Below are 137,949 nucleotides of genomic sequence, written 5' to 3'. Positions count from 1 at the left end.
TTTGTTATCATTTTACAATATCATTTGGTAGTCTTGCCAAAATCTAATAATTTGGATTTTTTTTTAATGGGTGCGGATGTGCCACTCTAAATTCAATTAGAGGAAATAATAAAATATGATAATAAAATAATAAAAGTTACAAAAAATAAATCCAATAAAAAATAGGAGGTTATACTAATTTGCAGAGAACAAACAAATTAACAAATTCGTAAATACCTTATAACAAAAAGGACTTTAAATATAAATTTAGAACAAAAGAAATTTTAAATATAAATTTAGCCAATTAAATGAGATAATAAAAAATAACAATAACTTATTAAGATAATAAAAAATATTATAACAAAAATTAAAATTAAGGAGGAAACATTATTTAATAGTTGTATATTTAATCGATTGGGAGTTGAAAAACCATTTGTTCCATTACCTATTTATAGATGAAAACTTTTGAAATTTGATAAGGATACAAATATTGTTTTGAATAATGAATATATATTTTTTTTAATTCCTAAAATCAAGCCATTATTCCAAATTAAAGCTTATTCCTTTATTATTTAAATTAATTTGAAAAATGATTATGTATGATCACTACCCTTCTCAATTTGAATATATGAACTTAGTTTTATTTATTTTCTCATCTATTCAAGGAAAAAAATTATTTATTTCTAAAAAGAATAATTAGCTTTAGTCAAGCTTTATTTGCTTCAAAAATTAATTATTATTTTAAAAAAGTATTATTTTCCTTATTTAGATTCATTTATTACCTCCTAAAAAATAAAAATAGTTTTATTCGGGCTCCTTTTATTCCATAATCAATTTCCAAATTTACTATTACTATTTAAAAATCATAATTTGGGTGTTTTATTTTTTGATTCCTTGCAATAATTAATTTCACTATAGTAAATCCTCATAATATAATTTAATTATATTTATTATTATTTACCCTATGAATACATTTTTATTTTATAAGATAATTTATTTATAGTTACATATATTTTAAAAAGATCAAATAAGAAAATTAATTTTATTATTGAAATCTATATATTATGATATTGAAATTTCATTTATTACATATCCATATATATATATATATATATATATATATATGTATTAGTACCTAGAATCTAATTATCAATTACCATATATAATATCTTTTTATTTTAAAATAAAACAAATATAAAAAATCAACAAAGATATTAATATATAAATTATAAATTTTTTAAATATTTTTTATTCTTTACAAGTAATTAATTTCTTTATATTAAATTCTTATAATATAATTTAAGTACCTTTATCATTATTGATATTATTAACTATTTACCTTATAAGATAATTTATTTATGATCACATATATTTTACCTTTATTTATTTAATTTTTTTTATTTATGGAATTGAAATATAAGAATCTAATAAATTGAATTTTTATACTAGTTGTGAATTATATATACACGACTTTTGTCGTAATCATATACTTCACTCCTTGGATAAACTCTAGTAAAGCTTTATTTCTATTTAATGTTCTAGATTCACCTGCATCGTATGCATATATATATATATATATATATATATATATGTACACACACATATACACGCTTATAAATAACAAAATTTCAATTGTTTATAAGACAGAGAATCTGAATTTGAATATCTTATTTTAAATTTCAATATATATCAATATAGATTTATGTAAAGGCTTATGAGGTTGATTGATTAGTTATGTACCAAATGCTTGGTAACAAAAAAGAAAAGCAGACATATATAAATGACCCAAAAACCATAAAGAAAGCTGTAAAATCATACAACCTGCAGTCAATTATTTATGAGATACATATGATGAACACGATTCTTCGAATCTCAATATTACTATACCAAACATTAACTTTTTACTGAACCAATCGGCAGAATTCTAATACGTGCTGTTGTTGGTAATCTTATCACTTAGGAATTATGATATCACAAAATTCTTTCATGGGTAATGAACATAGTACATATTTATATTAGATATTTTTAGATTGAGCAGCTGGTGGAAATAGTAAATTTCTTATGCATAAGGTCCTCCCAAATAAAAAAAGCAAAAATTAAAGTGATGCATGGCTGGCCAAATTTAAATCCATGATTGGAAAAAACACAAAAAAAAAAAAAAAAGAAAATCGAACTTTTCAAGTCGAAAAACCTATATAAAGCATCACATATGTTTCCATCATTGGACCTTGTAATAAAATAAACCAAAGAAATTTGGACAAACAAAGCTAGCCTTAATTGTAAGGGACTCGAATGAAAGCCCTTGTGTTTGTGTTTTTGGTCTGTATGCCAATTGTGTCAAAGAGTTGTTGGTAGAGATTGCAATCAATGACCAAAAAAAAAAAAAAAAAAAAAAAAAAAAAAAAAAAATTCTAGTGATTTTTTTAAATAATATGAAATTTCCATACATGGAATTTCATGTTGATTAATTTATCTTATAATCTTAGAAATTCATTTAATGACTTTTAATATTATTTTAGGTGTCAGATTTGCTTTGGAACACTAAAAAAGTGCAAGAAACAATAATGTTATCCATAGCTGTAGTTTCATTACAATAAATCGAAAATAAAAAAAAGAAAATAGTAATTAAAATAAAACAATTATTTTTATTTCAATCCAAATAAAAATTAATATATTATTTTTCAAATACAATATATTGAAAACAAAAAAACATAATAAGAAAAAAAAAAAAAAAAACAACAACTATATTGTCTATGACAAATGCTTAATCTTCATAAGCTACTTCTTGTTTAATGTAGTTGTTACAAAATTTAGGAATTCTGGTACTGCTTGACTGCCAAAATGATCGTCTTGTTCTTTCTTACATGCTCTTAACACCCGCGGTTTGAATAATCTCTTACATCTTCTCTTTTTTATATTTTTGTCTTCCATCACCTTAAAAAATTTGATACATAAAGATGAATTAATAATCAGTTATAATCAGTTAGGAACTTGCTCAAAAATCTTTTGTTCTTTTCGATAAGTTTTTATAGCATATTTTGATTCTATATCATCAACTTCAACAAAAAATTTACAGTATGGGTCACGTCCAAGCTGATGATTCAGATGATCATGATTAGGATCCATTGAAAAAAAAAAAAAATTGAAATTTAAACAATAAAAAACCAAAAACTCTAATAGCCAAAGCAGAAAAATGAAAGAATAAAAACCGTTAAAATATTGAATATCGAAATTTTAAATAACCTGAAGTTGTCACTTATTAATTTATAATCAAATGTAATTAAAAAATTTGTTTTAAATATAAATCCTATTTTACCATGTTTAACAATTATATTTTAAAAAAGATATCTCAAATTTTTTTCACTAATAAAATAAAATTATATGATTTATATAAATTTTTTGGTCAAAATAACGATATATCTTTATTATTTCCATATTAAAAATATTTAATACGCTTTAACATTATATAGAGACTTTAATACACATTATCTATGAAGACATGGAAATTTTAATACACGTTATATATTTAATATATGTTATATATGGAAACATATTTTAATTTATTATTTTAAAAATATAATATTATACTTTTATCATAATTATACATTATTATAATAATAAAAATATATATTTTTGTGTACAATCAATAAAAAAAAAAAATCTCATACCCTTTCAATCAATTATTTCAATCTGGAATCATATATATATATATGCATATACACTTTATGTCATATTTAATATTATAATAATAAAAATATATATTTGTGAATACAACCAATTAAAAGTAAAAAATTTTATGCTTTTAAATAACTGTTTCATTTGATACTAATTGGCATTTTGATAAGGCTATCTATAATGAAGAGAAGGGAAGATTTTTTTTTTTTTAAATTTTGAAAGGAATTTAAATAAATATTGTGACGACATGTGATTTTTTTTTTTTTTACATTGACTATTCATTTTTTTATATATTATATAGATATACAGATAGTAGTAAAATAACAATTTTATTTTATGTATTCATCTTATACCTATCATCACTATTATCGTTCTAATGTATTTAGCAACTATGAAAACAAAAAATGATAAAATAACAATCACCGAAAGAGAAAAAAAAAGGGTTTTGTTTCTTTTAAAAGGCAATAACAATCAATTTCTACCTTTCATTAGAATGAAAGGTTTTATTTTTTTAAGTTATACTACTTTACAGATCAAACATGTTATTCAATAATTAATTTTAATAAAATATTTAATCATATTTCTTTAAAAAAAAAAAAAAAGGAAAAAAAAGAAAAAAAGAAAAAAAAAAAAGAGGCAAAAAGCATGTGGACAATTGCAAATCAGGGAAAGAAAAGAAGACAAAAAGTAAATGAAAAGCAAAGGAGAATTAGACATCAAGGAAAGCGAAAGAAAAAGAGCATATTACTTTCTTTGTTACCGGGCCAGAGCTTAATAATGCTACCAGATCAGCAACCGAATTTTAATTAACAACAAACAACTACAGTAATAAATTAATATGATAAAAATAACTCAAAAACCATATTAATTTTTATGATTGTAAATTTTTATTTATCATTATTATTTTCTCTTACCCGTCCGTACGATTTCCCACCATAATTCAGCTGCTTCTCTCAACAAACTTATCTTGTGATGAGAAAGACCTCCTGAATCCCCAGAAAACCCCATCATCAAAATTCTCTACGTAAACATTTCAAATCCCATAAACAACTTTTGGGTTCCTCTGTCTTTTTCCACCAAACAAACCAAAAAAACATGTCATTTCTCTCTGGTATGATCATTGGCTTCGCCATTGGTGTCGCCTTGATCATCGTCTTCGCTCGTGCCACCAGTTCCCGATCCATTCGTCGCTCCGATTTGGTAATAATATTGCACATATATCTTTGTATACATATATTTATGCTACAGTTTGGTTCTCTGGATTGCTTCTGATTTGTTTGATGAATAATGGTTTGAAAGGCAAAAACGGTGGCAGCATTTGCAAGATTAACAGTCCAAGATTCAAGAAAACTTCTTCCTAATGAGTTTTGTCCACCTTGGGTCGTCTTTGTCCAGCGCCAGAAGTTGAGTTTTATTATATTATATCATATTATATCTATATATATATTGCTATTCTCCTCTGTTATCTATCTCTGTTTCCGACTCCATATATCCCATATCTTCATATGCATATTTATTATATCTACATGTTTACTTTGTAGACATCCTATGTCGGATGCCTAATGTCCGGTTACATGTAATTCCGGTAATATAATTTACGAAGTACATGTAATGAATCATTTTATTGATGATTACAGTTAACTTGGCTGAATTCCCACCTTCACAAGATTTGGCCATATGTTAATGAGGTAATTACTTATGCTTTTCCTCTAGCTGTGCCTCTCTTTCTTTATTATTTATTTTTTAATTTAATTACGTCTTAATGATTGATTTGGGTTTAATTATTTTAAATTTTTTATGCTGCTTAATTTAATTGAAAGTGCACATATTATAATGGCTTAGGCAGCATCTGAGCTGATAAAAAACAATGTGGAGCCTGTACTTGAACAATATAGACCAGCTATACTATCTTCTCTTAAGTTCTCCAAGTTGACACTTGGTACTGTGGCTCCACAATTTACAGGTCAGTCAATTAATCTTTCATTTGCAATACAGCATTTTGTTTGTGAATGTTTATTCTTGAAAAGCTAGTGCCAAAAATGTGAAAGGAAATTTCCTAAGTAATAATTTATAATGACATTTTATGGATGTTTAATTATTTGCCAAAGTCTTTTTTTAATTTTCTTCCAAGGAGATATAAGAGCTTAACCAATCAATTTGAGTCAGGTTTTGACACCATGTATAAATTATGAAAAAAATGTATTACCAACCTTGTTTATTAGTAAAATAAATTAGTTGCAGAACTTTGTTGGTTTATTCTTTGGTCATACAGTAAAAATGAAGATTAGGTTCATTTGAACCTTCAAAGTTGAGACAATATTCCTTTCCATATTGTGCATTCCTAATATGCTCACTTTTCCAAAATTTTCACATTTGTTCTGTCAGCATACTTGGTCAAATTCGATTAATAGATCTGAAGGACTTTAAGAAAATGCAGGTTTAAAACGTCTCAGTTAAATTATGTGAACATCAACACAAACCATTGCATTATTTTATCCTAGATTTCCAAGTTGTAATAGAAAGCATGTAAGATGGAGAGATTGGAATACTACAGATGGAAAACCCAAGAATGAGTCCAAGACATAATGCCAACAGATTCTTTCTAATTGGAAATTGAGAGTTTTAATGAATACTCTACAACTTAATTAGCATTACTTTAGAGACAGTTGAAATAAACAAAACAGAAAATTTCCTGTTAAAGTTTCTATGCCCTAATGAAAAGCAGAGTAACTAGAGTTCTATTGACGTATTTTCTGATTCAAATTTGGTAAATCTATTCATAATCATAAATAGTTGATATTCTTTAGGAGTTTCCATTGTTGAAGAGGAAAGTAATGAAAAAGGAGTAACTATGGAGCTGGAGATGCAGTGGGATGGTAACCCAAATCTTGTACTTGATGTTAAAACCAGAGTAGGTGTTGTACTACCTATACAGGTAACTAACATATCTATATAAATATGATTTTTCTCCTCTGTGGGCCTAGATGAATTTTGTCTTAGACAATATTGGTGTTAATATAAATACAATCTTTTTAAGGATACGCATTCTCCTAGAGAAACTTTTGTCTTAAATTCATAGATAAGAGAATTACTATATATAAAAATATATACATACATGTATATATTTATATATGTATATTTTCTGTTTATATTTAATAATAGTTTCATTAATTTTTTTTCTGTAATCCCAAATACTTTGTATTTATAGTCTTTAAAATCAATTGCAGTTAGAATTTGTCTGTGTCTAATCACTGAAAATCTGTTATCCTGGCAACAGCTGTATTTATGCAACATTCCTTAAGTATTATATTCTAGCTTACAGCTAAAATTGTTCTTGCGTATCCTACTTTTACTCAATGTTCAATGACATTGATAGGGAATTTTATACCTAGATTCTGAACCCTTAGGGTCATTGGTCATATGATTAATTTCTATGGAAAAAAAATTTGTACTATCAAATAAAATAGAAGTGCTAATTAAAAGAAAAGTTAAGGTACATATACTATTTGGAGAATTATAGGGAAAAAAAAAAAAAAACACCTAGTTCTCTAATCTCTATTGAGTAGTTTAATCTTAAAAAGTTAAACCATTTTCTGATTGGTGATAAATTAACATAGGGATGAATGTTGATATACAATTCACTCTGTTTCTTAACTAAATTTTAGACAGAGTTTAACTAATTTAATCATTTTTTGTTAGATGCACTATATCTAACTCTTTGACTAATGCTACTTATTAGAATTATTCTTTGGGGAAATGAATATGGGTGTACATGCTAAAGAATAATTATTTCACTTGTACTCTGGTGTATTGTTTGAAGAAGTATAGGATTTACCAAAGCCTTCTTAGTGGTATAACTTAATAGGAGTTTCATTTTCAATATTTTCTTATATTTTGTTTTTATTTTTTTTCCTCGGTTTTAATTTGTTTATCTAGGTGAAAAATATTGGATTCACTGGGGTTTTCAGGTTGATCTTCAAGCCACTTGTTGATGAGTTTCCTTGTTTTGGAGCAGTTTGTTATTCCTTGCGTGAAAAGGTAATATGTTATGTTATAGAGGCTACTTTTTAAAAATAGTAGCAACAAAATATGTGATGTAAACATTATAAATACGAAAACTCGTTTACATATATAAAATTTATTGTAGATTTTCATAGATATATATATATATATATATATGAGGCTTGCTATTAGAAGCAATGCACTTGACATCTATATTTCTTTCTGCAGAAAAAACTGGATTTTAAACTTAAAGTCGTTGGCGGTGATATATCATCAATCCCAGGAATTTCTGATGCTATTGAGGTTTGAGTAAATTTAGCCTTCTGGTGCTTCTCTAGTTCTTTGAACTACTTATTTGCATGTATATGATTAAGGTACACTATGCAAGAACAGGGGTTTTGGTCTCTAGTCTAACTGTTCCTGGCATATAATTATAATTTTTCAAGAAGTGCTTACTACATAGGCAACTGATGTTTAGGATTTTCCAGTCTTCTATATCTTCTATTTGGAGAATGTTTTATTCGTCGTTGATGCTTGAGATCAGCAAGAGATTTCGTTAGTTGGATCCTGTGAATTGTGTATTCAGAAGGGCTGTTGTGGATGTGATTATCTGCATTCATGCATTCAAATTCAACCAACCAATAACCTTATCAGTTGATTTGCTAAGCCAAATAAATGTTTTAGAAATGGTTAGATTTCCAGACATCCTACCGATGGACTGAAACTTGGGTTTAAGAGTGCATTTTTAGGCTGCCTGTGTTATTAAGTGTTTTGAATGGTTGGAAATTTCTTTCTACTTTATTTCCTTGAGGAAAAGTAAAAATGTAACTTGTCATTGATCATTGCATATCAGTTGATTAAGAATGATTTAGGCAATTTTTTTTTTTTTTGGGGTAAATACAAATTATTGTTTTATGATTAACAAAGTAGTAGTAAATGTATTGTATTCTTTTTGTCAAACTGTGGATGGTTATTCTTTCCATCTTTTCTATATCACTATCAATTTGCTGCATTTAGTAGAAGGGGTACTAAAAAAATATAACATTTGTCTATTTATCAACTTTTCAGTGACTCATTTGTATGGTGGAACTTTGTTGGGAAAAAAAAAAAAAAAAAAAGTCACGTGTAATATAACTAGTATCAGAAAAACTAGTTGTGTACTGCACTTTTTTCCCTTTAGTTCTTTGTGGATTTAAGTCATGCATGAAATATAGGCCTAATGATAATGTCCTTCTATTCTGTTCAGGAAACAATACGAGATGCTGTCGAGGATTCCATTTCATGGCCAGTGCGTAAAATTGTACCCATTTTACCTGGGGATTACAGGTATTTTAATTCAATAAGCATAGTATACAATTTTTATTTGTTTAAAATTTTTAGTTACATATCCTCCATCATTTAAGGACAAAATGTCAGGAAAGTTTTTCTTGATGGAACCTTAACCTTTCTTGTAATGGATAGAGAAACAGTATTGGTGCATGTATTGCTCCATACAAAATCTGTACAAGATCAAGTACTTTTGAATGTGCATTTACTCCATAAAATTTTAAGCATGCTGAACCATCTCTGCTTCAATATGGGGCTTTTCACTTTCAGATTTTATTTTATTTTTTTTTTTTGGCAACAGTTTTCTTCCAGTGTTGTTGTAGACAGTCCAAACTCAATAATTTTCCTGGAATTAGCTGAGCGTGAGCCTCAATACCATGAAACTTGCATAGCCCTGATAATTAAGCATGTAGATATCTTACACTATCAAATTTTTAAATTTATGCTTGTAAGTATATTTATTTACATATATTCCAAAAGAAAGAACTCAATCATAGACTTCGTTCAGTGTTTAAAGAATGTCTCTTTTTTCTGTATGTACGATTAATCCTAACTAATGCCATGTTCACTTAAAACATAGCTGGTTGACCGGAGAATGTAATCAGATAAATCTTTTTTCTGACATCAACAACGTTTTTTCTTCCTTATGTTGCTCAAAACTGTCCCCGTACTGTAAGTAATATTGCATGAACACACTAAGCGACTAACTGGCTGCATTTTCTTGTATTGATTTTTCCATGTCTTAGTGATCTGGAGTTGAAGCCTGTTGGGACGCTAGAGGTGAAGCTTGTGCAAGCAAAGAACCTGACAAACAAAGACTTAGTTGGGAAATCAGATCCTTATGCTGTGTTATTCATACGCCCACTTCGTGAAAAAACGAAAACCAGTAAAACAATTGTAAGCAATTTACTTCTTCCCATTTCTAATTTTTTCCTTGTACTGAATCGAATCTTTATCCTTTTGTCAGAACAACCAATTGAATCCAATCTGGAATGAGCATTATGAGTTTATAGTTGACGATGTATCGACTCAACACTTGACCGTAAGAATATTTGACGATGAAGGGATTCAGGCTTCTGAATTCATTGGCTGTGCTCAAGTAGCTCTGAGGGACCTCGAGCCGGGTAAAGTGAAGGTTGTGTGGTTAAAACTAGTCAAGGACTTGGAGATCCAGAGAGATACTAAAGACAGGGGTCAGGTGAGAATTTGATTAAAGAATCCTCAATCTTTTCTTTCAATTTTGGATTCCTTATTTTGAATGTGAAGAAATCAGAGAAACATAAAAGAAATGATATAAACTGCTTGGAACATAAATGGCTTAATTAGAGGATAAACATGTGCATTTGAGTCCTGAAGCCAAAAGAATTATTCAGACTTTACTTTTTGGCTAAGGCACTACATTTGTTAAAAAGCTTCAAACAGAAAATGAATAACAAAAGAAATGACAATGTAACATTTTTTTTAATCTTCAACTAATTCATACATGTTATTTGAATTAACAAATTATCTTCCATGTCAATGATGTCTTATAGGTGCATTTGGAACTTTTGTACTGTCCTTTTGGTGCTGCGAATACCTTTAAAAACCCTTTCAACCCTGATTTTGCATTAACCTCTTTGGAGAAGGCGCTTAAGAGCGAAGCTAATGGAACAGAACCTGGTCATAAGAAGAAGAAAGATGTAATTGTTAGAGGTGTACTATCTGTGACGGTCATATCCGCCGAAGGCTTGCCACAAGTTGATTTAATTGGAAAAGCTGACCCCTATGTTGTCCTTATAATGAAGAAATCTGAAACAAAATTCAAGACAAGGGTGAGATTGTATCCTTGTTTACTTCCTTTTATTTCATCGTCTATTAGAAAGCTATTCATTCTAACTTTATATTTTTCTAGCTAAGAGAAGATTTTTACTGTCAGCTAAGTGATATGTGTTATACATGTACAATTGTTAGATTCCAATCTGTTTTTATTTTTCAGGTTCTAACCGAGACCTTGAATCCGGTTTGGAATCAAACATTTGACTTTGTTGTGGAGGATGCATTACATGATATGCTAATCATCGAGGTCTGGGACCATGATACTTTTGGGAAGGTAATTTTCTTATACTGTAAGTTCAAATTTTAATCATACCTTTAATTTATTTGGAAAACATGTATAGAAAATTCATGAAGTTTCACGGCCATTATGTAAATCATGTATTCAACTTATGCAGCATGAACTTTTTTCTGTGACAACACATTTAGATCATCTTTTCAGTTCGACGAAGTCCTGATAACATATCGTGATCAATCAAATGAAAAAGATATTAGAATAAATATTCATTTAAGGATTGGCAAAAGAAGAAGAAAAAAACAACCGTGGAAACCATAGATATCTCTCATTCTTTTTCTATTGGGAATTTTTTAATCAAAATGGAGTCTTTATGATTTGCATTTTAAGTTTCACTGTTTGAAGATATTAATTTCGTTATACTTCAAAAATCTCTTAGGATAAACTGGGAAGAGTAATCATGACACTTACTAGGGCCATACTGGAAGGAGAATTTCAGGACAGTTTCCCACTTGAAGATGCAAAATCAGGAAGGCTTAATTTGCATCTAAAGTGGACGCTTCAGCCTATCTATCGCGATTCTTAGTTCGAAGGAAGGCAATGATGGATATGTTATCTTTGCTAGAGTTGGCAAGTTCAAATCATATTGCATTTTATTCATTTCTAAGATTGGACACTACATGTAGATGAATGCTGACCTATAAAGAAGCTTCAAAGGCTAAAATTCATTGGACCATTTCTCACTGAACTTGAACAGATTTCAGAATTTAGTTTCTCTGTAAAAGCCACTCCGAAAATTGAAGGAAGTCCAAAGGGCATAGTTTAGAGATTGAGGGGACCAAGCAACAGTTCTGCCATGGTAAGAATTAGAAGGTTAGTAAAGAAGGGGTATTTTTATAGCTAATGTAATCTTTAACTAGTCATTTTTTTTATAATGATAATTAATCAAGATGTGGATAAACAGACTGTAAATGATGTATTGAAAACATGCAGCTTAGAATGTGATGTTAAAAATTTAATAGATTTGTCAGATATAAATTTTCTACTGTCATATTTTTCAGGACAAAATATGCTTTAACATCTTCAAACGATTTAAATAACAAATAAATCTTTCAAACTATAAATGAATATGATATATTAAACCTTACTGTTAATGAACTTGTTTATAGTAAAACAACAAAATAAATGTTTGGCATAAATATAAGTGTGTATATATACATATATATCTATACTAGTATATCTGCCATTGAAAGAAATCTGAAACTGGGTTCTTGAAGTTGTTGGTGTACTTTCTTTTTCTTGGTTTATGATGAGAGAGAGAGAGAGAGAGAGAGAGAGAGAGAGTGATAGAGAGATTAATCTTAAAAGCAAATAGATTTTTGTCTCAAAATTCTATATTATTAAACCTCTTTTATCTTTTTCCTACTTACTATTTCTTTTTTATAACGTGGTACCAGAGCCACAATCTTAATTTCTCATATGCAACCGTTCTTTTCTCCGAAATTAATTTTATTATAAAATGGTGTTTTGAGACAAAGACAGATTCTCATCTACGTATTGAATACACTCAGAAATTTTTAATTTTAAATATGCTTTCAATTATAAACGTAGAATTTCACAGCTAATTTGTGTAAGTTAACCCAATGTTCATATAATGAGAGCACTGTATGGCCAAGAATACGACTTTGTTATCATTAACCGAATCAAACTTATCAAAGTACTCCAGTTAAACAACAAAATCACATTAAGATTTGCCAAACACCACATCCACTGATACTCCAAACAATTATAAATATCATATTTAACTTGTCTTAGCAAGCATTCATATGCATATTTCTCTCCAATAGCTTCAAGAAAGAATAAAGAAATCTTGGAGCTCACTCTTTGATCTTTGTTTTCCCGGTTGATTATGTTTACAAGTTGGTTATTTTCCTTTATGTATATGGCTAATAAACTGAATCAAGGAACATTCTCAATTGGCTCTCTCAGCTTCAACCAGTCACAGCTCTTCAGTTTGAACAAACCAACTGAGCTCCAAACCAACCCTGAGCCTCTAATACTAACACCGATTCTTAGACCCGTAAGCCAGTTTTAAAGAAATCGCTTGAGAAGAATTCAAATCCTTGAATACTTCTATTACATCAAAATCCTTTGGTTTGGCCCCTTCAGCTCTTCTGTTTACTGGATGAGCTGGCTGTGATAACTAGTTTAATTTTACATCCCGTCGACTATATATCCAGGTTACTGGTTTCCATCGAGACGTGGTCCAGATTGTGAAGTCCAGCCTCTAAGCCCAGCCCAACAAAGCTTTTAAGTGTTGTTTATGTTTATTTGTTGTCCTAGTTTTTTTGATGTTCAAGTTAGTAGGAAAAAAGACAACTTTCTAAGAGCACCTTTAATGACATTGTATTTTGCTATTGTAATTCTAAAATATAGCATAAATATACTTTTTGTGCTTTCTAAATTTCACATCAAAAATGCAATTAACATTTTTTGATATTGGCCTACTATAATAAAATACGTGGGATTCAGACAATTAAATAATATAATTTTTAATTTTCAATTTGTTTTAGTTGTTAAAATTTTAAAAGAAGTGGAGGTGCTCATCGGGTTTCAGTGGGAGTTTTTTCTTTGTTTTCCGACTCCATTCGAAACTGGTAGAAACCAACTGAAATAGTGCTGTTCTTTCGGTAACCAAAGCAGAGGCAGTGTGTGTTGCTTGTAATCTCTTCTTTTGATCAATAATATTTTCTCTCCTTTTGCTCGAACTTGCTCATAACCGAACCACTTAAATCCTTGTATCCCTACTTGTTCATCGGATTCTCTATATTCCTGGTATCTTCCTTACTTATTTTTTGGTATATTGTCTGATGCTTGCTTGGTGGTTTATTTTGATCTTTGGCTGTTCATTGCATTGAATCTTAGTAAGTGTCATGCTCAGTTGCTAGATTTAATATGTGACTGGTCTTTGTCATCTTGGAATATATATTTACTTGTTTCTTGTATCTTGAAGCACGCGTGGGTTATGTGTGCTGGTGGTATATATATATACGGAAATTCTATGATGAGGACGGTCCGCATGAGGACCGCAGTATTAGTGACGTTTTTCATAGTATTAACGACGGTTTTTTAGAAAATCGTCACCAATACTATGAAAAACCATCACCAATATTGTGATCCGCATAAGAACCGTCCGCATCATAGACAGACTATGTATATATATGTATATATGTATATATATGTATATATGTATATATACCACCTGGTAAAAATCAACTTTGATACTTGTCAATAGTATCCGAACTAATCAGATAGTGTCTCAAAAAAAAAAAAAAAAAATGGCGGTATGCAGATAATATATATATATATATATATATATATGTTGGTAGATAAAATAAATGGTTGTGTTGGAGTGAGAAAGTTATGACCAAAAGCAAGCTAGCTTGAAGTGTTAGCAACAAGCAAGCTTTTGGTGATGCTCTTGGGAATGGTTGTGTTTTTAGGTTTTGGTTATGGTGTTTTCTGGTTTTTAGGGTTCCTAAAGTGTTCTAAGGTGTTGAAGAAGAGATGAGAAGAAGGGGACCACGTTGGCTTTTGAAAATAAGGCTTAGGTGTATAGCCATTTCATTCATTTTACAATATAAGCTTGAAATTACAACTAGTTCACACATGCCAAGCATGTGAGCTTACAAAATGAGTAAAGTATTTAAAATTTAAAAAGTAAAATGGTCAACACCTAACTTTTCATACACAAAAGAGGTAAAAACCAGCTGCAACATGTCTATTTCAAATATAGTAAAAAGTGGCACATGGTTTGAACTAAGTTCCTATTATTTAACTAGTTTGGGTAAACAACCAAACTAGCTTCACCTACTTAGTTCCCCTTTGTATCTGTTTATGAAACTTGGTTTGAAGTATCCTTGGTCATCAATAAATATTGTTCCAAGCGCTAGGAAAGTTCTGGAACCGGATCATGGGCCAAACAGCTCCAAAACTGATCCATACTCTGCATACTGGGCCCATCAGATACAGCAATCTGTTTGGAATAAAAAATGGACTTTCCCAGTCATTTTGACTTGAAATTTGAACCATAATCTTCTATATATGTCTGTAGACATTCTTCAAAATTTCAGCCCAAAACTCTATTTGCAACCTGAGATATAAGATAAATAGTAGAACTATGTTGTTTGAAATTATGAATCCAGCACCATAGGCATTTCAAGCATAACATTCCTACTCTTTTGTGTATAATTTTGCCTATACTTTTGCATACATAACTTAGGCACAAAATATTATCAAAATATACCTTGAATCAATTAAAAACATACAAAAATATAAACTCATAAAAGGAAAGGATTTAATATCAAGGTGTGCATGCTAGCCGGTGACATGCACCATCAAGTGGCAAAATTGCCACACTTCAATAGATTGTAGATTAAAAGTATGGTAGATATACAGATATGGTGGTAAAAAAAAATTGTGGTAGTTGAAAAAAAATGTTGGTAGATAAAATAAAATATATATTTTAAATATAAATAAAGATAGTAAATTTTAATAGATGAAAAAAAAAAAGATGTATAATTGATTAAAGTTTAGTGCAATAATATGATTAAATAAAATATATATTTGTCAATGCTAATTTTTGTTATATGCCGTTGGAGAGGTAACACTAAATTTTGGCATTGCCATTAGCATTTACTATTGAAGAGCTCATGCCAATGCTAAAATTTGAAAATGTCAATGACAAAATAGGATTTGCCATTATGGATGCTTTAAGCTTAAAATAGGTGCTAGGTTCTCATATATATATATATATATATATATATATTTTTATCTAAAATCTCATAAAGGAGTGAAATTCTATAGAGAATTTGAGAGAGGAGAGACTCTAGAAGAAAGAGTCTATTGAGAGAAGTTGTTTTCTTTGTATTTAAATTCCAAGAGAGAAATAAATACATTATTTTTCTTCTCAATTTTATTCTTTTCATGGTCAAAAAATTATAACCAATGGTATCAGAGGTCCAAGCTACGATATATATATTTTTTTCTCAACCGAGCTTAAAATAGAGATTTGAGCATAATAGGTGCAAGCTCTTCTCGAGACGAAGAGAACAACACCAATCGGACTGTCATACATTGCTACACTGCCTTCATATGCTGCTCAAATTTTTCTACAGGTTTCACGTGCCACTAGAGGTTGAAGATGAGTCACCAAGCCATCGCCAATTGAGTTGTGTTGCATTGTCTAATGTCATCAGCTATGTCAGCTGCATGACAAAGCCACATTGACACATTCGTCTTACATCAATGTATCTACCATATCATCGGTCACGTAAACAATGGTACACAATTTTTAGAAATTGGAAATTAACCTTTTTAATATTCGATATTTATATTTTGTTCCCAAAACTTTTGAAAATTACCTTAAATTTTCTAAGAATTAGATTTTAACAATGGAATAGTCAAAATCCACCATTCTTAGCTGTTATAGACACATTGGTGGACTTTGTTTTACTTAATTCAACTTCAAATTTTTGATCAAGCCATCGTGAAGCAAGAATGTCAATGGAGGAATCATTATTGGAAGCTCTGATCAAGTTCATTGCCACCAATTATACACTTTGGAGACCTTGGATGAAAGATCTTCTTTGTTGCAAGGATTTGTATGACCTTGTAGAAGCCAAAGGAAAGAACCCTGATTTTTACAAAGAATTAGAGTGAAAGAAATTGAATAGGAAAACAAGTGGTCATGTACGACAATGAATCGATCATATTGTCTTCCATCATATTGCATAGCAGACAAATGCATATGCCGTTTGGAAAAAATTGGAGGATATGTATCAGGCCAAGTCTACTTGGAATAAATCCCTATTAATGAAGTGATTGGTGAATTTGAAGTTAAAGAATGAAACTTTTGTAGTCAAGCACACTTATAAATACCAAACCTTAGAAAATGAGCAATATATAGTGGAATTATAGCTAGAGGATGAAGAATAGGCTATTATATTTTAATTCTTTTTAAACAATTGGGAAATGCTAGTAGTACCTCTTAGCAATTTGGCCACAAACAAAAACTTACTATGCTTATGTTGAAGGATGCTCTATTCAATGAGGAGGCCAGAAGAAAGGATATAGGGAATGCCCACTCACATGCCCTTGTTACAAAGAATTGAGGAAGACAACAAGGAGGTAGTTAAGGCAAGGAGAGAGATAGGAGCAAAAGTAAGGGCAAAATCAATGGATAGGAGAAAACCAACATATAAGTGCTATTATTGTGGCTTAGTGTGTCACTTGAAGAAGAACTATAGGAAGCTGTTGTGAGAGCAAGGACATAATAACAATCAACCAAAGATAGATGGAAACGCACTAGTCATTGTTACAAGAGAAGTGGCAATCTATTACACCCACAAAGAGGCATGCATTCACATATCAAATCAAGGTGTCGAATGGGCAGTTGATACTATAGAATCTTACCACATCACTCAGTCAGATATTTTTTTTAGAATGTACAAAGCAGGAGAGTTTGGTAAGGTGAAGATGGGAAATACCAATTTAATGAAGATTGTTGGAATTGGTGATGCTCAGATAAAAACAAACACTGGATTCACAATTACCTTGAAGGATGTCTATCATGTTCCATACCTTCGACTGAATCTACTCTCATGAATAATCTTTGACAAGGAAGGCTATGACAAACACTTCAGCAACAATACATGGAAAATGGAAAAACGTGCCGTAGTGATCATTTAAGGATATATATATATATATATATATGGATTATTATATAAGACTCATGTAAAGATATATTCAAACAGCTTTAATATTATAAAAGGTGAGGTGTCTCAAAATCTATGACATCAGAGACTTAGTCATGCCTCAAAACACACTAATGTTGTTGCATCTAAATAGATATATTGTATAAAATGCTAAGAAGATGGCACCACTAACTATCTAAAAGCTCAATTTTTTGCTCGATGATTCACACAAACAAAATGGCAGGACTTTGATGAAATATTCGATTTGATGTTGTAACATACCTTAGTTCGACTTATTATCTTTGTTCTTGTCATATATAAATGGGCTATTCACCAATTAGATGTCAAAATTGCATTTCTCCATGAAAGTCTAAAGGAAACTATTTACATAGAACAACCACCAAGGTTCACTTCTCCAACAAAGTCTTATCATGTTTGCCTTTTGTAGAAATCACTCTATGGGCTTAAGTAACCCACTAGAGCATGGTTTAATCGTTTATCACAATTTCTTCTCTCTTTAGGATTCAAATGCAACAAAGTTGATCCCTTCTTAGTTATTCTTAACAATCAAAATTCAATCGTTCTATTTTTTATTCATGTTTATGCTCTTTTACTTATAAGCAATGACTTATCACTTATTAATAGCCGTATATCACAAATGGGAGCTAAGTTTGCTATCAAAGATTTAGGAAAAGTTTCATTACTTTCTAGGAGTTAAAGTATATTATGAAACTAATTTACTCACTCTTACCTAGATGCTTAAAGCCTTTCTAATGAAGACACCAATGCTTATTAAAACAAATTCTCATTCTAATGATCATTAGCTTGTTGACACTACTGAATATGGTCAATTAGTAGAAAGATTGTAGTATCTCACATTTACATGACTTGACATAACATAGGCTGTCAGCATTTTGGGAAGTCAGGAGAATTCTATGATATCTAAAAGGTACAATACACTATGAACTATAGTTTATTCATCAAAGTGCCATTAATATCTATGGTTTTAGCGATGTGGATTAAGCTGGATGTCCAATTACTTGATGCATCACTAATGGTTAACACATCCTTTTTAACGCATACTATATATCTTAATTATCCAAGAAGCAGCCAAATGTTTCTTGTTCTATCACTGAAGCTGCATAATGCTTCATGGTGTCAGCTATTGTAGAGATCACCTGTCTCACCTTTTATCTAAAAGATATCAAAGTGTCCTAATCAAACCATTACATTTGTTGTGTAATAATATGATTGCCCTCCTTATAACCATAAGTCCAATGCTTCATGGATACACTATACACATCCAACTTGTGAAAAGATGGTGGTTGAACATCTTATTACTCGACATATTCCATCTCATCTACAAATTTCAGATATTTAAACTAAGCTTCTGTTAGGTGATCTTTTCCATCAATTTAGATCCAAGCTTGGGGTTCATTCATTATCACCTACAAGCTTGAGGGGGTATGATGAAAATGATATTTTAGTCCCTAGGTCAGCATTAAAAGAGAACCAAATCAACAATACTAATATGGCAAACACAACTGCTAAGGATGTGATTGACATAAGATAATATTATGAGATTCCTACCATGCATAGAAGTCTATCAAAGGAAAGAATCGATCGAACTCATCTTATGTCAATATTGATTAGACAGACCCTTGATTTATGTTTAATATATAATAGTTGGCCTTTGATTAATTATCCTTATTGGTCATATATCAATTAGCTAAAATTGAGGATCATGTCTATTGTTTGTATCTATAAACACCCCACAGCTTTATTAGTATTGCTTGTAAACATTCAACAAAATACTAAATACTAACCTGTGAATCAACGCCAGAAGAAATAAGTTTACCCATATTTTTAAAAAGGACAAGGCCAGTCACTCTTTTAGTGTGACCCTTAAGATTAGCTTTAGCTTTAACCTGCCAAATCATCATGTCAATACCAAGCTACCCTAGATTCCTTGACCACTTTATAATTCTGTTTTCATATTATTAAAAAATAAAAAATAAAAAATAAAAAATAAAAACAACAATACCTTTTTCTTCGATAATTATATATAATTATTGTTGAGTCCTCTATGTTAACCATAACTATTCTATGATCTTTTGGATAGAATGTAATACATGTTGCTGCAGGTGGTGGAGACATGAATTTTGCTCTTTGCTTTGATCCAAAAACCAAAAATTATTCAGCATATATCATGTTAACAATTTGTTTTCTACCTCAAACAAACGTAAATGATAATTTATATTTGATAAAAAATAGTCATGAATAATCTAAGAAATAACCGATTTGCAGCATGATAAAGTGTTACTTTGAATGTTCTCATGTCATAAAGGGAAAAAATCCCTCCGGATGCTGATACAAGAAATGAGTCATTGTTGGTCAATGCAAAACATGAAAAACTGTTGACACCACCATGTTCATTTTTCATAAGTGTGGCATCATTTGGTATCCATAACCTTGGTTTGGTGTTTGTTATTGCCTATAATGAGTTAACAGTATAATTAGTTGGATATATAAGATCTCACATTTAAGAATAAATTTAAATAAATGTTAATATTTACTCCTCTACCTTATTCCAGTCCAACCATTTCCATGGGAAATGGAAAGAATTAGAAGATAATACTAATACAGCATCACCTTGCCAATATGCTAGGGATGTGCATGTTTCATATGATAATATTAATTATTTTTTTTTCTTTTTAGTCTCACCCTACACATAGAAGTTTTGTACTAACACTTTTGTGACTAAAAATATTTGAAAATTACAATTGGAAATAGAATTGCATTAGGGACACACTCAATAGTGGAGGAGGACATAGATGTAAGAACATTTGAGATAGAAGACGATATAGTTGATGGTTTAGATGACTTGACATGTGATCCATTTATTAAGACATTCATACAAAGTGACATACATGGCATCTTACCTCAATCTCCATCTCTAAGACTTCATGTCCTCACAACCCATAAATTCAGAGGTTCTTCCAATAACTATAAAAAAGAAATAGAACTGAATTTGGAGGAAATTCTAGCTCATTTGAGCTAATGACTATCACTCAGATATTCAAAACTAGCTCACCCAAACTAGTGACAAGTTGAAACAAACTGTTGATTCAATTGGTGCTAGAGAATATCTAGTTGTTGTGATGTTATTAAGGAAATTCCGAATATAGATAAGCACGCTCATTTTAAGGTACTTAAGTTACTTCATATTAGAGCAAAAAAATGGAGTTTCTGAAAATGACGTGATAAGAGTGTTCTTGCTAAATTAATTTTGAATTGAAAGAATGAGTATGTTTTTTCAATAAATTAGTAATTTTTTAGATTGTTTTTGGATTATTATTGTTAGAAAATTTCATTATAATTTTGAACTTTTAATGGATTATTTTCTTTTAGTTTTTTAATGAACTTTTTGGATTATGATTTGAAATGCTAATGAGTTCATCTAGTTTTTAATTGTCAATTGGTTGTGTTTGTTAATAGTTTATAAATATGGAATAAACATGTCATATATAGCAGATTTCTTATTATTTATTGCATAATTTTAATTACATCCATATATATATATATATATATATGTATACTTGAGGATTTGATCATTACATATAGGACATAGCAATTTATAAGTACAGAAAATGTATAAAACATGCACATAAGTAAATTTGTTTTATTTTTCCAACGTTATAATGGTTAATTCCAACATGCATGAAGATGTTGATTCAATTTTCGAGACTTAAAGAGTTATAAAAAGAGCATGTGAATGAATAGAGAACTGGTATAGCTACTAGTATATAGAATGACATTGAGATTGTTAATAATAGTGGACATTAAAGATTTTTTTTTCAAGTAAATATTTTTTGGTATTTTGTGAAGATTGTATATTTTTCTTTTGAATTGAAATCTTTTTTTTTTTTTTTGGTATTAGGTAATTTTTTGTATTAATATATTAATCACTATTATATTAAAGTTATTTATTTTTTTTTTTCATTCAATTTTTAAAATCTAGTTCTAGGATTTGATACATATTCTGAAGAATGGTACCTCACACTTTCATCAGGTAAGCATGTATATGCTTTGAGTTGATTTTGATATTCCATCATACAATAAGACATAAACCAATCCCTCCAAACCAAATTGTTATAGTTTGCCAATTTTTGCATGCCTAAAACATCTAGGATTAAATTATTGCAATGGGAAGAAGGGAGAGAGATATGAAATATTGACTACTGACAAGGATTATAAATATGAATAGTAATGATAAAAAGTTCATTATTCATGGCAAAAAAAAATTTCTCTTGTGATGGGCTTCAAATGAGGAAATCAACACAAAAAAAATGAGAGAAATTTGCTGTTTGTTTGGTTTTACGCTTGGTTTTTAATGTAGCTCCATGCTATAGCCATGCTGATCTCTGAACTTTTCTATTAATGATATGGGTGGACAACAAATGCTGACCCATTGGATAGGCCAATAGCAAATTGCAATGTTTCTTATGGATGAGCAACGATTATAAATGGATACACAATAGGCCTGCAGAACAACCAAACATTAATAAATAGATGTAAAAGAAGCCATATAAAAAAATAATTAAAGACATTTATACATATACCACTTTGGAGAAAACAAATCAGTAATACAAACTCAAGAATAAGGTATGAGCTCTAAAGTGTTGAAGGTAACTACCATCCCATTCTAAAAGGTGGCATATACCATAAGGCTACTAGTTGAGAATGTTGCACTGGTAATTGGAGCACAAATTGCTTGAACATATTGGAAGCCATAAACAATATATTGTTAACTGTACTTTCAAAATTCTCATGATCAAGTTTGTACATGCTTATCATGTGAGGAGACTTAGACAGAGAGACAAGAATGATACCTTAACACATGTAAGATCAAGGGAGTAAAAAATTACAAGATAGTTTTTGTGAACAAAAAGGAAATGTAGCTTGTTGTGGTAAAACTAGACTTAGGTGTCTGATAGTGAAAATTCCAACTTCTTCCCACTTGGAAACTGCAAGAACATGCTTTTCATCTTTGTCCACTTTTTAGTATTCCATATAGAAATCTGGAGATGAAATAATAATCAAATTAGGTCCAAATTACCACAAGATTTTTTAGAGAAGGTAAGGGCAATGACCTTTTTAGTGTGAATCTCAAGCTTAGCTTCAACCTACTAAATCATCATGTCAATACCAAACTACCTTGGATTCCTTAGCCACTTTATAATTCTATTTTAATATTAATAAAAAAAATAAAAAGTAAAAATAAAAATAAAAAATAAAACAACAATGCCCTTTTTGTTCGATACTTATATATAATTATTGTTGAATCCTCCCTGCAACCATAACTATTCTGTGATCATCTGGATAGAGAGTGATACGTGTTACTGCAGGTGGTGGAGGCATGAAGTTTGCTATTTCCTTTGATCCAAAAACCAACAATTATTTAGCATATATCATGTTAACAATTTGTTTTTTTTTTTTTTTTTACCTCAAACAGATTTAAATGTTAGTTTCAATTTGATAAAAAATAGTTGTGAATAATCTAAGAAATGACATATTTGCGCATGATGAGGTGTTACCTTGAATGTTCTCATGTCATTAAGCGAAAAAATCTCTCCGGATGCTGATACAAGAAATGGGTCATTCTTGGTCAATGTAAAACATGAAAAACTATTGACACCACCATGTTTATTTTTCATAAGTGTGGCATCGTTTATTATCTACAACCTTAGTTTAGTGTTTGTTGTTGCCTAGAAGGAGGTAACTATATAATTAGTTGGATATGTAAGATATCAAATTTAAGAATAAATTTCAATAAACATTAAAATTTAGTCCTCTACTCTATTCCAATCCAACCACTTCCATGGGAAATGGAAGGAATTAGAAGATAATGCCAATAAAATATCACCTTGCCAATATGCTACTAATACTTTTGTAGACTACAAAGATTTGGAAATTGCAATTGGAAATAGAATTGCATTAGGGAGACACTCTATAGTGTTAAAGGACGACATAAATGTGAGAACATTTAAGGTAAAAGACAATAGAGTTGGTGGTTTAGATGACTTGACATGTGATCTATCGATTAAGACATTCATCCAAAGTCATACACATGACACCTTACCTCTATCTCCATCTATAAGACTTCATGACCTCACAACCCATAAATTTAGAGGTTTTTCCAAATAGCTAGGAAAAGAAATAGAATGGAACTTAAAGGAAAGTCAAGCGCATTTGAGCTAATGATTATCACTCAGATATTTTAAACTAGCTCACCCAAACTAGCAACAAGTTACAAAAGTGGTGGAATCCTTGAGGCTTAGCCTGAAGGTTCTACACTCTCCTTGAAAATTCAAGAGAAGTTCGGAAGATTATGGAGAATTCAAGAAAAACCTAGACTAATATATATAAGAATCTTTCTAGAAAGTAGTTGTAAATATCTTGTAGAATAGTTTAGAACCTCAACTAAATAAATGCCATATGTACATATCTAAAACCTTGTAGATATGAGCCAAGCCCTCTATATAAAAGGGTTGAACTTCATTTGTAATCATAAAGTATTCTAATAATACAACTATTGATTCAATTGCTGCTAGAGGACATATATAGAGGTTGTGTTATTATTAAGGGATATTCCAAATTTTGATAAGCATGCTCGCTTCAAGGTAGTTAAATTATTTCATACTAGAGTGAAAAAATATAGTTTTTGAAAATGACATGCGAAGAGTGCTCTAATTGAATTAATTTTAAAATTGAAAGAATGATTTTTTTTTTTAATACATTAGTATTGTTTTAGATTGTTTTTGGATTATTGCTGTTAGAAAATTTCATTATAATTTTGAACTTTAAATGAATTATTTTCTTTCAGTTTTTAAATGAACTTTTCGGATTATTATTTGAAATACTAATGATTTCATCTATTTTTTAATTGTTAATTGGTTGTGTGTGTTAATGTTTTACAAATATGGAATGAACATATCATAAATAGTAGATTTTTTATTAATTTTTGTATAATGTTAATTACAACCATGTATATGTGTATGCTTGAGGTTTTTTATGTTACATATAGGACGTAGAAATTTATGAGTACACAAAATGTATAAAACATGCACATAAGTGAATTTATTTTGTTTTATTTTTATCATGTTATAATGCTTAATTCCAACATGCATGAAGATGTTGAATCAATAGAGGACTGGTATAGGTACTATTATATAGAATGACATTGAGATTATTAATAATAGTGGCCATCAAAGATTTTTGTTTTCAATTAAATACATTTTGGTATTTTATGAACATTGTATATTTTTCTTTTGAATTAGATGTTTTGTTTGTTTGGTATTATGTAATTTTTTGTATTAATCTATTAATCACTGTTATACTAAAGTTATTTCTTATTTTTCTTATTCATTCAATTTTTAAAATCTAGTTTTAGGATTTGGTGCATATTCTAAATAATGGTACCTCACACTTTCATTAGGTAAGCATGTATATGCTTTGCTTGGTTAGATAAGCCTACAGATCTAAATTTTTTTAAAAAAGTTAAATAAGTTAATTAAACCTCTGTGAGAGACAAACCATTGTAATGGATAACATGATACCGATGATATAAAATGGTATTAAAATGTCAAACCTCTTATACACTCATTTGAGATGGGAGTGTTATAGAATGGCATTTGGCCTTCTCAACAAGGGAGACCTCCCAAACCTTATCTCCTTCAATTATAAGTCTTCTAGCAAACTCTAAAACAAATCCCATATTTTGCAGAAATGATATAGAGTTTATATGGTGTGGTTAGAAAAATTAAGAAATTATTTAGTTCAATTGATGAAGGGTAGGTGAAACATTAAAGTAGATAATGGATTTAATATGCTACATTCCTTTCTTACATGACATGAGATTTCACCATAAGCAGAATTTTTCTTAGTTGTTTGTAACAAATTAAATCCAAATTCAGATGCTAATATCTTGATCCTATTTTCAGTTGTTACAACAGCAAAAAATGTGCCCCATTTGTTGAAGCAAAAACAAGGGGTATCCTGATTATTAGAAAAAGAGAGATTTATTAACTAGACTGCTCTTGCTAAATCATATATGACAAGCAATTATATTTATTTTGTGTAATGCCATAAGAGAACTTACTGTTAGTCCTCCTCCTGCATCAATGCTTGTTAGGAGCTCAACATGGTCCATATCCTAAACTTTAATTTTATGCCCATTGCTAGCAACTACAAACTGGTTCATTATTGTCTCAATGTGCACAACAGACGAGTGGGATGGCCCAAGTCCTTCATAAATTCGTCTCATTGAACATTTATCTTTGCTCCACTTTGTTAGTAATGACTCCCATCTTCATAACAGCCATACGAAAAAAGCTTAAATCAAAATTTTTTTGTATTCAATTCACCATCCACATTGAGAAGTTAAGGAAGAAAAAAAAGTAATTAACCACTTTTCTGCAGTTTTTTGAATGATTGTACAGCCTTTGATCATCAGCACCGTGCACCAATTTTGTGCAACCATGACAAAAAGCATCTAAATTGTGCTTGGCTCCAAAATGGACATTCGACCATGCTTTTTATCTTGCCATTTGATGATGTTGAGTAGACAAGCCGAGGCATGAAGCACATCAAAGGCAAAAATCATATATATATATATAGAACATATATAGTTTGAAAGTAGCCTCTTACATTAGAATTTTTGTTGATGGGAGGACTGATGGAAACCACTGCAACACTAGGACCTTCAAAACTAAACAACTTTTTATCGGTAAGCATATCCCACACCTACACAAACATTAATAAAATATTAGGTTAAACATTCATAAAATTATTAGTTTCATAACGAAAAAAATTCACTATATGACAGAACAAGGTTACCTTAATTGTCTTGTTGTTTCCACATGTTATAAGAGAAAGGTTCATCTTAGAATAATAAAATACTATGTCGTGTACTCCACCCATGTGAGCAAACTACAAGTATGAAAAAGTTGGTAGATTTAAAATGCAAAATAGGAGTATGAAAAAAAATGGTGAATTGCACTACTAAAAAAATATTTGAGCATCTATTTTCAATTATTTACTTGCAGTTCTCGAAGAATGGAAATGGTGTCTTCATTATAGCTATACAACTACACATTGCCATTAGAATATGTAACCCTTATTTAATAACATGCAGGTTGAGATTAGCAACTAGAATAATTAATACAGAAAGTATATTTTTAAGCATCTAGATAACTTACCAAAAAATAGTCCATTTGGATCCCATTTTACACAATTAATGCAAATATATGATTTCATGGTCACCATAAACTAGTATTGGATGCTCCCAAATCATTTAGGCCAAAATTATCATGATTAAATTCATAATAGTTCTACCTTGACAAGATTAAATTCATAACAATCATAAGTTGCAATAAAATTTCTATTATACAATAGAAAATGAAGTTGATCATCATGATTTTGAATATGCATGTCTGATAATGGTGCTAGAAGCTGCAAAAATGCCTTCTTTTTTAGCCATGTGTTGATCTCCCATGTCAGAATTTGCAAAAAACTCAAGTCAAATCTTCATACAATTCACATATGCAAAGGTCCCACAGAATATAAATTCTTACCTTTCCATCTGCACTTATGGAAATAAGTAGAGGTGGCAATTCATGTTAATATGTTGTGTTCGTGTCAACCCGTTTATTAATCGTGTCAAAATTCCTCAACCTTAACTCAACCCGTTTATCAATCATGTCAAAAATCTTCAACCTTTACACTACGTGAAAATTGATATCTAGTGACACTCACTTAGCGACGCTACGAAACAAACGCGTCTGAAAAAATAAAACAGTGACTTTGAGGTTAACGCGTCAGTAAAAATTTAATAATATATGACGCATTCAAAAACTGTCGACCTTAAAAGGTCGCTAAAAACAAAAATAAGCTACACATCCTTTAAGGGTCGCTGAATATGAGGCTGACCAGAGTCGCCATTAGTACTGCATGTATATTTTATCTGAATTGTATTGTACGTTTAAATGCTACTCATGAAAAATGAATACTAACCATTGATCTATATTTACATAATAATAAAATTTAATTATATGAGGTTGTTGTTCAATTATATAATTTTTCTTATACAGTTTATTCTTACAAATCTCTTAAATAGTATTATTTTATTTCAACTACAAATAACAAGTAAAAATATTATAGCAACATAACTGAGCTGGTTTTTTATTTTTATTTTTTTTAATAGAGGTAACAAGCGACACACTATTTAGATTGTGCGTCACCTGTTGCCTTCCCTTTAATTTTTAATTTTTTTTAGTTCTTTTAAACAATCTAATTTTATTTCAACAATAAATAACCAGTAAAAATATTGGAGCGACAAAACTGAGATGATTTTTTTTTTTTTTTAAATGTATAGTTAACAGGCGATGCATTATTTATATTTGTGCGTCACCTTTTCTGTCCTACCCTTTATTTTTTTTATATCTTTTAATCAATTTAATTTTATTTCAACAACAAATAAGCAGTAAAAATATTAAAGTAACATAATCGAGCTGGTTTTTTCTTTTTTTATTATATATGTTACAGGCGATGCATTAATTAGATTGTGTGTCGCCTGTTCTCTTCTCTTTACTTTCTAATTTTTTTAGTTTTTTTAAACAATATAATTTTAATTCAACAACAAATAACCCGTAAAAATATCAGAGCAATATAATTGAGATGGTTTTTTTTTTTTGTTATAGGCGATGCACCAATAAGATTGTGGGTCGCTTGTTCTATCTTCACTTTTTTTTTTTAGTTCTTTTAATCAATCTAATTTTATTTCAACAACAAATAACCAGTAAAAATATTAGAGTGCCAAAACTGAATAGGTTTGTTTTTTATTTTTTATTTTTATATATATAGTTAACAAGTGATGCACTATTTAGATTGTGTGTCGCCTGTTCTCTCCTCACCCTTTTTTTTTTTTTAGTTCTTTTAATCAATATAATTTTATTTCAATAGCAAATAACCAGTAAAAATATTAGAGGGCCAAAACTGAGTTGATATATATATATATATATATTTTATATATAGTTAATAGGCGATGCACTATTTAGATTGTGCGTCGGCTGTTCTCTCCTTACCTTTTTTTTTTTTTTTTTTAGTTCTTGCCAAAACTGAGCTTATATATATATATATATATAGTTAACAGGTGATGCACTATTCAGATTGTGTGTCACCTGTTCTCTCCTTACCTTTTTTTTTTCTTAGTTCTTTTAAACAAGTACAAAACCATAAAATAAAAAAAAATCAAATAGGACCATGCAAAAAATTGAACCTAGGACCTTTTACACTCTCAAGAAATCACTACACCACCAAGCCAAATGACTTGGATGTAATAATACAATAAGAACTAGCTAATATGGTTTTAGGCAACGCATTCTTTTATCAAAGAGTTGCCAAATAGATTAAAAGGCAACGCATCTTTCAACAATTGCATCGCCTTTTCTTTTTTTTTTTCAATTTTTTTATTTAAACATTTAGAAACCCATAAAAAATAAAATAAAATCAAATAGGGTCTCACCAAGAATTGAACCTAGGAACTCCTACACTCTCAAGGAATCACCACACCACCAGGCCCAATAACTTGGATGTAATAATACAACAAGAACTAGCTAATATAGTTTTAGGCAACGTATTCTTTTTAGAAAGAGTCACCAAATAGATTCTTCAACAAATGTGTCGACTTTTCTTACGTTTTTTTTTTTCAATTTTTGTATTTAAACATTTACAAACCCATAAAGAAAAAAATCAGATAGGGCCATGCCAATATTTGAACCCAAAACCTCCTAAACTCTCAAGGAATCACCACACCACCAGGCCAAATGACTTGAATGTAATAATACAATAAGAACTAGCTAATATAGTTTTAGGAGACGCATTCTTTTAACAAAGAGTTGCCAAATAGATGAAAAGGCGACGCATTTGTCAACAACTGCGTCGCTGTTTCACCCAACTAATTTTTAACTTTTTTGAATTTGAAAGTTGTTTTTAGTAATTTTTTAATTTTGCAAATATGCTTTTTTTTAAAAAAAATTTGTAGATGAGCAATCAACAAAACTAATTAAAGATTAAAAAAAAAATGGAATAAGTGACGTGTTTTAATTGAATTGCATCGCCTGTTCCTTCATTTTTTTTTTTTTAAGAAAAAGCCATTTAATAGACTTTCAATTTTAAAAACAAGTAAGCTATATCATTGACCACAAACACATGAAAGTTAAGCTCATTTAACATATTTATATAGATACATTGGTCAATAAATGCTTGTTGAATTAGAATTCTATATTCAGTAACCTATCTCAAATTAGGTCTTGAGATATTTTGTGTCTCGTCTATACACATATATGTGAATAATTGAGAAGAGCATTGACAAAACTATTTTCTGTTTTTAGATCAATGGAATTTATGTTCATTGGATTGCTACATGAATATATGTGTACATGAACAATTAAAAAACTATTTGAATATTATAAAGAAAATATAAAAAATGGAACAGGCGACGCTTTTCGACCATAATGCGTCGCTTGATCTACAATTCAAGAACAAGCGACCTTTCTTGAAGAGAATGCATTGTCTGTTCTCTTAATTAAAAAAAAAATAAAAATCTTAAAAGACATGCAAATTTTATAAAGAATAAAGGTGTACTTGAAAAACAGAAAAATAAACAACAATTTTCGATATTTTCCTTCCAATTTTTAAGAAATATTTTCAGTTTTTATTTGTAGATGAAAAATAACAAATTAATCAAAGAAAAAAAATGAAATTGAGAGAAATGAAGCATTTTTGCCATTTTTTGAAAAATTTTGGCATGTTTTAAAATTTTTACGCGCACCTTTGAATCCCTTTTTTTTTTTTTTAAAACTACATCAAGTACACTACCTAATAGATATTAGATTTGGAAGCAATCTAAGAGAGACTTAAAGAGTGGGATATTTCAGGTTTAATTTTTTATTTGCCTACGTTGTCGTCGGCCGGGAAGCTGGATTTCTCTGTGTCGCCCTTGTGATTTTGTGGGTTTCTTCCTTCTTTGTCTCCATCGTTTATGTGAGTTTCTTTTTTCTTTGTGGTTGGCGGAGACATGAGGTAGTTTTTTTTTTTTTTTTGTTCATTTTAACTGCAGGTTAGGTTCGTTGGGTTTTATTAATCTTGCTTTTGTAGAAATTTTGCTTGTGATATTGCTTGACGTTGTTTTGCTAAGTTCAACAAGTATTTTGTGTTGAAGATCAACTTGATTCAAGATGGTCTATTGTTTTAACTTCACCACAACATCATACTTTTGTTGAAGAAGATGTTCTTGGAGATACTATGATGGCTCACAATGCATTTGTCATATAGTTGCCAGGTATCGATAAAAATAATAAGGAGGATGAATGTGAGAGTGGCTATGTTTATAATAACTGTGAGGGAGAAATGTGCCTCGCTAAATCTTAAGAACAATGGTAATATTTTTTAAATTTTCATTTACTAAATTACAAATTTAATAATGATTAATATTTTATTTATTTTGCATAAGTGTTAATAACTTTTTTTAATTTTTCCATATGCAGTATGAGTGTGTAATATCATCAACAAGAGGTCGTCAACTTGCATCTCAATAAATATGCATTCATGGACATTTAATAGTTTAATTAATATTAAATTTGTTATGAAAAAATACAATAGTTTACAAATTATGTAAAAATATGTCAATGAGATAATATTTAATTTATTTGATAATTAATTTGTTATGAACAATATTTATTTTAAATTTTTGTATTCTAATTATTTTGCCTAGTTTTAGTTTTTTGTATTTTAATTATTATTATATTTTTACTATTTTAATCACTTTTCATAAATTTGAAAAAAATTATAAAAAAAAAGAAGAAGAAAGGGCGACTATAAACAAACAACCACGTCGCCTAACATATTTGGCGACCTTTAATTGCCTAATTTTAGCGACTCACATATTTAGCGATTCTATAAAGAAAGTCGCTAATATCCTTTTTAGCAACTTTATTTAAAGCGTCGCTAAACAATGCGTCGCTAAAAGCGTAATGAGTCGTTAAATAGGAGACGATAATAATGAGTTGCTAAATATTCGGCTATTAGCGACTAACATATTTAGTGAATCAACACGAAAATGTCACTAATAAGTTTTTAGCGACATTGTGCAAAAGTGTCGTAAAATAATGCTCGCTATAAGTTAATCGATATAATGGATCGCTAAAAGACTATATGCGTCGCTAAAAACTCAAGTATATGCTACTCTCATAGTGCGTCGTTAAATCTCCATTTGCATTGCTAAAAAGTTTAAAATAGGCGACTTTTAACTGAGTCGCTAAAAGTAAATATGCATCGTTAAAAACTTAATATAAGTGACTTTTAAAATGAGATGCTAAAAGACTTTTGAGTCGCTACAAAAAAAAATACAAGAGACTCTTATAATGCGTCACTAAAATGTAATATGAGTCGCTAAAAATGTGAATATAGGCGACTATTAAACTGAGTCGCTAAAAGACGTTTTGAGTTGCTAAAAACTTTAATACTGGCAAAATGCATAATGTGTCGCTAAAAGTAAGTATGTGTTGCTAAAAACTTTAATAAAGGCGACTCTTAAAATGAATTGCTAGTTGTTTTATGGATTTAGCGACAGAACGTTAGGCAACTCTCTGTGATACGTCGTTAAATATTTTGTGCGATGCATTTATTGCGTCATTTATCAATGCGATTCTAGTTGTGTTATCTAACCCATTTAATAAATAGGTCAGCTGACACGATCCGTATAACCCACTTATTAAGTGGGTCACTTTGGATCAATACAACCTATTTACATGAAATTGATCCATTTATATGAAATTAACCTGTCTATCCAAAATTTATCCAATTAAATAAGTTATCTTGTTTAAATTAATTATTTCATATAACATAAAAAAATAATTTAGCCATTAATTAATCCAAAGTTAAAATATATATGTAGAACCATGTAATTAAAATTAAAGTTACAAATTTACAATAATATAACTTATGATATAATCATATAACAATCTTATATAATAGTTAAATATAAATAGATATATACATGCATAATAAATCTAATACTACTTCTCTAAAACTAATATAAAAATACTTTATTAATAATTATGTTTTTAATTTTCTATATGTCCAATACTCTTAGGCATATTAATTTTTATTTTTAAGTAAATAAATATTATTTTAATAATTTTTACTTTTTATTTAATAAAAAAATTAATAATACAACCTTAAATAAGTTTGATATTTAGTAATAAAAAAGTATTATTTAAAGTTTTATTAATGGTAAATTTAATATATTAAAGTTATAATTTAAACGGGTTATAATAATGTTGGGTTGAACTGACATGTTAATTGACACATTTAGTTAAACGGATCGATTTCAAGTTAAACGGATCAACCCGAAACTAACACGTTTATTAATTGTGTTAAACGAGTTGATTCAAATTTGAACCAAACCAATTTATAATAAACCCAAATCTGCTAACTTCATGTCATTTTCAAGTCGTGTCATTGTTTCATGACCTAAATTGCCACCTCTAGAAACAAGGGTGCTGAAGTACTTAGAGAATGCAAGTTCAGTCACTCGCTCAGTGGCAATGCTTCAATCTATACATGATAGGAATGATCATTCAATAATTACATATGAAGAATAAAAAAGAAGACAGAAAAAGAAAATGAAGAAAATATTTTTTGTCCTCACACTATATATTGCAATTTTTACCGTTTAAGTGTCAATAACAAATTTTTTTGCATCTAATGTGTGAGATCCCACATCGGTTGGAAATTAAAAAGAAGCATGCCTTAAAAGAAGGTATGGATACCTTTCCCTTGTGACGCATTTTGACAAAACTGTGCGGGCTGGGCTCAAAGCGGACAATATCGCATGCCGGTGGACTGGGCTGTTACAGATGGTATCAAAGCCAATACCCAGATTGGTGTGCTAGTGAGGATGCTGGGCCCCAAAGGGGGAGGATTGTGAGATCTCACATCGGTTGGAAAGGGGAACGAAGCATGCCTTAAAAGAGGGTGTGGATACCTTTCCCTTGCGACGCATTTTGACAAAACCGTGCGAGTTGGGCCCAAAGCGGAAAATATCGCATGCGGGTGGACTGGGCTGTTACATAATGGGTGCATGGCTACGCATGTTACTGCAGGTGGTATAGATATGGAATAAAATGGCTCCTTTGTTTTTGCAAAATGTTGAAAAAGTGTACATGTTATATCCTAGATCCTTAACTAACCACGATAACTAAATGGATGGAATAATATTACAATACCTTGAAAGTTCTGAAATTAAAGAGTGAAATCTTTTCTCAGGATGCAGAAAGCATATGAGTATTGGAGCCCACCGACCGAGGCCATTTTTTGCATTTTGAGGCCTCCATTGGCTGCCATTCATAGTCAAAGCCAAAATACCACGTGGCAAACTGCTGACGTGTCAAGATGATGTGTCATGCCACATGTCGAGATGACGTGTCTACTGACGTCATCATAACCACGATGTGGCCCTACCATAGCTTGATACATGTCACCCATTGTTGGTCGACACATGGCAATACCCCAGCCTGACACGTGACACCTGCCATTGGTCGACACGTGGCCCCTATTGCTGCGTGACATGTGTCCCTTACATCGACCGACACATGGCCTTACCAGTGTGAGACACGAGGCCTCACCATTGTGCGACATGTGGCTTTGCCACTTTGTGACACGTGGAGTATATCTCTGCCTAACACGTGGTGCTCCCAAATCATTTAGGCCAAAATTCTCATGATTTAATTCATAATAGTTCTGCCTTGCAAGATTAAATTCATAACGATCATAAATTGCAATAAAATTTCTGTTATACAATAGAAAATGAAGTTGATAATCATGAATTTGAATATGCATGTTCGATAATGGTGCTAGAAGCTGCAAAAATGCCTTCTTTTTTAGCCATTTATTGATCTTCCATGTCAGAATCTACGTAAAACTCAAGCAAGATCTTCATACAATTCACATATGCAAAGGTCCCACAGAATATATATTCTCACCTTTCCATATACACTTATGGAAACAGGGGTGCTGAAGTAGTTAGATAATGCAAAGTCAATCACTCTCTCAGTGGCAATGCTTCAATCTATACATGATAGGATTGATCATTCCATAATTACATATAAAGAATAAAAAAAAAGACAGAAAAAGAAAATGAAGAAAACATTTTTTGTTCTCGCATTATATATTGCAATTTTTACCGTTTAAGCATCAACAGCAAATTTTTTTGCATCTAATGGGTGCATGGATGCACATGTTGATGCAAGTGATAGAGATATGGAATAAAATGACTCCTTTGTTTTTGTAAAATGTTAAAAAAATGTACATGTTAGATCCTAGATCCTTAACTAAGCACGGTAACTAAATGGATGGAATAATATTACAATACCTTAAAAGTTTTGAAATTAAAGAGTGAAATCTTTTCTCAGGATGCAGAAAGCATATGCGTATTGGAGTCCACAGAACTGAGGCCATTTTCTGAATTTTGAGGCCTCCATTGGATTGGAAAGACCTCAGTTGTTGAGACTTTAGGCCATTTCCACAGGAAATGGCTGCCATTCGTACTCAAAGCCAAAGTCCCATCACCTTTCTTTGAATGTTATAGCTTTTTTATCTCATCGTTTGTTCCAATGTTGAACATCAAACTCCTGAACTCAACGTCCTTAATTTGACTTTCCTTCCATTTTTTATATCATCACTAAACCATACATTTTCCTCAATCTCTGGAAAAGCACTGTTTATGATAGGTTCAGAGACGAGTGGTAGAGCTGTTGATTTGCTTCAACCCAAATTGCCACAAAAATTTGAAAGAAGAAAATAGTTTGGGAATATGGGTGTGTGGTGGGAATCTAGTAATTTAGAGTTTGAAAGATTTTTAAAAAATATTTAAAAATTTAGAAGTATTCGATTTAGAGTTTAAATGAGTCTATACGAATTCAATGATATTCAATTCAAATTTTAAAATCTAGGTGTAATCAATTAGAACTTTATAAAAATTTTTTAAAATCTAAAGGTATTTAAAAAGTTAGTAATTTTAAAGGATTTTAAAAAAATGATGGAATTTAATGGATTTAAAAGGATTGTAAAAATGAAATTGTGAAGAAAATTATTTACATGAAATTCAGCCTTATCCCAAAGATTTCATTGGATTCTTATAAATTCTTTGTAGAACTTATGGAATTCCATAACAACCCATCAAATATTTTGAAATTTATAACTCATTTTAAATCCAATAAACTCTAGATTGAATACACTCTTTTATTTGCCTCAATATTTTGAAAGAAGAAAAACAAAAAAAGAAAAAGAAAAAAAAGAGATGCAATGGATATGGAGAGAAAAAAGAAAGAGATCTATGTGAGAAAAACAAAGTATGTAGGACTTTTTCCTACAAAACTTAGATTCATCGGCCAGTGTGAGATATTTTGTTCCTAATTGTATTTTTGTTTGTTTTATTTATTTTACCACCTAGGTCTGCTGGGAGATGTGGTGCTCCAAAAAAATTCATTATTGTCGACCAATTTCTAAAAGTTTTCATAAAAAATTCAACCATCATGCTGTCAAAATTTGACCAATTCGTCGGCAATAGTTACTTTGCCAAGGAAACAAAAATTTCATCGGCAAAAGTTGATTAGTTTTTCTCAAAAAATAAATACATTTTTAGTAATAAAAAAGCCATATCTTTAATTAAAAAATTTGAAAATTTCATTCGCAAAATATTCCTTTGCCGAGAAAAATATAAATTTTGTTAGCAATTCTATACCTTAGTTTCTTTAATTGGGACCCATTTATTGGATGCTTAATTTCTTGGTCAAAGACTCAAAGTGGTGAGCCGCCAGAAATATCCACTTTACTTTTTTCCTTTTAGATTCTGACTTTAATTTTGGTTCTTAATTAACAGCTTAAACTTGGGTTATGCCCACTTTATTGGCTTCCACTTTAAGAAATCCAACAAAGTTAATGATAGTAACAATTTCACGTGAGACGAGAATGCACATCAGGACTTATAACAGCATTTGTGCCAACAATTAATGTTCAAGAAAGAGCAACGGACTTCAACCTTTTTAGTTAGTTTACTTCATTCTTGCAGTTTTCAAGTTTTAGTGACAGCATGCTTTATCTGCATTTACTACTTAATATATATACATATACATATATATATATATATATCTATATATATGTATGTATATTATATTGATTTACTACTTAAATTTTTGAAGAATTAATTTGGTGCTCTTTACATTTCAATTTTTTATCAATTTTTTGGATACACTACTAGTTAGTATATAAAACCATTGAATTAGTATTTTTGGTTATATTTACTTTTATCCACGCACCGCATCTATTTTTAGCCAATAAAATACTATCGCACGGTTGATAAATGTTATTAGCTACAATATGATATGGAAGAGGAACATCCAAAATCCTTAGGCAAAAAAAAGACAAAAAGGAAAAAAGGAAAATGTCTTTTTTTTTTGTGAGTAAAAGGAAAATGTCCTTATTATACACTATTGACTTCAACTTAACAAAATACAAACATATTTTATATAATATATATAACTTAGAAATGTGTATATATATATATATATACACATTACAAATATATACAATTATGTGATCCTAACTAATTTGTGAAGCAGAAGTGTAATAGAAGGGAATGGCTTTGACAAGTGCAGCTCCTGAGTTAGAAATTTCTTTCACTGTTTGGACGACATTGTGCATTGCTGTTTAAGCATACCAATGCTATCTTCGCAAGGAAGACTACCTCACCTGCGAGTTCATTTTGTCTAGGAGGCATAAAACTACCTCATATTATGTTGAGGATGATGAAGATGATGTTCATGATATTGATGAGATGAGATCCCTAGGGTGATTCCCCATAAGTATTTGCAAATTAAGTTACTTACTCCGAAGCTATGAACATCGCATTTTTCTTTCAATTCCATTGTATAAGCAAGTTCTGCTTGGAAGAAATTCATTGCAGCAACATTTTTCGATAACTTAATTTAATGTTGTAAACATTCCTAAGAGAAATATTTCATAAGAAAAATACAAATACAAAATCCAAAGATAACTAGCGTGCATGGATATAACTAATATAATTTGGCTGCCCAAATTAATAAATCATTCTAACAAAATATATACATATATATATATATATATTAATTAAAAAAGGACATGGTTTAGGTTATTTACTTTTTGGTAACTATCTGATAGATTATATACTAATTAGTAGACAATCAGTCCATTTCTATTTCAAGGTCAAAAGACTAACTTATATACTTACTATGAGAATAAACAATCCATTTCATTTCCAAACAAACATTTAACAAATCATTAAACAAGAAATTTATAAAGATAAAAGCTGACCTTGAGCAGCGTATCCAAAAGTTTCTTGCGAATGAGGTCCAATTGTACGACTTAGTTTTAAGAATCCTGGCGTGCCGAAATCTGAAACATGAGCTTCATTGTGTTGCTCATTCAACATAATATTCTGGCTTGATATATCTCGATGTAGGCGGTGAGCAGTCATGGTGCATGTAAGACAATGCATTTGCCATATCTTTCGCAACATTTACCCTTTTACTCCAATCAAATGCTCTTGCTTTTTCCTCATTGCACACTACATTTTGAAGGCTTCCTCCTTCCAAGATCATATACCAAAAGTGAGTGTCTTCAGTGTGAACAAACCCATATAGCTTTACAGTGTTACGATGTTATGTTTCTGTCAATGCACATATCTCACTTGTAAAAGCTTTAACATGAGACACCCCATCATCAACATTTGCATGAAGCTCCTTCACTGCAACAACCTGATCTGAGCTTAACTCAGTCTTGTAAACACTCCCATATCCTCCCTCCCCGTAGAAGAGTTTGAAATCAAATTCCTCTATTTATTGGATGATGTTCTCATAAACCATTTTTCCATTATAGCTCCATATCTCATATTGTGTTTCAGGATCAGGTATATTTTTTGTTTTCCACACTCTTCTGTGAAGAACGTATAAGATTGAAAAAAAGATGGACAAAAGAAATAGGCTATAGAAAATAGGGATCAATACAATCAATATGTTGACTTTGTTGCCCTTTCTTCTATGGGGTCTTTTAGTCATCTTTGCACAACGCTTTAAATCAGTAACACTACTACACAAGCCTCTGTCATTTTTGAATGCATCGAATGGAGCCTCACAAAAAGCTTCGGAATTGGGAATTGGACCCTCCAGCTGGTTGTAGGACATGTCAACTAACATCGAGCTTGACATTTCATCAAAAGAGGATGGAATGGAAGCGGAAAGATAATTGTGAGAGAGATTCAAAGTTTCTAAACGTTTCATTTGTCCAAGCTGTGAGGGTGTCTCTCCGTTTAGGAAGTTTGAACTTGAATCAAGGATTTAAAGAAAGTTAATAGTACCTATCTCAAAAGGAACACTTCCTTCAAGTTTATTATCTTGCAAATTCAATTGTCATAACTTGAAGCACTTTACAACTTCTTTTGGAATTGGGCCCCCTAGATTGTTGGCTGCAAGGTGCAATTGCTCTAGTTCAGCTAGCATTACAATACCAGACAAAATCTTGCCATATAGTTGATTGCCACTTAGGATACGTTTGAGCAATGGCTTTAAGTTTGCCAGTTCCTCTAGAATCTTTCCTCAGAGATGATTTGAGGAGAGATCAAGCGCCTGCAGAGGAGTTGCCTCCCCAAATGCAGGGGATATGGAGCCTAAAACTCTATCTTTGGAGATGTTGAGACATGTCAAATTTTGGCATGGCCCCTACTATGAAGTCCAGCCGCACCACACTACACCGATAGCGTGAAACCAGTAGCTCACCATTTTTGACAATGGCCATTGCTGCATTTAACACCGAACTCCAACTTGCTCAATTGTGGGCAATGTCAGAAGGCTGGTGCTGAACGTTAGAAGAGGTTGAAAATGGAGGACATGCACCGAATTTGTGAGCTTATAAATAGGCTCCATCCCATTGCATGCAAGCCAAGCCAAGCGGTGCAACCTCAATATCACCCAAGTGAGGAGTGTTGAGAGTAGTGTTTAAGTTCCAGAGAGAGCTTGAGAGAAGAGTGAGCAATTCTAGAGAGAATTTAACAGTGTAGAGAGAGGTTCCACGTGAGAATCCTCCACGAGAGAAGTTTTTATTTTTGTATTCTATTTCCAAGAGAGTAATAGAATTCTTTTTATTTTTCTTCTCATATTTCTTCTCTAAAGTGGTCAGAGAACCACAACAAGTGGTATCGGAGCTCCAGGTCGAGAGCTTGGGTTCAAAATTTCAAGAAACAGAGCCTCTGTTCTTCAAGTTGGTGTTTCCAAAAGTTGCTCAAATCAATAATTTGTCAATACCAAGTGAAATAACTCAACGAGACGAGAACAACCAAGTTCATCGAAGAGCAACGACTGTTTTAACGCCCCTGCACGCGCCGCCTGAACTTTTCTACAGCAGATCATGCGCTCATGACCTGCACGCACCGTCTAGAGGTTGAAGACGACCACGTCAGCAGACACATCATCGTACGCACCCACGTCATCTACCACGTGACCCGACACGTCATCAGCCACGCAATCGCCACGTCATCTGCCACATGTTGACACGTCAACACAATCTGCCACATCATCAAAAGTTTCTAAAATTACCGAACAACCCCTAAATTGTTGAAAATTACAGATTAACCCTTGTAGTTTCTGTATTTATAGGTTGACCTAGAATTTTTGGGCAATTACATTTTTGCCCCAAAAATTCTGGTAATTATATTTTGACCCTGGAAGAGTCAAGTCCACCATTTTCGACCGTTCCGGACGCAACAGTTAACTCCGTTTTGCCAAATTCCGCTCCATTTTTTGGTCAAGCCATAATGTCAATGGAAGAATCATCTTCGGGAGTTATGGTTAAGCTCACTGCCACAAATTATACACTTTGGAGGCCTCGGATGGAAGACCTCCTCAATTGTAAGGATCTGTTTGATACTATAGAAACTAAAGGAGAAAACCCTAATCCCAACAAAGAAGCAGAATGGAAGAAATTAAACAAGAAAACAATCGGTTAGATCAGGCAATGGATCGACCACAGTGTCTTCCATCATGTAGCGAAGGAAACGGATGCATATGCCCTCTGGACAAAATTGAAGGACATGTACCAGGCCAAGACTGCTCAGAACAAAGCCCTATTGTTTAAGCGATTGGTAAATCTAAAAATACAGAGTGGAACTTCTGTAGCTGAGCATACCAATGAGTTCCAGAGCTTGGTAAATCAACTATCTGCTGTGGATTACCAACTAGGGGATGAGGTTCAGGCTTTCCTACTTCTAAGCTCTCTTCCAGACAGTTCGAAGACATTTGTAGTCTCTCTCAACAATTCGGCCCCGAATGGAAAACTTACTATATCTATGGTTAAGGATGCCTTATTTAATGAAGAGGCCAGGAGAAAGGACATTGGCATGGATCAGTCACATGCCCTCGTCACAGAGAGAGGAAGACAGCAAATAGGTGGTCGAGATAGGGGGAGAGGCAGAAGCAAGAGCAGAGGTAGATCTACAGACGGCAGAAAATCATCATATAAGTGCTATCATTGTGGCCTAGAGGGTCACATGAAGAAGAACTGCAGAAAGTTGTTAAGAGAGCAGAGACTCCAAGGTAATCAGTCGAAGAAGGATGGAGAGACACTAGTCACTGTTACAGGAGAAGTGGTGCTCTGCTCCACCGAAGAAGAGACATGCCTTCCTATATCAACCCAAGATGTTGAGTGGGTAGTCGATACTGCAGCATCCTACCATGTCACTACACATAGAGATTTTTTCAAAACGTACAAAGCAGGAGACTTTGGTATGGTAAAGATGGGAAATTTCAATTTCGCAAAGATTATGGGAACTGGTGATATTCAAGTAAAAACGAATGTTGGTTGTACAATCACTTTGAAGGATGTCCATCATGTTCCAGATCTTCGGCTTAATCTACTTTCGGGAGCAGCCTTAGACAAGCAAGGCTATGACAACTACTTTAGCAAAGGCACATGGAAAATGACAAAAGGTGCCATAGTTGTCGCCCGAGGATATATTTGTGGAACGTTGTATAAAACTCATGTGAAGATATGTGTAGATAGCCTCAATATTGCAGAAGGAGAGACATCTCAAAATTTGTGGCACCAGAGACTTGGTCACATGAGTGCAAAAGGATTGTTTACTTTGATCAAGAAGAAGCTTATCATTGTTTGTAAGGATGCTACGCTAGATTGAGTCTCCTTCAATTCCTCTGCATCGAGAAGATCAGAGTTGCTTAGTCTGGTGCACTCTGATGTTTGTGGTCCCATGGAGGTGGAATCATTAAGTGGCAACAGGTATTTCCTGACCTTCACTGATGATGCTTCTCGAAAGGTGTGGGTATATTTTTTAAAAATAAAGGACCAGGTATTAGATTGCTTCAAACTGTTTCATACCATGGTAGAGTGTGAAATAGGAAAGAAGCTGAAATGTCTCCGCTCAGATAATGGAGGAGAGTATACTTCCAAGGAGTTCGATGCCCACTGTAGAAGACACGGCATTCGACATGAGAAGACGGTCCCTCGCACCCCACAACATAATGGAATAGCCAAAAGAATGAACCGAACCATTATGGAAAATGTCAGAAGTATGATCAGTATGGCTAATGTCACGGACTTGTTTGTTTACCCTTCAAGCCGTGCGGCCTTAGTTGCTATTCCGACCCTTTGTTGCAACTAAGTAAGCCTTTTGCCCACTAAAAGAGAAAGCTAAGCAAAGAAAGCTAGAGCACAAAGAGAGTTTGGGAGAATGAAAGTATATTGCTTAAGAGAGAGCTTTACAATTGAAGCTTGGATTCTTGGATCTTTGGATGTTCTTGGATTCTAGGATGCTTGGATTGTTGGATGGTTTGGCCAAATGAGGCCTCCACCTATTTATAGGCATACAAAGCTTAATCCTACGGCTATAATTGCTTTAATCCTACGGTGGAGAATGGGTGTCTAGATCCTTCCCACCTCCTTTACATAAAATATCTAAAGAAACATCTAGAATTGATATGTACATGGCTTGACCTAGAGTTCTCCATAATGTTCTAGAGAATTCTACACTACTCTAGGTGCTTGGCCCATTGTAAGGCCCAAAATAGGCCCAAAGTGGATTATAAGGCCCAAAATGGATTGTAAGGCCCAAAATGGAGAGAATGCTCACCAAGTGTTTGATGAAATGCCCCAACCGTGACACTAAGCTGCCAAAGCCATTCTGGGGAGAAGCTGTTCGTGCCACCTGCTATTTAATAAACAGATCACCATCAGTACCGTTGAATTTTGAAATTCCGGAGAAAGTGTGGTTGGGTAAGATTCCCTCCTACTCTCATTTAAGAGTGTTCGGTTGTTTAGCCTATGTACATGTGTCCAAGGAGCTTAGACAGAAGCTCGATACAAGATCTACTCCATGCATCTTTATAGGATATGGAGATGAAGAATTCGGATACAGGTTATGGGATCCGAAAACAAAGAAGGTTATTAGAAGTAGAGATGTAGTATTCCATGAAAACCAGACAATGGAAGACATTGAAAAGCCTAGAATGTCTCCTAATTATAGTTCTAGTGCCGAGAATTTTGGTCCTAATCCAGCACCAGCACAAATAGCCACAGAGGATAATGAGGTGCATGAAGATATATCAGAAGCAGACCAGGAGGAAGAAGGGGATATTGAGCAAGGGGAGACTTAATCCTCTCAAGCAGCTGCAGGGCCATTACAGTGGTCAGATGATGGTATACCTCCTGAAACCAGTGGTTTACAAGTTCGAAGATCTAAGCGAGGCTGAATTCCATCAAAGAGATTTCCAGAATTTGAGTATATTCTGCTTACTGAAGAAGGGGAGCCAAAGAGTTTCCAAGAAGTTGTTTCTCATCAAGAGAAGGAAAAGTGGCTGTAAGCAATGCAAGATGAGATGGAATCCTTGCAGAAAAAATCATATTTATGAGTTGGTTGAGCTTCAAACAGAAAAGAAGGCACTAAAGAATAAATGGGTGTTCAAGCTCAAGAAAGATGGCAGCAGAAAGGTGGTGAAACACAAAGCCCGATTGGTGGTCAAAGGATTTCTTCAGAAGAAAGGAATTGACTTTGATGAGATTTTTTCACCAGTGGTAAAAATGACTTCAATTCAAGTCATTTTTGAATTAGTAGCAAGTCTAAACCTAGAGCTTGAACAGATGGATGTGAAGACAGCATTTCTTCACGGTGATTTACATGAGGAAATCTACATGGAGCAGCCAGAAGGATTTGAGGTTTTAGGGAAAGAAAATCTCGTATGCAAGCTGAAGAAGAGCTTGTATGGCCTCAAGCAAGCACCAAGACAATGGTATAAGAAGTTTTACTCGTTCATGGTGAGTCAAGGCTATAAAAGGACTGCAGCAGACCAGTGTGTTTATATTCAAAAATGTTTAGGTGGAAACTTCATTGCACTTTTGCTACATGTGGATGACATGTTGATCGTTGGACAAGATGCAATGAAGATTAGTCAGCTGAAGAAAGAATTGTCCAAGTTTTTTTATATGAAAGACTTAGGACCAGCTCAACAAATTTTGGGAATGCAAATAATCCAAGACAGGAAGAATAGAAGGTTATGGCTATCTCAAGAGAAGTATGTTGAATGGGTGATAAAGAGATTCAACATGGATAAAGCCAAACCGGTCAGCATTCCACTTGCAAATCATTTCAAATTGAGCAAGAGATTGTGCCCCTCATCCAAAGAAGACATAGAGGAGATGGCTTCAGTACCATATTCTTCAGCGATAAGAAGTCTGATGTATGCAATGGTGTGTACCAGACCAGACATTGCTCACGCAGTAGGTGTTGTGAGCAAATTTCTTTCAAATCCTGGAAAGAAACACTGGGAAGCAGTCAAATGGATTCTCAGGTATCTTAAAGGTACATTAAAGCTATGCTTGTGCTACGGGGGAGGTGATCCAATTTTAGAAGGCTACACAGATGTATATATGGCCAGAGACCCTGATAATAGAAAGTCTACATCAGGTTATCTCTACACTTTTGCGGGGGGAGCTATGTCATGGCAGTCAAGATTGTAGAAGTGCGTTGCTTTATCTACTACTGAAGCACAGTACATTGCCGTAGCAGAAGCGGATAAGGAAATGTTGTGGTTAAAGCATTTTCTCGTAGAATTGGGCATCAAGCAAGAAGACTACAAGATACATTATGATAACCAAAGTGCCATGGATTTGAGCAAAAACTCAATGTATCATTCCCGTACAAAGCACATTGACATTCGCTATCATTGGATATGCGAAGTAATAGATCAACAGTTGCTGAAACTGATGAAGATCCACACAAAGGAGAATCCAGCAGACATGTTAACAAAAGTTGTTGCTCAAGAGAAGCTGAAGCTATGCAGAGACATAGCTGGAATGGATGGCAGATGACCATCAGTTTAAATGCTGTTGGAGGGAGAGAATTGTGAAGTCCAGCTGCACCACATTGCACTGACAATGTGAAACCAGCAGCTCACCATTTTTGACAATGGCCATTGCTGCATTTAACACCGAACTCCAACTTGCTCAACAATTGTGGGTAATGTCAGAAGGCCGGTGCTAAACGTCAGAAGAGGTTGAAAATGGAGGACATGCACCGAATTTGTGAGCCTATAAATAGGCTCCATCCCGTTGCATGTAAGCCAAGCCAAGCAGTGCAACCTCAATATCACCCAAGTGAGGAGTGTTAAGAGTAGTGTTTAAGTTCCAGAGAGAGCTTGAGAGAAGAGTTAACAATTTCAGAGAGAATTTGACAGTGTAGAGAGAGGTTTCACGTGAGAATCCTCCACGAGAGAAGTTTTTATTTTTGTATTCTATTTCCAAAAGAGTAATATAATTCTTTTTATTTTTCTTCTCATATTTCTTCTCTAAAGTGTCAGAGAACCACAACACCCACTTCGCTGAAACCTCACCATCAAATTTATTACCACTCCAATCAATGTAAATCAATTGAAGCCTTCTTAAGCTGGTCAAGTTTCCTATAGAAGCACAGATGGGACCTTCGAGGTTGTTAACGTGTAAACTAAGCTCTGTCAATCTTTCCTATTCTGGAGGAATAAAGCTAGAGAGCTCATTCCTAGACAACTTGAAAAAGGTGAGATCGGAAAGATTTGCTAGTGTTGGTGAAACAAATCCAGAAAAACCATTTGTCGAGAAATCTAAGATGAAACAAGTTCGGAAAGGTTATGGAAGCTAAGTGGAATGTGACCTTTGAGGCTGTTAATTTGCAAAGTAAGCATCGTCAGAGACTTCATCTTTTCCTATTTCATGAGAATGAAGCCAGATAGCTGATTCTTGGACAAGTCGAAAAGTGAGAGACCCGAAAGACTTGCAACACTTGGAGAAAGAAATCCAGAGAGATGGTTGTTTGCTGAGTCGAGATGAGTGAGCTTTGAAAGGTTATAAAGGCCAAGTGGAATATCTCCATAAAGGTTGTTTTATGCAAAATCCATGCTAGTGAGGTTGGTGAATGATGAGAAGCTGAGATTTTGAAGAGTACCATTCAAACCAGAGCTCGAAATGTTGAGCTAGATCACACTACTTCTTGACTCCTTGCAGGTAACGCCAACCCAATTGCAATGGCTGCTGTTTCCAACACCAATCACTCATGAAGACAAGAGAGACTGGCTTTGGCTGTCAAGGCTTTGTTTCCGTTTTATAAGAGCCTCTGCTTCCTTCCCCTGTTGTTCTACTACTGTTTGGTTATTGTTAGTAGCATTAGCAAACGGAAGATGGAACAGACGCATAAAAAACGTTAACGTTAACATTAACACTAACAACATTGGTGGTGGTCTATTAGACAATGGATTGTTATCTAACAAGGAAGCCATGGCTTCGATCAACGTTAATGGCTGTCTGCAGTAATTGTTTGTTCTCTCCCTTGCAAGCTATTAACAAAACTGTTTATTAATACTGCCCCTACGATTTTCTTTCCACCGTCAACGCTTCCATTACTTTCCTCTCATTGGTCTTCTTAGTCGCGTACAACGACCTTTTGTGTTTTTTGGTATTTGGCCTCCAAGATTGGCTTTTGATATTAAAAAAAAAAAAAATGTCGAAAAGTAAAATAGAAACAAATTTTAGTGTCCTGTTTATTCTTTTTTATTTTTTAAATTTAAAAAGAAAAAGAAGAAGTAAATAAGCGTCCTAGATTTATTGCCGCAACTAAATGCCAAAAATGCTGGAGTGTCACACCACTTTAAAATTTTTAATTATGCTTGGTCTTTGATCCAAAAGAAAAAAAGAGAAAAGTGGCCTGCTTGGAAATAGACTCTGTTCGATTCCTGCATCCATTTGGTCCGGTAATAGGAAGGCTTATATTGTTCAATATTGGGATCGGATTGTAAAGGGTTTTTATTTTTTTAATTTTTATTATTATTAGTTTCGGGTAAAAAGATGATTTTCAAAGCCCAAAATACAACAACCAGCAAGGGGCCGATAAAGGTCTGTTTTCAAAAATTAATTTGATGCACTAACCATTTTAACTTTTCTTTCAAGGAAATAGCAAATTCTTTATCCAGTTATCTTAGCTGTATAGCAATGCATTGCTGAAAAAAAAAAAAAAAAAAAAAAAAAAAAAGCTGTACAGCAATGTACAAAGCACAATAGTTTTACAACTCATAATGTAACTTTATTTATCAATATATATATATATATATATATATTTTATATCGCTTACTTTAAGAAAATAAAATATATTGTATTAGTTGATAACTGCTGTTTTTTTGGTAAGCAGTTGATAACTATTGTTAGCTATAAAACAAGTTTAAAAATGACATACAAACCCAAATCCAAAAGCTTCCATTCCTTCTAGTCAATCCAAAAACAACTAATGTACTTAATCGCAATATTATTCAACAATACTAAGGACAAATTACAAATATGTGAGTTTATCTTACCACAAAAACAATATTGTAACCACAAACTAGTTTCTAGAAACATATAAAATGCGCATGAAATACATGATAAAACAGAAGACGCAGGCACTCAGGAAGTGGAAGCACTAGGACGATAATCACATAGTAGGTCTAATGTAATTTGAGGGAATGACTCTGAATAATACAGCCTTTGAGTTTGAGTCGACATCTCACGAGAAATTTCTTTCATTGTTGGACGGCATCTTGGATTGCCGTTTAAGCATGCGAGTCCAATCTTGGCAAGGCAAACCACTTCCCCAGCAATTTCTTTATCATCTGTTGGAGCTGAGATCCGTTGGTCCAAAATCTCCTTGAGTTTGAGTGCCACTTCATCATCATGGCCTAGTGTACATGATGAGAATGATGATATTGATGATATTAGATTTCCAGGATGCTTCCCCATAAGTATTTCCATGGTCACCACTCCAAAACTATAAACATCGCATTTCTCATTCACTTCCATAGTATATGGAAGTTCTGTTTAAAAGAAGCTCATATCAACAGCATTAATTAATTAATAACATAATGATTTAAATACATTAAAACTATATTTAATATTGAAAACCATGAAATTAAATTAATGCCTAAGATAAACTGACCTGGAGCAGCATATCCAAAAGTTCCTGCAAATGATGTCCAGTTCGATGAGTCTGGTTTTAGAAATCTTGCTGTTCCGAAATCGGAAACATGAGCCTCATTGTGTTCTTCATTTAGAAGAATATTCTGGCTTGATATATCTCGATGGATAATAGGTGGTGAGTAGTCAAAGTGCATATACAATAAGGCATTTGCAACACCTTTAACAACATTTACTCTTTTACTCCAATCAAAAGCTCTTGCCTTTTCCTCATTGTTTAGTACACTTTGCAGACTTCCTCCTTCCATGAACTCATAAACCAAAAGTGAGTGTCGTGGATGCGAACAGAATCCATATAGCTTCACGATGTTACGATGTCGTATCTGTGCTAGAGTATCAATCTCCCTTGTAAAAGCTTTTTGATGAGACATCTCACTGTTGGTATTTGCATGAAGCTTCTTCACAGCAACAACCTGACTGGTTCTTAACTCTACCTTGTAAACACTTCCACTGCCTCCCTCTCCAATGCAATATTTTGAGTGAAATTCCTCTGTTGCTTCGATGATATTCTCGTAGACCATTTTCCCATCGTAGCTCCATATTTCAAAAAGATTATTGTTTCGTGTTTCAAGAGTGGGCAAGTTTTCTTTCTTCCTCCCTGTTCTGTGAAGAATATACAGGATTCCAAAAATGAAGGATAGAAGAAACAAGGTACAGAAAAGAGGGACAAGTATAATCAATATGTTGACTTTGTTGCCTTGATTAGATTGTGGATTTTGGGAGGTAATTGGGCAATGCTTCATACCCGTAGCATTACCACATAAGCCTTTGTTATTTTTGAATGCTTCAATTGGGGCCTCTCGGAAGGCTTTGGAATTAGGAATACGACCCTCCAACTGGTTGTAGGACATATCCACCCATATCAAGCTCGATGTATCATCAAAAGCGGATGGAATGGAACAAGAAAGAGAATTGTGAGAGAGATTTAGAGTTTCTAACCTTTTCATTTGTCCAAGCAGCGGTGGTATCTCTGCGGTCAGCGAATTTGAACTAAGATCAAGGTTTTGAAGATAGTATATACTTGCTATCTCAATTGGAACAGTTCCCTCAAACTTATTGTTTGCCAAATTCAAAAATAACAACTTGAAGCATCCTTTGAGTTCTTTCGGAATTGTGCCATTGAGATTGTTTCCTACCAGGTCTAAATTCTCTAGATCAGCTAACTTTCCAAGTCTGTAAGGAATCTCTCCATACAATTGATTACCACCTAGCATTAGTTCGAGCAGCGACTTCAAGCTTCCCAGTTGCTCTGGAATCTTTCCTGAGAGATTATTTTTGGAAAGGTCTAGCACTTGCAGCTGAATTGCTTGTCCAAGTGCAGGTGGTATGGAGCCTGAAAGTTCGTTGTCCGAGATGTTCAGGCTCGTCAAATTGTGGCACTGCCCCCAATTTGGTGAAAGCTCACCGTGGAATTTATTAACGCTTAAATCAATGTAGCTTACGTTTGGGTAAATTCCAAAAGCTTCTGCTATATTTCCTGTGAGTTGGTTTCCATCAATCCTTAATCTAATAAGGCTGCTGCAATTTCTCAAGCTTTTTGGGATAGTGCCTGTGAAATGGTTTCCATAGCAGATAAAACGCTCAAGTGATCTACCACCACATATTTGTTGAGGCAAATGGCCAATGAAGTTATTAAGAGCCAATTGCAAATCTTTTAGGTTAGTGAGGTTATTCATTTCCAGAGGAAGAGAACCACTAAGTTCGTTTGAGGTCAAAAATAGGCTATTGAGTTTTGTTAAATTTCCTAGGGAACTAGGAAGTGCACCGGAGAAATTGTTCGTTCCAAAGCTAAGAACGTCTAAGTTGCTCAGTTTTCCAATTTCTCTAGGAATATTTCCCGAGAGTTGGTTCTCAGAAAGATGGAGATCGCTTAACCTTCCCAAGTTTCCAATTTCTCTAGGAATATTTCCTGTAAGTTGGTTCCCCGAGAGCTGAAGAATGCTTAACCTTCCCAAGTTTCCAATTTCTGTCGGAATATGTCCATGAAGGATATTGCCATAAAGGTAGATAGCATCAATATAGGTCAAGTTTCCTAGAGAAGAAGGAATTGAACCGGATAGATTATTGGCACCAAGATCAAGTTCTTCTAAGTTACTCAAATTTCCCACAGCTCTAGGAATATTACCAGAAAGTTGGTTTCTAGAAAGTTGAAGATTGGTTAACTTTCCCAAATTTCCAATTTCTTGTGGAATACGTCCAGAAAGTTGGTTGCCATAAAGGAGAAGAATTCTCAAGTTGACCATGTTTCCAATCTCTGGAGGAATATGTCCAGAAAGATTATTACCAAAAAGGTAAATCTCTGCTAAATTGGTCAAGTTACCTATAGAAGCAGAAATCAGACCTGTGAGGTCGTTAGTATCTAAACCAAGGTTTCTAAGAGACTTCATCATTCCAATTTCTTGAGGTATGGAACCATTGAAATGATTGATAGCAATCTTAAAATCATGAAGACCTGTCAATAATCCAATCTCTTTTGGAATTGTTCCAGAGAGCTGATTAGCAGATAACCGAAGAAAAGACAGATTGGAAAGATTTGCAATGGTTGGAGAAAGAAATCCAGAGAAACGATTACCGCCCAAATCAAGATATGTGAGTTTGAAGAGCTTGTAAAGGTCCAGTGGAATATCTCCGTAAAGGTTGACATTGTTTGACAAATCAATACTAATGAGGTTAAGAAAGGACAAGAAACTAAGATTTCGAAGCGTACCATTCAAAGCAGAACGCGAAAGGTTAAGATGGGTGACTCTTCTGGATTCATCACAAGCAACTCCAAACCAATTGCAAGGACTTGTTTCTCCCGCAACCCATGAAGCCATTGCATTGCTTTGGTTGTCAAAGCTGAGTTTCCATTTTATAAGAGCCTCTGCTGCTTCTGTCTCTTCTGATGTTTTCTCAATATTGTTTGTTGCAGCAACAGAAGACACAGTGTTTGAGAGATACAAAGTTAGACATATATAGAATGTTAACAGGATCAACAATGGTTGTTTGTTGGGGAATGGATTAGCGAACAAGGAAGCCATGACTTTGAATTGCTATTATGGAAAAAGCTGGTTGGAATTTATACAAACTGTCACTGCATGTATCATTCAACTAAAAATGAATTTTATATGTATGAAAGGAGAATCTCTGAATCCGATTCACATTTATTAATCTAGTCTTATAAGGCGTGCTTCTTAATTAATTTGTTTTCAAAAAATCTTAACGACTTTTTTATATGGCCTAAGAAACCCACCAACCTGGAAATTCTCTCATCTCAATTGTGTGGTTCATCCTTTTCAAACACTAATAAGTTTGAAATTAATGAAATTAAAGTTGCCGGGCAAATTAAATTAGCTAGGTAGAGAGTTCTGGTGCTACCCTTGTGTGTACTCGTGGAGTTTTATTTTATTTTCTATTCAGTCTTTTTGTGGTGAGTCCTAATCCATAGAATGTTCTTCAACTGCAATTTCGGGCGTTATACAGACCCAAAAATAAAAAATCAAAAAAAAAAAAATCAAAATGAAATGAAATATATAAATAAAGAAGGTGGAGATCACTTGTAGAGAGCTTTGTATAGACGGTTGGAGTTATTATTACCACGTCCTTTCGCTAAGCCAGGGTTGTTTTGTGCAAAACTTCTCTTTTGCCCTTTAATTTGAAAGACGGACGTAGGAGCACTTACTCACATCCATTTGTGGACCCACGTATGGGGCATATATATGTGAATAAGTGTTTCAATTGGAATTTTATTTTATTTTTTTCAATAATTTTAGCTTTTAGTTCAAACATGAGGTTAGAAGTTAAAAACTCTAAATAAGTACCTAAAACTAGAGAATGTTAGTATATTTTTCCCTAAGAAAATATGAACCAAACTCCGTCACAAAATCATATATGGTTTGTTTTATTTTTTTAGCTAGTTTTTCAACTTGTCTGATTATACATTTGGTACGCTAATATAGAATTCTTAAGAATAGATTTTTCAACTTGTTGAATTCTTTCCCATTTTATAGAATAGACTTTCATGAGTTGTTGCGCATGAGGACCGGTGTATATGGACTTGAGTCAGTCAATAAGTCGTTCTTCCCAGGAAGCAGTCATCAATATTCAGCAACTTAATTGGTTTATATTGTTAACATGGAAAATTCTTTTATTTTACATGGCCTTATGGTAACATTCTTCCATGATGGGATAAAAGTTTACTTTTCCATAAAAAAAGAAAAATATAGTATTAAATAAATCATATGTGCGATACAGAATAGAATCTAACACCACCTTATAATGTACGTTTTTTTTTTTTTAATTCAAGTTATTTGAGAAACTCTAACTATCATCATTAATTAATAATAAAAAAATATTTGAAGTAGATAAATTACAGACAATTCAAATAAAAAATAAAAAATAAAAAACTAAATGGCGATGTCTATTATGAAAATTTGTTTGCCACATTAAATTAATAGATAGTTATTAAAAAAAATTTCTAATAAATCTGTTTTAAATTTTATCGCGCTAATACTGTAATAAATAAATAAATAAAAGTTACCAAGATGAATGTCTACACAGAGCAAATATTTAATAAAACATACAAATCAACTAAAACAATCTTTATCGAAAACAATAAAATTATTTTAAAAAAAATGAAAATAACTAGCACATTATTAATTTGGGATTTAAAAAATTAAATGGAAATCAATTTTTGGGCTCAATGCTTATCTTGTAAACAATTATGCTAAAATAAATGGAAAGTCTTGTCAACTTTCGTATTGCAAGCCCACTGTGTTAGTCCTATACTCTGGCTTTTGGTAGAAGCCCGCCATACTCTATCATGTAAACCAAAATTCATCTCGTTGGGATCTTTCTTTCCTAAAATAAAGCTGCTAAAGCCTTTAAAGCCTGGAGTTGGACTTCTATGCCTGACTTGCTTCACAATTTAATCACATTGAGCCCAAGCATCACAATATATAGTTAAATATTTAAACTGCCGAGTTGATTATCCATTCAAATAGCACTTTTCACATTTCCCATATAATAAATTTGGCAACAAGAAAACGAAAAACAAAAAAACTAGCTGTGCTTATTTGTTAAAAACCTTGCTACTAGAAACCTTACAAAACTTTATTTTTCCACCGTTGGATTACATCATTTAAATGGTAATGATTATTTATCATAAACATTAGTCAAAAACCTTCGCACAAGAAATTGACCAATTCCTTTTAATGTACCATCATATAATAAATCAAAATAATTATTTTACAGCATAAAATACAGCATATAACTTAACTAGTTTCAAAAATAATAATAATAATAATAATAATAATAATAATAAGATAGTATATATAATATATATAATCAAGCAAAATCATTTCAAAAAAATAAAGTTCACCAACAGATCACAAATTAAACTAGTTCCTTCACCAAATTGCCCCCAATATAAGTCTAGGTGCCTAAAATAATAATAAAATATTTCTTAGGTTTCAAAAATTAAACTAAAAATGTTGGATGCAATTCAATATCCTAAAATAACTTTAATAATTTAAAATTTCTAAATTAAACACGGAACATTCCAATTATACTGTGAGCCCTAAATACCCGATACCCAAAATTAGGATTTTTCACCTAGAGGCCAATTTATTGAAATTAAACCTTTTATTCCCACTAACACCTAATTTTACTAATCCAACTTTAATTTTGTCCAATGTGTTCAATTATGTCCAAACACAGTCTAAATTTATTTGATATTAAATTAATTGGTCCAAAATTAGAAAATTATCAAAGAATGTAAAAAATTTACAAAATTTATATATAATGGAAAGTTTGTGGAATGGGTAATAAGAATTTAAACTCACCTTAGTCCAAAAATGTCACCGCTGACCAGAAAACACATCAAAAAACTCGGCTAAATATGATGTTGATGGATTTCTCAAATTGTAAAGAATTTCAACAAATGAAGGGTGCTTAAGGATTCAGAGGGTCTAAAACAAAGGAGAGGGCATATGGATCAAGCTAAAATGGCCAAAAAATCTGGCCAACTCGTCGACAATCCGTGATGGCACCGCCTCTACTTCGTAGGCTTGATCCGAGTGCATCCGGTAGAGTTAGGCCATGAAATTTGGTGGTCTTGGCTCCTGTCCAATTCTCTATCATGATGGCCTACTCATGTAAATAGTGGTAGTCAAAATATGGCAAAAATCCAGCTGACTTTTTTTGGTGATAAAAGGGATCGGGTTGACCTAGTTGGAGTTCCATTGGTCTAGGGAAGGTTTTGGATTTTTTTCCGCATATTTTCAATTTTTTTAATGAGATTATGGTTCTCAAAGTATATATAATCCCTAGGTCCACTAAAAAATAAAAATTTGAACTGGTTTGGATATAGATAAATACTGATATTTAAAAACTTCACTGAACCAAAACTTTCTAATTTGTAACTTAGAATTAGGCATATTGTCCGTCTATATAAACTCATATTAGCGAGCTCTACACATGACGTACATGTCAAATCAAAATTATTAACCAATAAAGAGTTAAACTTAAGGCCCACTAACAGTCTAACTAATGAGTCCTAATCAATCCAAATAAATTTTAAATTCTAATTTTTAATTTTGGGACTGATCATCACACAACTTGCTTATTGATGAGTGGAGTTCCATTGTCATTTGTGATCTTTGATGGGATTCCATATCTAGTCAAAATTTATTCTCAGATCAAGTTGAATATAGTAGCTTGCTGGCTTCATGCATCAGCCTCTAAGTGTGAAAGGGCATATATCATCATGTATTAAAAAGCTATTCCAAGCTCATGACTAAGAGTTGCATGCATCTGGCAAGCTTAATACCACTTCATAAAAGTTATTGTATCCTTCTTTCTCTCCGAGACATTTGGTAAACACCTCTCTAGGAAGTTGTCAAACACCTCTCTAGGAAGTTGTCAATGTAGCTTGCAAAATATTAAGACGTACTATTTGTGGATCTTGAAATTCAATGGTTGATCTCGTGACTGCAAGGCCTACAAGATGGGAATCATCCATTCCTCTTTCAACATTTCACTCATTTTTATTTGGGTTGCCATGTCTCTTTTAATTGGACTTTTCTATTGATTAAGATGTGATGTTATCCTCCCATTGAATGATAATTTTTGAGTCAAATGTTGCAAATGCATCCCTAGAAGATAGTTTTATCTAGTATATGCTTCATCTTCACAACTTCAAAAGTGGCCATAAGGATATATACAAGAGTTCTATATAATGTGGGAGATGGTTCTTTGATGGAAAAATAATATTTCGCATGTTTGATGACCAAGCTTAATCTCCCATGACCTTGAGTTTTCTAACTCATATTACTTGGGTTGTAATGAGTTTAAATTATAAAGCTTCACATTCAAAAATATTTTTTGTGTAAGGGAAGCTTAGGTCAAGTGAGAGATTGTTATGTGGCCTTCTAGGTTGGTTAGCACAATCTCAACTCCTCTAGTAGTTTAGGTTGAAAATCCATCAAATTAGAGAATCCATTAAGCCAAGGTAGAGGTACATGTTAATATATATATATATATATATATATATGTACATGTTACTTTATTACTGTTGAAGTTAATAGTGTGTCTAAAATGAGAATAAGGATATTTTGTATTGTCGTGTTTGCCTTGACCTAAAGATTTTGGATGATCATCTTTTATATCATACAATAAATAGCTAACGGCATTTATCAACTGATACAATAGTATTTTATTGGCTAAAAATACATGAGGTGGGTAACTAATACTAAATATGTTCAAAAATTACTAATTGATTGATTCTCTATATTTTGTTCTTCCAAAAAAAAAAACAAGGTTTTGGTTCAAATACTAATTTGTGGTGTATCCAAAGAGTTTATTGCTTTTGTCTTGATCAAGAGAGGAGTCATATAACATGTATGTAGATGTGATAAAACCACCTTGAGGTCCTTCTCGAGCACTCGAAGTGGTCCCATCTAGGAAAGCCTTGTCTGGAACTCAGCAAAGTGGAGTCAAAGTATTCGAGAGTAAAAATTCCATGCTTAGTATTAGTGTATACTTCTGAACAAATTAGACATTACTTTTTGCCACATCTATTGCATTTGATGGTATAAGAAAATTCCATTTGGTATCTCCTTTCAGAGCCAATTATATTAGGGAAGCTGACTAAACAAGCACTACAATTATTTGAGTTTGATTGCAATGCATAACACCAATAAAAGGCAAGCCAACATAGATTGAGTTATGTTCTTTACTGAAGAAAATTTACTAGAGAATCCATTATATATATATATATTATCATAATAGCAATCCTAACTAAATATTGAAGCAAAAAGTGTAATGAGTAGGAATGGCTTTGACAAATGCAGCTTGTGAGTCAACGTCTCTTTAGAAATTTCTTTCATAATTGGATGACATTGTGCATTGCTGTTTAAGCATGCCAATGCTATCTTGGCAAGGGAGACCACTTCTCCTGCGTGTTTATCCTGTCTAGGAGGCAATATGCATTGGTCTACTATATCCATCAGAGCCACATCATTATGCGGTGAGGATGAAGATGATGACGATGTTGATGATATTGATGAGATTAGATTCCCTAGATGCGTACCCATAAGTATTTCCAATGTTAATACTCCAAAGCTATAAACATTGCACTTTTCAGTCACTTCCATTGTATAAGCCAATTCCACTTGGAAGAAATTCATTGCAGCAGCATTATCAATAACATAATTTAATATTGTAAACAATTCCTAAGGCAGCTAGTATGTTATGGAAATCTAATATAATATAGCTGCCAAAATAAATAAATCATTCTAACAATTAAAAAAAAAATTAAAGGAACATGGTTTAGATCATCTGATAGATTATATATACTAATTAGTAGACGATTTGTCAATTTCTGTTTCAAGGAGGAAAGACCACACTTATGTACTTGTTATGTGAATAAAAAGCACATTATTTTCATTTTTAGAAGAAGAAGAAAAAGGAAAATGATAATCTTTAATAGTTGACAAATCCTTAAATAAAAGATTTATAACTAAACATATGAAACTGACCTAGAGCAGTATATCCAAAAGTTCCTGCAAATGAAGACCAGTTGGATGACTCAGTTTTAACAATCCTAGCCATCCCAAAATCTGAAATATGAGATTTATCATGTTGTACATTCAGTAGAATATTCAGGCTTTATGTATCTCGATGTAGTATGGGTGGTGAGCAGTCATGTTACATGTAAGATAATGCATTTGCCACACCTTTCACAACATTTACCCTTTTGCTCCATTCAAATGCTCTTGCATTTTCCTCATTTCTCAGTACATCTCCAAGGCTTTCTCCTTCCAAGAACTCATATACCAAAAGTGAGTGTCGTGGATGTGAACAAAACCCATATAGCTTTATATGGTTCAATGTCTTATTTTTGTTAATATACGAATCTCACTTGTTAAAGCTTTGACATGAGACATCCCACCATCGACACTTGTGTGAAGCTTTTTCACAGCAACAACTTGACCTGAGCTTAACTTAACTTGTAAACACTCCCATATTCTCTGTGAAGTCCCACATCGATAGGAAATGAGAATGAAGCATGGCTTATAAGCGTATGGATACATTTCCCTTGCGAGGCCTTTTAAAACCTTGAGGGTTGGGTTATAAGAGGACTCCCCAAGCCCAAAGAGGACAATATCGCATGCGAATGATCTGGGCTGTCACATCCTCCCTCTCTGATGCGGTATTTGGAATTGAATTCCTTTGTTGCTTGGATGATGTTCTCATATTATAGCTCCATATTGCAAATATATTCTTGTTTTGTGTTTCAAGATCATGTAGATTTTCTGTCTTTTTTACTCTTTGGCAAAGAATGTTTAAGATTCCAAAAATTATCGACATGAGGAAAAGGCTGCATAAAAGAGGACTCAATATAATCAATATGTTAACTTTGTTGCCCTTTCTTCCATGGGGATTTTTAGTCATTGTTACACAAGACTTTAAACCTGAAGCATTACCACACAAGGCTCTATTATTTTTGAATGCATCAAATGAAGCCTCACGAAAAGCTTTAGAATCAGGAATAAGACCCTCCAACTGGTTGTAACACATATCAACTAACATCAAACTTGACATTTCATTAAAAGAGGATGGAATGGAACCAAAAAGATAATTGTGAGAGAGATTCAAAGTTTCTAAATGTTTCATTTGTCCAAGCTGCGAGGGTATCTCTCCGGTCAGCAAATTTGAACTCAAATCAAGGATTTGAAGATAGTTCATGTTAGCTATCTTAAAAGGAACATTTCCTTCAAGTTTGTTATTTTCCAAATTCAATTGCCATAACTTTAAGCACTCTCCAACTTCTTTGGGAACTGGGCCACTTAGATTGTTTACTACAAGGTGTAATTGCTCTAGATCAGCTAGCATTCCAATACCAGAAGGAATCTCACCATATAATTGATTGCCACTTAGTATAAGTTTGAGTAATAACTTCAAGTTTTGCAATTCCTCTGGAATCTTTCCTAAGAGATGATTTGAGGAGAGATCAAGCTCTTGTAGATGAGCTGCCCCCCTAGTGCAGGCAGAATGGAGCCTGAAACTTTGTTGTTGGAAATGTTGAGATATGTCAAATTATGGCACTGCCCCCACTTTGATGAAAGCTCACCATTGAATTTATTATTACTCAAATCGATGTAGTTCAAGTATGGGTATATACCAAAAGCTTCTATTAAATTCCCTGTCAGTTGGTTTCGCTCAAGCTTAACTCTACTAAGGCTGCTGTAATTTTTCAAACTTATTGGGATTAGGCCACTAAAATGGTTACCGATGATGGCAAAATTCTTAAGTAATCCATTACCATATATTTGTTGGGGCAATTGGCCAGTAAAATCAATATTATTAAAAATGGACTATTCACGATATGAATCATTTGATTCGTAATGGAATGGGTGTTAAATGATACAAATCATGTGTTTGAATCGATTTGCAGGTGAATCGTACGTTTCATCCAATTGAGTCGCACGATTTAATTGAATCACTGATTCATCGATTTCAAACTTTATGATATTGTTCCTCGTTATTCAATTGATTTTAGGGAGAAAATGGAGAAAAAAAGATAATAATCAGAGAAGATGGAGAAGAGAAGAAGATGAAGATGGTTTATTAAAAAATTAGAGAATAAGAAGTGCAGAAACAGAGAAGACAATGCAGAGTAGAAGAGGAAGACCAATAGTAGAGAAATTTTATTACTATTTTATTATTATTTTTTTAAATGTTCTGACAATATGGGAGATCCAGGTGATGTTGTTGTAATATATTAATTTTTTATTTTTTATTAGGACGTGATCCTTTAAAGCCAAGCCATGTACAAAACCAACTTTTTAATATTTTAAATAAATAATAAAATAAAAAGTAAATATATATATATAATAATAATAATAATATAATGTAATTTGAATCTAATTTATTAATAATTTACTGTTTATAATTAATTAGATTTTTTTATTTTTAAAAAATAATTCTCATTAAAATTTTATTTTATGAAAATAGTTGTAATTTTAAATTTTAAATATTGAATTTAAAATTAATAATTATATTTGAATTGATAAATAATAGATTGATATTATTATAATCTATTTATTTATTTTTTTTAATGGGTAGATTGATTTGATACATTTCATTTTATAATACATTGTTCGATTCAAAATTCATAAGTGTATCTTACGATATACGTTTCGTTTCGATACATATTTCAAAATTTTAACTAAACGATTCACGTTTCGATTCACAATTTGAGAATATTGAGTAAAATTATTATAAGACAATTGCAAATCTATTAAGTTAATAAGTTTATTCATTTCCAAAGGCAGGGAACCACTTAGCTTGTTTCTGTGTAAAGACAGTAGTGAGAGCTTTGTCAAGTTTCCAATTTCTATATGAATACTTCCAGAAAGTTAGTTCTCATTAAGCTGTAGAGAGCTTAACTTTCTTAATTTTCCAATTTCTAGTGGAATATGTCCGGCAAATTTATTTTTAGAAAGGTAAATACCAACTAAATTGGTTAGGTGTCCTACGGAGGTAGGAAATGCACCAGAAAGATTGTTGGCATTAAGAGAAAGATCATTTATGTTTCTCATTTTTTCAATTTCTCTAGGAATCTTTCCAGAAAGTTGGTTGATAGAAAGCCAAAGAACAAGTAACTTTTCCAAGTTTCCTATTTCTGGCAGAATATGTCCGGAGAGATAATTATAAAAAAGCATAAGGCGAATTAAATTCGTTAAGTTTCCTAAGGAAGTAGGAATTGTTCCAGAGAGACTGTTGGCATAAAGGAGAAGATGTTCTAGGTTTCTCAATTGCCCAATTTCTCTAGGAATATTTCCAAAAAGTTTGTTGGATGAAAGCTCAAGATTGATCAAATTTCTCAAGTTTCTGATTTCTGTTGGAATTGGTCCAGAAAGACGATTATCATAAAGGAAAAGTTGAATTAAATTGGTCAAGTTTCCTATAGAAGTAGGAATGAGACCTGTGAACTTGTTAGTGTGTAAAGCAAGCACTGTCAAAGATTTCAACTTTCCTATTTTGTGAGGAATGAAGACAGAGAGGTCATTAAAAATTAAGCTGAGAAAGAGAGTCTAGAAAGATTTGCCAGTGCTGGCGAGACAACTCCAGAAAAATGATTGAATGCCAAGTCAAGGTGAACCAATTTGGAAAGGTTATAAAGGCTAAAGGGAATCTCTCCGTACAGGTCATTTTCTACTAAATCGATGGTAATGAGGTTGGTAAAGGATGAGAAACTGAGATTTTGAAGTGTACCGTTCAAACCAGATCTGGGAAGACTGAGTCGTGTCATGTTGGTTGAGTTGTCACAAGCAATTCCAACCCATTTGCAATGGTTGCTCCTTTCAACCCATGAAGACAGGAAAGACTGGCTTTTGCTATCAAGGCTGTGTTTCCATTTAATAAGAGCCCCTGCTTCCTTCCCCTGTTCTGGCTTTTGGTGATTGTTAGCAGCTGTAGGAGGAAGATAGAATACACAAATATAAAACATTAACAACATTAACAATAATGGTTGTCTATTGGACAGATGATTGTCTAACAATAAAACCATGTGTGCAATAACTGATTGTTTCTTTTTTCCAGGCAATTTCAAACTATTAATGGTGCATGTATAGTTCAACTAAAGTGGAATTCATATATGAGAAAATTTAAGCAATCTCTGTCACTAATGGTAGATTCTCTACGAGGAAAATTGATTTATTAATGGATAAGAAGAATCCAAACATAATAATATGTTCTTCTCTTCTGCCATCCTGCGTGTGTTTTGTCTAGAAGCAAATGGGTACTCAGCAGTAGTATAGTTTTTCCACATGATGACGTAATTGGCTTTTGACATTTCAACCTAATTGGCTGCCTCTTATAAATTGTTGCTTGACAACTAAAAAATTGACCTATATAATACTGGGTCAAACTGATATTCGTGGTTTTTATTTTTATTTATTTATTTTTGTGTGTGTGAATGATGTTCATGTTTTTGTTTATACAAGGATATTTCCTCTATCATCATTGGATTTAAATGTATGGGCTGATGCAAGTGACTTTAGTCAACAACAATAATGCTATGGACCAAGTTGTTTATAACTTTTACTGAGTGATATGATAACATGAAAGATAAAGTACCATTTTTTTTTTTTTTTATGGCCGGCTTTGAATTTTATTTTTTCAACTTGAAAGTTTATTTATCTATATTTAATTTCATATTATTTAAATACAGTTAATTTTGATATTCATGTCCTGCATTTGATCAAGCTTGGATAAAATCCCTTTCATCTTAAGTTTAGACATGTACTTGCTCCCAAAAAAAAAAAAAAAAAAAAAAAAAAAGAAAAAAAAGGAAGAAAGCATATCTAGCTTTGGCATATTTAAAAAATGCCCATCTTTTCTTTTTTCTTTCTCTTTTGTTTTTGTTTTGTTTTTTTTTGCTTTGTTTGTTTGTTTTTTTTTTTTTTTTTTTTTAAACATGCAATGTATTTAGTGTAACATGATATTGTAATTTAGTTATTTAGTTGTTGCAGTAAATAAACTGCATGTCTCAAAATTACTAAAAATTATGTCAAATAAATAAGAACCAAAGTGCATAAAATGTGCAGTTTATGGCCAAAATGTTATTTAGAAAAATTAAAAAGTTAAAAGCATCAAAGTGATTATGGACGAAATTTAGGAATTAACAAAGCCAATAAATTCTAATTTCTTTGCTTTCACATTTGGGTTGTCGCAATCTCAAAAACATACATTAAGCAGCTATTGAGTTTTATAAGGAGAAATTCACACTTGATACATTAATTAAAGCATTAAATAACTAATAGCCGGACAAATACCTAATATTCTTAACCTATATATAAGACATCTAGTCTACTTCTTCTATCAAAGAGGATAGCTTAACATAAGGGTTACTTAACACAATTTTACTTGAAACAAGAAAAAAAATATTGGTCAAAAGTTTCTTAAATATTTTTATTTTATGATCTGGATGTGAGAGACATATACCATTAGATCAAATCTTATTCGTCAAAACTTTGTTAAATATTTTAAATATATATATATATATTTAAAAATGATTAAAAGAGTAAATTCTTAATGCAAAACAAAATGCCAACTTAAAGTTCTTAAAATATATATTTCAAAAGAAGTTGTATAAGAAAATTTATTATTTTTTTTAGGATAATTCTTAATCTCTCAGGGAGATGTATTCAATTTAGAATGTGAAAGATTTTAAAAGTATTCAAAAATTTAAAAGTATTCGGTTTAAATTTTAAAGGAGTCCATACAAATCCAATGATATTCAATTTAGATTTTAATCGATTTTATAAAAGTCCATTAAAATCCAGATGAATTCAATTAGGATTTTATAATTTTTTTTTAAAATCTAGTCGTATTCAAAAAGTTATTGATTTTGAAAGATTTTAAAAAATGATGGATTTTAATAGTGAAATTGTGAAAAAAATTGTTAATATGAAATCCAATCTTGATCCCAAAGATTTTATTGGATTCTTATAAATTGTTTATGAGATCTGTGGAATCCCATAACAATTCCTCAAATTTTTTAAAATTCATAACTTTTTTAAATTTATTAAACTCTAAACTGAATACACTCCCTAAGTCTCTATATGAGAAAAATTGTCGTAAATAACAAATTGTAAATAATAATATCAATTAATTTTATTTAGTGGCTAGTACCATTGAAATGGCCTCCCACACTCTATTCAATATATGTAAACTGAAGTTAGCATAGAGCTCAATATTTCCTCTGTAACTGCCAAGTCAATTATCCATTCAATTTGTTGTTTGTGACTCTAAATTCATGGATACAAGCTTGATGGATGCTATGATGTCAGGACCCGTCCGAAATTTCTCATCGGAATCCTACACAAGTCCTGATCCAGAGAAATTCTACCAGATCCTCCAATGGAAAATCCAACAGCATCTCCCCTAAGAGTTGGACTTACCACAAAATTTCCTTGCATATAGAAAATACACTTCTAACAATATCCCCTTATTCCTCCCACTTTACTACAATTTATTCCCACAAAATCACAGCACTTTAAAATAAATGGAGAATGAGCATAATATTATATAAATAAATGTCCAAAGTAGTATACAGAGCATTTATAAAATTTCTAAGTATGATAGTTATTATAACATGAAATAGAAAGAAATATTACAAGATAGGAAATAAAGAAAGAAATACTTCTTAGACTTCCAGCAACGAATAAAGAAGTCGAGCTCGTGACGGTCGATTAACATCTACTAACCTGGATCTAGGGGAACGAATTTAAAAACGTGAGATGCTATCCATCTCAGTTAGTGATCCTATCTACGGTACAACAATAATACTAATAATGTAATAACATAGTAAACTTGAATACTTTATATTAAGTAAATAATAAGTATTGAAAATAACATTTAGTCTCAAAACCCTCACAATTCACTCCTTTGGAAAGGTTCCCTTTTTTAAAATACTTTTCGCAAAACCCATCATTTATATACCTTGAAAATTAAGGAAGTAAATAATAAACAATATTACAAATGATTTAAATCTTACAATATAACCTTGAGGATAAATTTAATAACAAATAATTGAATCTATTATAAAATATCATGAAATAAAATAAGGTCACAAATAAATGGTAGAATTCATACTAGAAGAAATTAGCACAAATCAAACTAACCAAACAACTTAAACTCAATATTTAATTATAAAATTTATTATTCCATCCATGAAATAATCAAAGAATTATTAATAAATAAAATGCAATTTAATATGCAATAAATCAATTTAATAATAATAAAATAGACTGCTCTTGCTAAATCATATATGACAGGCAATTATATTTAAACTACCTAGAAGTCTCCTAAATCAATTTTTTCTCTCATTGTAAATATTTTATTTTGTGTAATGCCATAAGAGAACTTACTGTTAGTCTTCCTCCTATATCAATGCTTATTAGGAGCTCAACATGGTCCATATCCCAAACTTTAATTTTATGCCCATTGCCAGCAACTACAAACTGATTCATTATTGTCTCAATGTGCACAGCAAATGAGTGAGATGGCCCAAGTCCTTCATAAATTCATCTCATTGAACATTTATCTTTGCTCCACTCAGTTAGGAATGACTCCCATCTTCATTGCAGCCATATGAAAAAAGCCTAAATCAAATTTTTTTAGTATTAAATTCACTATCCACACTAAGAAGTTAAGGAGGAAAAAAAAAAGTAGTAAACCACTTTTCTACAGTTTTCTGAATGCTTGTACAGCCTTTGGTCATCAATACTGTGTACCAATTTTGTGCAACCATGACAAGGAGCATCTAAATTGTGCTTGGCTCCAAAATGGAAATTCGACCATGCTTTTAATCTTGCCATTTGATGATGTTGAGTAGACAAGCTGAGGCATGAAGCACATCAAAGAAAAAAATCATATATATATATATATATATAGAACATATATAGTTTGAAAGTAGCCTTCTTACATTAGAATTTTTGTTGTTGGGAGGACTGACGGAAACCACTGTAGCACCAGGACCTTCAAGACTAAACAACTTTTTACTAGTAAGCATATCCCACACCTACACAAACATTAATAAAATATCAGGTTAAACATTCATAAAATTATCAATTTCATAATGAAAAAAATTCACTATATGACAGAACAAGCTTACATTAATTGTCTTGTCATTTCCACGTGTTATAACAGACAGGTTCATCTTAGCATAATAAAAAGCTACGTCGTATTACGTCGTATGCTCCACCATGTGAGCAAACTAAAGTATGAAAGAAATGGTAGATTTAAAATGCAAAATAGGAGTATGAAAAAAATGGTGAATTGCACTACCAAAAAAATATTTGTGCATCTGTTTTCAATTATTTACTTGTAGTTCTCAAAGAATGGAAATGGTGCCTTCATTATAGCTATACAACGTCACATTGCCATTAGAAAATGCAATCCTTGTTTGATAAAATGCAGGTTGAGATTAGCAACTAAAATAATTAATATAGAAAATATATTTTTAAGCATCTAGATAACTTACCAAAAAATAGTCCATCTGGACCCCATTTTACACAATTAATGCAAATATATGATTTCATGGCCACCATAAACCAGTATTGGATGCTTCCAAATCATTTAGGCCAAAATTCTCATGATTAAATTCATAATAGTTCTACCTTGACAAGATTAAATTCATAACAATCATAAGTTGCAATAAATATCTGTTATACAATAGAAAATGAAGTTGATCATCATGAATTTGAATATGCATGTCCGATAATGGTGCTAGAACTGCAAAAATGCCTTCTTTTTAAGCCATGTGTTGATTTCCCATGTCAGAATACGCAAAAAACTCAAGTCAGATCTTCATACAATTCACGTATGCAAAAGTCCCACAGAATATAAATTCTCACTTTTCCATCTGCACTTATGGAAACAAGTAGGGATGGCAATTCGTGTTAATCTGTCGTGTTCGTGTTAATCCGTTTATTAATTGTGTCGAAATTGCTCAACCCTAACTCAACCCGTTTACTAATCGTGTCAGAAATCTTCAACCCTAACACAAACTTGTTTAATAAACAGGTAACCTGACACTACCTATATAACCCATTTATTAAATGGGTCAATTTGGATCAACACAACCTATTTATATGAAATTGATCCATTTATATAAAATTAACCTGTCTACACAAAATTTATCCAATTAAATAAATTATCTTGTTTAAATTAATTATTTCATACAACATAAAAATAATTTAGTGATTAATTAATCCAAAATTAAAATATATATGTAAAACCATATAATTAAAGTTACAAATTTACAATAATATAACTTATGATATGATAATATAGCAATCTCATATAATAGTTAAATATAGATAAATATATATATATACATAATAAACCTAATACTACTTTTCTAAAAATAATATAAAAGTACTTTATTAATAATTATGTTTTTAATTTTCTATATGTCCAATACTCTTAGACATACTAATTTTCATTTTTAAGTAAATAAATATTATTTTAATAATTTTTACTTTTTATTTAATAAAAAATTAATAATACAACCTTAAATAAGTTTGATATTTAGTAATAAAAAAGTATTAGTTAAAGTTTTATTAATGGTAATTTTAATATCTTAAAGCTATAATTTAAATGGGTTATAATAATGTTGGGTTGAATTGACATGTTAATTGACGAATTTAGTTAAATGGGTCAATTTTTATGTTAAACGGGTTGATCCGAACTCATTTATAATAAACTCAAACCCACTAACTTCGTGTTGTTTTCAAACTGTGTCATCGTCTCATGACTTAAATTACTACCTCTAGAAAAAAAGGTGCTAAATTACTTAAAGAATGCAAGTTTAGTCACTCTCTCAGTGGCAACGCTTCAATCTATACATCATAGGAATGATCATTCCATAATTACATATGAAGAATAAAAAAGAAGACAGAAAAAGAAAATGAAGAAAATGTTTTCTATCCTCGCACTATATATTGCAAATTTGTTTGCATCTAATGGGTGCATGACTGCACATGTTGCTACAGGTTGTAGAGATATGGAATAAAATGGCTCCTTTGTTTTTGCAAAATGTTAAAGAAGTGTACATGTTAGATCCTAGATCCTTAACTAGCCACGGTAACTAAACAGATGGAATAAAAGTTCTGAAATAAAAGAATGAAATCTTTTCTCAAGATGCAGAATGCAGATGCATATTGGAGCCCACAGAACTGAGGCCATTTTCTGCATTTTAAGGCCTCCATTGTATTGGAAATACCTTAGTTCTTGAAACTTTGGGCCATTTTTTGTGGAAATGGTTGTCATTCGTAGTTAAAGCCAAAATACCACGTGGCAAACCACTGACATGTCAAGATGATGTGTCATGCCACGTGTCGAGATGACATGTTTACTAACGTCATCATAATCACTACGTGGCCCTACAATAGCTCGACACATGTCACCCATCATTGGTTGACATATGGCAACACCCCCAACCCGACATGTGACACCTGCCATTAGCCGACACATGGCATACATCTGTGCACGACACATGGCCCCTATCACTACTTGACATGTGTCTCTTAAATGATCGACACATGGCCTTACCAGTGTGAGACACAAAGCCTCACCACTGTGCAACATGTGGCCTTGCGACTTTGCGAGCATGTGGAGTATATCTCTGCCTGACACTTGGTGCTCCCAAATAATTTAGGCCAAAATTCTCATTATTTAATTCATAATAGTTCTACCTTGACAAGATTAAATTTGTAACATTCATAAATTGCAATAAAATTTCTGTTATACGATAGAAATTGAAGTTGATCATCATGAATTTGCATAAATGCCTTCTTTTTTAGCCATGTGTTGATCTCCCATGTCAAAATATACATAAAACTCAAGTAAGATCTTCATACAATTCAATATGTAAAAATCCCACAGAATATAAATTCTCACCTTTCCATATGCACTTATGGAAACAAGGGTGATGAGGTACTTAGAGAATGTAAGGTCAGTCACTCTCTGAGTGGCAATGCTTCAATCTATATAGGATAGGATTAATCATTCCATAATTACATATGAAGAATAAAAAAGAAGACAAAAAAAGAAAATGAAGAAAATGTTTTCTGTCCTCGCATTATATATTGCAATTTTTACCATTTAAGCATCAACAGCAAAATTTTTTGCATCTAAGGGATGCATGGATGCACGTGTAGGTGGTAGAGATATGGAATAAGACAACTCCTTTGTTTTTGCAAAATGTTAAAAAAATGTACGTATTAGATTCTAGATCCTTAACTAACCATGGTAACTAAATAGATGGAATAATATTACTGTACCTTAAAAGTCCTGAAATTAAAGAGTGAAATCTTTTTTCAGGATGCAGAAAGCAAATGTGTATTGGAGTCCATAGAACTGAGGCCATTTTTGCATTTTGAAGCCTCCACTGGATTGGAAAGACCTCAGTTGTTGAGATTTTAGGCCATTTTTACAGGAAATGGTTGCCATTTGTACTCAAAGCCAAAATCCCATAACCTTTCCTTGGATGTTATAGCATTTTTATTTTATCGTTTGTTCCAATGTCCAACATCAAACTCCTGAACTCAACGTCCTTAATCTGACTTTCCTTCCATTTTTTATATCATCACTGAACCATACATTGTCCTCCATCTTGGGAAAGGCACTGTTTATCAAGAATTTATTATCTTTATGGTTAATTATTTGTAACAAAATGAATGCCATGATCAATTTGAATATTTTGTTTTGATTTTATTTGCAACAATAGCCAATGATGTATTACCTTTGCTTAAAGAGCCAATGATACCTCTAGCATCTTGAGATGGTACCAGACTTGAGTTGCCACAGAAAATTTTCTCAAATGTCTCACTGAGTTTCTTCACTGCTCTACTCCTTCCAGATTCAAAATCCTCATGACACACCGACAGTGGTTTATGCTTCCTGTAAGAATGTAAAACAACTCAACATAATATATTGCATTGACCATATTATAAGAAATAACAAAGTTGCTAAAGAAGTGATACCATATATTAAATAAATTCAAAAGATGAACCATTGATTAGAAGAAATCTCTATTACTATGCCCAAATATTTTTAGATCATTGTTAAGGATTTCTCTAGCCTTATCATGGTCCTTTCTGTTGATATAAAACAATTCCATATCAAGGCTAGGGACGTTAATGGTATGAAATTGAGTACTGGAAACAAAATCAGATATTGCACAATTACCTATCTAGTACCTCGATGAACTTACACTTCCTGATTAGCAAAAAGATCATGGTTGATTTTTTATTGTCAATGCTTTTTATGGATATCTTGGTTAAGTTTTTATCCTCAATGCCTTCTATGGACGTCTTGGTTGAGTTTTTATTGTCAATGCCTTCTGTGGATGTATTTATTGAGTTTCTACTATCAATGCCTTTTGTGAATCTAGAAACATACTTCTCTACCTCATCCCAGTTCCCACTTTGCAGCAACTCCTCAAAATATTCTATGTCAAAAGGTAGCAATAACCACTTTCATCCTCAAGCCTAAACACAAATGCACAAATTAATTCATCGTATCATTTACAACAAAGTTGTTTGTTAGCGAAAGCATAAACAATATACTTTTGAGTAGTTTTTTTTGCAATCATTCTCAGTAAAGTTCCTTTGCATTAAGAATATGGGATCCTCATTCGATTTGGACATCTCTAGAACAACACTATTTTACTTCCGAAACCTCAACAGTAAAAGAGATCCACTTTTGTTAGGCCTATTTGATTCAGACAATAAAACTTACTAGAACATAAGTATAATAAGTTTAGTGGCAAATTTCTTTACTAATGTAAATAGAACAAACAATTTCTATAACCAAACTTCTATTAACTTGTTTAATGCCTAACTAATATTCCAGATGACTAAGTTGTGCATTTTCTATCAAGGGACAAAACAAATTTTGAGTATAAGAAAAGAAAATATGAGGGTAGATTATATAAGACATTAGGAATCCTCCATTAGGTGCAACAAAACAAATCTTTTAAAATGGAGAAGAACCCAAAATTAAATCTAATCAACTTTATATTCAGAACCCGTTGAATTCAAAAATATAAAATTAAAGATGATAAGTTAAACTCCTATTGATTTATTTAATGCCTAATGTCACTATTCACGTTCTTATTTAATGCCTAATGGCGCAAAACAAGAAATGGTCTCTCCAATGCATAAATGGTTGGGAATTCACGTTCTCATCGAGCTTTGGTTTTTCATAAAACTCCAATGGCAGTATTCGTATTTATAGAGATATTGTTGCCATTTGTAATAAAAAAGTAACGCACCATAAAATATAATTGTAATATAATTAATTTTTATATTGAAATTATATTAAATACTAATGAAGTATAGTAATTTCTAGTAATTATAGTTATAAAGTTGAATATTTGTTGTTATGTTTATTATATTGTTATAAATATTATAATGATAAGTTTATAATGAATAATGCTAAGTTGTCTACTTGAATCTCCAAATATTCCTATTACTTTGTTATATTATTCCAATCAAATCAATTAGAAATCAACAAAAGAAAAAGTAAGTGGACCTAACCCATTAAATCATAACTATATTCACTATTCTGATATTAAAATTCCCTATTCTGATATTAAAATTCTGGTGTTAGTATCAATATTGATCCAGGCCTCAATGTCGACTTTCTTTCTAAGACAAAAATTGAGAATTATCCAATCAAAATATTTTCTATCTAGATTTTCTCCATATCTATAATATCATCTTTGATGACATAATTATTGATAGGGATATCTCCTAGCGCATTAAAATATTTTCGTTTATGTATACTATAATTATAAAAAATTTCTTGGTTATTATTTTCTTGTAATGGTAAGAATGAAGGCCAAACATCTCTTTTTTGGACTAAACTATTTGAGGAAGGCGGAGTTTGCATCTATGAGCCGATCCGAATGCCCTATACTTGATCATATTAAGGAAGGACTCCCACAAAATCCTATAGCAAAGAACATCATGGCTCTAGTCAATAAGGGAAAGACTAGGCGATTTTGGGTGAGAGACGGCCTACTCTATAGTATGGGGGATTGCATATATGTGCCAAAGAAAGACAACTTAAGGAAGGAGATGATCAAGGAGTGCGATGATTCTAAGTGGGCTGGTCATCTAGGTACACGATGCACATTAGTCTTAGTGGGAGCTACATACTATGAGCCTCACATGAGGAATGATGTGGAGGCCTTGTGAGGTGAGGTTGGAGTAAAAAGAGCAAAGGAGCTTCTTAGGTTCATTGCCCATTTCGAATGGACCATGGGAGAGCATCTCAATGGATTTCATCACTTGTTGACTAAGTCAGAGGAGTATGGTAGCATCATTGTTGTGGTGGATCGGTTTAGCAAGTATGCTACTTTCATCCCTGCACCTATGGATTGCACGGCAAAGGAGACAGCTCATTCATTCCTAAGGAATGTTGTAAAGCTATAGGGAGTGCCAAGTAATATAATGAGTGATTGAGACCCTTAGTCACTGGAAGGTTTTACACAGATCTCTTCAAACTCTTTGGGTCGAATTTGAACTTCTCTACCAGTTTCCATATGCAAAGTGATGGACAAACGGAATGCACAAATGTCTTGCTAGAACTATACTTGAGGCAATATATGAATTCAACCAAAGGGATTGGGTCAAGTTTCTTTATGTGGCCCAATTCTCCTACATTCTATAAAGAAGCAAGTCTATTAATAAGAGTCCTTTTGAGATTATGTTAAGGAGACAATCCATGACTCCTACTACATTAGTCTCAAGCTACAGAGGTAAGAGCCCTGCTGACCATAAGTTTGCCAAGTCTTAGGAAAAATAAATTGATTTGGCTAAAGCATACGTAGACAAGGCATTCAAGTAAATGAAGAAGTGGGCAAACACCAAAAGGAGGCATGTGCAAATTGAAGAAGAGGACTTGATCATGGTAAAGCTACTAACCAACAATTCAAGATACTATGCAAGGTATATATGGGTTTGGTGTAACACTATGAAGGATCATTTCCTACTATGAGGAAGGTGGGTAAGGTTTCTTATCAACCACAACTTCCTCCTGAGTTAAAGATTCATTCTGTTTTCCATGTGAGTCTCTTTAAGCCCTATGATGAAGACATAGAAGACCATAGTAGAGGTGAAATAAAGAGAGCACCTATGGTAGTTATGACTTTATTTGACAAGGACGCAGAGGCCATACTTGCGAATCGAGTCATATAACGTAGAAAGATGCCTAACCATACTGATTACCTAGTGAAGTGGAAGAGCCTACTGAATAGTGAAGCTAGTTGGGAGCATGAAAAGGCTCTATGGCAATTAAAAGACCACATTTGGAGGTTCAAGGAGGGCATCACGTGCGTAGGTGGGGGAGAATATCACATTCCGTGCAAAAGGGTTGGAATCCATAAGGTTAAAGCGAAGGTTCTACACTCTCTTTGAGAATTCAAGAGAAGTTTAGAAGATTTTAAAGAATTCAAGAATAACCTAGACTAATGTAGATAAGAGTCTCTCTAGAATAATCCTTGTAAATATCAAGTAGAATAGTGTAGAATTTCAACTAGATTTATGCCATGTGTACATATCTAGAACTTTGTAGATCTTTATGATATTAGCCAAGTCCTCTATATAAAGGGTTTGGACTTTATTTGTAATTATCAAGTATTCTAGTAATACAAGTATTCTCTACATTCTCTCAAACTTTTAAGCTCTCCTACTTCCTATTCTACTACTATTAGCTTCCGCATTTTGCAAGTTTATGGGTAAGGCTCACTTAGCAAATGGGATGCTAAATATTGCATGGGAATGTTGAGAGAGTTAGGCCCGTGACACTAAGTCGTATTCTAGATGACTTAATTATACAAAGTCTCAAATATTATATTCAATGCCAAAAAAATAGAAATACAATTATCAAAAATGCAAGATTTAACAATAAGATGGGTTGTTACATTAATATGGGTAAATATATGTGACCTCATACAAAGTAATATTGCATCTAAAATTAGGCATTAAATTTGTCTTCACGAAATTTGGTACATTTTGTCATAAACTAAGTTGCTCACAAGTTAATTGTCCATAGGTACAGGGTCACTTTCTTTATGTGGTTTAGAGAATAAAAATGAGATTATGAACAAAAGAGGGCTTTTTGCTAAGCAATTGTTTACGTATGGACAAAAAGAGAGCTTTTCATTTTTTTGGCGTATCGGAAATGAGGGTTTTCTTGCTTTTTGGCTAGCCTACTCACTTCTTATATTGGAACTCTTAGAGAAATTCCTGGAAGAAAGACACGGTGTTTTAGATAGGTAGCACAATATATAAATATAAAAATCATAGCAATTATAGTTCCTAAAATGGGTACAAATAAAAGGTGGCCTTTGCCTTCAAACAATTTCCAATTTGTGAGTGTGTATTTTTTTTTTTTATTGGATTTTATCAAACGATTTAAAGAGGAGATAATACGTTAAATTATAAATAACTGCAGAATAATTTGAAATCAGTTAATTAAATATAAATATCTCTTCTTCTTCTATGCTTTTCATTCTCTTTTATTTATTTATCAACGTATGACTTGAACAATTTCATCAATAACTATTAACCAAAATTGGTTACAGGAAAAGCTAAAGCTAGTGCTTGTTTCAATTGAAGTTTAAATGCCATTCAAATCTGAAAAATGACTTTAAACTTGTTAGAATTAACTGAAGGCAGAGTTACGATTCGAAATCCCCCAAATCTTGCTTATTTTTATAGACTTACAATTATATTTGTCTTTATTTCTTTTTTTTAGTCAAATTTATTGCAATGTAAACTTTTCAAAATTATTTTCTAACTCAATTTTTTTTTTTTTTTTTGGGGCTAGCTAGTAACAATATTATTCTAATTCACATAAGCTGATGATTACATTCACATTGTATTTTTATATTAATGATCTTTTCTTCTTCTTTTTTTTTGGGACTTCTTACAGTAAAATAATAATGTAATTTATAATTAAAACTAGAATTTATTTTTTGGTGAATATAATTAGAAATGAGATCAATATTGAAGGATAAGGTTTATTAATATTTAGTTACTTTCATTTAAAGTGTAACATTTTCATATATCTCTAGGCAAAATTCATTATGTATATACCTGTTTTTTTATAAAAAGAAAATAAAAATTATGGATTAAAGGTGGAGTAATTTAAGTTATTAACTATATTTAAAATCAATATTTCAAATGGTAAGATTGAAAGTTATACTAATTAACGATCATAAAATGGTTTTTCTTAAAATTAGGGTGCTTCTGCTCGTTAAATAAAATAATAAAAGTAGAAAGAAATAAGTAGAGTCAAAATATCACCTTCTGTTATTTACCCAAAATATCACCTTCTATTTATATACTTATATATAAATAAAAGTTACTTTTTGCACTAATCTTTTCTTTTCATTGGGTTACTCTTTTTGCACCGACTCTAATGTCAAATTGTAAATAATTTTATCTTTTTTTAATAATCTCCCAAATTGTGATGGTAAGCATTATTAGTAATGTTTGTACGAACTTTAATTAGTAGCATTAGTGGCATCTTTTAACACTTGCCATAAATTAATTTTACACATACCTTCAGCTATGGAAATTAATTTTTTTGTAGCTGTAAATCAATAGCTAGAAAAAAAATATGTATATATTTTTCACTGTCTATTTTTAACTACAAAATACAATATTGCCAATATTTGTCAGTTATAAATTTGTAGAAATTTATCAGTATTTGCCCATAGCTACAAATTACTTTTTCAAACTATTAGATAATGACTGCAAATTCACCCAAAAAAAAATTAATAATAAAAAACTTTTTTTTTTTGGAAAAAAAAAAAAAACTAATTTTCTGTTTTAGCTGCAAAAAGATCTTATAGCTAAACTATGCATGGAGATTTTCCATTTATATATATATATATATATACATGCTCATATAAATAAAAATTGTGGATATCCATATCATGTTATTTTTAGTACATATATAATAAAGTAACATTCCATAAGCTAAGTTTAAATTAATTCTCATATTATTGCATTAATATTAAAACCGTTGTTTTTACAATAGTAAATAAAATACAAATATTTTACATTGGCAGTTCTCAAATACCTATCCTGACATAAATAACACCGATGCATAATCAAACTAAATTGTCTACAATGGAGCCTCCAATGTTAGAGTTAGGTGTAATTTTTGATCCACTTAGCCAAGAGTGCTGTACACAAGCTGTTAATCTTATACACAACCTTTAGTCCAATTTTTGGTTTGGTGTTTAGATGATTCTTGTGTTTGTTTTTTATATGATGATATTGAGGTTTGTTAGGGTTTTTTGTTTTGAAGGAAGAAGAAGATGAAGAAGAAGAGAAGATGCTAGTGTCGGCCACACACACTAGACAGCTCAATGATCTGTTTTTTCATTTCATTGTTGTATTATATTGGTATAAAACTTTGTTTACACATGTGAAGTATGTGTGAGAACAAATAAAGTCTTTTAAATTTAAAAAATACAAATTTCCCACCCAACAATCTGATAACAAAACGTTCAACTATCAGCTGCACATGTAAGTGTACAAAGATTGTAAAGGTTTGTGATATTTTGAATTCCAAAAACTATTTCCTTACAAATCAGGCAAAGCTCATTTGACCTAATGGAAGGCTGGGATATCTTCATCCAAATTGTTCGAATTTTAACATGTGGTATGTTGAAATATTGAGAATGAAATATGGAGAAGATCATGTCCAAAAGAATTGGGTAGAGCCTCCAGTTCATTTAAACACGTGGGCCATAACTATTAGAAATCTCAGCAATTATGCCAAATTGCAACCTGTATATCTCCAAGCCTTTTTTGAGTCATTCTTTTTCCTATATTTTCCTTTACAAGTCTATTACAACATATTAACAATTCATAACCTGGTTCAAATAACATAGAATACACCAGCCCCTAAAATTGACCTATATTGCTGGAAACACAATTTTTAGCACATAGTTATTTGACAAGTAAATAACAATACCCAACAAAAAGGGCAATTTCTAAGATAGATATAACAATACTTAGGCAATCTAAAGACATTAAAAAAAAGCATAAAACATAGATATAAATATTGCTTTAAGATATTCAATAAAACATTTCTTGTGAAGAAAAAAAGAGAATGCAAACCTTGGTAGATTTTGGCTTGCACAAGATTACAAGATTATCACATTTTCAATATCCAAAACTGTTAAACTATAATTGTCTCCATGGAGCTCCTATACCCCCAACATCAAAATTAAACAAGCAAAGTATGATGTTATACATGAGTCTTTAATAGTACAATTTAAAAGCACGCATACACAGACATCATAGGGCTGCCCAAAAATCAAAAGAGAAAAGAATTCACCTTTCACCTAAATGTCATAGCCACTTGCTTTGAAACCTGTATTTTTTTGGTGCAAATTAAAAGTAGAGGTTTAAATTTAACGGTAAAAGATGCATATCACAAGCAACAATAGCGGCGTCTAAGAAATCAATAATGTCATGTAATGCATTTTAAAGCTTGCAAGCAAACAATAGAGCAGCGGTCCTGAAAATTTCACCATCGTCAGTAATAAGGCGTCAGTTATAAGGCAAGACTTAGATCGTTATCAGCTTTATGCACGAGAACATAAGAGCCTGCTATACAGTAGTGGAGAAATCATTCTAGAAGCTTATGCTGCCAAGGCAGTCACAGTAGGCAAATAACAATGAGAAAAATATTTTAAGCTGCGTAAGTCATAAAGTATTCAATAATAATATGCAAATTTCATAAGTTTATACACAAGGAAAAACTCCCAGAATTCATTGGGAACTCTTACAGAACTCATAGAACTGTATGTATGGTATACTGTATATCCTAAAATTATCAAGATTTAAGTTTTCACTTGCTTTAGGTATCCAAGATTTGCATCTTGAGTAGTGCTCATCCTATTTCAAAGACATCTAGAAGGAGCTTTACTTTGGTGCACTAACCAAAACTTGAAACCCTGTAAGGCCTCCATCAATGTTATTTCCTGTACTTTCCAATAGATTTTTGCATCTCTTATACTGTATCCTTCCTGCTACCCATAGAAGAAGAAGAAGAAGAAGAAGAAGAGCCAGAATCACCATTATCTGTGATTGAGTTTGAAGATAATCTTTCAATCTTAAACAGGAGATTCTTATTTCTTGTATTCCAATTCATCTTTACTTGTTTAAAATAGTACTTAAAACTCATCCAGTTTCGGGTCATGTAATAAGCATCACTCATTGTAAGATTGCCGCACAGTAGTCTTTTCTCAGCTTTCTGAATGATGGGAATTCTATTTGCTGTTAGATGGAATTTCTGATTTGCCTCATTTCCTGTGTAGGAGACTTGATGATCTTAGCAAGGAAAGATTCCTCATTTGATTTCTTCGAAAATCAAATAAGTCTGGCCATACTGTATGAATTTCTTTTAAAATTTTGAAAATACATCGAACGTATATGAATTTCTCAACTCGTTTCTGTAAGTCTTTGAGAAACTGCTTTTTTGTCCGGTGAAATTCCAGAAAGAGTTGGCAGATTTGCTAAGTTGTAACATATGGAAGTAGCCATTCCATTCATTCTGTTTCTTCACTTTATGCTAGCAAAACATCGAAGTTATTCTCCTCATATTTAAGTTGGTGTGCCAGGGACTTGCGCTTTAATAAGCTGACTGGTCAAGTCCAAGTGCATTCCAAGAGTTGATGGTTTGCTCATGGGGGTGCTTAAACTAACCTGTTTCAATTCAACCTCATTTGTACCATGTCCATCCATTCATGATTTACTGGAAAGATAAACTCTGGAAACATGTATATTATACATTTTTTTAAAAAAAAATTTTGGGAAACTTCATTTTTCTTTAAAAAAAAAAAAAAAAAATTGTTTAATTTAATCATTTCCAACGGTGAAAGAAATGATGAAAAAGAAAGAATTAAGAACTTTCTAAAACACAGGCTTCTATGCTATTCATTTACAATTGCTTGTATATCATTAATTGCTGATACGGTTGACTCATCTTTATTATGATTTTTCCCAAGTCATGAAGTCTATTTATTTCTTTCAGATATCTCGGAAACAACAACTTGAATGGAGAGCTGCCTGCTAATATCATAAGTCCAAAGCTCATTGCACTGTAACTGCCAACTTGAACATTGGTTTGCCCTTGTTTATTTTTTACCAATAATCTCAATAGAAACATGTTATATACCAAAAATTAAACAGATAGTAACATTGGCATCTACTTGCTGAATTTTGCCAGACCTTTTGCTGCAGATATCTGAACAGAGATTATTGCTACTCCATAAACATATAAAAAAGGCGGCAGTGCTTCATTTTCCATTATAAGAATTTATAGGTGCATAAGATAAATCAGTATAAAAAGAAAAACAAGAAAAAAGCTAATGCACAGATCGTGTGTTTGAAAGAGTTTTAGCTGCTTCTGAAGCCTTGAAGACCCTGCATATTAGTTTCTTAAAAACCTGAATCACATGAGTCATGACTATGAGTTATGGGAATATAATATCATTTTATTTTGCTTAAATGACTGAGATGTCTCCTTGAATGAAATATCAGGAAACTTTCCTCCAAGTTCTGTGAAAACAAGATTTCAATATATTTAAACTTCATGGTTTTTCTCACTTGCCTGATTCTGTAAATTTAAGAACTAGAACGCGGTGAAAAACTATCAAGTTGAAATTTATTCTCACCTATGTTCCAGTAATTTATCATGTACCATTATTATTTTGCTTTAATTGACTGCCTTTTTTCAACTCGGGGAATGTTGTTTGAACATCCATAAGTGCAAACAATTTACCAGACAGGTAAAATTAGAGTTATAAAAATCAAACCTATAATTTTTTCTTTAGCAAATTATTCAGAAAGGAAATCCTTCTAATAAAAAGTAAATATTTGAACTTCAGAGAAAAATGAGTGATTAACTTCCAACCACTATTTTTGAAACCATCCACTTGATGCTGAAAGGAAACAGTAGCTAAATCTCGGTACCAAAATTAGAGTCCTCATCATATGGTTTGGAACTTTTTTTAGGTGTATTAATGTGCTCTTTCCCTTTTCTCTTTTCTATTTTATTTTTTGATTTTTCGATTTTTATAATTTTTTTGTCATCTTATTTGAATGAACTGCTAGATTAAAATTTGGTCGGTGTAAATAAGAGTCGGTTATAGTGTAGCTCTATGATACTAATGGCTATTTCAATTCTCCAATTTGCCGAAACCAGATAATGTTTATGAGAAGTTAGATTATTCCTACAGTGGTAACCATTCCTGTTATTTATATGTGTCATGGAGCCACGAAGGCATTTTGGCTTGTTAAATTAACGCCGAGTGCACTAATCAACAACCAGCATGTGAGTGAAATCTCTTTCTCACCCTTCATCTTGATTTTGGCATCACATCATTCCCTTGGATCAAGTCTTTAAATGCGTATATAAATGATCTATTCCTTGCCATTATGCTTTCATTAATGTCCTTCACAAAGACACTGCAAAAATGAAAATTTTTGGGCAATTTTCGACAGGGATCAGAATAGAGCTCGAAAAGGTAGATGATCGTGAGGCAAAGAGAAAGAAAAGAACTAGTAAATGCTTTTCATAAAGTTGCAAGATAGCCAAGAAATTCACAATGCTCAATTTACCCATTCCCATTATCACTTTCCAAATCAGACATTCTGTATTAAAACCATTAATCATGTTATAACAACTTAACAAACTGTGGCAACCAACTAGGAAATCAAAACCCGGGTGTGAAAGAGAGAAGGTACTATTTATGCTTTTGCAGATATAATGCTAATTAATTGTAAAATTCCAAATTATTTTTGTGACAGTAAAACACGTTGTTGCTACTTGGAACTTACAGTCAAAGGTACTTTATATTGTAAATTTACCAGAAAAATATATACATCTATATATATATATATATATATATTTTGTAGCTTCATTCTCTGTGAAATGTGGAGGCACAGAGCAGATAACCATGCATCGAAGGTAAAATACAATGCTGATTCTGAAACGCTCGGAGCTGCTTCATATTATACCAACTCTAAATATCAGTGGGCTTAAGCAAAATCGTAAATTTTCATTTTTATCCAAATGGACCTCAGTATATAGGAAGAACCGATTGTCAAATCACGGAAACACTGAACTGTGTAGAACACTAGAACAGCAAGGATTTCACCAGGCTCACTCAAGCACTTTGGCTTTGATTTGAAGAATGAATATATAAATATGTTGTGGAATTACACTTTGCAGAGATAACAATGGATGATACTCAATTTTGGAAAGGTCTTGGGAGGCGAATATTTGATGTTTACATTCATGTATATTCCAGAAAATTTAAAAAGCCGCTAGACTTTGCCACGCCTATGTACAAGGTTTGGAGAAAACATCTCGTCTTAAAGCAAGGATTAGAAAAAGTTGGGTAAAAAATCTCTTAACATCCCTTAATTTAGGCCTGTTAGATTTTGTTTTTCTTCTTGTTGCGTATTTTTGTATTGACTTATTTCTCTTAACGCCCATTTTATTTTTGGGTGGAATTCGGGAAAAAAACAATGTATTGGATTTCTACAATTTTGTTTATTATTATTATTATTATTATTTCTTTTAATTGGTGGGGACAATTGTTTCCCTCAGTACCTCCCTTGAAAGTCACGTCATCTGCACGTGCTGAAATTCTCATTTGTTATCAATCGGAAAAAAGTAGAAAAATATATAAATAAAAACAATTAAATTTAGGGTACAATGTGATAGTTTAAAAAAGTTGGGGAGTAAAGTGAGAAGCCATGCAATGCAATGGGGCTTAATATTATACTAAGGGTATATTTAATTAGAGTTAGAAGGATTTAAGGATATTCAATTTAAAGTTTTAAAAGAATTGATATAATTAAAAAAATATTTCATTCAGATTTTAATAAATTTTATAAAAATATATTAAAATTAAAAAATATTTAATTAAGATATTGTAAAAATCTTTTAAAATCTAAATATATTAAAAATTATTAATTTTAAAAGAATTTAAAAAAAAAATTGATTTCGATGTATTTGACAGAATTTTAGAAGAGAAATTGTAAATAAAAATATTTAACTAAATTTTAGACCAATTTCAAAAATTTCATTGGATTCTTACAAAATCTATATAAAATTTATAAAATTTCGTAATAATTTATGAATTCTTTTAAAATTTGTAACTTTTTTTAAATTTATTAAATTATAAATTGAATGTATTTCCCAACCTAAAATAAGTTCTTACAAGATGTGTATGGCTAATTTTGATTACATATATTATATATTAGCCAATAATAATATTTCAGCAAGATACATTAATTGATAATCTATCAAGACCTCTAACCCTTGAATCTCTTCAAGTGTTGGAATTTAAAAATACATTTGGAATTTTAAACCTCTACCCTTTAAATCTCTTCAAGTGTTAGAGATTTTATTTTAAATTACATTTCAACTTACATTTTTGAAAAATCATAAGTTACTTCTCATTTGTCAGTTTTTTACTATTTATTTTAATAGTTAAATACCAAAATTGTATTTTCACAATATTACTCAAATATCATTCAATAATATAAAATTGATTTTCAATCTCTCTTTATCCTTTATTGCTAAATTAACTGATAGAAATTGAGATATAAATCTGTTTTGATGAATTATAAAAACAAAAGGGAAGTTAGTGATGAAATTTCAATACCATGTAAAAGAATATATATAATTAGGATAAATTACATGGGATCTAAATGGAATTTACCCCTTAAAAAAGGAGGATGCAATATCTAATAAATTATCTTAAACCAACATTCTACCAAATTTTTTTTCTAAAAAAAAAAAAAAAAAAATCTTGAATGTATATTCTACTTTGAAAAACACATATCCTATACTTGCAAAAAAAAAAAAAAAATCATATGTACATAATATATACATATAAAGTAATTTTACAGTGTGTACCGTCCACATGCGAACTTTACTGTATATATATACACAGCAAAACCGATATTTTTTCATTAGCTTTTGGTGCTATCTATATACGAACAGTCTGCATTGTAAAATATCACCTATACATATAATCAAAATATATTAATAGATTTTCTATCGATACCTCTTTTATCACTTTTGAATCATTTTAGAATTTTATATAAATTTTATGAAATATTAAAATTCTAAAAAGTAAAATAAATAATACCAAAACTCATATGAAATTCAAATATATTTTAAAAAGTACAAATTAACTTTTTTTTCCTTTTCTCTAAAATATACAAATTAATATAACAGCACCGGATCGATTTGGATCCGCTATTCTAAAGAAAGCCAGTCCGAATCTGTAGAAATGTCTAGAAGGAATTTTTTTTTTTTTTTTCCCTTTTCCTTTTCGGTTAATATATGATACTAGTGAATCACGATATGTTTCATTATGTTTAGGATTTTCCAGCTTCTATGTTTTCCTTAGTTGGCCTGCCTGACTTCCGTAGAAGGGCTGTTATCGATGCCGTTAGACGTATAATTATTATTTTTTATTTTATCATTAGGGATTACTCAAACAACGACCCCAGATTTGTTTCTTCAACTTTATAAAATATTTTATTATTTAGGGCTTACTGCAATATGGAACCTCTAATTTGAGAAGTTTGCAATTTCGCCTTCCCATTTTAAAACTCGGTATATTAAGTCCTACTTTTATTGCAATTAATCAAGTTTGACTTTTGACTAATGGGCTGTTAATGACCAACCCAGGTAATAACTGCTATTAAAATGCATCAAATTCCAAACTAAAAGCAATAAAAATTTAAAATTAGAACGTACTTATATGCTTTCACTTCTGTTATAAAGGGGTTAATTTCATATATATCCCCTGAGGTTTGGCTTAGTTACAAAAATATCTGTCTACTTTTAGAAAAATCAATTACAGCCCTCACTAATTAATTACCCCTCCAGACTTAAGAGTTTCTCTTTTTGAGTCTCCTCCTCTGCAGGTTGCTTGCCCTGCAAACGAATATAAATAAATGAAAAAAAATTCCAGCCAAAGTGAAAAAAGAAGAAGAATAGGGATTGAACAATGAACAGCTATTATACAAGTAGTGGATAAACTTTGAGCCCCAGCTGCTTACAATCCGCATCTTTCCAAAGCAAACAAAATATTTTATACTTTTTTACTATCACTTTTTAAAAAAAAAAAAAAGCACCAAATTAGCCAAAGAAGGACCCTCCATTTTGAGAATAAGGCCAAATGACAAATACTGAAATTTGAGTAATTGATGTTACTGCATACTTCTAATAATTAATCATTGTAATCCAATTACGAAATATGCATCAAATAACAAGTTTTTGAATTTTGATATCAGGCATGATATGGGTTAAAACACATATTGGCATCCAAAAGTACATCATAAAATACATACATATAGATCATACATACCAGTACTGATTATGAAAAACTACAGAATCTATCGCTACTTTTTTCCCATTGTCATTCCTGTTCCAATGATAGAATGCATGGGTTCTGTTCCTTATCTCCAATGTGGAATGACCGTAACTGGCCTCACGAAATGCAGAATAGTCAGGTTGTGGATCCCAAAATCTGCAAGGAATAATGAAGAACAGGATAAATAAAATGCCTTGGCTATGTAATTATGGATTCACCAAGAAACTAGACTGGAAAATTAATATCCTTCTTCGATAGGTTTTTCCTCCTCATCAAAGAACTAAAACCAATTGAATATGATTGAAATGGTAGGATTGATTGCCGTCCTGCTAAACCTTCCTGATTTCCACCATCCCCAACAGTCATATACACTGGAGCTGAAGTGTCAGGTACAGGACAACAGTCACCACTTGATACATTGTAATAAATATTTGAAATGCGGTACTGCAAATTGACAGCATTACACTTAATTAGATATAATTATACTTGAGAGACAGAACCTTTTGAATACAAATAGAACTTAGAATGAGTCTATATCACTTAAATATACATTTAGGACATCGAACAACACCAAAAAGAATACAACACTAATCAATTGCTAATTTGTTAATCAGTGTAATAAGGGATATCTAGCATTGCATTTGTGTGAAACTGACTTCATTCTCTGCCCAAGACACTTTGGGAAGATTCTAATATCCATTTTAACTAAATTTGGGACTTGGACATAACTGACAGGACTGTATGAAATTTGTTGGGAGTATCAGCGAACTTCAAAGCACAAGGATAAGAACTAGGAAACAGTTAACCCTTGGGTGGTGATGAACATACTTATACACTTTCCATATGTTATGTTACTACTTTTACTCATGAAAAAGGAATGAGAAGAAAAGAATATCCATACTGATCTTTCATAGGCATGAACATGGCCAGCAAATATGAAATCGACTTTAGAATGGACAAACCAGTCTTCATAGACAGCCCGCATGCTTTCACCTTCCATATAATGGGCCAGGTTGCTACTGTAGAGGGGCACATGCATCAGTATGATGAGCCAAGGTGTCTTCTTTCTATTAACCCTCCTTAGTTCTTCTTGCAGCCACCTCCATTGAGGTGTGTATTTCACTGTGAAATATGTTTGCAGAAACTTAAATATAAATGTAAGAAATATAAAAGTTATCATATAAACTATAAAAAAAAAAAAAAAAAAAAAAAAAAAAAAAAAAAAAACAAATTTAAAGGTATTAACACATGCCTTCATTAATTAGGAGCAGAATTATGGAAAACAAATAATACAAAAAATTTAGATTGTTGTATGTGGTATCATCAACCTGGGAGTTTTGATCACTATTCTTGAACAACCAAATAGAGATCGAAACTGTTAACCAATAAATGCTCAAATCAAATAACCAGTAACCAAAAAAGGAATACACGTACTAAATATTTTGGTAATAAATAGGAAATGACAAATTACCGAAAGGAGAATAGCTGGACAGAACGATGATATGAGCTGATGCCCGTCGAACAGCATACCAAAGAGGACTGGTGCTATTGGAGGCCACATGAGGTGTAGCAAATCTATGGAGATAAGATTTAAATGGAGAAACTTCACCCTGGAATAGAAGAAATAGCAAGACAAAATTATAATGTTTTGAAAATTCTTAAATCAAATAGCATGGTTGTCAAAACCAGAGGAAAAATATATTATGTATTATATATATATATTCCACCGGACAATAATTTATGGATAAATATCAAGAAAGAACTGTATGAGCACAACATCTATTGGATAAAACTATATTCGGCAGAAATAGCAATATGCTTTCTAAGATAGTGAGTTTATCAAGATTTTGTGTACAAATAGTCTTCGTGATGTCACGGGGCTAAACAGCAGCAGTAAAAAATGACTAATCGTCTCAATGACCATTAAAAAAAAATAAAAGAATAATATTTCCAACCTAAAAATAAAATAAAATAAAATGAAAAATAGATTCAATATTCCAAAAGGAAATGTGTTAAAGAATGACTCCGGAGAAAGGAAATGGAAAGGGGAAAACAGCCAGAGGAAGCTAGTTGAGATACATGTCAGAAAAAAAAATAATAATTTTGGACATTTCATACAAAAATAATTTAAAAACATCGCCATACCAAAAAAAAAAAAAAAAAAAAAAATGATATACATAGTTTCTCAAGTCACATCCATCTGAAAAACAAGATAACCAAACTAAAATAATTTTCATGTAAAATCCAGGTAAAATTTTCTAGTAATAAGACCCCTAAACTTCCAAATTGGTACAACTTGAAGTTGATGATGGGTCATTCTCCCAGATGCTAAGCTAAAATACTAATAAAACAGCAAATATAGAAGCGATCTCACTAACAACAAAAATTATGGTACTTAAGAGCACTCAAGGTAAGAAAAAGATAGAACTATGAGCTCAGAATGATGGAAAATGATAAGAAAATACAAGCTACAAGCTCAGAATGATGGAAAATTATGTAAAAAGGACAAGTTATGTGTACCATGTTTGGCATATACTCTATTTCATGATTCCCAGCTGACCAGATCCATGGCTGATATGCAGCACTTCGCTCAATAAAGCGGCCCCATGAATCCCATCTAATACCAACATCATCATATTCATATCTATCAGCATATGAGAGATCACCAACAAACAAAACAGTCTGTCCCCCACTATGTATGTAATGCTCAAGTGTGGAAAGTGAATTATATGTTTGACCCAAATCACCTAAAACGCAGAACAACTGAGAATAAGATTTTTCACAATTTCCACAATTGACTTAACTTTTTGGGAAAAATTAATCGTATTTTTATATTTGATTTATGAAGAATTCATTATGAAACAGATACAAACAAAGATGTATAGATTCTCTCTTTCCAGCAAATTTTTTTATGCAAAGAAGTAGTTCACTATCCCTATAAATAATGAAAAGAAACGTACATTTCTTCTTCTTAGTAATAGAAAGATCTTACCAATAATTCCAAAGGTATAAGAAGCATCTGGATCAATCTTTGGAGGTGTATGAAACCAAAATTCACGGGCAGAGCCATCCATACCAATCTTGTAATAGTACTTGGTGTCATACTAGAAAAACAGAATCATCACATATCAAATAGACAGGACAATAAATTCCAAATATGCTAAATAAAAACAAGCCCATATACTACAGAATTCAAATTTATCAATATACCTCAAGCCCATCAACAAGACAGTGATGAATGTAGCCAGAAGTGTAGTTGTAAAAGGTGTAGGTAGTCACCACCCCCTTAGCACTGAAAGCATATTGGTTTTCCAAAGTACCATATTTTACTTCAATTTGGCCTGCTTCTTCTGTAGTGACCCATGAGATTATCACAGCCTTGCCATCATAATCTCCCTGGGTGATATGCACGTAAACCCCCCAACAAAATAAAATAAAATAAAAATTAAATAATAAAAAAATACCATTTTCCATTGAAGAGCAAGAAGCAGAAGAAGAACTTACTTGTTGAGGGGCGTTACGACCTTTTGGGATTGCAAAAGCTTGATTGTCAGGAGGGATATCTAAAGAAGGCCACTCAGAACGAACAAAGGTGCTGGTTTTCCCAGCAATCCCACTTCTTCCAAAGCTTAATACAATCATACCCATTATAGCAACAACCATTTCACACCATAATTCCGCCATTGATTTTCTTTTCCTTCTTCTTCTTCTTCTTCTCAACAACCTCTGGCCCTCTAATCCTCAAACCCTACCACCCACCTTCGTTAAATTCTCAGAGACCCTGATTCCAAAGCGGCCAAAAGTGGTTCCGAATAAGCATCATCGTCTTCGTAATCTCGGACACTGTAAGATCTTTGTCAACGAAGGCGAAGAGGCAGTTGGAAGGTATTACGTTTGTTAAGACATTTGGGGAAGCGTAGGATAGCAGACAACCCATGACTGTTAGCGTAAGATAGCGGCTGGTTTTGGTCGTTGTGCTGCCGCTATTAGTCTGTGACTGTGACCAATGGCCAATGAATATTCCGAAATCGATCCCGAATCCATACTTTTTAGATCCGATATTTTACAGTAAAATTCCATGGGGGGTTTTATGGGTTTAAATAAATAAAATAATTGACCCAAAAAATTGAAAAATGTTAAATTTAAGCCACTTGTAATTACATGATTGGTTGGACTAACCAATTAATTTCTTTTTCCTATTGGGTTTTTTTTTTTTTTTTTTTTTTTTTTTGGGAAATTTCCTATTGGGGTATTTATTGGAATTGGATTTTGCATAAAAAAGGATAACAATACAAAAGGATTTGAATTTTGAATAACTGGTGAGGTTTTTTCCCACAGCTTTTTCGACAGTGAGTCGTTATCTCTCTCAGTCGTCACTGTGTCGTTGATTCCATACTACTGTCTAAACTCATTTCTTAATTTGATGTGGAATTTGCCAAATAAATTGTATTTTGGTTTCTTTGATTTATCACTTAATTTTGAGTTGTTACTGATCGAGGTAGCACAGTACATAGAGATAGAAATCAGAGTGTAAAAAAAAAAAAAAAAAAAAAAAAAAAAAGTGAAATAATAACATTGGGAAGCATCCCATGAAAAAAAAAAAAAATTGAAATATGTTCGCCTTATATCCTAGTCTTGGGTTATTTAAGTTTAAAAAATATAATTTGTTATATAAAAATAACCTGTTTATCAGGTGTGAAGTGAGGAAGTTTAACGCGGGGCACAGTGTCGAAGAAAAACAAATTTGTAAACAAATATATTGTTTGTAACATTAGATCAAAATTAAAATTTTAAATGCAAATGAGAAAACAAATAAATAAGGGCTCTAAAAACCTACCATAATACTTATTCATCTTAATTTATAACTTCATAAGTAAAAAAGGCATAAGGAAATCACAAATTCTTAGTTGAGTATATATATATATATATATAGGAGAAGTCTACGGTGCGGAAGGTCCGCATGCGCAGTGCATCTAAATCCGATATTTTTTGGATGGAAGGTCGGCTTTTATATATACAGTGTACAGTAAAATCGACATTTTTAGCCAAAAAAGTATCGGCTTTGGGTGCATCTGCATGCGAACCGTCCGCACCGTAAAAGTTCCTATATATATATATATATAATATAAAAGTAAAAGAGTCAGTATCACATGTAGCATATTATCATTCCAAATTTTCTTCAAAATCATCAATAAAAAAAAAATTTATTATATATAATCCTATCAAAATATTAATTAGTACCAAATGGAATAATTGTTTAAAAATATGAATTTTTTTACTTTTATTGGTTGTATTCAAAAATATATATTTTTATCATTATAATATTAGATAATTGATTGAAAAAGTATAAGATTTTTTTTATCTTTTATGGTTGTATCCAAATATATATAAGATCAATTTCTGTTTTGAAATAAATTTTTAATAAATAATAAATACATATTTATAATATTATATATATATATATATATATATATAATTTTACTATGATGAATAATGCTATACACATTAAATATAGGTTATAATCAAATCATATGTAACATTGAAATAAAATATATATAACACCATAAATGATATATAATTTGTTGTTGATCTATATCATAATGTATAAGTCGACATATATGATAGTGAAACTGTATATATATGGTATGTACAAGTATATATATATATATGTATACCTTTTTTTAAATCCAAATTATTGTTAATTAGGTTATAATAATAATAATAATAAACATAATTATATTATATTATAAAGATTTAATAAGGAAAATTAATTATTTGCAAATAATCAAAAATTACATTTAAATTTGAATTTCATAGACCGAAAAAATTAAATAGATAAATATTTTTTAATTTGAATTCTATAAATAATTTATCTTATAAGCTAAATATGTGTTTATAGGATAAATAATAATAATAATAAATAATTAAATTATACATAAGTATTTAATATATAGAAATTAATTATTTGCAAGGAATCAAAAAATACATTTGAATTTGAATTTGAATTTCATAGATAGAAAATATTATTTAAATATATTTGAATTTAAATTATATTATATAAATATATTTGAATTTGAATTTAAATTCTATTGATAGAAAAAATTAGATAGGTAAGTATATTTAAATTTGAATTTCATGATTAAATAATATTATATATAGAAGTCAAACTTTTAGTTATTAACAAACTTTTATAGTATAGATTGAAAAAAATAAGATCTAAATATCCTTATGAACAATAAATTTTAAATAGCTTTTTAAATATGACCAAACATGTCGATTTTATCAATCAAATCAGTGCTAACAAAACGTAATGAACGTTCAAAATTTGAGTCAATTTAAAAACTTTAACAAAAGAAAAATGGATTAAATCATATCAATCCACAGTTCTATCTAGTCACCCTCCAGTTGAGAAAATAATCATTCCCCATTTAAATAATCAAGTCATAGCCTCACCATTTAAAACTTCCACACATGAAAACAAAGATTTAGCTAATGAAATTAGAAAAGTCATTGAACAAAATAATTACACAAATCAAAGTCTTATTACTGTAGGTAAACAATTAGATAAAATAGAAACCAAAATTGATAATTCATCTAAAGAAGAAATTAAATCTCAACCACTTATAAAATTTCCAGATATTACAAAAGTTCCAACACTTCCTAATAAAACTAATCAACTTAGTCAACTCTTAAAAGAATTACAATTAAAAACTTCCAATTCAAAAAATGAAGCCTCCTCTTCCAATCTTGCTACCATTAACAATAGGAATTCATCTGATACAGAATCAAATCAATCTTCATTAGATAATCATATTAATAGACTTAAAAATCAAAAACCACGATTTAATACCTTTAAACAATGGAATAATAAACCCTTACCTCCAGAATTTCAAGAATCAACTTCTAAAAATCAATTCTCTGTTAGTTCTGATAAATTATACGAATGGAATATAGATGGATTAAAAGAACAAGAAATATTAAACAAATTACACCACATGTCCATGGTTGCTAATAGTTATTTTACTAATCAAAACCTTCCCCAACCTGAAATTGTTGAATTATTAGTCACAGGTTTTACCGGTACTTTACACTACTGGTGGGAAAAACATTTAACAGATCAATCTAAATCAGAAATCATTCACGCAGTCAAATTAGATGAAGAAGGATTCCCCATATTTGATGAATCAATAGGTCAAGGTGTCCCAGATGGTGTCAATACCTTGTTAGCTACAATAATCAGACATTTTATATGAACCCCTATAGTTGTCACCGAAAGAATACATAGTCAATTAACCAATTTACACTGTCCAACTCTTAGTGATTTCGAATGGTATGTACAAATATTTACCACTGGAATCATGATGAGAGACGATAGTAATCAACCCTTTTGGAAAGAAAAATTTATTAATGGTTTACCCCAATTATTTGCTAGAAAAATCAGAAATGTCCTAAGTAATGATAGTGGTCAAATAGACTACGATTCATTAACCTATGAAGACATAGTTTCAATAATAAAAAAAGAAAGATTAAAAATGTGCATTGATATGAAAATAGCCAATCAACTAAATAATGATAAAAGAAAAACTAAATACGAATTAGGAAACTTTTGTCAACAATATGGTCTATCTACAATAGCACCCTCTAGGAGAACCAAAATTAAAGAAAAATCCCATAAGAAACCCTTTAGAAAACCTTACTACAAAACCAATAAGTTTACTAAACCCAATTATGATAAATTTTATAATTCAAATAAACATAAAAAAGATTTAAAAAATAAAACTAAAATCAAATGCTTTAAATGTAATAAATTTGGTCATTTTGCTAATGAATAAACTGTAATTGGTGTTTGATGATATGATTTTCTAATCTTAATTCTTTAATTTCAGACTTAATTGTTTTAATTTCTGTTTGTAGATCTTGAACAGTTATGTGTTTATTTTTTGATTTATTAAAGGTTTGTAAGGCTTCTGTTAAACAGATTTTTTGAGTACTTTTATTATGTTGATTTGTTTCTTTGTGATTATCAGTTATTATCTTTTTGTATTTTTTCATGTATTCTATTCTTTCATCAGGATTTTCTAATTTGCTAAGTAATTCTAAAATTATATCTTCATCTCCAGTGGAATTAGTTAAGACACTAAGTGATTGAGTACAGCAGGTATCTAGACAACAGGCATCTAAACATCCTAAAGTGATATTGGGGTTATCTGTGTCACTAGTGGATTCAGTGTGAATACTTAATTCGTCAAAATTTGATTCAGTATAAATATTGTTTTCACTATGTTCACTATCTGTGTTGTGAATTCCTAAGACATTGATTAAGTTTTGTTTTTGATCTTCTGGTCTCTCTAATTGTTTGATTGTTTGCTTAACTTTGCATTCATTAGCAAAATGACCAAATTTATTACATTTAAAGCGTTTGATTTTAGTTTTATTTTTTGAATCTTTTTTATGTTTATTTGATTTATAAAATTTATCAGAATTGGTCTTATTAAACTTATGGGTTTTGTAATAAGTTTTATGATTGGAATATTTATTGTTTCTAAAAGTGTTCCTATGTGATTTTTCTTTGATTTTTTTTCTCCTAGAGGGTGCTATTGTAGATAGACCATATTGTTGACAAAAGTTTCCTAATTCGTATTTAGTTTTCTTTTTATCATTATTGAGTTGATTGGCTATTTTCATATCAGTGCACATTTTTAATCCTTCTTTTTTTATTATTGAAACTATATCTCCATAAGTTAATGAATCGTAGTCTATGTGGATTGATATGATTTAGTCCATTTTTCTTTTGTTAAATTTTTTAAATTGTTTAAGGGGTAATAATATTTTTCGAGAAATCAAAAAATTGTATATCAAATTTAAGTTGTAACATTGTCTGTTTCGAACTTTGCCAAATTTCTTCTTTTTGTTCTCTAGTGTGTGATTGTCTATATTTTATTAACCTATCATGATTTTTATCGGACATCATTTCTTGATTTAATTGTTTCCAATGTGGTTTAAAGGGGGTATCTAATGTGTTTAATTGGTGATCTATGAAATCTGAGGTTGTGGGTGATTGTATTGATTGTATTTCTTCATCACTGTAACGAGGTTGACTAACTTGTCCAATGTGGTGAATTGATTTTAATTTAAGATTTTTAAGTTCATTTTCTAATCTTAATTTGTGTAATTGTTGTTCTAATTCTTGAATCTTAATTTTTTATAAATCTTTTTCAATTTCGTGATCTCTTCGAGACGTACTATCAGAAGAGATTGACTCTATGATTAGTTTATTAAGTGACCTTCTTAAGGAGGTTTCTCCTAAGGGTTGATTAGATCTAGGATTTCTATCAAAAGTGATTCTAACTGATCCATCATCAGATTGTGAGATGAACTCAGTGTTGGTTAAAACATTTTGAATAGGGGTTGGACTGCGGACATCAGTTAATATCCAATCAGTGGGTAAATTAACATCTGACCATTTGATTAATTTAGGGATTTTAATATTTAAATCTTGGTATTGACTCTGGATTAACATGGTATGACCTTTAGCATTATGTTTTTTAGCTTTAAAGTTCATATTGGTTCCTGAGACTTTATAATGGATTCTGTAAATTAACGCTAAGGGTTGATGACCTTCGTCGAAGTTATAACCCGATGCTTTTAGATTAAGAGTTAAGACCTTTAATATGCATGGATCTGTTAAACTGACTGGAAAATTTGGATAACAGTCAAAATGAACAGGACCATTACATAAACTGGTTTCTACGACTCCAAAGACACTTTCATTAAAGTTTTTAAAACTGGCATCTCTAAGACATAGTAGTATAGATGAATTGGTTCCTAATTTTGTAAGGGGTTTAATTCCGATTTGAATTAATCCTATGTGTAAGAAACGGTGACCATCTCTTAGATGTTGTTTAATGTTATCTTGGTTGATTAGTTGGCAGGTTTCATGATCTTTGTTGATTGTATAAACTTGTTTAATAATTTTAATATGTGATTCACTTTTAAATGAGGCTAAAGACCAAGTTTTATGATGGTAAATTTCAATAGGTGAAACAGGAGGAATATTCCAGTCGGGGTTGATTGATTCATTAGAAGGAAAACTATAATGTTCTTCATTGATTATGTCTAGTATTTGGTTTCCATTAAGTGATGATCTAGAACTAGTACTTAATCTAGAACTAGTAGAAGAATTAGATCTAAATAATCTATCCATTTTCTTAATTTAATTTCTAAAGCTTTAAACACTTAAATTTACTTTTATTGATATTTTATCGATTATAGTTATACATGCAGTGCATTGTATAGGGATTGATGCTAGTATGTATATATATTTAAAATATAACTTTAATTCATTCTATTTTTAATAAAAACAATTGATAATTTGAATTAGAAGCTTTGTGGTAACAATTTTATATTTATATTTTTACATATAGCAACTATTGATTACATGAGAGAACAAATACTTAATTTTCCATTAATTTTAAATTTGATAGAAGCAACTTTAAAAGGCTAAGATATTAATTTAGGAGGGGGTAGGGGGGACCATGGCCTCAGCCGGCTTGTATTTGGATTCCCCCTGCTATTTATGTAATTAGAGTTCTGAGTTACATTTTAGTATTTTTTTTTTTTTTTAGCAATTTATCCTTTAAGTTCGAATATTTGCATTTAAATTTGAGATTTTAATTGTAATATTTTAAATTTGAGAACTTAAATTGCAACTTTTTCAAATTAAAAAGTATAAAAATGTTTTTAACCATAGAATTTTTTGAAGATAAAACATCATATATAATAAACTGAATGTCTATGGATGAAGCACATTTCCATTAAGCTTACCATTAATTTTAAAATTCCATTGTGAGAACCATTATAACGTCAAAAAGATATTCTCAATATATCATACTAAATTGTTATTTGATAACATGTTATACTGTTAACAGATCATGCATTAGTGTAGAACGGCCATATTTGAGGTTTATATTAATATGAGGTTGATATTTAAAATGAATCCAAACATTATATAATATATTTAGATCTAATTAGGTCATATGATGAACTTTTTGAAAGTTCTATTAGTAATTTTCATCATCATATATGTGCACACACACACACACACACACACACACATATATATATATATATATATATCTTTCTCATATGCAAGAATTCTAAATGAATTTTTATCGCAGATGACATATATTTTATATTGTTTTAAGATGAATTTTTTGAGGATTCGTGAATTAGGTAATTATACACACACACACACACACACACACACACATATATATATATATATATATATATATGTGTGTGTGTGTGTGTGTGTGTGTGTGTGTGTGTGTGTGTGCATGTAACTTGAAGCGCCAAAGTGAATTAGATTGTATAACTGCAAAGGCTTGATGAAAATTATATATTTTATAGAGAATAACAAAAAAACTAAAAATAATACTAAAAAAGAAACAATTTTATTTACATGTAATTTACCCTCCAAAGTTTGTGAATGAGTTTGTGAATTATTGTTTAAATGTCATAGAGATCTAGATGGGTATAAATATCTTTTCAATAGATAGTCAAGATAAAAATTACTCTTCAATTATTCTGTTTAATTATTTTTTCAAAAAATAGATTTTTTTTAAATTTTTTTTTATAAAAATTGCTTTGTAGTAGATTTTTTTTTTCTTGATAAAATGTTATTAAACATTTGCTCTATATAACCTATTCTCCATAAATAAACACTTACTTTAATAATGTCTTTTTTTTTTCTTTTTTTTTTTGGGGCCAAGTTCTTGCACAAATCCTGTATAGTGTTTTTTAATGATTATCTTTATGTATATATATATAATATATATATATATATATGCATATGTATGTGACCCAAATTTTTCAGCAATGGAGACCATCATTGAAAATGCTTTTATATTCACAACAGCATGCATGTGTCATGCTTTTGCATTCAGAATAACATGCATGTGTGTTGAACAATATCACAAAAATATTAAGGATGTCCACTAAAAACAGTTTAGCTTCTATGGGTAGCCCGTGGCCCAGTGGTCAGTTGGCATAAAGTAAATACCCTTAGTAAAAAGATACTTTATTTATCACCATTGTAATGGAGTATTAGTGGGTTCTAGGAGTGTCAGTGGGTTTATATACTATAACAATTTAATTGGTTATTTTAGAAAATTTCACTTTATCATATTAAGTTTGGATCCCAATAATGCTCATAATTAGTGGTGATAAATAAAAAATTTTATTAAAAGTGCACGTATTACTCGCATCGTGCCCCCAGCAGATATTGATCAATTAAGGTTGGATTACATGTAATTTCGTACTATAATCCAAAAATTACAACCCAATATAGCATGCCCATGTATATTATATCACTTTAAATTCGTAAAGATATTACTTATAGAGTTATCTTTTTGATAAGATAAATAGAGTTATATGTTTAAATATCTTTAATTTTTGTAGGATAATTTAAAATTTTGAAACCACATAATCTCCCTATAAAATTCAATTAACTAGTACCAAATTCTTCATTTCATATATGATATGAAATTAAATAAAAAACAAAAATCCTAATTTATAATCTTAAATCTTTATTATAGATATCATGGACATACTTAGTTTAATAAAACTTTAATTTAAAATGATAAGTACATAATTTATATCAAATGCAATATGTATTAATCGTTATGGTATTTATTAATCTTTCTCATGCATTGTATAGCTATATAGAATGTATAATGGCTATTTCTCTTGAACTACATGAGACTTATACATACATGCCATCATTTCCACAGAACTCTGCAACTTCACAACAACGACAACCACATACGTACAGACGCCAAGCCCTATCAACCATACAGGCCCTAAACAAAGCTTCTAAAGATCTTCTCCAACCAAACAGCAAAAACCCAGAAACTGCCATTTTAGCTCCTCTCGAGGCTCATGCTCGCCACCAACGCACACTCTACCAATTCGGCAACATCAAGTCCCTTTTGAATCTCTTCCTCTCTCAAAAGCCTTTGGAAGTTACTCGACGACGACCTCCGAAAACAACACCATGTCAGTGGAATTTGCTCCTTCCTCTTCAACCAAATAACCAAATACAAAATTTCCGAACTTGAGTACGAAATCCAAACCCAGATCCAGGCCTATATAGATCGTGTAAGCATCATTGATCTTGTCGGAAATTTGCAAGAAGAAGAAGAATCATCAGACGATTATGATGATAAGGTCGAGGTCTGATCAAGTTTGATCGACTGTTGGGACAAGGTTTCAGTGAGGATTTCCAAGAACTTGTTCTTAGAGGAAAGGTTTTCACCATTCTTGAATCTTTACTCTGCAATAAGAGTTGTTTGGATTTTAAGGTTAAAGACCAAGCGGCTCTTGCTGTTCTTTCATTGGTTAAATTCAATAGGGATATGCTTTCATGGAAATGGTGCTCAAGGGTAGGATTATTCATGCATTTGTTGAAACAACGTCGTTTCATTCGGTCCGAGTTCTGTCTTCGTTAATAAGACGTTTCAAAGCTCCTGTATTTGATGAACTACAAAGTAACAAAGAACTATTGCCAAGAATTATCAACCTCTTGATGATCTCCTTCGAAGATTTTTCGATTTCAGAGGCGGCGATGCACTGCTTGTATCAGATTGAATTCTACGGGAAAAGAGAAGTAATTCAAGAAATGCTCGAAGGATAATCATGAAGGAGTTTCCATTTGAGGAGTGTGTAGCGAGGTTCGCTTTGCAAATAGAAGTGGGAAAAGGAGTTTAAAAAAATAAATAAATAAATAAAAAGAGGCATTGAAATTGGAAATAATGAGGGTAGTTAGAGAAGCCTATGTCTCTGCTGAAGAAGAAGCTACTATTGTTTTGGGGATTCTTTTTTTTACTCTCAGACATTTTTTTGGAAGAAATATACAAATCCATTTAAATCAATTAGGCTTTAGATAAATCATTAAAGTAAAACAGTGTACAGATAGGCAAGAAAAATCAAGCTGCAGTGAGGGATGAGATTGACTGGTATGTGATGCAAATTGTAAGCTTTGGTTGCAAATTAATATGAGTGATGCCACTGGAAAATTATCATGCTTAATCATGCATGTGTTTTGTTGTTGTGTTGGTTAATTGTGTGTGTATATATATATATATATACCGTTTAAAAGATAATTATTCACTGTATTATTTACTATTGTATTATTATACTTAATTAAGTATATATATTCTAAAATAGATGAGATTTACATGGAAAAATATAAAATGTACAGATTTTATAATTTTTTAAAAATAATTGTGGGGAGGAGGAGTTTAAAGTTGGGTTACGTATATTTCCTTTAAAAAAAAAATTGTATTTATATATTAGAATAATATTAGGGGTAACTAAAGTTAATTCCCTTATGTTAAACTACATTTCCCATGCAGTACTATCTTCTGCACTTCATGTTTTTAACTATAAAATTCGCCACATATCGCCCCCTCAAGCATTATTTTTCTTTTAAGACACTTGGTTTACACAATGGTTATTCCCATTAAAATCAAAATAACTATTCATTGGAATAAAAAAAATAGAATAATAATTCCTATTTATATTTTATCTTTCCATGTTTTGCACACTTGTTCTTTTTTCTGTGTTTTTTAATTTGGCATTTTTATCTTGCAATCACGCTTTCTATAGCACCATTAGGAGAGCTCAACAATTAAAAAACACATGTAGAAGCATGCACTTTAACACCCCGCACCACATTTGATATAGGATTTTTTTCCTTAGATTACTCTTGCCCGAATATGCTTAACTTCGGATTTCTTTCAAATCTTAAAGCCAATTGCTCAGAAAAGACCTCAGCATTATAAGAGTGATTATTATTATATTTGAATTATCCCCAATTTCACATTCGGACGATATGAGATTGAACATTAAGTAGTCTACCAATGCCTTTTAAATCCGCCCAATTGGTCATCACATGGCACACTTCCAACTAGGTACAGGCATAATAAGAGTAACTATCATTATATTTGAATCATCCTCAATTTCACATCAGACGATGTAGGATTGGACACCAAGTAATCTACCAGTGCCTCTTGCATCTGCCTACATTGGTCATCACAATCCATCCTCTTTGGAGTCCAACATCTTCATTGGCACACTTCTGATTAGGTACAGGCTCTGATATCATTTGTAACACTCCACCTCTATTGGCGGACTATCATTCTCTACTGATATTATTTCTAATTTAGCCACCACACTTGATATAGGTTTTTTATTCAAAGTTTTCAAGGAGGTTACTCAAACTTGGACAACTCTCTTTTAAGCACGTTTAACTTCAGAATTCTTTTAAACCCTCAAATCAACGGCTTTAAAAAGGCATTGATGTTATAAAAATGACTATCACTACACTTGAATCATCTCCTATTCTACAGTTGAACAATGTAGAATTGGATACCAGATAGATTGCTAGTGCCTCTTGCATCTACCCACATTGGCCGTCACATGTATTAAAGGCAATTCTAGTCATTTAAAAAAATATATATATGGATACAAATTATATATATATATATACACACTAGATATAGGCCCGTGCGATGCACATCATATATAATTGTGATACATTATTTTGATAATAAGATATAAAAAGTATTATAATTAAATCAAATATAAACCATTATAAAAACAATATTAAACCAAAATTTTCAATTCAACATAACTACTCCAAATTTTGAAAAACTTTTTTGAAGGCCACATTCGTGGTTGAATTGGTAGGTTCTCAATCTTTATCATAAATTAATATCTTCAATCATTTCCTATTTGTAACTCTGGACACTGCAACATATAGCTGTCCATAATTGAAAATTGGTTTTTTAAGATAAAGTTCGACATACGGAAGAGATTGACTTTGGCTTTTATTAATAGTCATAGCATATGATACAACCAAAGGATACTGTCTTTTTCAAAACTTAAAAGGTAACCTTGGGTTCAATGGAATTAAAGTCATTCTTGGAATAAAAACTTTAAACGCAGCATTGCTTCCTAAAATAACTTTACCTTTGAGAACATGATCGCCAAGCCTTGTAATGACCAGTCTAGTCCCATTACACAACCCCCAAGAATGATCAACATCTCTTAATAGCATAACAGGGATACCAACCTTCAATTTTAGTTGAAATTCAAGTGTATAAAGATCTCTTATAAGATCAATATCTGAATTCGATCTGCAAGTTGCATCAGAACTTAAATATGTATTTTTCTCAGTTCGATTAAGAGAACTCATGTATTCATTTATCGATTCAACAATGTCAAGAGTTGGAGCAAGTGTAGCTTTTTTTTGCAAATATGATGGGTCATTAATATTTTTTTGAGAATGAAGGATACGTGCTATTTACAATAGATGCAACTGAATCTTCTGTATCATTTATCAAAAGATCATTAGGTATATCAACCATTGCATGACCATCGTTCGGACTGCCAATTGTTCCATCTCCAATACTTGATATTCATTGTGACAAAGCCTTCAATGTTTCCTAGTCAATGTCCAAGTCAACACTTTAAAGTCTCATTTTTTTGTCAACTTCAAAACTTTATAATATTTTCTCAAATATGATGAGTTTAAAGTTGCGAGTACAATGTCTTGCCTACTTCTTTTTGAAATAATCAGCAAAATTTGTCTGAAATTTTCTCTAAACAAGACAATTTTACATCCAAAAGGTTGTTCCAAACTTAACGGATTGCTAAATCTTATATATATATATATATATAATATAACATTATATAATATAATAATAATAATAATAATAATAATATATTATATAGTATATAATATACACATGCACAATATTGTACATATTATATATAATATTATACATATAATATTATATTGTATAATATAATAATAATAACAATAATAATATTATCACTAATATGTAATGAAAATTTAAAATAAATAAATAAATAATTGCTCATCCATTAACACCATTTCATTTTGATTTATCATCAAAGCTTTGGACCTTCTAAGTTTTAGGACTCGAACTTTGAATGCTCACTGCATTTTGTTAGCATTGATCTGGTTAATAAAATCTACATGCCCTGATCATATTTGGTTCTTATTTTTTTCAATGTATATTATAAAGGTGTTTAAAAATTAAAAGTTTGACATCTATATATAATACTATTCAATCATAAAGTTCAGATTCAAAAATGCTTATGTATGTAATTTTTTCCATCTATAGAATTTAAATTCAAATTTAAATGTATTTATATAATTTAGTTCAAATTCAAATGTATTAAAATAATACCTTCATTCTATAGAATTTAAACTCAAATTCAAATATATTTTTTAATTATTTGCAAATAATAATTTATGTAACATAAATGATTAGTCAAAAAATGAGAATCCATGTATGTAGTTTTCTCCTAGCAATTATAGTTGTTCATTTAGTATTCTAAATATATATATATATATATATTCTCTAAATTTTAATATAATTTTTTTATTAATAATATATAATGTTTGAACTATATATAATCAATATGGGAGTGTGTCTAGAGTAAGGTTAGACCGCACTTCTACGATCAGGGCCAAAAATATTTTTTAATTCACAACCGTTGGATTTTAACATTGGATCTGGATGACTAAGATTGAAGGTGGGTTCATGTGTGAAAACTTTGCCCAAATCTCTCCTTTCCACTCGCTCTTCCCTTCCGCTCACAAATCTGATATCCTTCCCCCGCTTTCCGTCCAACTCCATGCACTGCACAGTTAGTGAGAAGTTGGAGCCTTGAATAATATATATATATATATATATAAGGTTGAAAAAACCATTATTACTGTTACTGAGGTAGCTGATGTCTGGTGCAAAGGCAGAAAGAGGAAAGAGATGGAAGATTGATTTCTAAATGAGTTGAAGCTTCAGGAAGAAATAATTAGTAAAGACCACTACTTTCTGGTGTGAAGTTAATGAAGAAAAAAGAAAAAGATTGAATGTTGTTGGTATCCAGCATTAGTAGACGATAATGTGGCTGTCAAATTCTTGATGCCTTTTTGATATGTTTTTCCATGCTTTCGAGAATGAAATCGATAAATTTTCAACAACCCATTCTTTTAAACAACAATTCAAGTGAAGCTTGGGGGAGACAAAAAAAAAAAGAGAAAAAACCAAGATCATGAAAACCATTAGATAATGGAATTCTTGATATTAAACACAACAGCAAGGCAATACAAAATATGTGAAAAATGGAAGGAAGTGTGTGCCGTCAGTGGTGTTAGTTCAAAATTCTGATTTTTGTTGGACGCCATTTATAAACTTCTAAGGAGTTGAACGAGTTATTTGCAAGTTTTAAAATATGAATATATATATATATATATATATATATGTAAAACCATTGGAGCCTGGCTTGAAGTATGAGAAGAAGAAAAGACATGGCATTGAAGCCTGCACAAGTCGAAATCGAAAGGTAAAATAAAATAAACTTTAAAAAGGAAGAAGATTTAAAGCTTTCTGCAGTGGGGAATGGGGACACATAAACTCAAAGTGAAGGTCATAGATCCAAGGATTTTTGGCCTGGTTCGAATTGGTGTGGGAATCAGTTTTGCCAGTGGGGGAAGGAGATCAGATTTCCCAACGGGAAGGGAAGAGCGAGCTGGAAGGAGAGATTTGGTCAAAGTTTTCACACGTAAACCCACCTTCAATCTCAGCCGTCCAAATCCAATATTAAAATCCAACGGTTGTGAACTAAAAAACATTTTGGTCCTGATTGTAGAGGTGCGGTCCGACCTTATTCTAGACACACTCATCAATATGGTAAACTAAATAATCTTCCAATGGTATGTTATCAAAATACTCCTAAAAAATTGAAGACAGAAAATTAGTTTAGCATATCATTGACGATAGAATCGGATTGACCATAGGCAAATAATTAATTTCCCTCTACTAAATACCCATAATATAATTTAATTATTATTATTATTATTATTATTATCCGGTAAACACATTCGTACCTTATAAGGTAAATTATTTATGGAATTTAAATTAAAAAATATTTACCTAATTAATTTTTTTTCGTCTATGGAATTTAAATTCAAATTCAAATTTATTTATATAATATTTTCCATCTATAGGATTTGAATTCAAATGCAAATTAAGATATATTTATATAATTTAATTTAAATTTATTGTATTTATATAATATTTTCCATCTATGAAATTCAAATACAAATTCAAATATATTTTTTGATTCCTTACAAATAATTACTTTTCTTATATTAAATACTCATATAATAATAATAATAATAATAATAATAATTAGATTAGCATATTATGGACGATAGAATTGAATTGACTATAGGCAGATAATTAGTTCCTCTCTACTAAATACCCATAATATAATTTAATTATTTATTTATTTATTTATTTATTTATTTATTATTATTATTATTATTATTTATCCTATAAATATATTTTTACCTTATAAAGTAAATTATTTATGGAATTTAAATTAAAAAAATATTTACCAATTTAATGTTTCCCATTTACAAATTCAAATTCAAATTCAAATTTAGATATATCTAATTATTTTAATTCGAATTCAAATATATTAATATAATATTTTTCATCTATAGAATTAAAATTCAAATTCAAATTAAGAAGTATTTATATAATTTAATTTAAATTTAAATTTATTTATATAATATTTTCCATCTATACAATTCAAATTTAAATTCAAATGATTTTTTTGATATCTTGTAAATAATTAATTTTGTTATATTAAATATTCATAATATATTATTATTATTATTTATTCTATTAAATACTCAATAGAAATTAATTGTCTTATTTATTTTTGTTTACGTGCATGCTTGACCACCAGCTCATTTGGAGCACCTTTTTTTGTGCGTTTTAGACTTTCCATTGGTGGTATCTGTTTTTGTTTTGATCCAGACAAAAGGAAAAGAAAAAGAAAATAAAAGGAAAAAAGGAATTTATAGACAACAAAGTAAAAAGGAAAAAAATTAATGTGTTTTTCTCTACTAATATTTGATATGTAAGTTTCTTTTAAACTAATATTAGTAAAAGTAAAGAGTATAATTAATATGTAATTTTGATAAAAATTACAATTCAAAGTAAAAGAATGATGATAGGAAAAGATTGCAAATAATGAGAAGAAACCAAATCCATAAAGTAAAAAAGATCTTTAACGGAAACAAAAAATTGAATTTTATATAAGATAATAATTGTCTAATAAATTATTCCTCATTTCTATAAACCTAAAAAAGTAAAGAATATATAGAATATTTTACAGTTGTGGACCAAACACAAAGTTTGCCAAAACCTAATATGGCAAAAATCTCAAAATGGTAGGCTAAAGAATACAAAACAGTATTTAATATGTCAAAGAAGGAAAATATATATTAGGCCTCTAAAAAATGATAAAGTTTTGGGATTGTGATTCTGATTTTCTGCAAAATTTATTTCTTTTATCCAAAACAATATAATATTTAAACTATACATCGTGCACAAAAAAACAAATTAATCCAAAAACTTGCATGGTCTTGAAATTCTTGGAAAATATAATTTTGTAGGCAAATGCAAAATGTAAGCTCAATTGATTTTGATTCTTCAATGATATCCTAATAAGGAAAAAAAAAAAAAAAGTAACTATTATATATTTGGAGAATTCTATGTATCAATAAATAAATGTGACAAGCAATACTTATAAATCATCATAATCATGGAAAGAGGTTATTTTGTCAATAAATTGATATTTATCCTTAAGTAAAATAATTAAAATTTAAATAGTTTTAAAGGTTACAACATATTAAATTGAAATAGTATTTATGCATAGCTGGATTAACCCCCATCGAACGGTTAAATGTTTGCCAAAATACTACAAATTACCAGCTTTATTACATTGACATTCTACTTTTTATCTATTCTTAGCATTAATCCGCGTGTAATGTACGGCATATGTAAATATAATATATAATTTTAAAAAAAAATCTATAATAATTAATTATATTCAAATCTAATAATAAAACTACTATTGTTTACGTGAGACAATTAATTTCATATGATTAAAAAAAAGATAGATATAATTATTTATCCTCATTATAATTAATTATACTTTTTATCCTTATTTTATATAATATAATTATTTTATTATTATTATTATTATTTACTCTATAAACACATTTTTACTTTTTAAGGTAAATTATTTATTAAATTCAAATTAAAAAATATTGATCTATTAAATTAATTAATTGCAAATAATTAATTTTGCTATTTTATTTTGTATTTTGTATTTTTTATATATTAAAATTTTCTATCCTAACAGGAAGAAAAAAAAATGAAAGAAATAGATAAAAATTACACTGGCTATAGAGTGTAAATATCTAGGTCGTTTATATTATATCACTGCAAGATGAAAAGCCGATTATATATTTTGTTATTATATGAATTTTTTTTTTTTTAATAGCTGTGTACAAAATTGTAACCCCTTACCCTTAAGCCATGTAAGAAAAAGCAGAAAAATTGAATGAAGCAAAATATAATTATGTGTATAGAAGATACCTAAAGCTTAACTCATAGGGCATAATCCGGACAAATACAATTTTTTGATTAAAAGGCTTGTGCTTGTTGTTATCATTATCAACTTAAAAGAATCATAGAAATATGGGAAAGATAAATATCCATAAAAGAAGAAAACATCCTTAAAATCCACATGTCTAGACCTAAAAATGACCATCTTGAAAAAAGCTATTGACACAGTCACACGCACACACTCTCTCCTCGAAAAGTTCAATGTATGAAGCACTTATATTTCTTTCTAGAAACATAGTCGACTTTTTTTTTTTTTTTTTTAAATTCACATTCTCTTTTGCTTTCTCCATATAAACCAACAAAAACCCTACCATTCTTTTATGCAAAGAGAGCCCAATAAGAGAGAAACTCAAGACAACAGAGAAGGGACAAGTTTCTCTTTTTCCTTCTCTTTGCTCACCAAGCTGCCTTGGAAGTTTTCTTTCTTCTCGAGAAAATTCATTTCCAAGACGAATAGCTAAGCTTCTGCAGCAGCAACCCGTCATTTGTATATATATCTCTCTCTCTAGCCGTTTAATCTATTAATCATATATTTGGATATATATATATATATATATATTTAGATACAACAATAAAAGGTAAGATTATAAATATAATTAAAACAAAAAATATCTTTATTAATTTCAATATAAATGTATTTGTATATGTAAAAATATTTAAAATATGTTTAATTAAAGAAACAATATATATGAAAATACATTATATATATATATATATATATTTGGATACAACTATAAAACATAAAATCATAAATAAAAATAATAAATAATTTAAATAAAAAATATGCTTTTGGAGGGAATTTATACACATATATTTGGAAACAACTATTATTAATTTCTATATAAAATATTTGTATATGTAAAAATATTTAATTAAAGAAGCAATATATATGAAAATATATTTTATATATATATTTGGGTACAACTATAAAACATAAAATCATAAATAAAAATAATAAATAATTTTGTAATTTAAATAAAAAAATTTGCTTTTGGAAGGAATTTATATATGTATATTTGGATACAACTATAAAAGGTAAGATTATAAATATAATTAAAATAAAAAATATCTGTATTAATATCTATATAAACATATTTGTATATATAAAAATATTTAAAATATGTTTAATTAAGGAAACAATATATATGAAAATACATCATATATATATATGGGCATAACCATAAAATATAAAATCATAAATAAAAATAATTTTATAATTTAAATAAAAAAATATTTTTGGAGGGAATTTGAAATAACAATATGCTGATATGTGTCACATACGTTCTACTTTTATATATTATATAGATTATATAGATATTAAGAATAAAAGGATTCAAACTCAAGTTATTAAAAAGGAAAATAATAACTTTACCGCTAAACTATCTTTGTAGGTAGGGACATATGGACACAACTTAAACATCCAATTTCCTATGTATTAGGATTTTAGGGGTAAAACTAAGGTTTTAAAAAAAAAAAAAGTCCACTTCTGATTTCAGAAAAATCTCTGTACCTCTGAGATCTTATAGAAGACCCATATATGAATAAAAAGGGAAGGATGATATGACCTCAACATCATCTCAAATTGGGTCTCTTTCTTCTCTTTTCCTCCGCATCTGTTTTTGGTTTATTGAATTGTTCTGGTTGGTATAAAGGTTTTGGTTTAGAATGGTTTGGTGAGGAAGGATCTAACAATAATTCTAATAATATGATTTCAATTAGCCACTTAATAAAATTTTGATAATATGCAATTTCTCGAAACCACTAAAAAAATTAAAAATATATATATATATATTGGAAAAATTGAATGCACATAAAATATGGATAGTTATATTATTAGATCAGCATATCACTTAATATTCATATAGCTTAAAAGCTTGGTCACTTTGGTGACTAACAAGTTATCATAATATATGAATATTAAATTATTAAAATAATTTCTTATTGGCTGTAAGGTAATACTTTAAAGAAATGAACATAATAATAAAAATAAAATAAAATAAAACTTTATTTAATACTACTGGTCTCAGTAATAATAGTAATATCTTAGATGAGAATGCTTAATCAAGATCCATAACACTTTAGTGAAATTGGAGTTGATCACATAATTATGAGAAATTTAATCTATTAAAATTACTAACAGATAAAGCAAACCAACGGAGAGAAACAATCACATCAATTTTTTATTATAAGTAAAATGCGTACACATTAATGATTTGATTTAAAAAGAAAATCTAACACATAAATTGTTGAAGCGCGACACATAAATTGTTGAAGCGTGGGATTCCACCCTAAAAGTTTACCCTATGGGGGGGAGTAACCCAGGTCTGGTCAACTTGAGATTTCTGTTCATGGGGAGAGTAGCCCAAGTCTTGCCAACATGAGATTTATGTTCACACATCTATAATCAGTCCTTTGACAACTTAAGATTTACGTTTGTGGGGGGGAGTAACCCAAGCCTTGCCAACAAGATATCTATGTTCACACATCTATGATCAGCCTTTTGAATTAAAGACCACCAGCTCTTTCCATTCAATCACACACTTAGATTTTTTCTCATGCATGCATAACTTTGTTAGAATTTTGGCTTTAATACCACTTGTTAAGATTTAGAATTCTACTCTGAAATTTTAATTTTATATAGGAAGTAATCAAAGCGTTTTATATATTCTTTAGGGTTTCCATATTTAATCAATATGGAACTTATGTTCGCACAGCTATAAAAATTAGATGTTAAGATAAATATATCATATAAGCAATAATATATATCAAAGTTCTTTGAGCTATGCTATGACATATTAAAATAATCTTCATAATGCAATTTTCTTCATGTATTTCACTTAATTGCTTATTAAAAATACTCTAACCAAACATGTTTGCTATCTTTGCATATACAAAACACATCTAATCGAGTACATTAATTAGCTACATTTACCTTCATAATTTATAAAATTAATTGATCAACCTTTGGACAATCCTTATATATTATATAAATTATGAGCTTTCAATTACTTTTGTACATAACATAATATATATAATTACGACATCAATTATAAGCATCAACTTAACAATGAGTAACTGAATACAAATTTATTATAAATTTAATATTCATAAAAACTTAAAGTTTGGCCACTAACAAACTATCATAATATTTGAATATAAAATGACATAAATTTATTAATAAAATCTAAAGTTTGGTTACTTTGTAACTAGCAAACTATCATGATGTTTTAATGTTTAATTACATAATTTAAATTAAACAATAATGTTAAAACATATAAGACACATAGCTTAATGGTCCTCTAAGGTATATTTCAAAGAAACCAAGTAAAACAATGTATATATACAGTCAAAAAAACATGGTATACCCTTGATAACATAAAATATGGACCTTTAATAATCAAACATAATGCTAGAGGTTATTAAAAGATGTTTGGTTATATTATTGATTTATAATTAGTTATATTTAGAATTTTTTTAAAAAATTACTTATTTTTATGTAGTTTATATTAGTATTTGATTAAAATAAAAACGTATCACTTTACCTCATCATATTGCCAAAGATTTATGGTATACTTGTTGCATGTAATATTATTCTAAATAGAGGGATTTTTTTTTTTTTTCTAATAGAATGAAGGGACTTCTCGAGTAGTACAAAGAGTTAAATTTAATGTAATCCATTTTATTCTAATTCAATTCTGCATCCAAACAAAAATGATTGCAATTTTTATTAAAGGAGAAATTGGATGTTGCCAACTTTAGGTGCAACATTTATACTCTAAAAAACAGCCAGGTGACAATAATCATGGGTCCTGTATTGTAGGTTTCATCATATCTAATTTATAGTATTATTATTATTATTATATCATTTATAATAATTTTTTATGGTGTTTCAAATTTACTATCTAATAGGTGTACTAGGAAGATTATATCAATTAAATTAATTTCATTTAATTTTTTTATTATTAACAACAGCCTTTTTTTTTTTTTTCCTTTGGTGAAAATTAACAGCCTACTTCACTGCATTGTAAGCAACAAAATTAATGATAGCCATTAAACTTTGGTAAGTACAAAACCATTCAATATTTTTTTTTTTTTTAACGCTTGAAACTTCGATGAGACAGCATCATTTTTGCATTATTACTTCCCTTCAACGAATAAAGAATATAATTCATTACAAAAAATAATAATAATAATAATAATAATAATAATAATAAAAAGAATATAATTGATTAATACCCATCAACGAATAAAGAATATAATTCATTACAAAAAAAAAAATAATAATAATAATAAAAAAAGAATATAATTGATTAATAAAAATCTAAATATTAAAGCCACTTGCAAACACATAATCGGTTGGTCCAACCCAAAATGTTCTGAAGCTTTAGGATTAGCTAGATTATACCTTGAGGCCCTTTTGAAGGGTTGGTGAATTTTCCTCCCGCCTTTTGGACTGGTAGGTTTCTCTTTCAGTCTCCCGTCAGACACCCATGCCAGCATTTACACAACTTCATAGCTGATCAACCATGGCTGCCAAAGAGAAAAGCCATGCCCTATCACTCATACAAGCCCTCAAAAAAGCTTCAAAAGATCTCCAGAACAACCCAATTTTCATACTGTGCAGAAACCAGACTGACCTAAAAGCCGCCATTGAAGCTCTTCTCGAGCTTTCAACCAAAGCAAACCCCATTCTTTCGGCAGACCCATGTCTCTCTAACATCTCTCATTCACTCAACAATCTCAGGGAATTACTCCGAGACCTCGAAGAATTTCAGGGCTATGGAGTTCGTTCCCTCTTCTATCGCCAAATTACGAAATACAAGATTTCCCAAATTGGGTACGAAATCGAAACCCATCTCCGAGCCTACATAGATCGCGAAGCGATCTTTGATCTCGTGCAAACTTTGAGAGAAGAACCGGGGGACGAGGATGAGAAAATCACGGCCTTGATCGAGTTCGAGAATCGGCTATCGCAGGGTTTCGATAGGGATTACCAGGAGCTGATTATGAAAGCAGGGATCTTCTCCATTCTCGAATCGATGCTCTGCTTTTCGAACTGTTCGAACAGAGTCAAAGACGAAGCCGCTCTTGCCGTTCTCGCTCTGATCGAATTCAACAAAGATGTTTTCGTTGGAATGGTGTTTATGGGTTTTACAATTCCATCTTTGATATCAATGGGTTCTTCTACTTCGATTCGAATTCTTTCTTCGCTGATCGCCAGGATCAGAACCCCTCTGATCGATGAACTACAACATAGAAAACAAATCCCAAGAATTATCAACCTCTTGAGCTCGGAAAATCGGTCGGTTTTGATGGCGGCGATGAATTGCTTGTTCGAGATTGCGTTTTACGGTTCGAAAGAAGTTATCGGAGCAATGCTTGAGGAAGAGCTGGTTCGGAAGCTCTTGGAGTTACAGAGATTGAAAATTGGATCGGATTTGGAAAACGAAGATTTTGCATTTGAGGACTGCGTGAAGAGGTTTGCTTTGCAAATAGAAATGGGAGAGGGGGTTGAAAATAAAAAAGAAAAGGACGAATTTAAATTGGAAATTTTGGAGACTGTTAGGAAAGCCTCTGTTTCTGATGCAGAAGCCGCGAGCATTGTTCATGATATACTCTGGGGTCCTTCACCTTGAAAATCGATCAAAATTCAAAACCAAAGCTCTCTCTCTTTCCGTTTTTTCTTATTCTTTTATTTTTTAATAAACATATTTGGAGAATTATTACAACCTATTTAATTCAGTTAGTTTATTTTATTATTATTATTATTATTATTTTTTGAGAAACTAATTCAGCTAGTTGTTGTTATTTTGGATATACAAATATTGCTGTTTGACTATAGAAGGTTATAATTATTATTATTTTTGAATAGGAAAGGAAATTAGTGATAGAGAATTAAAGATACGATGACTTTTTGAAATTGTGCTTATTTATTATTATTATTATTATTATTTTCTAAGGAAGTTGTGTTACTTGTGGATTCCATTGTTGGGTTAATTAATTGTGCTAATAAAAGGTAATTATTTCTTTTGGCACAAATCATAGATTTTTTTGTCACATTTTGAAGATATAGTTTAATGATTTATGTGGTTGCTATGTTTTTATTATTAAACTGATCACATTTTGGCCATCATATATATATATATATATATAGTGTTCATTTTAAATTACGTGTTTTGTTTGATGTTGGGTGGGGTAACCAAAATAATTTGCACGGTCATTGTGGACCGTTAAAGCCACATCGAATAGACTTCAACCTCAGTTGTAATTTTTCTTTTTTTTCCCCTACCTTTTACATGTCAATTTCCACTATTAATACTGTATCATTGTAGAGTGATCAATGATCATGTCTATTAAGATACACATTTTTATATTTATAATACTATTTTATTTTATTGGTCATTGCCGCCTAGTTTTTTTTATTTATTTTTTTATTTTTTGGGGTAAATATATTGCGGCCGGCTTAGTTTACATTGGCCAACGTTGAGCTTCTCACAAGTAAGAAACACTCCATTGACATGTGATTGATATTTTTTACTGAAAGAAATTCGATGGAGCCTAACTTATCCTCCAATCCTATGCCCACGAGAAAGGAAATCTAGCTTTCTATATGGATACGATAAGTAGAGGATCTTAGGAGTTACCTTAATTTTGATCATGACTTCAACTTATTATTAATTTAAAAATTTATAAAAAACATAGCTCTTGAAGTGAGAGGTGTTTTTTGAGTGATCTGGATTACACAAAATGAATGGATGCAGAAGAAAGAAAAAGAGAAAGAGTTTTGTTGAAGAAATATCAGAATATTTCATGTATAAATTTCTTAAATAATTGGTTGATTCATCCATGCTAACAATATTTCTGTTTTTCTTCAAATAAATATATCATATTTTGAGTTCTTCATTCGTTCAAAATAGAAGAGATTAATTGCTCCACTTTATATGTTACTAGGAGTCTAGGAAGTATTTTTCTTAAAAAACAATTCTTGAGGACAGGTAACAATTCATTTTTCTACAAAACATCTATTTTCATTACTTTTTTTTTTCTGTAGATGAATTGAAAAATAATTTATCTTGCAAAATAAAAGAGATTAATTACTTCGTTTTGTATGTTACTAGGAAGTATTTTTTCTTTAAAAATACTGCTTGAGGACAGGTAACAAATTCATTTTTCTACAAAACATCTATTTTCATTATTTATTTTTTCTTTCTACAGATGAATTGAAAAATAATTTATCTTCCCTATTCATTATCCTAATTCCTTGATTATCAATGATAAATAGTTTTAAAAGACTGATAAATCGTTTTCTTAAGACAATTTCATTAGTTAGTTATTCTACCAAAATAAAATTTGTTTCATAATAAGCATTTTTTATTTCTACTTGACCATTTGAAAGTTGATATTAGAATTTTAAGCTTGAACCATTTGCAGATATTAATCTTTCCTTTGTCTTTAAAAATGTTTTATCGGAATCAACTCTTGGTTAAAACAATTAAGGTTTGCTCCAGTACTATTAATCCAGGCAATTATGCGAGGTTGAAATTCCTGATTGACAATGATTTTTACTTTAATATACCATTTTTGACATGATGATTTTGTTACAACGTTTAGGAATTTCTATTCAAGCGTCTTCATTTTGATTTTGGGAGTTAGATAATTTGATTGAGGAATCGAAAATCTTCATACATTTTTAATCTTTTGGCTCAAATTTTTTGAGAATATCTTTTGAATTATAAATTTTGGGGGAATTTTAATTTTCTATTAAATTCTTAGACTTCAGACGATTTTTATGTTGTTCAAGTAAGTCTTGTAAATTTTGGGATAATCTATCCTGTTAATAAATTCTAAAAGTAATTTTTGATCTTTAGCATTGCCCCAAAAAAAAAATAATAATACAATAATAAGAAATTAAAAACCTTGTCAAATACAACTGAAAATAAAATCCCAACAAACAATAAACATTTTTTTCTCAAAGTAAAATTGAGAGGAGCAGGCTTAACTCTATTTAAAGCAAAGCCAACATTTTCTTTTTTATCAATCTAAAGCATCTTTAATAGCTTTATTCACTGTGAAAATTTGTTTGTCACATTACAAAAATCAATAATCATTCCAAGAAAAAAGAAAAAAAAAAGAAAAAAAATCAATGGATTTATCCAAAAGCAGCTAATATAAGAAAAAAAAATTAAAAAAAAAAAGAAATTGTCAAGATGAATGTTTATTTGTAAAATGTTTGTTATAGTGAACAAACATATAATGATATGCTTATCCAGAAAAAATCCCATTAAAACTAACTATAGATGGAATTATTGGCTCTTCACTAGAATTTAGTTGTGGTGTTACATGAGTATATGACTATGATTGCCTCGCTGAACGCCATTGTTGCCACATAGGAATTGGTCAAGAGGTGGATTTTATGGAATTTGCATATAAAATTTATCACTGATGGAGGAGGTGGTTGCAACTGGAATTTGCATATAAAATTTATCATTGATGGAGGAGGTGGATTGCAACCTAACATTTGGTGGAGGCGTATTTTATGGATTATCAAGGCCTATAAAAATAATTCATAAATTTTACACTAATATAATAGATATTAAAATGTTTATCAAATTTATTTATCAAGTAATACATATTAAAATATTATTAATTGATATATTTATATAACCTAAATATGAAAAAGTAATTGAATAAATAAGATAATTAGAAAAATAAATTAATTAAATACCACCACATTACCTACCATATCATTTGATAAATGAATTTGATAAACATTTTGATGAGTATAGTATTATTGAAAAATTTATGTATTAATAAAATTAGTTGTGCTTCAGTTTTAAAACTTAAGCCTAAGTTTGGAGTCCAAAATTTAATTTTTTTTTTAATTCAAAAACTTTTCCTTAAAATATATTTATAATAATAAAATAAAAATAATGGCTTACTAAATGGGCAATGCCACAAGTGCCATTTTTTTTTTTTAATCATTTATAATATTTCCACATGAATATGAGTGATTTACCAATTAAGCCAACATCACTTGAGGATGTCAAATTTATTAACCAAATTTTTATACCACATCAATGATGTTGTCATTTATTAATGGTTGATATATCAATAAATGTTCTAAATTCATGGAAATGTAAATTCAATGAATAATGCAAAGTTATTAGATACAAAATATTTGATTAATAAATTTGATGAATCTAGAATTACACTTAATAAATTATTTTATCTTATGATAAACAATAAATAAATAGAATTTAACATAAAATAAATATGTATAATATATTAAATAAAAGAAAAAATATTATGAAATTATATCAAACTAGGCTTTGGACCAGTCCGATGAGTAATTCGATGGGTAAGGCTTCGAGCTGAGTCTACACTGAAAATCTAAGGGTTTTTTTGAAAAATAACCGCTTCCCACATCTAAAATTGAAAAATAGCAAAAAAAAAATTGTTTTTTAAAAATTAGCCAAGTATGGATAAAAATATCCTTGATTAAACTAAAAATTACTAAATATACCATCCTTTTTTCATTTTTCCACCTTTTTCAAAGAAACACCGATTCATCTAAAAAAATTTTTTGCTCAGTCAATCTTGTCTTCTTGGAACATGCTCTCACTCTTTGTTTCTTGTATTTTCTTACTTTTGAAGCTAAACTTACGTAAAACCTTTCTCTTTTTCTTCCTCTTAAGTTCTAAATTATTTTAATTAAATGCAAAAATATTTTTGTTAAATGAATTATATTTTTTAAGATTTTTTTAATATGAATGTGTAATAAATTAGTTTATAAGCTGTTATATTTAAGTTTAGAAGTACTTAGGTTATATCTGGTGTGAAAATAAGAAAAAAAAAATTTAGATCTAAAAAATCGCGAAAACCAATAAAAGCATAGGAAAATTGGCAAAAAAGATGAATTTCTACCATTTTCTGTCAGTTTGTCAGTTTTCCTAATTTTCCGCCAGTAAAAAAATGTTATATTTGACAAAAAAACAGAATTAATTTTTTTGAGACAGTTAATATATTAGTATTAAGCATATTTTTATAAATTTATTAATTTTGTTAAATATTATTTATTTAATTTTGTAGTAAAATAAAAGATGATGATACTATAGTTGCAGTTTTATGCGGTGGAATATTGGTGCGAAATGATGGTGGTCATTAGGAGTATCGAAATGGTCAAAATATAATGGTTTCCGTCCGTAAAATATGCATAAAATCCATTGCCTTATAGGTGGAGATGTACATTATAGGCAGAGATATACAAATTCATTTTCTTATACTTCGAATTAGAGATTTTTAATTTAATGTGTTAGGCATTTTAAATTTATGTCTTTTGATAATTATTTTGTATCATGGATACATATTCTACTCGATGGTAATGTTCATTAAACTTTAGTTTACTAATTTTTCTTTTTCTTTTTCCTTTTTTTTTGAATCCAAGACATATTTTGTCTCCACTCTCATTTTCATTTTTTTTTATCCCATATTAATTTATTCTTCTATTGGAAATGATTTTCCAACTTGAGAAAATTGAATTCCAATATGTGGAAATTTTTTCCAACTGGCAGAATTTGATTTTCGATAGAAAGAAATTTGTTTTGACAAGTAAAATTTTTTTCAGATGCTGGTATCGATCTACACCTAATGGGATTGTGCAAAAATGAATCCTAATAAAAAATGTCGTTTTTCAAAAAAGTAAATTAGTTATCTTTACATCAAAATTTATCATTATCTTTATTAAATGAACATTAAAACCCATCATCATAATTGATATAGAACTATATAAAACATTCGTACAAAATTCAGTCAAAATGTAACTTATACACATCAAATTCAACAAATGCATATGATCCAATAAATATAAAAAGGTGATAATTTATAAGGTTAACCAGTTAATATGCTCACAAATATTGCGTACACTTAAATTATGATTTTATTGCATAATTGCTTTAAAAAATTCATTAAAAAAATGTGTATTACAATGGACAATGGTGGCAACAGCCGAATCAAATCATTTCCTTTTCTTGCTTAATTCTACACTCCAACCTCCTGCTATTCCATCTCTCTTTACTTGAAGCTTCATCATAACCTTGCATATCAGGCCCCCCTCCTACCATGGACACTAGGTCCATGCCAGTAGGTCGTGGTTGTCCTCTGCAATTGTAGGAGCATATTAGCCTTGTACACCTACCGTAAATCCAGCTTAAGAACTTTAGCCGAGTACATATTTCAAATAGGAATTGAACATTGATTAGAAAAGAGTTTCATCCCCTTCTAGGTATTCTATAAACATACACTTAGTACAAGATAAGTACTAAGAAAATGGCTAGAAGTACATTATACATAAAAGCAAACTAACAAATGACTTCAACATCATACAAAAATTTCCTTATACTTGGCAAAAACATCTCCATACCAAGCAGAACCTGGCAAAGCAAGCTTCAACCTGTACTATGTACTGTCCTATATCCAATCTGCTTTCCTACCTCTATTCCTTGATTGGCCAAACCAAATTAGTGATAAAGCCTAGCCTTTAGGCCACCATAATTCGAATCATATAAGAATCCAATATTCAAACATGTCAAATCAATATTCAATATCAATAATTACATAGTATTATCATCCAATATCAACTATAATATCCAACATCGCAAGCGGCATAACTTATATAATAAATTTTCAAAACCACACATCCAAAAATCATCATATGCAATAAATGGCAAAAATAACATATTTTAAAATGTTCAATTTATATAATAATTTTCCAAAAAAATATAAATCTCAGATTTCGCAAAAATCAAATAAAATACTGAGAGTACCAATATACTTAATATGCCAACATATACAATTGCTTTGGCCAATTTAGTTTAACAATAATGGTTTAAATATTTTACGCTAATAAAAATCTCACTCACAGTTTTTGCCACTCCTAAGTCGTATCCATTGAGCACTCATCTCTATAGTCACTCATAATTGCTCTTTACCATAGGGAATAAAAAATAATGGTATTAAATACTATTTGAAAATACCTAAAAATATTACAAATAAATAAATACGTAGCCAAAATGAAAAATACATAATTTTCATATCATCACAGCCACCTCAACATTGAGACACCTTAGCACGACACATGGAATACCATATCATCACCATGGCCACATCATCATCATCTTCTATAATACCACTTCCAAAATTCAAGATTTATGAAACATCAGATGTACACTCTCAATCACTCATAGCATGCATTGTTATAAACTCTCCATAATAGAACATCAACTTCTCAAAGAACTATAGGACTGGATAAAGACATACTTACAAATCTTGCAGTCAATATGGCTTATGATGATACTTATGTTCTATAGTATAAATAAAATCACATATTGCAGAGGCATATAACAAAAATATCATTCATAATAATTAAAAAAAAAAAAAAACTAAGAAAGCAATCACCATATTAAGCAACTAATATACAAGTAAAAGGTCATATATTGATCACCAAGTGTACATGAAATGCACCCATAACATTTCATCTATATATTTGTTATCAACAATCAACTTAAATGCTTTTCATCCCCTTCTCTATAAGGCAGCTTATTCCATAGCAACAAAAGTCTATTTTGCAAGGAAATATGAACCTACCATGACTTAATAAGGATACATTTTATAAGTTAGCATACAGAGTACATTGAATTTTTTAAAAAGACACAATCAATGATAACTGTGGCTCTTTGCAATTTAAATTGCCAGCTACATACATATTTACAAATGCATTCTAAAAAGTAAAATTTGAATATGAAATCTTGAAGTTGCATAAATTAAAAAGTTGTTTGCTATCATGAAATCCTATGGCTAACTTATAAAAAAATGTAAAAATTTATTGCAAAGTCGAAGCACGGCGATAAATTTACTTGTAAAAAAAAAAAAAAACGAAAAAAGAGAGACCGGAATTGCTTTTAATTTGTTCAAACTTCTGATAGACATGTTCATATAGATGTGAAACACAAAAATAAAAAAATAAAAAAATAAACTTGGATAGGTTGGAGGTAACATATCAAAATATAAAGCCATTTTAGAATGACTTTTTTTTCCCCCCAATTATATACCATATCTATTACATTATGGTGATTATCCCGTTAAGTATAAAAAGGCCCAAAATTACCAAGAGCTTCAACATAACTTCCAAAACATTATGGTCATTTCAGTGACCAAACCAAAATACCAATTGCAGCAATGTAATAATGATCCTCTATTCTGTTAGGGTAAAAACACTCTAAAATTTTCAACCAATAACAACTATGAGAAAATAAATAAAGAAGTAAATAATAAAAAAAAATCCAATAAACCACAGAAGAATCCTACCTTTCAGTAAGCAAATGAAATGTACTAGAAATACGAAGGAATCGAAGTAGAGCTTAATGAATTATTAAATAAAATGATGATAATGAATAAACGAAGGCCTACAAGGATTACGAGAGACAAAGGGAAAGTAAGAATGAAGATTGCTTTTGGCTCTTGTTGGGACGACAATGGTACGAGAATGATATCGGAAAATAGGAGGTTGAAGTAGGGTCGATGGTGGTGTAAGACGACTTTACCTGGTGGCTCTCCTCTACCTCTGGGTGGCTCTCACTCTCAATTGTAATTGCCTCTAGCTCTTGGTGGGACAATGGAGGTGTGAGGATGACATCGGCAAATGGCAATGGTGAAGTGGTTGAAGTGGCTACCAGAGACTATTAGTCTTCGAAAGGGAAAAGGAAACTAGAGGAAAAAAAAAAAAAACACCTAGAATGCGTTGAAGTGGCAACAACGATGGTATTTTTAAAAGGGAAAGGGAAAGTAGAGAAAAAAAAACCTTAGAATGTGTTTTGGATAGGAAAGGGGGAAAGTAGAGGGGGAAAAAAAAAACTTACAATACGTTTTGGAAAGGAAAAGGGAAAAGTAGAGAAAAAAAAAACAAAAAAAAAAGATGACAAATAAAAAAAAACAAAGCGCATTTTTGTCAGGATGAAACAAAATTTGGCTAGTTTTTAAAAAAGAAAAAAAAATTGCTATATTTCAATAATTGAATCGAGGAGTAGTAACTTTTCAAGAAAACCTAAAATCTAAAGCTCGAGCACAATTCAAAAAAGAAATTAGGTAGGCTATGGCCAAATTTGGGTAGGATTTTAGGTTGTTTTGAAAAGTAACCACTCTTCGATTCAATTGTTGAAATATAGCAAAAAAAATTTCTTTTCTAAAAACTAGCCAACTTTTGTTTCATTTTGACTAAAACGCCCTTTGTTTTGTTTTATTTGTTATCTTTTTTTTTTCCCCTCTACTTTTCCCTTTCCCCTTCCAAAACACATTCTAGGTTTTTTGTTTTTTTTTTTCTCTACTTTCCCCTTTTCCCATCCAAAACACATTCTAGGGTTTTTTTTTCTCTATTTTCCCTTTCCCTTTCAAAAATACCATCTTTGTTGCCATTTCAACCATATTCTAGGGTTGTTTTTCTCTACTTTCCCACTTTCCCATCCAAAACGCATTCTAGGGTTTTTTTTTTAATTTTTTTTTTATAGCTCTACTTTTCCTTTCCCTTTTGAAGAATAATAGTCTCTCATAGCCACTTCGACCACTTCACTGTTGCCATTTGCCGGTGTCATCCTCGCACCTGCATCGTCCCACCAAAAGCCAAAGGCAATCACGATTGAGAGTGAAAGCCACCCCAAGGTAGGGGAGAGCCACCGGGCAGAGCCTTCTCACACCACCATTGGCCCTAATTCGACCTAATATTCGCCGATATCCTTCTTGCACCATCGTCGTCCCACCAAGAGCCAAAAGCAATCTTCGTCCTTCCTGTCCCTTTGTCCCTTGTAATCCTTGTAGTCTTCGTTTATTCATCATCATCATTTTATTTGATAATTCATTAAGCTCTGCTTCGATTCCTTCGTATTTCTAGTACATTTCATTTGCTTACTGAAAGGTAGGATTCTTCTGTGGTTTATTGGATTTTGTTTTATTATTTACTTATTTATTTGTTTTCTCATAGTTGTTATTGGTTGAAAATTTTAGAGTGTTTTTACCCTAACGGAATAGAGGATCATTATTACGTTGCTGCAATTGGTATTTTGGTTTGGTCACTGAAATGACCATAATGTTTTGGAAGTTATGTTGAAGCTCTTGGTAATTTTGGGCCTTTTTATACTTAACGGGATAATAACCATAATGTAATAGATATGGTATATAATTGGGGGCAAAAAAAAAAGCCATTCTAAAATGGCTTTATATTTTGATGTGTTACCTCCAACCTATCCAAGTTTATTTTTTTATTTTTTTATTTATGTGTTTCATATCTATATGGACATGTCCATCAGAAGTTTGAACAAATTAGAAGCAGTTCCAGTCTCTCTTTTTCTTTTTTTCTTTTTTTACGAGTCAATTTGTCGTTGTGCTTTGACTTTGCAATTACTTTTTTACATTTTTTATACATTATTTTTTTATATTATATATTATACTATTTAAATCAAGTTAGCCATAGGATTTCATGACAGTAAATAACTTTTTAATTTATGCAGCTTCAAGATTTCATATTCAAATTTTGCCTTTCAGAATACATTTGTAAATATGTATGTAGCTGGCAATTTAAATTGCAAAGAGCCATAGTTATCATTGATGGTGCCTTTTTAAAAAATTCAATGTACTTTGTATGCTAACTTATTAAATGTATCCTTATTAAGTCATGGTAGGTTCTTATTTTCTTGCAAAATAGACTTTTGTTGCTATGAAATAAGTTGCCTTACAGAGAAGGGGATGAAAAGCATTTGAGTTGATTGCTGGTAACAAATATATAGATGAAATGTTATGGGTGCATTTCATGTACACATGGTGATCAACATATGACCTTTTGTTGCTGACTTGTATATTAGTTGCTTAATATGGTGATTGCTTTCATGGTTTTCTTTTTATTATGAATGATATTTTGGTTATATGCCTCTGCAATATGTGATTTTATTTATACTATAGAGCATAAGTATCATCATAAGCCATATTGACTACAAGATTTGTATGTAACACCCCGTCTTAAAGTACAACGGAAATTTTTCAACTTTGACCGAGATGACTGTTGACCGTTGACCCAAGGGGTTAAAAATTGACTTTTTGATTCGGATGGAATTGTAGGTTGACTGAGGTACCGTTACGAAGTACACGTTGGCACGAGTTCGTAGACTAGTAGCACATCCGATTTGGACATGTGGTTTGAAAGTTATGGACCTGTAGAGTTTTTCAAATACTGTATTATTTTAATATTATTTTAAAACGTGTAATGATGTGCTACGTGTGACTTAATAAATGTGACCATGTGTCACCATGTTGAGATGCCACATGTCAACCATGTTTAATATCATATTATTTGATATAATAATATTATTTAATTATTTTTAATTTATTTTCTTTTTCTTTCTTTTTCTTTTCTTTTTTCTTTTTTTTTTTCTTTTCCCCCACGTGGGAAAACACCCCCCCCCCCCGAGCCTTCTTCTTCTTCTTCTTCTTCCTCCTTCTTCCTTTCCTTTCCTTCTTCCTCTCGGACCGTCGCCATTTCTTCGTTTCCGGCCACCACCTTGCTACACGTGCCGGCCAGAGATGAGCGGGGGATGGAGGCGAGCTCGGCTTCAAAATTTCACAGCCACCAGTCGCCGAAAATTTTCTCTCTCCTCTTTTCTTGTGTTTTTCGGCCAACCCAGCTCGACCCATACCTCTATCCCACCATTTTTGACCCCTCCGAGTCCATTTCCAGGGTTAGATTGCCCAAAATCCCCACCGTTTGAGAGATCCCTCAAGTTTAAACTCGGCCGAAGCTTTCTGACCAAATTCCGGCCACCGCCGGTTGAGTTGAGCTCAATGGAGGTTGGTAATGTGATCCTCATCTCACAAGCTTTCCATAGACATATAATTTGTCAATTTTGGTTAACGTTTGTGTTAGACCCCCCCGGATACCGGGTATTATTTATCCGAATAAAATATTAATTTATTTGAGATGTGTAATGTTGTTGTTTTAGGAGCACGGGTGAGTCGTGGAATTGATCCCATGGAGGATCTTGGATTAATTACATGCTCGAGGTGAGTGACCCACCTTTAAAAAAATATTTTGGGTAATTAATTATATTTAATTGGTGTTTAATTGATATTTGGAATTATGCTCATGTGGTGCAATTTAAATATAATTGTGGAAAATTATTATTTTATAAGTGCGTATATGTTTGTTGGTGCTAAACGTAAATTTTGGGTTATTAAGAAATTCCCGATTATTATTTTATTGTGATTTAATTGTAATTATTACGCATGAGCAAGGTATTTTCATTAATTAATTGTGTGTGGTTTTTATATTATTTTTTGGGCATCATTGGTTTAAATATTTTTAAGGAAATTATTTGTTTAAATTGGTGGTTTCAAATTTTATAATTATGTCCGTGGAATATTATTTGTTGGACCTCGTGTTACGAGAAAAATTATTTTTATATCGTTATCGATGGTTTCATACCGAGTATGTTAAAGAAAAATGTGGGATGGTGAAATTGAAAACTGGTATATTTTCCACGGTGATTTTTGGAAAAATCGGTACGGTAATAATTAATTTAATAATTATTTTAGACGCACTCATACAGTATTGGTGTTCCGGTGTATATGTGGTTAGCGCGCAAGTTATTATGTCTCCCGTGAGTTGCCATTGGACCGAGGGCAGGCAAGTTTTATAGTGCACATAGCCGCCCCCCTCCTTGGCCGGGATGACGGTTTTAGCAGCAGTACTATCGGGACGCCGAAGTGCCGTATGCAAGTTTCTCTCTTTAATCTCCCCGCCAGTCGGTGCTCGGGACGCTGGGTATCGGAGGGCATCACTGGTATATAGTGTGGTGCGTCAAGTATAAATTTTCGGATGGAAATTTCAAACCCCAAAGTGTTCAAAAAAAATTATTTATTATATTTTATTGCATTTTATTTATATTTGGGGTATTTATCTATTATTTATTAAATTAATTGATTCCTTAGTTTTCGGGAAATACGAATAACGGGTTTTGTGAAAATGTTTTAAAAGGGGAATATTTCCAACGGAATAGATAGTGAGAGTTTTGAGAGAAAGTATTACTTTCAAATGTTTATTATTTATTTATCTATTTAATTGTTGGTATTAATTAAATTCCTTTATCTGTTATATAATTAATATTAAAAGTGTTCAGTAGCTAGGGTCACTCACTGAGATGATTAGTATCTCACGTTTTTAAATTCCGTTCCCTTAGGTCCAGGTTGGGAGACGTTGATCGTCTGGGGCGAGCCCGACATTTCGGTTCATTACCGAAAGTCCAAGAAGTATTTCTTCCCTTTTTCCTCTCCATCTTGTATTGCTTCTTTATCTGTCATTCTTTATCTGTATACTGTATTGGACGCATTTTATTAACTATGCACTGATTCCTGTTATTTATTTGAAGTGCTGAAAATTTGTGGAATTATATTGTAGTATTGTGGGAGGAATAAGGGGACAAATATAGAAGTGTATTTTCAAGTCAGGAAATTTGTGGTAAGTCCAACCCTTAGGGGAGGTTCTACCGAATTTTCCATTGGAGGGTCCGGTAGGGTTTTCCGGGGATCAGGGCTTATCTAGGGTTCTGGTGAGGAATTTTGAACGGGTCCTGACATGTAAGTATGTATTTATCATGTCCTATAGTTCTTTAAGAAGCTAATGTTCTATTATAGATAGAGTTTATAACAATGCATGCTCTGAGTGATCGCAAGTGTACATTTGATGTTTCATAAATCCTAGATTTTCACATATCTTTTGGAGTGTACAGGAAGAGAACTCTAATTTATATGTGCAAGTTTCTACTTATTTTTTGGTTTTCATTTTATAGGTAATTCTTAATGAAACAATTTCGAGTAGTTTTGCATGTATTCTTCTGTTTGCATGTATTCAAGATTCTTTGCACCTATTATCTGATATCCTTCAGTTATATATTTGTTTTTCCTTGTGTAGATGTACAACATCTTGTCCTCCAAAATCTCATTCGTTTGGAAGTCATGGCTTTTAATTTTGATAGTTATAGCTTGAAGATTGAAGTTGAAATTCTTGAATTCTAGAGATGTGGGAAATTGGGTTTGGAAGTGGTACTGTAGAAGATGATGATGTGGCCATGGTGATGATATGGTATTCCATGTGGCATGCTAAGGTGTCTCAGTGTTGAGGTGGCTATGATGACATGAAAATTGTGTATTTTTATTTTGGCTACGTATTTATTTATTAGTAATATTTTTAGGTATTTTCAAATAGTATTTAATACCACTATTTTTTATTCCCTATGGATATAGGACAGTACACAGTATAGGTTGAAGCTTGCTCTGCCGGGTTCTTCTTAGTATGGAGATGTCTTTGCCAAGGAAATTTCTGTATGATGTTGAAGTCATTTGTTAGTTTGCTCTTACGTATAATGTACTTTTAGCTATTTTTTTAGTACTTATCTTGTACTAGGTGTATGTTTATATGAAACTCTTTTCTGACCAGTGTCCAATTCTTATTTGAAACAGGTACTAGGCTAAAGTTCTTAAGCTGGATTTACTGTAGGTGTGCAAGCCCAGTATGCTCCTATAATTTTAGAGGACAACCCGATCGGCTGGCATGGCCCCAGTGTCTATGGTAGGAGGGGGGGGCCTGATATGCAAGGTTATGAAGAAGAGGAGGAGGTTGGAGTGTAGAATTAAGCAATGATTTGATTCGGCTATTGCCACCATTGTCCATTGTACTACAAATTTTTTAAATGAATTTTTTAAAGCAATTATGCAATAAAATCATAACGTAAGTGTAATGCAATTTTTGTTGAGCATATTAATTGGTTAAGCTTATAAATTATCACATTTTTATATTTATTGGTCCATATGCGTTTGTTGAATTTTATGTGTATGAGTTACATTTTTGCTGAATTTTATAAGAATATTTTATATAGTTCTATATAAGTTATGATGATGGGTTTTGATGTTCATTTAATAAAGATAATGATGGATTTTGATGTAAAGATAACTAATTTACTTTCTTAAAAAGTGGCATTTTTTATTAGGATTCATTTTTGCACAATCCCATTAGGTGTAGATTAGTACCAAAATCTGGAAAATTTTTCGCTTATCGAAAAAAAATTTCCTCTTGTGAAAATCAAATTCTACCTGTCTAAAAAAATTTCCTCCTGTCAGAATTCAATTTTCTCAAGTTGGAAAATCATTTCTAATAGAAGAATTAATTAATATTGGGGTATAAAAAATGAAAATGAGAGTGGAGACAAAATATATCATGAATTCACAAAAAAAAAAAAAGGAAAACTATTAAACTAAAGTTTAGCAAACATTACCATCGAGTAGAATATGTATCCATGATACAAAATAATCGTTAAAAGACATAAATTTAAAATGCATAATACATTAAATTATAAATCTCTAATTCGAAGCATAAGAAAATGGATTTGTATATCTCAGCCTATAATGTACAACTCTACCTATAAGAAAACGGTAACCATTATATTTTGACCATTTCGATACTCCCAATGACCACCATCATTTCGCACCAATGTTTTATCGCATAAAATTGCAATTACAATATCATCATCTTCCATTTCACTACAAAATTAAATGAACAACATTTAACTAAATTAATAGATTTATAAAAATATAGATAATATTAACATATTAATTGTCTCAAAAAAATTGATTCTATTTTTTTTGCCAAATATAATATTTTCCTACTGGCGGAAAACTAGTGAAAAATAAACAAAAACTTAGCGGAAAACTAGCGAAAACTGACAAACTGGCAGAAAATGGTGGAAGTTCATCTTTTTCGCCAATTTTCCTATGCTTTTATTGGTTTTCACGAGTTTTTAGATCTACAAATTTTTTTTTCCATTTTCCCACCATATATAACCTAAATACCTCTAAACTCAAATATAACAGCTCATAAATTAATTTATTACATATCCATATTAAAAAATTCTTTAAAAATATCAATTCATTTAACAAAAATATTTTTTCATTTAATTAAAATAATTTAGAAGTTTAGTCTGTTAAGAGGAAGAAAAAGAGAAAAGTTGTACCTAAGTTTAGCTTCAAAAGTGAGAAAATACAAGAAAAAGAGAGTGAGAGCAGGTGCTAAAATCGATCGAGTAAAAAAAAGTTTTAGATGAATTGGTGTTTCTTTAAGGAAGGAGGGAAAAGGAAAAAAAAAAGGGTGATATGTTTTGTAATTTTTAGTTTAACCAAGGATATTTTTGTCCATAGTTGGTTAGTTTTTAAGAAAAAAAAATTTTGCTATTTTTCAATTTTGGATGTGGCAAGTGGCTATTTTTCAAAAAAACCCCCAGGACTTTTTCGAGGTGGTTGGATTGGCTTTTGAACTTTCAGACTTTTCTTACATCCCTGATTTTAAACTCTATTTCTTAGGTCAAATAGTCTTTATAATTCTAGTAAATCATCTACAAATCATTTATGTTGATTTAAAACTCCTGTGAAATTAAAATCTAATGACAACAAGTTCACTTTGTGATGATTCAATCATATGATGACAAATTTCAGCATGCAAATGAATTTCGACCATCTCAACACAGCTTTAAATTTAATTTCTTTGGTTTGATAGACATTAATTTTGGAATACAATCTTTGGGGTTTCTTTTGGGATCTAAATTTAAAGACAACAAGATGTTTTGGTAATAATTCTTTCACGAGATGGCAAATTTAAGCTCATCAAAGTGTTTTGATATTCTCACTATTATTTTAAACTTAATTTCTTAGGTCAAATAGTCTTTCATACTCAGTACAACGTTTAAAATCATTTTATTTTTAATTTTAACACATGTGGGATCAAAATGAAAAGACAACAAGATCTCTTGGTAATGATTCTTTCATGAAATGACCTATTTTAGCTTCCAGATGAATTTTGATCTATTTTCAACAATTTTAAACTTGATTTCGAGGATCAGATAGTGTTTTCTACTCAATGCATCGATTACAAATCACATATTTTGATTTAAAACTCTTATGAACTAAAAATGTTAAGACAATATATTCCCTTGGTAATGTTTCATTCATAGGATGAGAATTTCAGCCTATCTACAGATGTCTTTTGAACTCCTCGCAAAAAAATTAAATTTAATTTTTTGGGTCCAATAGTCTTTTCTGCTGCAATATAAGTTTGGAATATTGGAATATCTTTATTTCTGAATTAAAATTCCTATGGCTTCAATACCTAAACATGTATTTAAAAGAATAGTTATTCCTTAAAAAAATTTAAAATTTATATTCCTATATTCTAATTTAGATAATTTTATGAATGTCTTTACTATATGTTGATAAATTTATATTTAGATAGATTATCAATGTATTAAAAATATGTAAATAAATATAATAATTTAAATCAACTGTTACAAATTTGAAATCTTTTACCCCAAAAAAAAAAAAAGAAAAAAAAAAGTCTAAACCCAATTTTAATTGTATATTATTACCAAATATATCAATAGAAATAATTATTTATTTTTCCATTTTTTATTCTCATTAATAATTATTTTTATTTTATCAGTTATAAATATTTTATATACCAAAAATACCTCTTATTCTTATTTTGTACAGTTGCATATATGATTTGGTAATTATTTTAGGTTGACTGATTTTGTATTACCTATTACCTTTTAAAAGACATATTATACTTCTATTTAACTAGATCATCTTATCAATGAAAATTCATAATTGATATCATACCTTGATATCGTTCTCTACATAGTATCAGAGTTGTTATGCTTTCACAAGCCTTACTTGGTGTCTTGCCAATGCTATACCACCATTCTTCACAACATCATTCCTTATAGTGTGTCCTACGTGTTGTGCTCACCCTCTCATGACTTATCTGCATAAATTTTGCACTTAGGCTCCTCTTGGTCTCCATCTATTACTCCCCATGTGCATGATCTTGTCTTTGATAATCATTATCAATCGTCACTCTCAATCTTCATCTTTGTTATCTGCCTCATCCACTAGTTCGTGTTTTCGAGTATGTTATTCTCCTTTATGATCTTTTGATCTAGATTTGCCTTGTATATCTTTTTTCCAAACCACCCCTCCACTATTTTTTATAAGAAGTAAAAATAATATCTCTACAAACTTAATCCTAAATTTTTTGCTGCCCTTAAAAACCAATTTCACTGTTCCATGCATGTGAGCAAACATATATTTCGCAAACCTATGGGTATGGTCTCTATGTGGCCCTAAAGCCTGGTAGGCTTGTAGTTCTTACTTGGCCCAATCCTGTCTTGTCCAAGGGGCCTAGTGAAAGACCTATGCATTCATTTCTCTTTTCAACCTTACAAAACTCAATGGTTTGGATGAAATTCGAGGGGAAGATCCAAGAGGCCTAGTGAAAGACCTATGCATTCATTTCTCTTTTCAACCTTTTCAATCTTTGAATCACAGTTGTACTCAAATCCCTCTCCACCCCTATAATCTAGCCCTTTGAATGTAATTCTCAAAGATTCCAATTACAAACACATTTTTAGAGCACTCAAATTCTCTTTTTTTATCTTTATTTTCTGTAGGTCTAACATCTTTGAATCCTTATGCTCTTTTTTTATTACAACATTGACAATTTGATAAAAAAAGATCATGTTTAAACTCCTAACTTATTTGATTAACCATCTGCTAATTTTGTAGTCAAGGAAATAGCCTGTTATCAATCTCTTTCCCCAATTAATAAACAAAATGCTACTTGAGTTCTCTTGTCATTATCCCTATTATGGAATCAAAGAACAAAACTAAAACAATTCTAACACAAATACACCAAGATTTATTGAGGTTCGGCAAATTGCCTACATCCTCATTGCTCTAGTGAGAGCCTTTGTTTTTCTTATTGAGTTTCTGGTTTTACAAGTCTAGTTTCAGAGCTACAATGGTGGAATCACAAAGACACCCAAAACCAACCCAAGTCCCTTTTTACACCCTCTCTCATTGTGTTTCCCAACTTGATTCACTCATAACCTCACAAAGAACAACAATGGAAAATCACAAAAGAAAACAAAACCACTTTCTGGAACTTTTTCTCACTTTCTGCAACTTGAAGGGAAAGAATAAAAGCCTTGCCTTTTTGAAGAAGAAGAAGATCACCTCTATACCAGCAACGTATAATCTGTCCATTATGAAAATTGGGTGCAAAATTAAAGTTTTACCCTTAATTAATGATGTGGCATTGAAGTGCACCGTTTTGTCCACTACCAGCTTTAATTTCATTCTTCTTCTACACCAGTTCTTGTAAATACAACAGTAAAAACAAAACAAAACACTAGAATTTGAGGATTAATACTTCACATATCTCCACCTAATCCTCAAATTCATATTCAACAGAAACTCATCACCATCCCAGAAAAAAAACCAACTATCACCATATCAGCCTACTTCAATTCGAAGCAGATTTTTGCAAGTATTAAACTTGCCAACAGGGAGTACCTTTGTACCCATATCAGAAGGATTAAACTCGTGGGAATTTTCTTCAATTTAAATATCTGTTAAGCAATCATATCTCGAATGAAATGGTATTTAACTTGAATATGATTAGACCTCTCATGAAATACTGGATTCTTGCACAAATGAGTGGCACCTGGACTGTCTGAATATAACACCATTTCATGATCAAAAGCTTTAAGCTCTACCAACAAACCCTTGAGCCAAATTACTTCTTTCGCAACCTTTGTTGTTGCCATGTACTCAGCTTCAATTGTTGATAAGGCCACCACAGGTTGCAGCTGAGACTTCCAACTTATGCAATTCCCACTCAAAGTAAATACATAAAAAGATATAGACTTCCTTCTATCCCTATCCCTAGCATAGTCAAAATCCAAATATCCATTTAGTTCAACCCCACTTGAATTCATTTTATAAACTAATCATTCATTCATTGATTGCTTCAAATACCTTGAAGCCATTGCATTGCCTCCCAATGATCTCTATTTGGATTGGCCATATATATACTTAGGACAATAATGGCATGAGCTAAATCCGGCCTTGTACATATCATGATATACATCACAGATCCTATAGCATTTGAATATGGTATCGCCACCATATCTTCCTTCTGTTGCTCTATAGATGGATATTGATTACTTGACAATTTGAAATGTCTACCAAGAGGGACATTAGCAGGTTTTGTACCTTCCATAGAGAATTTGGAAATCACTTTCTGTATATATGATGATTGTAGAAGCTTCATCTCATATTTAACCTTGTTTCTCTCAATTGTAACTCCCAAAATTTTCTTGGCTTGTCCAAGATCTTTCATATCAAACTTAGACTTGAGTAATTCCTTCACAAAGTGTATAACTTTATCATTTGGACCTGCTAGTAACATATCATGCACATATAATAGGAGATACACAATTTTGTCAGTCTTAGGATCCTTAAAATACAAACAACTATCAAAGTTGCTTTTCTCAAAACCAGCCTTCACCACAAAGGAATCAAACATTTTACACCACTATCTTGGTGATTGCTTAAGTCCATAAAGTGATTTATTAAGCAAACATATTATCTCTCCACCTTTTTTTCTTAATCTCAAAGCCCTTGGGCTGCCTCATGTATATGGTTTCTTCTAATTCTCCATTAAGAAATGCTGTCTTAACGTCCATCTGCTCTAACTCCCAATTAAATTGAGTTACTAAAGCCAACATGACCCTAATAGTTGTATATCTAATAATCGGAGAGAAACTTTCATTGTAGTCTATGTCTTCCACTTGTGTGAACCCTTTAGCCACTAACCTAGCATTGAATCTCACTGGCTCAGACTTTCATGCCTTCCCTGACCTTGTAAATCCATTTACAATCTACAATTTTTTGATTTGATGGTGCTGGTACTAAGTCCCAAGCCTTATTTTGATGAAGTGACTCCATTTCTTCAACCATAGCTTCTTTCCATTGTATAGCTTGCTTTGATTTCATAACTTCCAAGGAATTCCTTAGCTCATTGTCCGTGAGATCTTGAAATACCACCAAGGCATAAGCTATGAAATCTGCATAACTATACTTCCTATTTGGTTTCACTTGCCTCTTTGCTCTATCTTGGGTAAGTACATATCTAGGTGAAGATATAATCTCGTGTCTTGGACTTGATGACTGCTACCTTGCTTGTTCATCTTCTGAATCTTCATCAAATTGGACAAATGTATGTTTTTCTAGTTGAACGACACTTGTAGGTTCAACAACAGCTTTAACTGATGACTTATCACTCAGATTTTCATCCTCTTGACTCTCCACGTCACGAAGTAAGTTAAAGCTCCTTGATTCCAGCTTGTTATTCATCTCGTTTCCTGCATTATTAGTATCTTTGCAAGGCATAAAATTTTCATCAAATATCACATCTCTACTTATAATAACTTTAAAACCATGATTTTTCTTATCCCAAAGTCTATAATCTTTAACACCTAAAGGATAATTTAAGATGACACATTTTATACTCCTACGTTCCAATTTTCCTTCAGATTGATGGACATATGCAACATAACCGAAAATTCTAAGCTTGATGTAATCAGGTTTCTTACCAAGCCACACATGCTTTGGAGATTTAAAATCTAAAACAGTAGATGGTGATAAATTTACTAAATGCATATTTGTCATAACAGCCTCACCCCAAAACAATTTAGGCAATTTGGATGAAACAAGTATACATCTCACTTTACCAAGCAAAGTTCTATTCATCCTTTCAGCTACACCATTCTGCTGTGGTGTGTGCTTTACAGTTCGGTGTCTTAGAATGCCATGAGATTTACAAAAGTTATCAGATTATTTATTACAAAATTTAAGTCCATTATCGGTTTCAAGGCTGTAATAGGTTTATTGGTTTGATTTTCAACAAGCAATTTCCATTCTTTGAACCTAGTAAATGGTTCATCTTTAGTTTTCAGCAAGTAAACCCAAACTTTTCTAGAAAAATCATCAATTATGGATAAAAAAAATACCTATAACCACTTTGTGTTTGTACCTTGGCAGGGCCCTACAAATGCATATTCTAACATAGATTTAGCTCTACTTGTATTTAAGTTAAAACTAAGCCTATGTAGTTTTCCCAAAATACAATTTTCACAAAATTCTAGCTTGCTGACTATGTCCTTACCAAAAACATTCTATTTATTCAAGTAGTACAAACTTTTCTTACTAATGTGACCCAACCTATCATGCCACAAAACAGTTTTACCAATTGATGAACTAACAGAAGCATTACTAGAATTAGTCACTGTTTTACCAAGCAATACATACAAACTATTCTTTTTCACACCTTTAATAAGAACAAGAGAACCCTTAGTCACTTTCATAGTACCATTTTCAGTTTTACAAGAAAAATCAGATTTATCAAGCATACCAAGAGAAATTTAATTTCTCTTCAAATCAGGAACATGTTTGATAGAGATAACAGTCTTAGTAATACCATCAAACATCTATAGTTGCACATTACCAATGCCAACCGCTTGACATGACATATTGTTTCCTAAAAGGACTGGACCACCATCACACTTAGTATAAGATTGAAAACAACTTAAATCAGGGAAGATATGGAAAGAACAACCTGAGTCTAAGACCCATTCAGAATTTGCTTAATTTGAAGACACAACTAATACCTCTGCAGAATCCAAATCGGTATAGGCTACAACAAAATCACCATTCTCTTGGTTTTTTTCTTTCTCATCTTTCTTTTTCTTGAAACAATTTCTAATAAAATGACACTCTCTTTTGCAATAATAGTACCTCCTGCCTCTAATTCTAGATTTTGATCTAGAATTTTCTCTAGACTTGCTCCTATGGTCATTCTGATCCCAATTTCAAATGGTATTTCTACCTCTCACATCAAGCCCTTCCCCTTTAGACTCAAATTTCAATTCCAAATCTCTGGACTTAAGAGCACTCACTACAATCTCTAAAGATAAAGAATCTCTACCATATTTAATGGCATTTTTAACTTCTCTATAAGTATTAGGCAAAGAGTTCAACAATATAACAGCATTATGTTCATCATCAAACATAACTTTACAGTTTACAAGATTCAAAATTAATTGATTAAAAGTATCAAAATTAGCATTCAAATCTTTAGATGTATCTATTTTAAAACCAAAAAATTGCTCAAGTAAAAGTATCTGGTCTGGTAGAGATCTCACCAGGTAAAGTTGTTCAAGCTTTTGCTATATCTGAGAAGTAGTTTTGACATCATCAACCTTTCTTAATACGTTATCAGAGAGATGGAGGATGATCATACTCATAGCAATTTCATCAATCTCCAATTTCTTGTCTCCGGTAATATCTACTCCATATGAGCCATCGATTGCCTTTGCAACCTTCATTTGGACCAATATAGCTCTCATCTTCTTACGTCAGCGCAAGATATCTCCCTTGCCATCGAAGACCTCAATCTCTAATTGTGTATACATTATTGGAATTGCCCAAACCCAAAGCTTTCACCAAGATTCTTGAACAAAGAATCACAAAGAATTAAAGGACTCAAGCTCTGATACCATTGTTATGGAATCAGAGAACAAAACTAAAACAATTCTAATACAAAGACACCAAGATTTATCGAGGTTCGACAAATTGCTTATGTCCTCATTGCTCCAGTGATAGCCTCTATTTTTCTTATTAAGTTTCTGGTTTTACAAGCCTAGTTTCAAAGCTACAATGGTGGAATCACAAAGATACCCAAAACCAACCCAAGCCCATTTTACACCCTCTCTCATTGTGTTTCCCAACTTGATATGCTCATAACCTCACATAGAACAACAATGGAAAATTACAAAGAAAACAAAACCACTTTCTCGAACTTTTTCTCGCTCTCTGCAATTCGAAGGGAAAGAATAAAAGTCTTGCCTTTTTTGAAGAAGAAGAAGACCACCTATATACCAGCCATGTATAATCTATCCATTTTGAAAATTGGGTGCAAAATTATAGTTTTTCCCTTCATGAATGATGTGGCATTGAAGTGTACCGTTTTGTCCACTACCAACTTTAATTTCATTCTTCTTCTACACCAATTCTTGTAAACACAGCAGCAAAAACAAAACAAAACACCAAAATTTGAGAATTAATACTTCACAATCCCATTCTCCATCTTAATCTTGCCATACACTCTTCCCATTATCCCATTCTACATCATAATCTTTGTTGGGTCTCCAAATCTGCATCTTCTGATACAAGATTGATCATTCCACATTTTAGGGAAAACCCAACAATCTTTTGAACTTAAATTGGATCCAAATCAACTCATCTTCAATTCTCTCATAAAAGAAGCCCACTGTTTATGGACTATTTACCATAATATCCACCTTGAAACTCAAGAACATCTATGCAATAATACATATGCTATTGATGGAACCTTTGTGCACTTTATTGATTATACTACCATAATCTCAGTAGTGCCCTCATGCAGGTAGACTAGGGGTAAGCCATGCACCTATATTTTGAATGAGCAGTGATCAAAAGAGACTTGCATCAAAGCTTTATCAGCATGCCATTCCTTCAAGTTTATGTGGGCATCGTTGATGGTCCATGGCATGTTCCCGCAAACTTTCACCTTGTCCTTCCTACTTCCGCAATAGAACTTGAAGAAATTCTTTTCAATTTTCTCGATGCTGATTTAACACTTTAGTTTCCACATTTTTTAGCATTGTTTCCACTATAGAATTGTATTAAGACCCTTATGAATAATGATTTCCCCAATAAAACCTTCTATGTAAGGTTGTCATTCCTTTCTCTTGATCCAAGGGACATGGCCTAATAATGGTTGCTATCTGGTCAAAACTTTCTTTCAAAAGCCTTCCATCCTTAGAATCCTTTAAGATATAATTCTTAAAGATAAATAAATAAATAAATAAAACCAAAGCAGATTTCTTAAGACTGAGAACACAGTTGATAAATCAAACCAAAGAATTGATCACCACAAAAATAAATGGAAATTCAAAGAAACTAAAACGAAATGAGAACCTACACTAACCCCTTTTGATCCGCCTCACTTATCAAGGTGCTTGAACCTGTGAGGAAGAAAATATGTTCACCCTAACTAACGTCTAGTCATTGCTGGTGTTTTTTGGACGTCATCAAGGTATCAACTCTTAGTGAGGCTCTAGACAAACATTGTTGTAAAGCCTTCATCAAATATTGTTAATAATTTTTTTAAAAAGTAAATTGCATTTTTTATGTTAAATATATTTTTAAAAAAAAGCTTTTTGAGGTAAATTTTGATAATAAAATTGTTTTTTGATTGATAATGAATTGTACAAGTGGCAAGTTCTAATATTTTTTTAAAATAAATGAGAGAATGCAATTAAAACACATATACGATTTATATTTATACGATAGACATTGGTACAATTGGAAAATCGAAAATTAGATACATGAATTTATAGAAAACAAATATATATGTATGTACACACACACACACACACACACACACACACACACACACACACACACATATTATAAGAATAAACAATATAAAATCATTAAATTAATAACAAGTAATAGGTAATATAAGGGGAAAAAAAAAAAAACTAATAACTAATAAGATTACCTTCTTCTAGAAGCTTTTCGAATCAGAAATTTGTACATTATGTATAGTGTGTAAGAAAGATTAAATAATTTATTTAAAAATTCAGTGAATGAAAATAAAAATATAAGAGTAAAATGAGAAAGTTCATGAACAGAGATATTTTAACCTATCTATTTCTTTTTAACTACAAAAGACTTAATATAAATATTGAAAATAAACAATTTAATATTTTGGTAAAATAGAATGAACAGTTGATTGATATTATTTTCCAAACAAAATATGTATAGAATATACATACTAAATTATAGTTAATGAAAATATTTTTTTAAAAAATCAATTTATATTTTTTGTCAAAAATTTTATTCTATATTATTTAATAAATAAAGACTAGAGCATATAAAAATATATATATATAATAATTTTTAATATAATTTTTTATTTAGACCCCTTCAAGAGGCATAGGCCGCTGATACTTTTGTTTTTTTTTTTAAACAAATCATTTAATTTACAAATTATTCAAAAAAATTTATATTTTATAATTTAAACCCGTATTTTCATAAATATAAATAAAAATATTTAATCACTCAAACTTACTGCTTCTTTAGATCACCAATATCTTAAATCAGCTCGGACATCATTTAAATGATCGGACTCTGTCATCCAATTCTTTTATTGGTTACAATTTGTTGCAGGTGAGTTGCTACTTTTTAAGTGGACTGTTTTGGATAAAGTCTATGATTTGTTATTATGATAGAATCTACTAATTTTGACTTGGTACACTAACCAATAACCTAATGTTTCCTCTTATTACCAAAAAATTCTAAGGTTTCCTTTAATCTTTTTTAAATATTTTTATATAAATAATTAAATAATCAGTAATAGATACAAGAATAATCCCTGACGAATATTTTACTGATTTAAGGGGTTTATCAATCTTTTATTCTTACTATGTACTAAAATTAAATTTTATACTCCAACACAAATAATTATAGTTATAAAAACTCAAAGTTAATCTTACAAATATTGCATTATATTGGAAATATCTTTCACTGAAAAACACCAAGCCTCCATATTATTTAAATTTAGGTGCTATCCAATTTTTCAATGTGTTATATTATTGTTAAACATTCTTATACATTTTAATGGAAAAACATTCATATATATATATATATATATGGAAATAAGATATACACATATATATATATATATATATATATATATATGTGTGTGTGTGTGTGTGTATATGATAGTTTTGCACTTTATTCATTGATTATGTAAATTCTTCTGTTGCTTTCCAAATTATTATTGTTTTTATATCACTTTAATTTAATCAAATATGTTTTTTGGCTATTGAATTTGATGAAGTTGATCATATAAAATTCATGTTTTTTTTTTTAAAAATAATTTTATTTTTGTAAAGTGTATATGGCTAATTTAACCAAATTTATTGTAAAAAAAATGCACATTTAACCTAAAATGACATGAAAATAATAGTTTGAAAGAGAGTGTAAGAATTTTTATAGTTTGTGTGAACTATAGAAACATGTCATGTATTGGGGTATTGACCCCATTATCAATATACTATTAGCAATATTGTTAGATAAATAAATAAAAATTTGTTAATACAACCCAAAAAAATTCCCAAGAAACGATAATACGTTTCATTTCTGAAACGAAAACTGAGGAAAGCAGGCTAACCCTCAATTTGAAGCAAAGCACAGGGCAGGATTCTTCTGTTTTATCAACTTTTTATCAATCTAAAGCTGCCTAAAATCAAACTTGTCAACATCAATTAAGCATATACTAATAAAAATCATTTAGTGCAAAACCAACGTACA

The 137,949-nt window shown here is 30.9% G+C and overlaps 6 protein-coding genes across 9 annotated transcripts; 2 read left to right on the top strand and 4 right to left on the bottom strand.

The window, feature by feature from the left end:
• The first annotated feature begins 4,550 nt into the window (after positions 1-4,550).
• LOC107421852 (synaptotagmin-5) lies at positions 4,551-12,080 on the top strand. Of its 2 annotated transcripts, XM_060817784.1 has the most exons (13): positions 4,551-4,854; positions 4,954-5,060; positions 5,294-5,342; positions 5,497-5,617; positions 6,462-6,589; positions 7,591-7,692; positions 7,885-7,959; positions 8,903-8,982; positions 9,729-9,879; positions 9,950-10,180; positions 10,515-10,793; positions 10,958-11,071; positions 11,469-12,080. In XM_060817784.1, exons 1-13 carry the CDS (start codon positions 4,750-4,752, stop codon positions 11,613-11,615), a joined length of 1,689 nt encoding a protein of 562 aa, XP_060673767.1. In that variant the 5' UTR covers positions 4,551-4,749; the 3' UTR covers positions 11,616-12,080. The 2 variants fall into 2 exon arrangements, with proteins under 2 accessions (XP_060673767.1, XP_048332516.2); XM_048476559.2 differs by lacking the exons at positions 4,551-4,854; positions 4,954-5,060 and having other exon boundaries at positions 5,324-5,342; positions 5,501-5,617.
• A 35,774-nt stretch (positions 12,081-47,854) lies between these two features.
• On the bottom strand, positions 47,855-49,127 carry LOC107421526 (MDIS1-interacting receptor like kinase 2-like). Its single transcript, XM_048475641.2, has 2 exons — positions 48,437-49,127; positions 47,855-48,314 (listed from the first exon to the last, which is right to left on the bottom strand). Exons 1-2 carry the CDS (start codon positions 48,993-48,995, stop codon positions 47,908-47,910), a joined length of 966 nt encoding a protein of 321 aa, XP_048331598.2. The 5' UTR covers positions 48,996-49,127; the 3' UTR covers positions 47,855-47,907.
• LOC132803774 (probable leucine-rich repeat receptor-like protein kinase At1g35710) lies at positions 49,042-51,494 on the bottom strand. Its single transcript, XM_060817286.1, has 2 exons — positions 49,164-51,494; positions 49,042-49,077 (listed from the first exon to the last, which is right to left on the bottom strand). Exons 1-2 carry the CDS (start codon positions 51,492-51,494, stop codon positions 49,042-49,044), a joined length of 2,367 nt encoding a protein of 788 aa, XP_060673269.1.
• Positions 51,495-56,286: 4,792 nt separating this feature from the next.
• LOC132803773 (uncharacterized) lies at positions 56,287-78,308 on the bottom strand. Its single transcript, XM_060817285.1, has 12 exons — positions 78,270-78,308; positions 77,505-77,645; positions 76,707-76,765; positions 69,272-69,429; positions 67,888-67,982; positions 65,450-65,545; positions 61,301-61,431; positions 58,414-59,014; positions 57,875-57,983; positions 57,690-57,770; positions 57,492-57,572; positions 56,287-56,426 (listed from the first exon to the last, which is right to left on the bottom strand). Exons 1-12 carry the CDS (start codon positions 78,306-78,308, stop codon positions 56,287-56,289), a joined length of 1,731 nt encoding a protein of 576 aa, XP_060673268.1.
• A 5,000-nt stretch (positions 78,309-83,308) lies between these two features.
• On the bottom strand, positions 83,309-88,032 carry LOC107421831 (bifunctional purple acid phosphatase 26). Of its 3 annotated transcripts, none has more exons than XR_001581807.4 (9): positions 87,473-88,032; positions 87,179-87,379; positions 86,961-87,072; positions 86,489-86,715; positions 85,440-85,578; positions 84,870-85,090; positions 84,304-84,412; positions 83,963-84,124; positions 83,309-83,529 (listed from the first exon to the last, which is right to left on the bottom strand). XR_001581807.4 is itself a non-coding variant. In XM_016031163.4 (9 exons), the coding sequence occupies exons 1-9, from the start codon at positions 87,650-87,652 to the stop codon at positions 83,484-83,486; spliced, it is 1,410 nt and encodes a 469-aa protein (XP_015886649.2). In that variant the 5' UTR covers positions 87,653-88,031; the 3' UTR covers positions 83,309-83,483. The 3 variants fall into 3 exon arrangements, 2 of the variants coding, with proteins under 2 accessions (XP_015886649.2, XP_015886658.2); XM_016031163.4 differs by having other exon boundaries at positions 84,291-84,412; positions 87,473-88,031; XM_016031172.4 differs by having other exon boundaries at positions 84,291-84,412; positions 87,179-87,364; positions 87,473-88,030.
• A 21,750-nt stretch (positions 88,033-109,782) lies between these two features.
• Positions 109,783-111,323, top strand: LOC125422837 (uncharacterized). Its single transcript, XM_048475032.2, has one exon. It carries the CDS (start codon positions 110,076-110,078, stop codon positions 111,183-111,185), a length of 1,110 nt encoding a protein of 369 aa, XP_048330989.2. The 5' UTR covers positions 109,783-110,075; the 3' UTR covers positions 111,186-111,323.
• Positions 111,324-137,949: the final 26,626 nt, after the last annotated feature.

Source organism: Ziziphus jujuba, chromosome 5, assembly GCF_031755915.1.
Source record: "Ziziphus jujuba cultivar Dongzao chromosome 5, ASM3175591v1".
NCBI classification, from domain to species: Eukaryota; Viridiplantae; Streptophyta; class Magnoliopsida; order Rosales; family Rhamnaceae; genus Ziziphus; species Ziziphus jujuba.
The sequence above is the reverse complement of the archived record's forward strand: the minus strand, read 5'-3'. Positions and strand labels throughout refer to the sequence as shown.

Coding starts and splice junctions, on each gene's coding strand:
- LOC107421852 (XM_060817784.1), top strand. CDS start 4,750: ATGTCATTTCTCTCTGGTATGATCATTGGCTTCGCCATTGGTGTCGCC. Junction 4,855..4,953: donor CCATTCGTCGCTCCGATTTG/GTAATAATATTG, acceptor ATGGTTTGAAAG/GCAAAAACGGTGGCAGCATT. Junction 9,880..9,949: donor CGAAAACCAGTAAAACAATT/GTAAGCAATTTA, acceptor TCCTTTTGTCAG/AACAACCAATTGAATCCAAT.
- LOC107421526 (XM_048475641.2), bottom strand. CDS start 48,995: ATGGTCTACGAGAATATCATCGAAGCAACAGAGGAATTTCACTCAAAA. Junction 48,315..48,436: donor TTTTGGATATGCTGCTCCAG/GTCAGTTTATCT, acceptor TCTTTTAAACAG/AACTTCCATATACTATGGAA.
- LOC132803774 (XM_060817286.1), bottom strand. CDS start 51,494: ATGGCTTCCTTGTTCGCTAATCCATTCCCCAACAAACAACCATTGTTG. Junction 49,078..49,163: donor AATCTAATCAAGGCAACAAA/GTCAACATATTG, acceptor TATTCTTCACAG/AACAGGGAGGAAGAAAGAAA.
- LOC132803773 (XM_060817285.1), bottom strand. CDS start 78,308: ATGGATGGACATGGTACAAATGAGGTTGAATTGAAACAG. Junction 69,430..76,706: donor ATTGAAAATGTGATAATCTT/GTAATCTTGTGC, acceptor ACATTCTTACAG/GAAGCATAAACCACTGTCGG. Junction 61,432..65,449: donor CCAACAACAAAAATTCTAAT/GTAAGAAGGCTA, acceptor TTCCTCCTACAG/CTGCTAACAATCACCAAAAG.
- LOC107421831 (XM_016031163.4), bottom strand. CDS start 87,652: ATGGCGGAATTATGGTGTGAAATGGTTGTTGCTATAATGGGTATGATT. Junction 87,073..87,178: donor GTCTTGTTGATGGGCTTGAG/GTATATTGATAA, acceptor CTGTTTTTCTAG/TATGACACCAAGTACTATTA. Junction 85,579..86,488: donor TAGAGTATATGCCAAACATG/GTACACATAACT, acceptor CTTCTATTCCAG/GGTGAAGTTTCTCCATTTAA.
- LOC125422837 (XM_048475032.2), top strand. CDS start 110,076: ATGGCTGCCAAAGAGAAAAGCCATGCCCTATCACTCATACAAGCCCTC.